This window comes from Ovis canadensis, chromosome 25 (genome assembly GCF_042477335.2).
Source record: "Ovis canadensis isolate MfBH-ARS-UI-01 breed Bighorn chromosome 25, ARS-UI_OviCan_v2, whole genome shotgun sequence".
NCBI classification, from domain to species: domain Eukaryota; kingdom Metazoa; phylum Chordata; class Mammalia; order Artiodactyla; family Bovidae; genus Ovis; species Ovis canadensis.
In genome coordinates this window covers 60856861-60998991 of record NC_091269.1, presented here as the reverse complement: position 1 = coordinate 60998991, position 142131 = coordinate 60856861, and the positions used below count along the sequence as shown (strand labels likewise).

General features: G+C 46.9%; 2 protein-coding genes and 1 non-coding gene across 5 annotated transcripts in view; 2 read left to right on the top strand and 1 right to left on the bottom strand.

The window, feature by feature from the left end:
• Positions 1 to 14367: 14367 nt before the first annotated feature.
• Positions 14368 to 14474, bottom strand: LOC138430630 (U6 spliceosomal RNA). The gene has a single exon (XR_011253314.1). It is a non-coding gene; the product is annotated as a U6 spliceosomal RNA (small nuclear RNA).
• A 14908-nt stretch (positions 14475 to 29382) lies between these two features.
• On the top strand, positions 29383 to 100688 carry ERCC6 (ERCC excision repair 6, chromatin remodeling factor). 3 transcript variants are annotated; one of them, XM_069572564.1, is made up of 22 exons: positions 29383 to 29505; positions 34129 to 34564; positions 36357 to 36477; positions 38322 to 38433; positions 42839 to 43550; positions 60692 to 60820; positions 64938 to 65096; positions 71875 to 72010; positions 81280 to 81450; positions 81953 to 82129; positions 85483 to 85599; positions 86647 to 86742; positions 89859 to 90074; positions 90529 to 90639; positions 91020 to 91139; positions 91671 to 91765; positions 92124 to 92269; positions 92357 to 93055; positions 95572 to 95776; positions 96392 to 96467; positions 97580 to 98039; positions 99596 to 100688. In XM_069572564.1, the coding sequence occupies exons 2-21, from the start codon at positions 34143 to 34145 to the stop codon at positions 98000 to 98002; spliced, it is 4443 nt and encodes a 1480-aa protein (XP_069428665.1). In that variant the 5' UTR covers positions 29383 to 29505; positions 34129 to 34142; the 3' UTR covers positions 98003 to 98039; positions 99596 to 100688. The 3 variants fall into 3 exon arrangements, with proteins under 3 accessions (XP_069428665.1, XP_069428664.1, XP_069428666.1); XM_069572563.1 differs by having other exon boundaries at positions 97580 to 100688; XM_069572565.1 differs by lacking the exons at positions 85483 to 85599; positions 86647 to 86742 and having other exon boundaries at positions 97580 to 100688.
• A 19607-nt stretch (positions 100689 to 120295) lies between these two features.
• Positions 120296 to 142131, top strand: part of DRGX (dorsal root ganglia homeobox) — a 31314-nt gene continuing 9478 nt past the window's right edge. Inside the window, exons 1-5 of the mRNA XM_069572546.1 lie at positions 120296 to 120329; positions 124433 to 124530; positions 125382 to 125483; positions 128592 to 128770; positions 128860 to 128972. Coding sequence (XP_069428647.1) covers positions 120296 to 120329; positions 124433 to 124530; positions 125382 to 125483; positions 128592 to 128770; positions 128860 to 128972 — 526 coding nt within the window. The remainder of the gene's footprint in view (positions 120330 to 124432; positions 124531 to 125381; positions 125484 to 128591; positions 128771 to 128859; positions 128973 to 142131) is intronic.

Genomic DNA, 142131 nt, shown 5'->3' with positions numbered 1-142131 from the left:
TAGAACATCATCATTCAATAGAATAGCCTCATTAAATAATAAATCTTTATTCTGAACAGGTCCATTGTGGCTATAGCTGATACTACTTCTTCACTACTAGAAATTATCAGTTGTAGTTGCTGGGCAGGATAAATCAGAGTGGGCGTGGCAAAGCTGCCTCACCAATTAAAACCCTTCATGGCCACTTCATCTTAATGAGAAAGAGTCCAAATTGTTTAGCTTGACATGAAAGGTCCTCTATAATTCATCTACTTCTGTGGTCTCAATATGATGCCTTGGTTTGATTCCTTATTCCATCACCTATCTAACCTTAAGTGAAGTGAAGTGAAGTCACTCAGTTGTGTCCGACTCTTTGCGACCCCATGGACTTAGCCTACTGGGCTCCATTGTCCATGGGATTTTCCAGGCAAGAATACTGGAGTGGGTTGCCATTTGTTTACTTAAATGCTCTGGATCTAGTTTCCATCATTTAAAAAACTGTACAGAGTTGTCTCTCCTCTGCAAGTTCCTAACTCTCTAACCTTGTGCAAATTGTTTAACCTCGCCAAACCTTACTTACACCATCTGTAAAATGGGTGCATTGACAATGCCTCACAGGGTTTTGTGTTCTTGGAATGAGATTCCTTGTGAATTAAGTTGATGCTGTTGTTATTTATACATCTCCCTAGCTTCCTAGATGACTCCTACTCATCTTTTATGATCAAAATCAAGCCTCTTTGTCCCACCTTCCAAACAAAGCTGATTTCTTCTTCCCTTGGGCCAGTATTAGGTTTCTATCACTGTTTCTGTCATATTGTATCAGGAGGATGTGTTCCCGTGTCTGTTTCCTCTACCAGGGTGTGGGTCCTTGTGGAATGAGTCTGAGGTGGCTGGGTTGTGCTTAGCACCTGTACACAACACCCCCAGGAGATGACTGTGCAGTGGAAGAATAAAACTGTTTATCACTTTTGAAAAATGATAGACTTTCTCATTGTGCCAAAATTCTGTTGAGCCTGGAATGGATAGAGGGACACTTAGAGAAAAGCTTAAGTGTTCCTGAAAAATACTCCAGATATACCCTGGGGAAAGCCAGGAAACGGATTGGCTTTAAGGCATATTGACAATGTAGCCTCACTGAAAATCTCCCCTGATTGAACAGTCAGGTAGGCAAAAGATATTTAAGGGAAACTCTGTATTTTATATTCTGAGTTGGCTCTGTTGAGAAAACCAGAATCAATGAAGGCTGCGAGTCATCTCTCTTGGTTTTGGAGGCTTGTCTTGACCCAAAAAGGGAGCGTTGATTAGTCAGAGTCACTTCCATTGTCAGAGGTGAGACATGTAGGTTTAAGGCAGAGAAATCTTGGCAATCAGCATGGAGGGAAGGTGGAGGATTACCCCGGAAGGATGTTCCTTGCAGGTGTGTGCTGCACAGGGCCGCAGCCTGCTTGAGTGCCCCCAGCACCCAGAACACTCTCTGCACACAGAAAATCTCGGTGAAAACCCAAAGGCGATGCCTGCTGTGGAGCAAGTTGTCCTGAACGGGTATGCAGTGACCATCTTTACAGAGAGCCAGGGAAATCGCCTGTGCTCAGGTAATGTGGCCACACTTGGAAGATCATCTGTCTTAAAGCCTTTGAAAATGGATTCCCCTCTTGGAGACCTCTGGTGTGGATGGTGGGGCCCTCCTCGGGTGAGAGAGCCAGCCACACGAGGCTTGCATACTACAAACCCTGAGGCTCCAAGTCACTGGGGAGGGATGGGCCTGAGTTGTGAACAAGGGGCTGGAGAGGGCAGCAGTATTGTAAAATCAGCCCAGTTTTCCTGACTTGTGAGTGGCGAGAAGTTGGTCCTTTCTCAGGCTGCCTGCCAGCACCTTCTCCGGGCATGTCTGGGATGTAAGAGGTCAGCAAGGAGTCCTAGTGTGATCCCTGGCCCAGTGCCAGACACAGTAGAAGGCTTTTACCGTTATTAACTTTCAATATCATAACACCCTTGTGAGCTAAGTGTTCTTCTAGGCCAGCCCCATTTTATAAATTGGCAATGCAGGGACTTGAGTAATGTGCCAAGGTCACAAGGCCCCGTCTGACTCATGCCCGTGGGTTTATCCATCTGACCATGTGACTTCCATGCTTTTTGGGGGGTGCGGAAATTTTTCTGTGACCTCCAAAGCCCTGCTCGTTCCCCTTGACGTATGTGCAGAGTCGTGGCGACCATCCTCCCCTGGGCGTTGGGGACCAGCCAGCCAGACACAGAGGCTGCACCTGTCTCCTTCTCCAGACATTCTGACCTCTGGCCTTATTATCTCCTGCTAGGACTATTGCAGTAGCCCCACAGCAGATCCCTCTCTCTGCAGTATTGCCAGTAGCTCCCGAGCCCCCAAACTGCTCTCGCAGTCAACTTTTTACAACATGAATCTTCCCTACCGTAGGCACTCAATAGATGTTTGTTAAATGGGTCATCCTGCTTTAAACTCCTATTTCCTAGGGCCAAGTTCAAAAGGTGACCTTGACTTTCAAGGCCCTCAGTATGTGACTTCATTTCCTCTTCTTGCTGTTTCTCTTGGCACTGTCTGCCACACACGCAGAGCTGCCTGTCCAGGACACCAGGGCCCTGACATGCCACAATCCTGCCACCCATGTTTTCTTCCCAACAGCACAGGCTGAGAAATAGGGTGCTCACCACAGGGACTATCTTGGTCCGTGTACTCACACCTTGAACCTAGCACTTGCAAGATGGATTCCAGGCTCGGGTTGCACGTCTTCCCCCCAGCTTGGCCTGTATTTAATCCATCCAACGTCTCCCAAGCCCACAGTGTTGCCTCATAGGCAGGAAAACATCTGGGGATGGTTGGTGCACCTACGCACGCAGATGAGTGCCAATGCCTCCCAAGGCGAGGCATACTCTTGCTTCCACTCTATGTTAAATTCTGGTCATAATCCACTAACCTGGGTTTATAACCAAAAAAATAATGGTTGGTGACTCGCAGCTTGAAACCTTGATGCTGGCTCTCTCGTTCAGGCAGTGTGGCTCATGTGTGGGCGGAGACTCTCTCAGATCCGTCCCCACCACGTCCCCAGCACCCGGCACGGCACCGTGACCGCGGAACCAAGAGTGGCTTTTTGGGGGAGACATTTGTGGGAGGAAAGTGAGAGTGAGTAGTTCAGCCCTTTCTTGTGGAAGCACAAAGGCCTTAAAATACAACTGAAGAGTTGAGGGCGCCTGTACTGCAGACAGGTGATAAGATGGGGCCCTGAAGGGAAGAAAATCTAGGCCACTAAGTGCGGGATTCCAAACCCCAAACTCTAGGTGATGTCTTGGTAGGTTTTCCAGAAAAAGCTTCTATCTTGGTGGAAAGAGCTGCCCCCTCGGGGCACAGACAGGTGGCCCAAAACACCTCTGACTGACAGTGACTCCAGCCACACTGACCACTTGGGTCCAGTCCCACGGCAAGTCCTGACTCAGTGTGGGCGGAGGAGGGGAGGGAAATCCCCTGCATAGCCCTGTAACCAGGGATGGTGACACTGGCAGGGACAAAGAGACTTCATAGCCGAGACACTAATGCGGTTGTGGGGGGCTTCTCCCTATGTGGATGTGGGGACCCCTCCCTATGTGGATGTGGGGACCCAGAGGCTGTGGGGAATATCGTCTGACTCAGTTAAAAGCATGATCAGGTTTGAGCATCAAGAAACTAACCAGAGCGTTGCTTTCCCAGGTAATTAAGATGCTATTAATTAAGCTCCCATTGTAAAGCTAGTTTCAAACTAATTCTTCTCGACACGTGTGCGCACCCCTCATGAGGACTGTCTTTGTCCCCTCCGGGCTGTAATGCCTCAGCTGGGGGCTGAGCCATTGGCTGGCACAGAGTGGACTGTCCGTGGGTTTGTAAATGAGTAAATGACAGGTGGACTGATGCCATTTCCTCACTTGAACATCTCAGATGCCATCTGGTAGCAGACGGTATGACCTGGAACGTTCTTCTTGTCTGATCCCAGAGACTGAGCAAATTCCAGCCTCCCTTGTGGAGGTGTAGTCTGCACAGTTGAAGGGCTCACAAAGCCTCTGTCCTTCTAGTTACTGGAAAAGGGGGTGGGGCAGGCATGCCTTAGCGCATGCAGTGGTGGGAGGAGACCGAGGCCATACTCTAAGGCAGAAGTTCCAGACGGGAGTGCAGGCAAGGGGGCTGGGGGAGGGAGTGGGGTGCTGGAGTGCAGAGGCCTGAGTCTTGGGCAGAGGGCAGTGGGCCAGGGCTCCAGGGAGCCAATTGGCTTTTCATGGCTAATTGAAAGGAGCAATATAAGGATCCCTGTGTTTGGGATTTCTCTCAAGGATACAGTCCCAGATGTGGAATGACTGGTTCAAACGGTAAGATCATTTTTATATGTATAACCAAACAGCTTTCTAAAAGCAAGATGTGGATTCCATCCCCACTGGGAGGGTGCTTCTTTCCACCTGACATCACCCAGGGTTCTTACCTTAAAAAACGAGCAAGCTACCTGAGAACTATGCCATCTTGTTTAATTAATGTCCTTGATGACTAGATGTGAGCATCCTGCCCTCTGGTCTAGACCCCGCCCTCACCAAAGCTGACCTGTCCTCTGAGTGCCTGCTTCCCCTGCCCCAGGCCCTTTGCACCTACTCTCCTCTCTGCCTGGAAAGAAGTTCATCTGCATGCTCATCCCCTCATCTTCCCATCTGCACTTAATGACGAAGCCTTCCCAGGCCACCTTGCTTAAAATCGCCCCCCAGGACTTCCTACCCCTCCCTGGTTACTTTACTTTTTCCAGTGTGCCTGTCACCATAGGCAGTTTATAGATTGTGCTGACTGTCTGTCTCCCTTTCCCAGGATGGATGTTCCAGGAAGACACATGGAAAGGGAAAGGAGAGGGGGCAGAGCTGAATGTAAGCTAGAAAGAGAGAAGTCATGCCCTCCTCCACCAGAACCTACCCCTGGCCCCCTAGACTCCGGGACCCAGCAATGCCTGCTCAGCTGGAGTGGAGGGAGGAGCTGAGGGAATGGGGGTGCCTCTTGGGGCCTGACCTCTCTTCTGCTCTTCGGGGAGGTCTGGGAGCATCTCACTCACCCCTGTCCCCCAGCAGAGTGTTAATGCAAGGGAGACCTCCGGGACATTCTCTGCTTCAGCTGCAGTTTGAGTGACAATGCATGGGGCTGAGTAGCAGTCCTTCTGACAGGGATGTGTCAGAGGTGAAGTGGCCTGGGTGGGGCACTGGAGGTGACAGGCACTGGTACCTTGAGGGGCTGTTGAATTAATCCAAGGGAAGGGTGGGAAGGAGATATTGTCCCAGGAGAAAGCCAGGCTTCAGGAAAGCCCAGAGGTGGAGGGGGCATTTAAAGGAAGCATAATGGAGGATTCATCCACAAAACCAGGTAATGAAGGAAGGGCTCTGCTGAGCCAATGACTTGTGACTTTGAGAAGAGAAGCAGGAGGGGAGAGGGTTGATGGCATCTACCGGCTGCTGGGATTATGGAAGTGCCAAGACGCAGCCCAAGTGTCCTGAGCTGTGACCTTAGCTGACCTCTGCTCCACAGCCGCTGGTGGTCCAGACTGCCCTTCAGCCTATCCAGGGGCAGCCTTCACTGAGATTGTCACCCAGCCCTTCTGCCTGGGGGACATGCCTCCTTCTGTCTCAGAGCCTCTGGCTCTCAGGCCTTGATTCCTGAGTTCCTCCTCCCCTGCTCAAGACCACTGGGCTGGAAGGCTGCATCAGCAGAGAGCTGGCCGCAGCTTCTTAGAAGAGAGCAGGCCAAAACCAGGCCCAAGCAGAAACGGAAGCTGCCAGGGTGAAGCCTGGGTGGGCTCTGTCTTAGTGAAAACCAGAGCTCACGCCTCGTGAGTGGAGACACTCCCTTAGCAGTTGGCCGCAGGCTGGGAGCTGTGCATCCCACTTTCACTCACTGGGGAGGCAAGGCCGTGTCCCCCAGCAGCCAGACCCGAGTGAAGGAGCCCAGAGAGTCTCTGAATGGCTCATTCCAGAGGTCTGGAAACCCCAGGAGACCCGAGGAGCTGCCGAGAAGCCTCTAGCCTCCCAGTGTTCTGAGTAACCCAAGCATCAAGCTCCATGGAACTGGACAAGCGGATTCTGCTCTTGACTGATGGAAAGACAGGAGACACTGTGAATTCTTTGGGAGGTCCCCCCTTTTAATTGGTTCTTCAGCATCAGAGGTGGGGTGTGGCAATCTCTGGGAGGCAGAAGCAGGGAGAAAGCTGCCTAGCAGAGCTGGCTTGGCCTTGCTCTGAATTTGGAAGGCCTGACCGAGGGCTTGAGGTGCATGAAGGATGGGCTCTGGGGGCATATTTATGGACAGGAGGGCCATACCTGATCTATCCTGGGAGGGGGGCTCACCCCGTGAGTAGCTGCAGAACTGGCAAGGCCAGAGGGGACATCGAGGCTGGGGAGAGGACAAAGAGCCAAAGGTGCCCTAAGAAAGTAGGTGAAGCCAGGGGAAGGGGGGTGGGGGGTGGTGCAGGAGGAGGAGGGTGTCACCAACATGCAGCCACACTCCTGATGGCTCCCTCGCCCAGCACTTGCCATATGCTCTACCCAGAGCAACTTTCCATAGCTGCCACGTTTACTCCCCAGCCACTCTGTGACCCACAAATCCTTGTCTGAAACCCTGAGGCCTTGGGTTTTGGAACTGAAAATCTTTCCTATTTTAGCAAAAAAAAGATAATGCATATACTGAATGTTTTCGAAGTTTCCAGCAGGGTCTGGAAGAGCACCCTATAATCTAATGCATCAGTATTTTCTGCAGGGACATGTGTGAATAGCCAACACTTTGCAGCATCAATAGAGACCATAAGAAACAGAAAAAGGCTCATGTCAGTTCAGACAGGTTTTGCCACCCAATGAGTTAGCAGTGGCGCCCACTTCAGTGCTCTCGCCTGGGAAGTCCCATGGATGGAGGAGCTTGGTGGGCTACAGTCCATGGGGCTGCAAAGAGTCAGACATGACTGAGCGACTTCACTTTCACTTTTCACTTTCATGCACTGGAGAAGGAAGTGGCAACCCACTCCAGTGTTCTTGCCTGGAGAATCCCAGGGACGGCAGAGCCTGGTGGGCTGCCGTCTATGGGGTCGCACAGAGTCGGACACGACTGAAGTGACTTAGCAGCAGAGTTAGGTCAAGACAGATTTTGCAGCCACGTGAGTTTCAAGCCGTCTCTTGGCATTTAGTTCTTCTTAGATTTTGAAATGGCAGATTAGAGGCTGTGGGTCTGCTCATCCCCAAACTGAGGTTCTGAGAGGCATAGTGAGGGCAGAACTAGGGAGTGGCAGATCCGGGATTTGGGGGCAGGCTCTCTAATTCCAGTAACAGTCTGTGAACCTGCGCAGCACTTGGTGGGGGGCACCTACTGTTGTTCTTCACAGCATGTCTGCAGGGCCATTGAGGAGGTGATGTGAAGAAACTGACTCCTAGAATCCCAGATGGCCAGATGCTTGGCTGTTTGGAATCCGGAGCAAGAACACAGGAGACACAGGAGGTAGACACAGGAGGTAGACACAGGAGGACCCAGGTCAGAGGGTGGCTATGACTCAGAACTAGTCCCATCTCCAGCCCAAGTTGGAGCCCCAAGAGAGGGATTATCAGACAGAGCATCCCACATGACCTTACCGTTATGGTTTCTAAGCAAATGGGACCCGAGGTCCCACCTCTCAGAGAGGAGCCCGCTACACACAGCCTTTCTGTGACTTGGTTGTGTCAAGCACTGCTTTGTCTAGACGTGTTCCTGTGCGCTTCCTTCCCCCAACCCCCCAGCAGCCCTGCTGGGATGCCCTTGGCTCCCCACCCGTGGCGGGCAGTCTCCTCAGCTGTCCATCCTAATTTTGCTGGGCCATGGTTGTGCATCCCTAGCGGTCTTTATCCCATGGGCTTTGTTATCACTGATTGACAGAAAAGTCTCAGAGCCCTTTCCCACACGTAGTTGTACTCAACCCCCACTATAGACTGGTGAATTCGGGGTTATTGCCCGCCCCCATTTTACAGATGAAGAAGAGGAGGCTTGTATTGGGGTACAAGCTTGTGTTGTACCCCAACACCCCAACCTCTTGTGCACAAAAGGAGGCTTGTGTTGCGTTACACGGTGGGGTACAAGATCTCATGGTCAGAAAGTGCTGGAGCCAAGATGCAGAGTCGTGTCTGCTGACTGGGAACCATGCTCTTCCGTCCTGTGTGTTCCGGGGGAAGGCCTCCGAGGTTGATGGCTTCAGCTTGTCACTCACAGCTGTGTCTCAGCACGTGGAGCCCCTCCTCTGTGACCCTCAGGAGGCAGGTCAAACTGGATTTCACATACACAGCTGTATTTCCAATTTCTCTCAAGAAATAAGAAACTGACCACTCGGGGCCCTGTTTTTCTCCCTGCAGCAGCCCACTTAGCCGAGCAGCAGCATCCCCGTATAGACAGGCCATGCGGTCCCCAGCCTCTCACAGGCCCCATCTGGCTTCTGCACTAACTTCTGTTAGTCCGCTGCACACCATGAGCGTTTGAGCTCGTCATCTCTGCTCCTGACAAATGTCTCTGGCAAAAGGGGCAGCGATCTTTGTTTACACACTTCTTGGGACAGAAAGCTCATTGCTCCCTAAGGGAAGGGAAGACATGCAGAGAGCCATGTAGGTACTAGGCATCGTGCTAGACGTTGCTTGACAGTGTAGTAAGCCTGTGAGAAATGCAGGTTTAGCTCCTCCATTTCACAGATGTAGACACTGAGGCTTGGCAAGACTTGGGGATTTGTGCAGATCCTGCGGAATGTGGGGTCACCAAGACTAGACTGTCCGGCCTGTCTTCTCCTGGAGCCCCTGCTCTTCCAGCTGCTGCACCCAGAGCTTGTTCCAAGGCTCTGTGCACAGTATCATCTCCATCTCATTACCTCCCTCCACTCACTGCTGGTGTGACATCCCCGTGGGGTGTGACTGTGAGTGCCGCCCGGGCTTTCACAAGAGAAACCAGGGCTGACCCCGGGTCAGATCAGGATGTTCCCTCTAATTTACTAACTGGGTGACTATGGAAAGAAAGAGGTGCAGGGTCTGACAGCCAGTACCTGGGTGGGGAGGGGCCAGGACCCAGGAATGCAGATCCTGCTTCCTGGGGTTGATCACAGGGTACTTTTCCATGAGGAGAACCAAGATTCAGGGAAGTTGCTATCTGTGGGTCATCAACGTGAGAAGCATTGAGGTGAGAGAAGGAGGTTAAGCTGGAGACAGGACAGTCACAGTTCCCAGGCTGGGAGGACAGGGGATGAAGGTGTCCAGCCTGGGAGCTGTTGCTATAGACACAGGGCTGTGACCTGCCCATCACTGTGTCAAAGCTGGAGACAAGGTTTAAAGCGGCAGGCTTCCAGGTCTGACATAGAGTCAGTCGCTTTCTATTTCATATAAAAACAAACAGTTTTAAAAGTCTTAACATAAAAAATGTTATATATAGTGGAACTATATGTAAGTTTGTTCTGTATTTTCGAGGTCTCCTGTAAATGTTATCATATCTTTGTAATTTAAAAAAATTTAAAAAGAAGTAAAAAAAAAAAAATCCACTAGGAGGGAAGAACCATGAAGGCAGGTAACGGAAAACGTATGGAATGTTTCTAAATGATTCTATGTAACTGAGTCACTGCTACACAGCTGAAGCTAACACATTGTAAGTCAACTGTGCTTCAATAACAGTTTTTTTAAAGAAAAAAAAGCAGTTTATTGGCTAGGCAGAAGCTGTTTGGTGAAATAAGGAAACATGAAATCAACTCCTTTAGTAGTACCTGCCAATTGCAGAGAAAACTGAGCCGGGCTTGGAGGCAGGGTGTCCTGAGCAGGTACCAGAATCCCCTGGCAATCTTGATAAAGTGCAAAGTCCTGGGCCCTACCACCGGCAGCGTTTGACTCACTCACTGGGTTTGGGATTTGTACTTCTAACAAGGTCTTAGCCGGGCTTTGCTCTGTTCGCTAAACAGGCTTCTGGTCCAGAGACCACAGTGGCCTGGATGATTCCATTCCTGGCCTTTGGTGCCACTGTCTGGCTGCTCTTGAGAATGACATGTTCTCCCTCCTACGGTATCAACATTCTTGGACAACTGTTTCAACAAAAGCTGGGGATGTGCTGACCTCTGTCAGTTTCTCCCGGGCAGCACTGTGTGTGACAGCTATAAAACATTGCCTTAGTCCTCTTTGGGGCACTAAGCACAGCACACACAGCGCACATTTGGGGCAGAAAGAGACTAAAGATTTCCCCCAATTTATCTATTAAGGGATACAGCAAAAGAGTATGCAAGCAGGATTTCGAAACTGACTTATGCATGCTTTACCATATATAATTCATTCAAAGTAGTCCATAAATAAAACAAGCAGAATGTTTAAAGAAAGAGGACTTCATTCTATGTGGAATATAAAAAAAACTGATACAAATGAAACTTATTTATAAAACGGAAATGGACCTACAGACGTAGGAAACAGATTTATGGTGAGCAAAGGAGAAAGCGGAGGATATAATCGAGGGTTAGGGATTAACATATGCACACTACTACATATAAAATAGATGACCAGTAAGGACTTACTGTTCAGTGCAGGGAAAGGGAAAGTGTTAGTCACTCAGTTGTGTCCAACTCTGTGCAACCCTGTGGACTGTAGCCCACCAGGCTCCTCTCTGTCCATGGGATTTTCCAGGCAGGAATACTGGAGTGGGTTGCCATTCCCTTCTCCAGGGGATCTTCCAACCCAGGAATAGAACCCGGGTCGCCTACATTTTAGACAGATTCGTTACTGTCTGAGCCACCAGGGAAGCCCCAAACCAACTATAATTTTTTTAAAAAGTGGCTTTCAAACATCTACTTGAGACAGGAGATAGATGTCCACCTTTCTCAGAGCAGATCCCTAGACCACTTTTCTTTTGGAAGACACATGGAGGGCTGGCATGCATTGCTGAAGAACAAGGGGACAGTCCATCTGTCCCCAGGAGAAGAAAATTAACTTCCCAGCTGTGTTCAGCACTATGAGACACATATAAGGCATTTCCCTGGGATCTCTTACAGCAAGGAGCGTCATTATTTTATTTGCGTCGGGGAAATGCTGACATCCAATGTTGGGCTATTCAGTGATTGAAATTTGACCTTGGTTTGCCTAATTTTTAATCCCTCCAAGCTCTCTGATTTCTGGCAGTGGGCACATCATTTTCTGCAGGTATTTCAGACTGGGGATGAAGGGCAAGGTCCTGAACTACATTAAGCAAAGTAGAACAGGTTTGGTTTGGGGGTTGGTTGTTGTTGTTGTTGGTTGTGTTTTATTGTACTGCAGAACTTTTTGGAAATTTTCATGAGCTTATCCAGTGATTTCCAAACTATATGCTTAAGTGTAAAAGACTTGTTTCATAGCCTGGAGTATCTTGGTGAATGTTCCATGTGTCCTTGAGAAAAATGAGACCTTTCCATGGAGCCTTCTACAGGTGTCAAACAGGTCACGTTGGTTGGGAAGGTTCATATCTGCCATATTGCTATTTTCCGTGTACTTGTTTTATCATCTGTGGAGAGAGGAGTATTGAAATTTCTGAGTATAATGTAGATTTGTCTGTTTTTCATTATAGTTCTATCAGGTTTACTTCATATATTTTTAAGTTCCCTTATTAAGGGTCATAAATGTTTGAGTGTTATGTCCTCCTGAGAGATTGACCCTTTATCTTTATGAAATTATGTTCTTCATCCCTGATAGTACTTTTGGTTCTGAAATCTTCTTTATCTGATGTTGATGTAGACACTGCAGCTTTTTTTTTTTTTGACTAGTGTTAGGATAGCATATGCTTTTTTTTCCACCCTAATGTTTAACCTGTTTCTGTCTTCATATTTAAAGTGCATTTCTTTCAGGCAGCATGTAGGTTTGGTATTGCTTTTTAAATCCAGTCTGACAATCTCTGAGTTTAATTGGGTGTTTAAACCATGTACATTTAATATGATTTTGATATGATTAAAGTTAAAATGTTTCCTCCTATTTGTTTTCTGTGTATCCTGTCTGTTCTTTGTTCCCTTTTAACTCTTTTGATGCTTTCTTTGGATTGAATATTTTCTAATATTCAATCTTATCTTCTGTTGACCTATTAACTCTTGGCTTTGTTATTTTAGCAGTTGCTCTAGGGTTTACAGTATATATGTTTACCTTAGTCTACTTTGAAGTGATATTAAACTTTTTTGTATACAGAGGTGGGTTTCTACTGGGGGCAATATTGTCCTTCAGAAGACAGCATGATCTAGAGACTAGGGCCCTCTAATGGATAGAAGACAGGGATGCTGCTAAAAATCCTACTGTGCATAGAATAGTCCCTCACAATGAAAAACTATGCAGTCCAAAAGATTAACCGTGGTCGAGAAACACTAACATACAGTGTAAGAACCTGATAATAGTATATTTTCTCCCCAATCTGTATTCTACTGTTGCCACTTTTTGCCTTTATATATGTTATAAAATTTATAACATTTTGTCATTTTTGTTTAAACCATTATCTTTTTAAAATTTTATCTCTATTTATTTTTATTGGATGTAGTTGTTTCACAAAGTTGTGTTGTTTCTGCTGTACAACAAGGTGAGTCAGCTCCATGTATCCTCTGTCCCCTCCCTCGCACCCTGCCTCCCGCCCCCAGGGCATCGCAGAGCGCCCAGCGGAGCTCCCTGCGCTTCAGCAGCTTCCCGGGGGCTATCCATTCCACACGCGGTCACGCATGCGTGCCAATGCAGCTCCCACCGTTCGTCTCCGGCGCCTTAACCCCTGTGCCCGCAGGTCCGCTCTCCTAGTCAGCTTAAACACTTAGGAAACCTTACACGCTTCCCCATATAGTGACCACTTCTGCTATTCTTTCATAGACTCGGATTTCTATCTGGTGTTGTCTTACTTCTGCATGAAGGATGCCCTCTAACATTTCTTGTATTGCTGATCTGCTCGTGATAAATTCTCTCAGCTTTCATGTCAGAAAGAGTCTTCATTTCACTTTTAATTTTGAAAGGTGTTTTTCGTGCGGTATAGACACCTGGATAGGTGCTTCCCCGCCTTCACTCTAAGCCTGTGCCTCCACTGTGCTCCTGGGGGCACTGTCTCCAAGGAGAAATCCTCAGGCGTCCTCATCTTTGTTTCTCTGGATGAAACCTGTCCCTTTCCTCTGACTGCTTTTAAGATCTTCCCTTAATCACTGGTTTTGAGCAGTTTAATTATGATATGCTGATTTCTTCATGTTTCTTGTGCTTTGGGTTTGCTAAACTTCATAGACATATGGGTTCATAGTTTTCATCAAGGTTAGAAAATTTTCAGCCTTTATTTCTCAAATATTTCCTGTTCTTCCTTCAGGGACTCCAATTATACATGTATTAGACTGCTTCACATTGTCATATAATTCACTGATGCGCTTTTCATTTTTCTCAGTGTTTCATTTCATATAATTTTATTGCAATGTTTACAAATTCATTAATCTTTTTAAAATTAATTAATTTATTTTTTGGAGGCTAATTACTTTTCAATACTGTATTGGTTTGGCCATACATTGACATGGATCCATGATGGGTGTACACGTGTTCCCCATCCTGAACCCCCTCCCACCTCCCTCTCCACCCCATCCCTCTGGGTCATCCCAGTGCACCAGCCCCGAGCACCCTGTATCCTGCATCGAACCTGGACTGGCCATTCACTTCACATATGATATTATACATGTTTCAATGCCATTATCTCAAACCATCCCACCCTCACCCTCTCCCACAGAGTCCCAAAGACTGTTCTATACATCTGTGTCTCTTTTGCTGTCTCGCATATGGAGTTATCATTACCATCTTTCTTAATTCTCTATATATGCATTAATATACTGTATTGGTGTTTTTCTTTCTGGCTTACTTCACTCTGTATAATAGGGTCCAGTTTCATCCACCTCATTAGAACTGATTCAAATGTATTCAATAGCTGAGTAATATTCCATTGTGTATATGTACCACAGCTTTCTTATCCATTCATCTGCTGATGGACATCTAGGTTGTTTCCATGTCCTGGCTATGATAAACAGTGCTTCGATGAACATTGGGGTACACATGTCTCTTTCAATTCTGGTTTCCTCGGTGTGTATGCCCAGCAGTGGGATTGCTGGGTCATAAGGCAGTTCTATTTCCAGGTTTTTAAGGAATCTCCACACTGTTCTCCATAGTGGCTGTACTAGTTTGCATTCCCACCAACAGTGTAAGAGGGTTCCTTTTTCTCCACACCCTCTCCAGCATTTATTGCTTGCAGACTTTTTGATCGCAGCCATTCTGACTGGCGTGAAATGGTACCTCATTGTGGTCTTGATTTGCATTTCTCTGATAATGAGTGATGTTGAGCATCTTTTCGTGTGTTTGTTAGCCATCCATATGTCTTCTTTGGAGAAATGTAAAAACACGGAGTGCTTCACGAATTTGCGTGTCACCCTTGTGCAGGGGCCATGCTAACCTTCTCTGTATCATTCCGGTTTTAGTATGCGTGCTGCCGAAGCGAGCACAGATTCATTCATCTTTTATACCGTGTCTGCTCCTCCGTTAATCCCATCCAGGGTGTACTTCAATTTACACATTATGGTTTTCCCCTCAGGGATTTAACTTGGGTCTTTTTTTAAATAACTTTCTTATTTTTTAATTAATTAACTTTTGGCTGCACTGGGCCTTTGTTGCTGCACGTGGGCTTTGTCTAGGTGTGGCTGCTCCCTGGTTACTCTGAGCTGGCTTCTCTCTATGGTGGCTTCTCTTGCTGTGAGCCCCAGCTCAAGAGCCTGTGGGCTTCACGAGTTCTGATGCCCGGGCTTAGTTGCTCCATAGCTTGTGGAATCCTCTTCAACCAGGGACTGAACCTGTGTCCCCTGCATGGTGGGCAAATTCTTATCCCCTGGACCACTAGGGCAGTCCTAAAAATACCTTTTTCATCCCCATCAGGGACCGTGTCCTCCTGCCCCTTTGTGTGACGTGTGATCAGTTGCGTCTGACTCTTACAGCTGCATGGACTGCAGCCGGCCAGGCTCCTCTGCCCAGGGAGGTTTCCAGGCGAGAACACTGGAGTGGGATGCCATTTCCTACTGCAGGGCATCTTCTCAACCCAGGGATAGAACCCAAATCTTTTGCGTCTCCTGCATTCATGGGCAGACTCCACACTAGCACCATCTGGGAAGCCCCTGGCTGTTTGCTGCTGCTGCTGCTGCTGAGTCTCTTCAGTCGTGTCCGACTCTGTGCGACCCCATAGACGGCAGCCCACCAGCCTCCCCCATCCCTGGGGCTCCCCACGCAAGAACACTGGAGTGGGGCCTGGCTCTCTGAATGCCTGATACTCTCTGACCAGATGTCACACTTGTTAGGTGCTGAATAATTTTTTAATTATAAATCTTCTTGAGCTTTGTTCTAGGATGAAGTTAATTTACTTGGAGACAGTTTTATCCTTTAAGTTTTGATTTATGATTCGTTTGGTGAGTCTGGAGCAGTGCCCAGTCTTGGGTTAATTATTCTGCTTTATTGAGGCAAGATTTTCCTAAGTATTTCTGTTGTGAATTATGAGGTATTCCAGTCAGTCTGGTGGGAGCAGGCATTATTCCAACCACTGTGTGAGCCCTGGGTATGGTCCCCCTAATAGTCTTGGACAGCTCCTTTCCCAGACTCGGGCCATTTCCTTACATGAAGGTGCTGGGCAATACTCTGCTAAATGCCCAGGAGGGGCGCACTGTAAGTCACCGTTGTTCTCTTTTCTCTGGTACTCTCTTCTTGGAGCTCTGTCTCTGTTGCCCCCAGACTCTCAGCTCCATGTTCTCAGATCAGAAAGGCTTCTGGTTCTGTTTGGGTTCTCTGTGTACTGAGGGCTGAAAAACTCCAGGTGGCAAGCCAAGGCAATAATAGGGCTTATCTCAATTTCTTTCTCTCTCTCAGGAATCCCTGAATTTCCTTGTCTGCTGTCCAATATGTTGAAATCCATTGTTTCATATATTTTAATTGGATTTTTTACTGTTCCATGTGGGAGGGTAAATATGGGTCTTATTATCCCCTCTCAAAATCTTGTTTTGTTTTGTTCTGAGTTTCTCATCATTTCTGACCTCTTAGCATCAAGCGTGGAATCTGGAAAAGAGTGAGTGATCAACAAATGCTTACTGGATGGGCAGGTGGGCGGGGCATTTTACACGGCTTGTGAGTAATTAGATGACCAAAGGTAGAGCAAGGTCCAGCTGAGCTGCCAGGATCAGTTATCATCAAAGAGGATACAAACAACAAATGCTGGCGAGGGCAGGGGGGAACGGAACTCTCGGACCTGGTTAGTGCAGCCGCTGTAGAAAACGGTCTGAAGATTTCTCAGAAAACTGAAGATACAATTACTGTATGACCCCGCAACGCCACGCTTTGGGTATATATATATACATAAATATATATATATGTATATATGTATATATTTTTTTAGGGTATATATTTTTAAAACTTTGAAAGTGCACATGCATCCCAATGTTCAAAGCAGTGTTATTTACAATCACCAAGACATGGAAGCAACCTAAGCGCCTGTCAGCAGGTCAGGAAGCTGTGGCGCATACATGCAGCGGCATACTGCTTAGTCATAAAGAAAAACGAGACTTTCCCATGTGCAGTGACATGGATGGACTTCGAGGACGTTATGCTGAGTGAAATGTCAGACAGAGAAAGACAAAGGCTGTGTGGTATCACTTAAATGCAGAATCTAAAAAAGTAGATCAAAACAGGAACATAACAAAAGAGAAGCAGATTCACAGATAGAGACTACAGATTAGCAGTTACCAGTGGGGACAGGGGTGAGGGGAGGGGCAAGATACGGTAAAGGAGTAAGAGGTACAGACTGTTAGGTAGAACATAAGCTGTAAGTATATATCGAACAAAAGGGAAATACGGCCAATATTTCATAACAACTATAAGTGGTGTATGACCTTTCAAACCTGTGAATCACTGTACTGTACACCTGTAACTTGCACCCATCCCATTTGGGATGGGTGTCTCCTTCACTGGCTTCTTGTGCTTGAGTTCTAAAGATTATAGGGTACAGAGCTTGGTCCATCTTTTCTATTTACATACTGCCTCAAGGTGCTCTCATCTGATCTCATGACTTTAGGTTCCACCCAGGTACTGAAGACTTCCAACCTTACCTTTCCACCTGGACCTCTCTCTTCAACTCTAGGCTCTTATCTCCAACTGCATACTTTGAATTTCCACTCACATAGATAATAGGTCTCTCAAACATAACCTGGCCAAAACATTCTCCCTGCTTCCTCCCCTCACGCAGATACCTGCTGGTCTTCCAGACTTCCACATCTTAGCAAGTGGCACCACCAGCCAACCAGTGGCTGCAGCAAAGGCTCCTAGACTCACCCCAAATTTCCTCAACCCTCATATCAAATCTGCTGGCAAGATATGTTGGGTTTCTCCTGAGGCATATTCCAAATTTGTCCCTGTTATACTCCACTATTTCCATCCCAATCTTTCTTGGGCAATAATAGTCACCCACTTCTGTTCCACCCACTCCCAATCCCCCCCCCACCCCCCCACCCCCACCATCTACTCATCAGACGCAAACAGACAACAGAGTTCTGAAAACTGCAGTCGGTTCTCCTTCTCTTGGGGAAAATCAGCCAGTGGATTTCCGTTACAATAAGAATTAAAGTTAAACAGAGGATCCTGTAGCTCACAGGACCCTGCATGATCCAGCCCCACCCTTGTCTTGGAACTTGTCACCCTCCACTCTTTGTGCTCACTGCCCTTCTGCTCCTTGAGTAAGTGGAACTTGTTCTGACCTCAGCAACCTTTCCTCCACTGGGTCATCAGAGCTCATCTGCTAGAGTGGCCCTCGCTGACCCCACTGTCCAAGTCCCCGCTCCCCTGCCTAGCCACAGCCCCCCTGTCCCGTGGACCTCCTGTGTGGCGGGCACCACCGAGTGATGTCACTGCCTCCTGTGTGGCGGGCACCACCGAGTGATGTCACTGCCTCCTGTGTGGCGGGCACCACCGAGTGATGTCACTGCATCTAGTCATCTGATTACTCATTTATCGTTCTCCTGTCTTTCACTGACGCGGCGGCTCCGGGAGAGTAGAGGTCGGATCTTTGCTGTTTACTGCTGTGTCCTCCGTGCCTAGAGCAGTGCAGGCACACAGCAGGCATTGAATGAGAGGCAGATGAGGAAACGAAGGCTCCAAGATGCTGACTCACTGGCCAGGACGCACATCGGGACTGCCCAGGGCACCAGGGCCGCCATGTTGCCGCGTGGCTCCAAAGCATGTGCCCTTCGGTGCACTCAGTGGACATCATGAGCAAGAGTCCCAGAAACCTCTCCTCCAGTTGCCTGCATAGACAGAAAATGTGCCCATGACTCAGGAGAGAGGGCCAGATCTGATGTCCTTGCTGCAGACTTTTAGAATCAGCCACTTGGGGAAGGTGTGTGGCTGTGTGTCCTGGATGCCAGGCATCAGGCCTGGCGGTGGCTGCCATGGGCTGGGGTGGGCCGGGTGCCAGCACTGGTGTGCCATGCTGGCTGTCTCTACAGGGAGAAAGCTGCTCCCACAGAACCTGGCTGTGGGCAGTGGAGGAGCCTTCCTTTCAGGAAGCTCTAACCGCAGAGAAACTCTCTAGGGCCCTTGGGGCATGCTGTCTACCATCTGAATGAAATCAGTCAACAGAAGGAAGATGGGGTTCAGCTTTTGAGGTGCTAAAGAGACCTCTCAAAGCTAGGGTGCACCTGGGGAGTGTATGGTCAAGAAGTCGTGGTCTGGGTTGCCAGGTGACCATGATTCCATGAGGAAGAGGTCTGGCATTTTGACAGCTAAGTGTATGGGGATATCTGAGACGCCGGATAAAACATGCCGCCTTCTAAAAGGGACTATGACTTGTGAGTACAGCACCATGGTCCTCAGCCTTTCCTTGGATTGAGTCTGGGGATAACTGGGGATGGAGGGAGATGGACAGGAAGAGGCTGTCAGGCTCGAAGCAGGTAAAGGCTGCGTGTGAGCGAGTGCAGATGCACGGCAAAAAGAGGGGCTGGGTCTAGGCGAGGACTGCCTGCCGGAGCTGGTGACAGGTGGGCTGGGACGCTGGCGGCAGAGAGGGGCTCGAGGCCGCTGCAAACACGCCTCTGCAGGCCTGGAAACTTCTGTAGGTCCTGCCCCGGGGGCACCTCGTCCTGCCCATTCTCTGCGTCCCTCTCTTCCCAGTCTCTCAGAAGCGTTTGCTACACTCCCGGAAATCCTGCTGGCTGGTTTGGATGGAAATGCAGCCTCCCTGGGCGCTCCATTTGACCGGAAGGCTGGGGCTTCCTGTGGGGAGAAGGTACGTGCGCCCCCAAACCTTCATTTTCCTTCAGCCCAGCACTCCATCCCTCATCTCCACAGAAGCAGTCCCACGGTAGGTCAGTAACGCTTCCAGGCAGGAGCTGCCCCGGCTGTCCAGAATCTGCCTGCCAGTGCCGGTGACATGGGTTCGATCCCTGGTCTGGGGAGACTCCACGTGCCGCAGAGCAACTAAGCCCATGGGCCACAAATACTGGGCCTTCGAGCCGCAACTGCTGCGCCCTCTTGCTGCAACAGCTGAAGCCTCAAGGCCCCAGAGCCTGCGTTCCGCAGCCAGAGAAGCTACGGCAGTGAGAAGCCCGGGCACTGCAGCTGGAGAGTAGTGCCCCCACCCCCTGCCCCCAGGTTTCCCACTAGAGGAAGCCGTGGGCAGCAGCCAAGACCCGCCGCAGCCGATAAATATGCCCCAATCGTAAGAAAAACGGCCTCAAGGCAGCCAGTTTTCTATCACTTCCTCTCTGCTGGGTCCAACAGGCTGAAGAGCTGCCCGCCCGTGCACCTCACAGCCCTGTTTGGTTTCTTACGAGAATGCACATATCCGACAGGCCACAGCCTTATGTTTTCAAGCTTTATGATGTCAAAGATGACTCATTAGGTCGATGCTAGCTTCACTGATTAATCTTACTTATGCACATGTCTTATTTCTCCCTGAAGGCTTGCGGGCAGAATTTATTTCTGCTACACTAGGAACAAAATAGTAGGCAGGTCTCTTGAGCATTGCATAATGCAGACTCCATCTCTTTGGCCTTCCACATTAATTTCCCTCAAATGACACCAAGGGGCCAATATGTTGAATGCACACATCTTTGCTTTGATGAAATTTTTGCTTTTATTTCTAATTGTCTGTGCAAAAAGCTCTGGTTTGGGTTTGTTTAGGCCTTTTGGGCAGGGAATTGATCTCCAAACCATTTTCAAATTGCTTCCACTTTGGCATCTTGCTGAACCTGACATTTTCCCTCCTAGACCAAAGGCCTCAGTTGTTATCAGTCAGAAAACAATACACACCACGCTGGCTCTGGTACACAGTCCTCATCTCCAGTATGGATTTTTAAAACTTTAGAGCTGTGATCCCGAGCCATTGATTGTTTGAAAGGGTTTTGCATACTTTTCTTGAATATTGTTTTGTTAAATTAGGATTTTTCCTGGGACCTCTGCTAATTTTTCTTTGTTCCTCCATCCCTACCTGTATCAGTTCTGTATTGACTCAAGCTAGGACAGCCAACTACAAATAAAGTACCATAATTCTTTTTCTAAAAAAATTTTATCGGAAGTATAGTTGATTTACAATGTAGTGTTAATTTCTGCTGTACAGACATTTCTGATTCAGTTTACATACATATATATTCTTTTTAATATTCTTTTCCATTACATTTTATCACGGGATATTGAATATAGTTCCCTGTGCTACATGATAGGATCTTGTTGTTTATCCATCCCACACATAATAATTTGCGTCTCTAACTCCAGACTCTCCATCCATGCTTCCCCCACCCAGCCTCCTCTCTGCAGCCACGAGCCTGTTCCGTGTCTGTCTCTGTTTCATAGGTAAGCTCATCTGGGTCATACTTTAGATTCCACACATAAGAGACGTCATGTATTTGTCGTTCTCTCTCTGACTTAGTTTGCTTACGCGATAGTCTCTAGGCCCGTCCACGTAAAAGGCGTGGCTTCATTCTCTCTTACGGCTGAGTGGTATTCCATAGCATGTAGGTCCCATATCTTCTTTATCTATGCACTTGCCAATGGACATGGAGTTTGTTTCCATGTCCTGGCTGTTGTGCATAGGGCTGCTATGAGCAGGGGTGCACGAGATACCACATTTCTTGAGCGGGAAATAGAAATCTGTGTAACTTTACAGACAACATTACCACCAGACTCCACAATAGTTATACTGGTGTGCAAAACAGGCCTAGCTGATAGAGGGAGATGTCAGGAGGTGGAGGTAAATGCAAGGAAAGGAATTGTTGGTTAAATCCCAGGGTGGGGGAGGTGCATGAGGATGAGGACGAAGGAGGAGAAGAGGTTCCCTGAATCCCTGAGGGGAAAGGAGTGAAAAGGGCCTCCCCGGGTCCAAAGTCCCAGGGGCCTCTCCTCACAGTGTATCAGGTCTCATGGAGCTGGGAAGATAGTCCTGTTCCCAGCCCACTCCTGGGAATTCCACCTCTGCGGTCCAGGGGAGGCCTGGGAACCTGCTTTTAATAAGCACGTGATGCTGATGTAGGTATGCATCGGCCCCCACTTGGAAAACATTGTTCCAAGCTTAAGAAGAAGGTGTTAGGACCCAGGAAGGCAGAAGGAACTCTCCAGTAGACCATTCCAGAACCTCACGTGTCAACCTCCCATCCATTTCATAAACACCGAATGGAATCACGTGCGAGGCACCCGTTTCTGTAATACGTATTTCTTGCCACTCCCTGCACATTTGCACAGTTGTTTGAATTCAGCCCCAGCTGCATAAAATAAAAGGGAAGCAATTCATAATAAAGGGAGATTCGTCTGAACACGTAACGCTTGGGCAGGCCTCCACTGAGGGGCAAATGACTCATCAGATGCCTGCGTCTGTGCACAGAATCACCTTCAAGGTGACCAGCTACAGCGCAGGGGGAGGCGGGTCTTTCGCCAGAGAGGTGGATGTTGGGCGGGGGGCTGTTTCCCCTGTCTGCACAGTCATTGCGTCCCTGGAAAATGCCTCGGTGAAACCGCGCAAGATGGACTTTATGGTTAAATGGAGTCCAGGCCTAAGCCCAAACAGTCATGAGCAGGTTTTTACTTACATGAATGGCTGGGAAAGCCTTTGAAAGGCAAGTGGAAAGGACTTCCCCGGTGGTTCAGGGGTTGGGACTTCACCCTCCAAGGCAGGGGGTGCAGGTTCAGCTCTGGTCAGGAAGCTAAGATCCCACATGTCTCTTGGCCAAAAAAACCAAAACGCAAAACAGAAGCAATATTGTAATAAATTCAATAAAGATTAAAAAAAAAAAAGAGAAAAGCAAGCAGGATGTGGGGCACTTCTTGCTTTTATTTCCTCCACATTGAGAAAGTCAGAATTCCAGACCTCTGCCCGCTAACCGCCTACAGTGCGGCCCTATTGTTGTGTCTACTGCTCCCTTTCTGGAGATCAGAACAGTAAAGCATGCCACAGTTACACAAAGGGACATCCTATGTGCTACTGTTTTCTTTCTTTTGGGGGGCGGTGGGGGGTGGGGGAAGAGCCAGAAAACTGGAACAGTTCCTGTGGAATTAGTTAATAAGCCACACCAAAATGGGGATTCCACCTCCTTGCAAATTACACCCCAGTGGAGGAGCTCTCTGTGGCCTCCTTTCTGCTGGCCCTTCACTTCTGCTAAACCATATCACTTGCCGTGTGACACTTTCATTATTTACTGCTCTGAGGCTCAGAGAGCAAAGCGGCCAGGCTGGTCTCCACTCACTCGTTCATTAGTTTTAATTAAACCTTCTAATTTTATTTATGCTGCCACAAACTGATTAACAATTTACCAGCAAAGAACAGGAAGTCTTAAAAAGCATCTTGAGGAATTCGTGGGTCTCTAAGCACAACCTTCGCAGAAATGAGGTGGGTTGTGGGTAGAGGCACATGCCAGGCTGGAGGAGGCAAGTTTTTAAAGCTTCACCGCTTGGTACAACCTTGGTACAATAACTGATGGCTCTGAGATCAGCAGGTCCCCAAGGGCTGATGCATTGAGAAGCAGTGGCTGGATCTCTTTATCTGAAGTGCTTGACAGTCCTTGTAGCTCTGGGAAAGGGGACAGGGCTAGAGAGGCATTTGGTGCCTGTGGAGGGGAAGGGTGAGCTGGTGGGGGCAGCAGAAAGCCCAGTTCTTCATCAGTGGGGGAAATGGACACTGGCCCAGCCAGTTACAGAACAGTCTGCTGAGTGCTGTGCTGGACTCAGAGAGCAAGGAAGTGCGGCCTGAAGGTGATGGGAAAGCTTTACGAAAGGACGGGAATTTGAGGTAAATAATAAGGACTTACAGAATATTACTGTGCCGACAGCACAGAGAGAAGCGCTGGAACAAAGACTCAGACGCTTACTTCCCCGCTTTCCGAGGGTCAGACACATTGCTAGCTCCAAATGTGGGGGAGAGAAAAACGAGCAAGGATATAACAGGCTGGAGTGGGAGTTTAATCTTGCAACGCGCCTATACACCCCATCCCCCTCCAAATCACTACTATTAACATCGCTTTTTTAGATCCTTCTTTCCCGAACGTGGGAGGAAAGAAAACTGGCTTTCTTTCTGGACAATATTAACTCAGACCACATCTGATAAGTTTAGCCAATGTTTTTTCAGAACTGTTTATTCAAGTTCTTTAACTGGTTTTTCTTTCCTTTTTGTTGTTGAGTCAGAAGAGTTCATTATTCTGAAAACTAGACCCTTATCAAATAAAAGACTTGCAAATAAATGTTTCCTCCAGTTCTGTGAGGAGGCAAGTTTTTAAAGCCTCACCGCTTGGTACAACCTTGGTACAATAACTGATGGCTCTGAGATCAGCAGGTCCTTTCTAGAGTGTCCTTTGATGCACAAAACTCTCTGATTTTGGTAAGTGCAATTGACTTATTGTTTTCTTTTATTGCTGTGCTTCTGGTGTCACGGTTAAGAATGCATTCCTAAATCCCAGGTCATGAAGATTTACCTCTTGAGTCTTCATCTAAGAGCTTTAGTTTTAGCACTTAGGTCTATGATCCATTTTGAGTTGATTTTTGTTTGTGGTATGACGTAGATTCCAACTTTATTCTGTTACATGTGAAAATCCAGTTTCCCAGTCCCGTTTGTTGAACAGCTAACCAGTGAATGGTCTTGGCACTAGTGTTGAAAATCAGTTGACCATAGCTATGTGGGTTTATTTCTGGACTCGGAATTTTATTTCATTGACCTATGACTGTGCTGTGTGTTAAGTCACTTCAGTCGTATCCAGCTCTCTGCAACCCTGTGGACTGTAGCCGCCAGGCTCCTCTGTCCCTGGGATTCTCTAGGCAAGAATACTAGAGTGGGTTGCCACGCCCTCCTGCAGGGGATCTTCCCAACCCAGGGATCAAACCTGCACCTCTTGCATCTCCTGCCTTGGCCGGTGGGTTCTTTACCACTAGCCCCTCACCTGTGACTACCCGTATACAAAAATATTTTTAAATAAAATCTTATCATGTAACTTCCTTAAACTTCTAGTGGATTTGATTTGCACTTGGAATAACATCTAAATTCTAGGCCTTGCTGACAGAGCTCTAGGTATCCAGCCTCTGCCTTCCACGGCTTTAGCCTTAGTGGCTCAATTTTCTAGTGTGTAAATTTGCCAAGTTTGTGTTTCCCTGCTGTTGGGCTGCACCCCACAGGCCTACAAGGATTGTGCTTGACCAGCTTTAAGACCAAAGAAAGAGCTGAGTCAGTGACAGGGACATCAGCGGTTTAATGGATGGGGGAGTGTACAGGTCTGAAGTAGCGTCCTGGAATGACATCCCACTGTACGGGTCGTGGCAGCAGCCTCTGCTCTGGCAAGGGGAAATTGCCAGTTTCAGGGGGGACTGACATCTGTGGTTGGCTCATTGGTTACCAGAGAAACTAGCAGGCTCCTCTCTGCCCCTTCGATAAGAACAGTCACTGGCTGGGCTTGGGGCAAGTATGTAGGAAGGTCAGGCATGTGAACAGGGTGTAGGGGAAACAGGCGTTCGCCACGCAGCGGGTGCACAGAGAAGGGCCGCTGCGTGGTCCAGCCGCACACGTGCCCTCTTCTGCTTCTTGTCCAGGACCCTCTTCTGCCTAATGCCACACGGTGACTTTCCTCCTGTCATTCAGATTGCAGCTGCAATGCCTCCTATGGAATACCACTCCACCCTGGCTCGGGGCCTCGCAGTCACTCTCATAAGAGGTCATCCTGTTTCATGTTCTTTAATAGCATTTATTATTTCATCTTTTTGCTTAAAGCATTTGTGGTTTCCTCCCTCTGATTCTATGAAAGTCTCATGAGAGCAGGGACTCTGCCTCTTCACCTGCATCCCCTACACTGCCCTCCCACGCAGCCGCCTATATCCAAAATAAAGCAAACTTTCCTTTCCTCCAACCTTGCGTTTTTATTGGCTTTTGAACAAGGAGCACCCTGACTTCCACTTCCGGTTACAATAGCAGCAACTCAAGCAAATGTATCTGTGGAAATCGCCCAGAGCTGATGCTCTGCTTCCTCTAGCGGCCATCGGCGTAACAGCATGCTCCGAGAGTTGGCTGCTCAGAGGGAGCTATTCTGATAAAGAACAAGCATGTGAAATTGCTCCACGTTGTAGAGCACACAAAGATCTATGTCAGTCTACTCTCCAGGAATTTCAGCTGGAATCTTATATCCTGCGGACACGTCCATGTCCTCAGGTTATTCTTACAGTTGCTTAATTCCTCATGTTCACCCTCAATCAGTAACCAGTTTCCACTGATACGAAGAATACATCAATGATAACTTTTCTTCTCATGTGTTCAGAATCACCACAAGTTCCTTAGACATCTCCTTAATGTACAGCTGCAGAGAACAGTCACAGTGCTGGTTACTGACAATAAAAAATTACACTAAGATTGTGGAACCTGCTAAAATCAGGGCACACTGTTACCTCCTTCTTAAGTTTAGGTAAAAGAGCTGCTTACACATATTGGCTCTCTTCTTTCTATATCAGCTTTGGAGAGCAAGGTGTTTGCTGAAGATTACCAAAATGACCCTAATGTTTAGGTAAAAAGCAAGCAATGCCCAAAAGTAATGGGGGAGGGATTTGTGAAAAATCGGGAAAATAACAAAGTTGGACAGAATATATGAAATGATGAGATTAGGACACATAGAGGCTGTATCAATGAGAGACACAGTGGTGGAGGTGTGACTGAAAGTAAGGAGACCATCCCTTATGCTCCCCCAGCGTGCACACTGCACACAGGCACACACACATACAGATATACATACATTTTCAATGGAAGCATATGGCTTTATATGGCCTTTGTTCGCTCATTTATTCAACATACATTTAACGTTATCTTCCAGTGGCTGCCAAGATAATTCTAAACAATACGCTTTTACCTGTTTTCGGATTTATCAAATTCGCGCAGTATTCAATGCACTTCCAGTACACATTTTTTTCCGCCATGGTTATGGGGAATGAGAACCAAACTGATGCATCGTCACTACCCTGAAATTTTTAACAGAGAGAGTCGACTTAGCTCTCCTGCTTCGTAAGAGCAGGGGGAGAGTTTCTTACACTGATAACTAAATAGAAAGTAAAGGTAGGAGGGGGACTCTTGTCATATCTAAATGAGTTAATATTTGTAAAGCACTCAGGACAAAACCTGGCCCCCAGTCAGGGCTGTACCAGTGTTTGTTAAGTAACATGCATTAAAATCCAAAACAATAATGCCGGACCAATAGGGACTGAGTGAATATGGAGGAAAGAAGAGGTCTCGATTGACATCTAGAGATCTCAGTCTGTAAATGAGTATTACGACTAAGTTACTAAAAATCCGACTATTACATTCTATGTCCATGTAGGCTGCTAACAAAACATCATAGACATCAACAACATACAAACATCAGAAATTTCTCACAGTTTTAGAAGCTGGGAAGTTCAAGATCAAAATGCCAACAGGTTCTGTGTCTGGTGAGAGCCCACTTCTGGGACCACCACCTTTCTCGTGGTGTCCTCACATGGCGGAAGGGCTGAGGGAATATCCCTTTTACAGTGCACCAATTTCACTTTTAAGGGCCTGGACAAAAAAAGGGTCCCGTATGTTCAGGAGGGCACAGGAATCAACAAAATCTGCTGCTAATAGGACTTTATTACTACTCTCTGTCTAGAGAGGTCAGGGGAAGCTTGGCTGAAAGTATAAAATCCATTAGTTAACTAAATACAAATTCATGTAAAAAAGCTTTACTGAATTGACTCAGAGTCATCATGCATTTTCTAAACTAAAGGGCCATTAAAAGGATAATTATAATTGCATGGGATATGTTGTGTATGTTTGATGTTCTCATCTCTCTCTACCCTGCCCTGTGCTCTGAGACTGATCCGTATGGGTGGGCGTCTACAGGCTCCCTCGCCTCTGGCTCTCAGTGTTTTCTGTTTTGCTTGTGGTTGTGCCACTCAGCCCGTGGTATCAGTTCCCCACAAGGATTGAACCTGTGCCCCCAAGAGTAGAAGCGAGGCGTCCTTACCAGTGAACTGCCAGGGAATTACTGCTCAGTGGTTTTGAGAGGGGAGGCTCCAGCAGGTGAAATAATGGAGGAGAGTGGGGCCAGGGTATTTATCTCCCCAGGTCCCCCCTGCTGAGTGAGCACAGGTTGTTGCATTTCTCTGGCCCAGTGGTCTTCTCCACTCAGCTACTGTCTTCTGAACCCATGTCCTCCCATGATCCCTTCAGGACCAGGGATGATGTATCTATTAGTTCATTAGGGCTGCCATACAAAGTGCCACAAAGTAGGTGACTGAAGTCACAGAACTTAACTTCTGTGCAGCTCTGGGGGCCGGAAGCATGAGATCAAGGTGTTGGCAGGGCTGGTTTCTTCGGAGTTCTCTGTCGTTGGCCTGTAGATGGTCATCTTCTCCCCGTGTCTGCACACGGTCTTGGTTCCATCTTTCTGTCCTAACCTCCTCTTCTTATAAGGACACCAGTTACATTAGGGCCCACCCTCATGACCTCAGTTTAACTTAACAGTTTTTAGGGTTTTTAAAGACCCTATCTCCAAATACAGTTCTGTATTTGGATGTCCTGGGGGTTAGAATTTCAAATGAACCGAGGGATGCAATCTAGCCCAAAACAGATGGCAACAGAGGCTCCTGGCCTCTCACTAGCCCCACCGTTACTATCCCATCCTGAGTTGTTTTCCTAAATCCTGCCCACACCTCTGTAAACACTGTTACTAACTCTCCTCAACTACCTAGTCTTGGTGTACCATTTGCTTCCTGTCCAAATTCTGAATGATTTATAGGGGCTCACCCAAAGAGTGCACAGTAAAAAGGGGACCTCATTCTCAAAGTGGTAACCACTATATACCTGGGAAAACTGCTCTCCCATTCAAGCACTCCAACTAATATCTTACTAATGCATTACTATTTTCAATATTTTATTCAAGGCATGACTAGAATTCTTTATTCCTTTTGAGAAAAGAAACAAGTTATTTTGATGCGGGATGGCTCTAGGCATATGCAGATTGGCAACGCCAACAGGACAGATACCGTGCCATTACTGAGTGTTACAAGTACACTTCCTACCCCCTTTTCCTACTCAGACCCAGAAGGTCCTTCCCACAGTCACTAACTCCCAGAAGACTCTCTGGCGCTGACGCCTGGAAAATCCACCCTCTCCCAGAGCAGGAATCTCTGGGCAAAGAAGCTGCTGGTTGATACAGCTGCCACCCAAAGGGGGCTACTCCTTCCTCAGGTGAAGCTCAATTTTCTCCCTTTGTTCTGAACCTGTGTTCAGAACAAAACCTGTGACCGTTTTGTTTCTTCAAACGTTCCCAGCTGAATTGTCACCCGGCTCAAAAATCCTCCTTTTTGATCTGAGGACAAATATTAAGTGACTGACTAACGCAATCAAGACACCGACGTAGGCCCACTATGTACACACACCACTCGGGGTGCGTATGTGTGTGTGTGTAAGAGGGGGAACAAAGATAAATAAGCCCTCTCCCTATTCCTCACGTACTAACAGCCGTGCCAGATGACATTTCAGCCGGCTACTGAAGCGTGCGGAGCTCCAGACGGCTCCTCTCCCCAAGCTTATTTTCTCTTTGGGGTTCATGGTTGTCAGCATAGTCGCTCGGCACACTGCGTATCCCTCTCTGCCTTTTCTGGAAACATTCTTATTATACCTTCTTTCGATTCTGATAATCGCCTTTACTAAAGATGTATTTTTCACCACGCGTGAAGCGCAAGCCACAATGCAGAGATCAGCAGCCAGGACCACTTCCGCACTCGGCTCCCAGGTAGAAAGCAAGGCTGCGTCACGAGCTCAAACCACGTGGCCTCACCCGGCGCAAAGCCACCCCGCAGCCGGCGCATGCGCTCTAGGCCCCGCCCGCGCCCGGCTGTCGGGTCAGTCCTGGGGGCGGCGCTTACGGCGCAGGAGACGTGAGGACGCACGCGCCGCGCCCGGTCCTAGTCCAAGTTCTGCGGCGGCTGACTGCGGCTGCTGCGTGTACGTCTCCGTACGGGTGGCCGCGCGGCCCAGGGGTGAGTGTTCTGGCGGCCTGGTTGAATGTCAGGCGGGACAAGTCCGGGGCCCGCGCCGACTCTCCGGGCGGCCGCAGCCCCGCCTGGACCCCTGGCGGCGGGGCCAGGGGCGGCAGCTTCGGCGCGGGCGGCCGGGAGCGGGCCCTCGTGTGGGCGCGCGGCTGTCGCGCCAGCCCACCTGCGGCCGGAAGTGCCGCTGGGGAGCGCTCACCTGGCAGGACCGGTGGGGCCGGGCGGCCGCGCCTCTGGCTCCGCCGAGGGCAAGGAGGGCCGGCGACTAAGCACCGGCTTTCCGGCTCTGTGTCCTTCCCCGCCCCCCACAATTAGGGTCAGCCCGGCCCTGTTTGATCTCGGTTAAAACTGGAGCTGTTATTTGAACGAGACGGTCGGGGTGAAAACAAGTCAGGCAGTTGATACAGTAAAGTGGGAGTATGTGAAGGAGGACTGAGCAGTCCGCATATAAATGCTGAGGCATAAAGGTTGCCCACGTAGCATCTTATCCTCGCTGCTGTCACCCTCTTCCAAGCTCCTGCCACTTTTCACCCGCACGGGTCCCAGCATGTCCATGGTGCGCTGTCTCCTCCAGTCCATTATCCGTACTGTAGTCCAGCTGGTCTTTTACAAACATAAATTGGGTCATGGCATTGTCACCCTGTTTGAAACTGTTAAGAGTCACTCCGTTACACTTGGAGAAAAATCCAGGCTCACGTTTCCCTAGGCTCCCTGTGATCCGGCCCTTGCCTATGGCTCCATCTCCAAGCACACCCCTTCGGCTTCCCAGTTCTGCACATATACAACTAAACCTCCAAACCAGTATCCAGCGCCTCCCACAGACGCCCCAGCGTTTAAAGGAGGACAATGAAGATACTGTTTTTCCAGATGGTTAAGTCTTGCAGAGTGTTAGAAGACGTTCTGTAAATGAGTGATTATCACTTTCTTTAACTCTGTAATTCATGTACAATAGAGATTTGTCAGAATGCTCCAGCCTTCTTCCAGTTTTTCAATAGCACCAACTCTTACCAGCCTTAGAAATCACACATGCTATTTCTTTGCAAAATATTCACTTTTGGCCTGTTATTTCATCCTTCAGATGGTGGTTCACATATCAGTTTATCAAAGAGGCCTCCCTGACCTCACACCTACTTCTATAATATCAGGCTCCTCTGTTATTTTGTTATAAAGAAGTCTGTACTTTCCTATAACAGTTACCAGTTATATTTCTGTGTGTGTAATTTATGTGTAAATACTTACTAATGTTGGAGAAGGAAATGGCAACCTACTCCAGTATTCTTGCCTGGGAAATTCAGTGGACAGAGGGGGCTGGCGGTCTACAGTCCATGGTGGGGGCAAAGAGTCGGACATGACTGAACCACTAAGTGCGCATATCCCAGGGAAGCCCATGTATGTAAATACATATATATATAATTCTTAAAATACGTGTCATCTGCAAGAGCTTCTAAGTTCTATGCAGACAGAAACTCGTTGGCAGAGTACATTGTCTGGTGTAATTGACTCAGTAAATATCTATTGAATGTCAGCTGATTTATTTCATTTCTGAAATTCCTCCTTCTAACGGAAACTTCCTGGTTTTCATCTCTTATTCCCAGGAGACTTGCCCTTTGGTGTATTCTCCAAGTGGCTTCTTGATCCCTTTCTTCCTTCTTTTCTCCTTTTCAGCTGCCTTTTCCTTCCTCGCTCTTCAGTGCCTCCTGGCTTGTTTTTTTTCCCCTAATCTGCCCAGCTTGGACCCCAAGGTCAGTTACGTGAAATTCTCAGCATCTTTTTGAAAACATGCATTTATTTCTAATTGGAGGGTGATTGTTTTCACCACACTATATTGACTTCCGCCACATCTCCTCAGCATCTTTACCCCAAGCGGCACCTGCCTTTCTACCCTGAAGACGCCCAACATTGGCATTTCCCCTGGGACTGCTAATTACTGAAGAAGGCAGTTGGGCTTGTTGGCAGTTCCTGGTTGGGGAGCTCGCCTCTGGAAGGCCTTCCACCCCCATCACCAGTGTTTGTTCCCCGTCACCTTTTCGCTAATACAGGTTGCTTGGTTCAGACTCTTGCTCTCCCCCACCTCCCATCCCAGCTGTGTCCTTTGACTCAGGTAATGCCCACATTTCCTGCCTTGTAGAGCATTTTCTCTGTGGTCCAGCTGAGCTGCTCTCCTCTGCATCTCTAGTTTAGGTCCGTCAGGGGTCTTCCTCCTGCCAGAGTCGGAGAGAGGTGTGCGGTGCCCTCTTCACTCTGTGCTTGCTGCTGTCTCACGCACCGCTTTCTGTGCAGGTTATCTCCCTAGTCCCCACTCGCTATTCATCCTGTAGTTTTTCTTTTTTTTTTCCCTATAGTTTTTCTTGACCAAATTTTCCTTCCCCGTCCTTTGATTACTTTATTATTCCAGTGATCTCTCTGCCATAGCCTATCCTTAGGCCTCTGTTTCCTTATCCTAAGATAACCACTGCTCAACTTTCCAAATCCACTGGAACCTTTGTAGTTTCCTTAGAACTTGCCCTATTATTTTCCACGTTTGACCATTCCTTCCTAACTCCTTATTAGACGTTTTCTCCAGACATCGTTATTTTAACTTCGTCTTTGCACTACAGAATTATTACTTAATATTTTGATTGATTAGTATATTTTTTAAGAACTGAAAAGGAAATCCTTGTATACATACAAATAAGAACAATTTAAAAATTCCAGCTAGTATGAAGGCTCGGAGCCAGAATCCCGCTCTCTGTTGAAAGTAATAGAGTGCCAATCTGATCCTTTCTCCTGGAAATAATCAGAAGGGCCCCAGACAGAGGAATTTTCTTTCTCTGCTGTTCTCGTTTAACCTTTTCAACCTGTGTCTATTTCTTATCCCCTGAAAGACTCTCTGGTCCCCGTCAAGAGCCCTGGGGTCCCTGGGGCTGTTTACTCTGCTGCTATTTCCACATCTTGTCCAGATTTTCTCTAGAGCCCAGATTCCTATTTCTGCCTGCATTCTGGCTGGACGGCTTTGGCTGCTTCCCATCTGCTTCCTTTCTGATTCAAATTTCGTGACTGAATTCACCAGTGACTCAGTTGTCCAGACCAGACTTGTTAGATTCCTGTCTGAGCCTTCCTTTCCACACGTATGAACACCTTATGTGCGTCAGATCGTGGGCCACATGTGCAAAACTCTGCCTGGGGTTTTTGAACTCCAGATCCAGTGCGCTGTGCCGCCCTCTGTGTCTACCTGGCCTCTGTATCCACCTGGCCTCTCGTCGGTGCCTCTTCTATCGACCTGCCCCACTGGCATGCTTCTGCAGTAGAGAGTGAGCCCCTCGGGGCAGGGGGACACTAAGTTCCTGGCATCTTTGTACCCTAGTGCTTGGCCACTGGCATCACTTTATTTAATGAGGAATGAGTGGAGCTTGTTAGGGAACTTGTGAACATTTCATAGAAATAAAGAGTTTATTCACAGTTAAATAAAAAGATAAGCTGTCACTTAAAAAAAAATCTGTTTAAAAGTATTTATTAGATAGAGTTCCACAGGCAGTATAGCAAACACATTTTCATTCAAGGAGTTCCTGATTTCTTGTAAAATGTGAAAGTTCCCCTTTATTCCTACCTTCTTCTGTTTCCCGCCTTCCAATGCTGCAGGTTTAGTGTGTATCTTCAGATCATTTTGAATGCATTCCATACACACAGATGTGGGTACCCATTTTTTTCCAATATAAATGCCTTCATATGACATGGCTTTTCATTTTATTTGGCTTTTATATTGTTACTGTTGAGAATATTTAATGCCAGTTTAAAACTGTTAACATGCTACAATAAGTAGCCTATGTATATGTGACTATTTCTCTGGAATAAGTGCCTAGTAATGTGCATTTTAAATCTTGGTAGATATTGCTAAACTGCCTTCCAAAAGAATTTTATGAATTTATATTCCCACCAGCATTATGTGAAGGTGGCTCTTTCTTACCTAAGTGGAGATTATCAGTCATCATGTTTTTGCCAGCTTGTTGGTGAGAAATTAAATCATGCATTGAAATGGAGTTATTTTTGAGATTTTTAATTAATCTAACTGAGGTTCTGATTTGAGTGGTATTATTTATTGTCTCTTTTCAGAGGTTTCTACTTATTGGAATAAATAGTCAACCTAAAAGTTTCTAGTGTTAGATTTGTAGAGAATCTCTCTACGAGTCTGTCTTCTTAAGTCACTAGAGCTGTGTCACGGTTGATCATGCAGCTCTAATGTAGGTCGTTTGTGCCATAATGCAGTGAAGAGGCTCACTTGGAAAGCAGCAGGGAAATGACTTCACTTGATTTGGAGAAGTCTCTGTGGGCATCACTTGGGATACTGGTTGCCAGCTTTCTCAGCTGGCTACCCCAGGGTTCTTGTTGATGATACTGCATTTCTTTTTCTGTTGTTGCTGGGAGTTTTTCTTAATTATTATCAGAACTCAAGAATGTCTATAGTTTGTGCTCTTTTAAGAGAAATAATACTTGGAAACTTGATTTTATATAATTGGAGGATTATTGCTTAGTCTTTTGAGAAATCAATCTGCTTTAATTATAAAATATTTACTTAACTTTATAAATACAATTCTATATAACTGATGGGCTTGCTGAAAAAATTTTCCCTTTTAGATAGTCTGAAGAGGATGCCAAATGAAAGAATCCCCCACTCAAGTCAAACTCAGGAGCCAGACTGTTCACAGAGCCAGGATGTCAGTGGCAGTGAAGAGGGGACGGTCAAGCAGGAGAAGGATGGTGACATGGACCTGGGGCAGAGCCTCCCCTCTTGTTCCTCTGCTGATGGACCCTCCACTTCCACCGAAGGGTGTCTCTTGGAACTTCCCAGGAGAGGGCCAGCCCTGCTGCACATCGACAGGCATCAGATCCAGGCGGTGGAGCCCAGTGCGCAGGCCCTGGAGCTGCAGGGCTTGGGTGTAGATGTCTATGACCAGGATGTGCTGGAGCAAGGGGTACTTCAGCAGGTGGACAGCGCCATCCATGAGGCCAGCCGCGTGGCCCAGCTTGCGGAGGCGGAGAAGGAGTATCGGTCAGTCCTGGACGACCTCACGTGAGTATGGACCACGTTCTCTCTCATTTTACGCACGGCTGAAAAATTAGACAGTACCTGTGGTAGTCCAGAAACTGAGGGGGTTTATAGAACCTTTAATCAGAAGATGGAGTCAGTAAGTCCTTGACCAGTGTTAAACCTGAGCATTGTAAGCAGTAGTTACTCAGTTCAGTTCTTGGCTGCTTGTTTACACATGATGTCCTGGTGAGCAGTGCTGTTCTGAGTGGCCCAGGTCTCACAAGCTTGTGTACAGATGATTCCCAGCAGAGGTGTTTCTGAAGATCTGATGTGTCCTACTCCAGATAGCAGGAGCATCCCCCGGCCCTCTCTCCCATCCTATAATTTCTTTCTAGTTTCCTGTTCCTGAAGCGAGGACCAGTCTTTTGGTACCTTTTCAGATTTGCATTTCTGGAGACAGTGAGAAATTCCTCCCTGCTTTTCCTTTCTTCCGTTGTACTTTTGGCTGTCTAAGGAATGGTGAAGTTCCAAGGAGGCTCACTTATGCTTTAGAGGAGAAACAGACCTGGGCTGTGCTGAGCAGAATGCGTTGGTTGTGGAGAGGCCTGGACCTGGGTTGAAAGAAGGGGCAGAGGACTGAGGTGAGCTCATGCTCCATTGCCAGTCTGCCCCCTCATAGCCAGTGTTCTCAGCAGAGTGTGGTGCAGGCAGGGAAGAGAAGGGGAGGCCAGGTGGAGGGGTGGAGCAGTGGGAGGGGGCAGCAGTGGGAGGGGGCAGCAGTGGGAGGGCGGGAGGGGAGAGGATAGAGCTGCTGGCCCCCCGTGGAGGGCACCGTGGCACTCTTGGCACCCAAAGGGCCTGTTTTCTGCCAGCGGTTTTCTGGTGTGTTCTTTGAGCCTCTTGAGCAGCAGGTGTTCTCCAGTAGTTGTAGTCTGACCTTCAGGTGCGAGGGAAATGTGCCCACTGCTTGCTGAGGTGACAGAGCAGGGTGCTGCAGGGTCATGAGACTGCCTGACACTCGACAGAGGGTGGCACGTGGTGCCAAGACCACCAGTAAGTCGCATTGATAACACCTTTCCTGCTGAAATCCACAAAGGACACAGACAGAAAATTACACAAGTGTAAATATTGAATTTGTCTTTTGAAAGTTGGGAGTTGCAATTCTGTGTCTATTTTAGGAGCAGTCTATTATAAATTGGCTTTTTCTGTTTGTACTACAAAGTGTAATAATATAGCAGTAAGTCTTCTAGTCATGCAAAAGAAAAATACTATCACAGATGTCTGATTTATATTAGAAAATGTTTAAATATGTTTAGTACTTTTCCAAACTCTGGGAAACTCCCATCATGGGCTTTAAAAAGCCATATTTGGGTTGCTGCTCATGGGGTAGTCTGTGCATATTAGGGGCAAGGAGTATATGGGAAATCTCTGCCTTCTCCTCAGTTTTTCTGTATACCTAAAACTGCTCTAAAAAAATCATCTTAAAGAAAAGTGTATGCATTTTTTCATATAAAAGGACAACATTGCCCATCGTTTTTTCATAGTCTCTTGAATAGACACTTAAAATGCTTATAGAATGAATGAATCAGTTTGCAAATGGGAATAAGCAGATTAAAATTAGTCAGATTAAAAAGAAAAGCATGAGCAGTCGTCTTAGATTTGTGACAGCTCTTCGAGTTCTGGTAGTGGGCAAAACGTGTTAGTCTGGTTCGGTTTCTTTTGTCTTGTAGTTAATGAGAAGTAAAAGGGACATGTTTTTAGCATTCCTCTTTTCATATTATTCTGTAAAAAATGTTACCAGAGTGGAAAATAGACATTTTCTCTTACTTTTCAGGTCATGTACGACATCCCTAAGGCAGATTGATAGAATTATTGAACAACTTGGCCCTCAAGCTGCCACCAACAAAGATGTCAGCAGGAAGCTAGACTCTGTAAAACGACAGAAGTATAACAAGGTGACTCTAGAAAACACTTAAGGCTTGGATTCTTGAAAAAAGTCATTATCTAAGCTCATGTAATATTTAGGAAATAGGTATTTCTGAAAAGTACTTGAAGATGTGGAGCAGATTTACAGTAGAGAATTAACTTTTATGCATTTAATGTTTTGGCTGTTTCCCGTTAACATCCTCGGCTTCAGGAGTGTTTCTAAGCACACATACACGTGTGCAGGCCCCTTCCCAGCTGGGAGGCAGTGCCCTGTCTTGGCTTTCCGCCTCCGCTCACGCGCTTCCGTGGCCCCCTTGCGTCGCCGCTTTCTCTCCCCCAGCTGAGGCCCCTCCGCGGCGCCAGCCTCTCGCGCCGTCTGGCCTCGCGTGGACTTGCGCTCTTCTGCTGGGCTCCTGCTTGTGCTGACTGTCTCCACCGTCTTTCCCGCCAGCGCGGCCCTGCCCACCCCCGACACTCACGCGCTCTCTTCTAAGAGGCCGGCCTTAGGCGTTCAGCTGCCGCCCAGCCGCACTGACTGGCCTGCACTTAGGGCTGTTGGACTTAAGGCTAGGGAAGTGTCTATTACTTTTGACATTGTTCTTACGAAGTCTGAAACGTTTCTTTAGACCCTGCGTGCACTCCGTAACAACGTGGCAGGAGGCAGAAATGACTGGTTTTAGTCACTCTCTTGCTGCCGTCCAGAGTGACTGACAGATGGCCTTGAGCTGGCGGTCGATTCACTGCAGCGAGTAGGGTCCTCACGACGCCTGCTTGGGCTTTACCTTTGGGGGTCTCGGTAGCCTTGGCTCCTTTTGCTTTCCTCTCACCGGTTCATGGTCTTCGCCACACCGCCTCCTCACTTAACTGCGTAGCAGCAGCTCACTGGTCATTGCTTATAGTGGAGTGAGGCAGCCGGGGTCTCCCCACAGCAGACAGGGGACCATCTGGCCTCTGTGGGAGCGTGTGAACAGTGGGCTTCTGGTGGGTTGAAGTTTCGAAGAGCAGCGAGGACCGCTTAGGTACTAGTCTCACTTGGTTGTCTGCTCCTGTTTTTCTGTAGCTCTTCTCTGACGTTTAGAGAGAGACTGTTCAGAGACAGGCTGTTTTAAATGAGAATTTGCTGAGAAAAAACCTGCAAGGTAAAACAAATTACAAGTCGTTACAACGTGGTGTCCATAATCAGGATGTCCCCTTGCCCCGCGCTCATGTCTGCTGTTTAAACATTCTTGGCCTTGGAAAGAAGGCCTACCACCTACCACAGGCCTCGTTAACTGGGGAGTCCCTAGGAATGCCCACATAGCTGAGCTCTGGTGATATAGGAGGAAGACAAAGGGGGGCCCAGGGAGACAGAGTAAGAGGGTCTGTCAAAATAGGTTTCATTTTCGAATGTTGTGATTGAGTAGTGTGCTGCAAAGGACAGTCACAAACGTGGTACATTATCGAGGGGCTGGCTTGTTCCACCGTTGGAACTTTGATGCGTTTCTTTGCCACGGAGCCTGTTGACCCCGTAGCCCTTTGGCTGCTAAGGTCAGAACCAAATGTAGTGATTTACCCGTGTGTGATGGGGACACCAAGAGCAGCGCCACCTTCCAAGTCAGTGGGGTCAGTGCACATCGGGCTTAGGTGCTGAGCAAGTAGCGGACTGCACCACCCGGTCAGGAGGGTGGGGACGGTGCCGCCTGGGGGAACACGCTACTTCCTGCGAGAAAAGTAGCAGTTACTCAGATAAGTTTCTCTGTAGTAATAGTAACATATGGCCCCTGTGTTTTATTTTTATTTTGCGCTTGATTAAAGTGTTTAAAATTTTTTGGTGCTGCCTTTTGTATTTAATCACTTCACTGCTATTTTTTGTATTCAACATTTACCATTTAAGGAACAACAGCTGAAGAAGATCACAGCAAAGCAGAAACGCCTCCAGGCCGTCCTTGGAGGAGCAGAGGTGAAGGTGGAACTAGGCCCCGGCAGTCTGGAGGAGGAGGATGCAGGTGAGGGTCCTGGGGATGGCATCTCTGTTTGTGAATCACTGCCTGATGCCTCTGCTCAGTGGAGGGTGTCTCTTCAGCCCCAGCCTGGGTGTTTGGACAAATACATTTATTTTCTTAGTGTCAAAACAAACACAGGACATTTTATTCTCGACACCTCTAGAACCTAGTCTAACCCTAATCTTAATAAATTAGAAATCTTAACATTTTGTATAATTAACTTCATAAAGACACCTAACATCTTGATTGAATTATATTTTGTTGACCCAGTATCATCAGTCAGCATTCATAGAATTGCTTTTACAAATCTTTTTGGGACCTATTTGACAGGCTTTCTAACCATCAGTTCTGTTGTTAATTCAGGTTATTTAATTCATGGCCATGATTTTGCTTATATCACTGCCCTGGATGGGTGTCATTTGGAAAACCTTTTGGGAAGATACATGAGCTCTGAAACGAAATGTCTTGAGTGTCAGTGTGTGTGTATGTTTAGAAATTGTTGGTAGCTATTCAGCTATTTACCAGTTGAAATACAGATTTAAGCCCTTCAAGCACATATTTTGTGCTGGCTCCATTCAGTGAGGCAGAGAATTGTGAAGATTTAATGGAGGTGATGGGAAAATGTTAGCCAGCATTGCCTCACGGGACCCACTGGGCCTGTGACCGGTGCTTCCTGCTGCTGAAGTGCTGTCGTTTCTCACTGGTAAAAAATTTTTTCTTGACCTGGCCGCCTAGAACTTGCTGTTATCTTTTGCTTCCTATTATTTGTTTGGTAAAAGTCGACCTGGGGTAATTGTTGCCTCCCCCAATCCACGAGCTCCGCTTGGCCTGTCTGTAGCAGCTGCTACTTCCCTGCCTCTCAGGAGCCATGTCTCTCTGCTGGTTTTCCTTTCAAGCCTTCTGACCATTTCTATTTAGTTGTTTTTGACCAGATTTTCTAGGCTTATCTTAAATAGTAATTACTCTCAGAATTTCTTGCTGAGCCCTCTTTTTATAATACTGCGTCTCCCCAAATAATCTTACCCCTTCCCTACGGCTTCTCTAGCCACCTAGGTTCTAGTGTCTTACAAATCTGTCCACTTACGGCCTCTCCCTTTTTCTGAACGCCTGTTTCTTATTATCTCTTTCCACTGGGGCTCTAGCCAACACTTAAGACTCCTGGTCTCTCTTGCCACCCTTCCTCTTCCATCCTTTCTGGGGTCCCTCCCATCCCCCTGGTGCTCTGCGCCCTGTCTGGAGAGGCAGGAGAGCAGAACGTCTAGGCTTTACGCACCCAGCTCTTTATTGCCCAGGTATAGACCTTGGCTACATTCTTTAACCTTCCAAGTCTGTCTTGAGATGGGCATAAGCATAGTAGACCTTCATTTCTTTGCTCCCGTGCTTTCCTGAGATTTCCTTTCCCCTGCTGTCCACATAATGACCCATCTCTTAATCGTTGTGAAGATTATCTGATTGAAGAATCCTTCCCTGGAATTTGGTGGAATAAACTTCGCAACAGTTGGCTTTGCTCCTCTGATCTGGGATGATACGAGGTGCTTGCTATCACCTTTCCTGTTACATTGCACTGGGTAGGGTAGTAATGTAAGAAAAGAAAGAAAACCATCACTATTTACCGAATGTGTGGTTGGTCATCATATTGAAAGTCCGAAAGAATCAGTGGGTATTCTGTTGGAATTACTATGTGAATTTAGCAGTGTCATTGAACAACAGGTCCGTATAGAAAAATCAGTCATATTTCTGCATATGAGCAAAAGTAAAAAATAAAAATTTATTAAAGATGGCAATTATAATAAAAATCAAAATATCTGGAAATAACTGTTAGTTTAAAAAAGTAGTTTTCTTTGGTGCTCTCTACATTAAAGACAACAAAATGTCATTGAAAAATTGAGAGAAGACAAACGAGGGAGATACGCCATGGTTACAGATGGAAGATACAATGTTGTAATGACGTCAGCTCTATCCTGCTGTAGTTCCATTCCCCCCAGCATAAACCTCAGGGAGTTTTCTGAGGGAGAGGGTGTAGGGCAGGAAGAGTAGGCTGAGGTGAGTGACGCTAGTAAGCTGATTCTGAAATTTGTATAAAAATGCATTGGGTTGGGAGTAGCCACGACAATCTTGGAAGAAGAATGAACTGTCCAGACCCGTTATTAAGCTACAGTAAGGAAGACAGCAGTGCAGCGGTGGCGTAAGGGCAGACCCAGCGCACCAGTGGGCAGAGTGGAGGCCAGCAGGCAGACCCACCCCTGTGTGGGCACTTGCATTCCTGATACATGTCGCGGTGCAGTGCTGTGGAGAAGGGTCGTCTTTCCATGAAGTGTGCTGGGTCAGTCCACATGAAGATGAAGATTGGCCCATTACATGGCATACTAAAGTAAATTCCAGATGGATTCTTCCAATGTGACGGATAAAAAACACTTCTACGTTATAACATAGTAAACACTTTCATGATCTTGGGGCAAAAATTCAACAAGACAACAAAAATACTCACTGTGAAGGAAAAGACTTGATAAATGAGCCATATTACAGCTAAGGCCTTGCGTTTGCTGAAAGACAGCATTTGAGGGAGGGAGAAGGCAAGCTGCTGCAGAATGGGAGAAAATGCTTGCAGTGTCTGTGTTGATCCAGGGACTTGAGTCCAGAAGGTATGAAGAATTCCTAGAGACCTTTCTTTTCTTCCTTTTAAAGACCACCTGTGAGAAAAATTGGCAAAAGATTTGGACATTTTCCTTAGAAGAGGCTACCCAAAAGATAGCAAATCTGTGTAGATGTTCCCTAGTTCATTAGTCATTTAGGAAAATATAAATTACAGCCACTGAGTGGTACTACTAGACACCTACCAGAATAGCTAAAATGGAAGGGCGAGAATATGGATCAGTTGAAACTCTGAAACACTGTTAATAGAACCTAAAATTGACAGAACCACTTTGGAAATGTCTGGTGTTGTCTACCAAAGCTTAATACACCCAAAGAATCATATACGTAGCGCTACTAAAGGGCGCGTCCTGGAGTACTCGCAGCAGCGTTATTCTCTGCAGTCCAAGCCTGGAAACTGCCCACGTGTCCATCAGCAGCAGAATGGAGACGTTGTGGTAGGGTGGCATAGTAGAGTTCTGCGCAGCAGCAGCAGTGCGCACCAGCCGGCCGCAGCCAGATTCAGCAGCAGGCGTGACTCACAGGCACAGTTTCGGACAGAAGCCAGACACAAGCACGGACGTTTCCGAGTTCAGTGCCAGGCCCAGCTTATCTGCAGTGTTACCAGGTCAGGCAGTGTCTTGTGGGCTAGAAGCTGCGAGACACCGTGAAGGGCAGCTCTGGGGGTCCTGGCGATTCGCGCTCCCTGAGCTGGATGCTAGCATCGAGGCGGTTTAGTCGCTCAGTCGGGTCCGACTCTTGCAGCCCTGTAGGCTGTAGCCCGCCAGGCTCTTCTGTCCATGGGATTCTCCAGATAAGAATGCTGCAGTGGGTGCTGTTTCCTTCTTCAGGTATGTATGGGTGTATTCTCTGAAAATTCACTGAGCTGTGCACTTAGGATTTCTGCACTTTCTGATGTACGTTTTTCTTTAGTGTACATTTAATGAAAAACTGCGCTGGTGTTATTGGCCTGTGAGAGAATAGATTTTAGAATATGGTTTCCTTCCCATTAAGCCTTACTTCCTTTGACATTTTGGCTATGGATAAAGTAATTTTGCTAGAGATTGATTTCAGCCGATGAAAGACGAATGATTTCTGGGTGGCTTTCTATTATTATGGCATAACTTCCAATTTTAGTTCGTCCCTCAGTCAGTTTACGCATCTAACGTGGTGCCGTCCAGTAGGCGTAGTTGCAGTAACGGAAATGCTGTCTGTGTTGTCTGGCATGGTAACCTGTAGCCACCTGTGAGCTCTTGAAATGTGGCAAGTACAACTGAAAAATGAATTCTCAGTGTAGCTTAAATGGCCACGTGGTGGCTCTCCTATTGAACGGAGCAGAGCCGCCGTTTATGTCTAACCTGTTTAGGTGCATGCTGATTCTTTAGAGTTCTGTTTTCAGTCCTGCTGTCTCTTGAATTTAAGTCCCTCTCAGTGCTGGTGTTAGCAGTGATGTGCAAACTTGGGAGATTGCTTGTTCAAGGACTACTCTTTACTTGATAAGGAAACATGGCAGAATTTTCCTCTCTGTATGTTACGTATGACTTGGTCTGTCTTTGGATGCCCAGAAAGCATATTTATAATGCAGTATTTTGGGAAAAGGTACTGAGAAGTTACCTTTTTGAATAGGAGTAAATTTAACTCTGTTCTTCATATATAGTATGGTAAGTGCATCAGCGTGTGTGTGGGTTTTTGTGTGTCTATGTGTTGAGCACACACGTCTCTTGTTCTCCTGGAAAGTGTCACGTTAGTACCCAGTGCACTGTCGTCCCTTTTTCAGAAGCAGAGCCGTCCTGCCTTGGCAGCATGCTCATGCCCGCTCAGGAGGCCGCTTGGGAAGAGCTCGTCCGCACGGGTCAGATGACACCTTTTGGCACCAAAATCCCTCAGAAGCAGGAGAAAAAGCCCAGAAAACTAATGCTCAACGAAGCATCAGGCTTTGAAAAGTATTTGGCAGATCAAGCGAAACTGTCCTTTGAAAGAAAGAAGCAAGCTTGTAATAGAAGAGCAGCTAAAAAAGCTTCGGCCTCGGCCACTTCCGAGCTGAGCTCAACACTCAGCGAAAACAAACCAGGTGAGGGAGGCGAAGTCGTATCGAAAACAGATAAACGCCTGAGAAGACACGTCAAGAAGCTCCAGAAGAGGGCTCTTCAGCTCCAGGGGCAGGTCGGATTGCTAAAGGGAAGGAGACCCTGGGATTGTGATGTGAGACCACAGGCACAGGGCGCCTCTGAGGGTGAAGAGTCTGAGTACTTGCCCACGGAGGAGGAGCTGGAGGAGGCGGTGGGCGCCGACCTGCCCGGGGAGGGCGCTGACTGGGAGCAGAGGCTGGTGCTCAGTCGCCGGAAACGGCAGAAGAAAGTCACTGTACAGGAGATGGATGATGACTTTTTTCCAAGTTCTGGGGAAGAAGCTGAAGGCACGGGAGGAGGTCGGAAAGTGGTGAGATGCCGAGACGATGGAGACGAAGATTATTATAAGCAACGATTAAGGTCAGTCCACGGGGCCGTATTTTATTGTAGGTGGCAGGTTTATTAATAAATAAGAGTTCTGGCCTAGCTTAGTGTGTTAGACCCCTATTCATCCCAAGATTGGACTTCCTGCAGCCTTAGCCCGATAGAACATCAGTTCAGTTCAGTCACTTAGTCGTGTCGGACTGTTTGCAACCCCATGGACCGCAGCATGCCAGGCTTCCCTGTCCATCCCCAACTCCTAGAGTTTACCCAAACTTGTGTCCATTGAGTCGGCGATAGAACCATCAGAGCCCCTGAATCCTCAGTGGAGCTGACCCAAGATGTTTCTACTTCTGGGTCATCATTCAGATTTGGGGGCAAGTCTAAGAAGAAAAGCCTAAGGGGAAGGCTGGGTCAAGAGACGTGCAGAGGACTAGAGGAGGAGCTGTGTGCCTTCCTTTGGAGAGTGGGTGCCTTGCCACAAGGCTGGGCGGAGGAGGAGGCTGGCTTATGTGGTGTCTGCTGGGTGGAAGTAATTTCAGGAGGACGTGTGTGCATGCTAAGTCGCTTCAGTTGTGTCCCACTCTGTGTGACCCCGTGGACTGTAGCCCACCAGGCTCCTCTGTGCTCGGGGTTCTCCAGGCAAGAATGCTGGAGTGGGCTGCCACGCCCTCCTCCAGGGGGTCTTCCCAACCCAGGGGTCGAACCTGTGTCTCTTGTCTCCTGCACTGGCAGCTGGGTTCTTTACCACTCGCGCCCCCAGGAAGCCCAGAGAGCTGAAGTTTTAAGTTTTAGTGTATGAAAAAGTAAGATTGCTTTCCTCAGTCCCTCCTTCCTTGTCTTAAAAAAGTAGTTGTTTAAAGAATTTAAACCTTCCAGTGCCAGAAATGGGCTTCGAATGTCCAGGATGCCCTTCCCACTGTCTTCTTTGTGTGTGTGCTAGAGACTAACTGGCTTCTCACTTCCATGATTTTGTCAGTATCTGGCGTAAGAAAGATAAAAGGAGGGTGGACACTTCTGCTTGTGGAGTCAGCACTGCCTGTTGCCACACATTTTCTGTGAACCACGAAAACCAGTCGGCACACTGCAGTGTCCACTGAGTCTCATGGAGCACTGCGCTGTGTGGCTCAAGTCTCAGCACTTAGCTTGCCAGGAGCACTGAGAAACTCAAGGGGATGTGAGAATCTGCTTAACAGGTTACGGGTTTTTTTTTTCAGATTACTTTTTAAATATTTGCTCCCAGGATATTTTTTTCCCAATCCTCAACAGTTTTTTTCTTTTTCCTCAGTGTAGGGAGACCTAGTTTATTGTAATTTTGTAGCTTCCCACTAACTAAAGGAGATCAGTCCTGGGTGTTCATTGGAAGGACTGATGCTGAAGCTGAAACTCCAGTACTTTGGCCACCTCATGCGAAGAGTTGACTCATTGGAAAAGACCCTGATGCTGGGAGGGATTGGGGGCAGGAGGAGAAGGGGACAACAGAGGATGAGATGGCTGGATCGCATCACCGACTTGATGGACAGGAGTTTGAGTAAACTCTGGGAGTTGGTGATGGACAGGGAGGCCTGGAGTGCTAAGATTCATGGGGTCGCATAGAGTCGGACACGACTGAGCGACTGGACTGAACTTTGGAGAATGAAGATTGGCCTGATATTCTTTCCTTCTTGTTTAGAGCTGCTGACGTGCTCCATCCGTATTGCCGCACACGGATATGCGCGTATCCATATTCCCTGCCTAACCTTTTAGAAGGAGAGGAGGCATGGTTCTTTTCACAAGTGATTCGAGCGCCTGCAGCCTAGATCCAGGTCTTTAAGAGAGCCCTTGCACTCAACGCTGCAGTGGTCCCTTACATGGCAAGACAGGGCTGAGGAGTGGCTTCATATTGGTCGTTTCTTATCGCAGCTTTACGGTTGGTTTGCGTGTTCCGTATTTGCAGAGTTGTCTGAGGGGTAGTGCTCAATACTCTTGAACAGTGAGTGGCATGTTTTTTCCTTGACTACTGTAGAGAATTAATAAAAGTGTTAATCTCACCATATTGATTGTAAGTGGAATGAATATTCTTGCCATTAAATTGAGTCAATATTAAATGTATTTTAAGGATATCAGTATTTTGATCAAGAGCGGTTTGTTTTGATTGAATTTTAAATGTGGGTTTAAATTCATGGCAATAAGTTTTTCTTAATAATGTTAAGAATGTAAAACTGTTATATCCAAAGCCATATCAGAAAGTCAGTTTTTGCTCAAGTTACAGTAGAATCTCAGATGAGTTTCAGAAATATCAATAACTCTAATTGCCACCAAAATACTATAGCTCTTAAAATTTTATAGCTACAGTTATTAAGGCAGATAACTGTTGAACTGCAGATATCTGCATTAAATGTTTATATTACATCTCCCTTGGTACTCTTTGGGTTGGGGGATATTAAAAGAAACCAAAATGCTCCTGATTGAGAAGCATATTAAGGGTATTTAAAAACTGCCAGTCACTCTGTATTTTGTTATTTCTTGTTGTTGATCTTTGTAGACAGATTGAAATTGTAATGGTAGCCCCTTGAGTGAAGAAAAAGATTAGAATTTCTTATCTTATTAATAGCCTGGTTTGATGATTGATTGATGATCAGAATAAAGCCCCATGTAGTTTACGGGGGGCTTCCCTGGTGTCTCAGTGGCAAAGGATCTGCAGGAAATGCAGGTTCCATCCCTGAGTTGGGAAGATCCCCTGGAGAGGAAAATGGCAACCCACTCCAGTATTCTTGCCAGGAGAACCCCATGGACGGAGAATTCTACAGTCTGTGGGGACTGCAAAGAGTAGGACATGACTTGGCAACTGAACAGCAGCAACAGCTAGTTTACAACATAGGAAATGAGTTTTTCCTAATGGTTAGAATTTAGAAATTTATGTCCAGGGCAGGTACCTTTTGAACTTAAATATGTGTTGAATTATATATATTTATGTAACAAGGCTTAAATGATAACCATGCTAATTGTTTTGAACTCTTAAAAGTAAAAGTGGATGATTCCTAGACATCTCACCCGCTTAGTTCTCTCAACTGGAGAGTCTTACGTCTTTCATTAGCCCTAGGTTAGTCCTAACTAGGCATCTTTGATTTTAGTTGATGTTCAGCAGGAATACCCTGTCAGACCTTTTCTACAGCTTAACAGTTTCTGGATCTGGGTAATAGCACTTACAACCCTCCTTTCTCTGCCTTGGCCCAAGATTTCAGGTCAGTCTTGGAAGTTTCAGCATCTTCTATACTGTCTGTGAATTTCGCCTTTGCCACATTTTTGTCCCGTTTTCTTCTCTGTCCTGTTGTGCTTGCAGGCTATCCCCCTCAGGGGTGCTCCCTGGTTGTCATAGCTCTGGTTTGTCCCGGGATGAATGGGCCACTTCTTAGAAGCAACTATTTTGCTGGTTCCTGCTCATGTCAGTGCTAACAGATCTTACAAAGCATCCATAATGTTTTATTTTAATTTTGTGGTACTCAAGCTTCCATTAGGGTATGGCTCTCAGTTGTGAAGTCTTCCGTAAAATCCATTGTTTTAGGATCTAGGATCTCCCGGGGCCAAGCACTTAATAGAAATAAGACACGTTCGGTGTGGGGTGATGTGTGTCCCAGGTGGAGTCCAGAGTGGCCTGGAAGACCACACGTTTCGTGCAGGCGCCTTGCCCTGCCAGATGGTCAGTCCCGGTACCCTCAGTGCAGTTGGTTCATCTCCCAGTCGAGATAGGAGGTCGGCTCCATTGCTTCATCTTTATTCTCACTGCATGAATGCCCGACTCCATTCTAAGACGCCATTCCTGCAAGGAATCTTCAGTGTTCTGGGGAACAGGGGCACAGATGGGACCCACCAGGGTGAAGAGTGCAATGAAATAAGCTGGAGGTGCTTTAGGGGAGATTTTGTGGGGGAGGTTGGTCCCAGCACTGGGCCTCGTCTGTGGAACGGTCCAGATATGTTGATGTGGACCTGAGGATGCAGGTTAAAACACTTGCCACATTTACCCTCAAACTTCAGTGCATCATTGAAAAGGAAAGGTTTCCTTTTGGGGGCACGTTATTTCTGCAGGGGAAGTCCCTCGTTCCAGTCTTTGATCCTATGCGTATATATCTGTCACATGTTATAATTATAGCAGGGTGTACACTTTATCTTGGCTTTTTCAAGTTTATCAACTTGCCCATGGTCTCACTGGCTAAATGGGCAATGTCTATATATGGCCACACGGTGGTGCCAAGAATCAGGACATGGCCACCCCTGCCTCCCTGGACTGGAAACCAAACCCCAAACCCAGGTCAGTTGGATGAAGGTTTGGGGAGGTTGCGGGGATGTCTAGAAAGCTGGACAGGTCTGATGTGGGTAGGGATAGAATTTTCCTCATGGTGTGGTGTAACCCGGACCCATAGTCATGGTGCCCGTTGATGAAACTGGTTTCTGACACATTTTTAATCTTAAAGGTTTTTCTTTTATCACATTTTAAACTTTATTTTCGTGTGAATAGCTTGGAGTTAAAAAGTCAGATGACTCCATTCATTGTGTGAATCTTACAGAATATCTGGAGCCTCCACACGGCTGAATTGTCTGGGAAAATGGTGTCCTCATCACCCCTCCCCTGAGCACTGCGGCTTCTGTGGCAGGGCTGAGCTGGACCCTGGTTTGGAGGGTTTGGCTGTATACATGCCTAGTTCTAGACGGGGAGGGCTATTGTTATTCTCAGATGCCAAGAGGAGTCAAGTCCAGGAGGATAAATGCTGAAAAAAGTCTCTTGGATTCGAAATTTGGAGGCCTGAGCAAGGAGGGCATCCAGGAGGAAGGGGAGGAGGTTGTGTGAGAACTAAGGTAACTGACCTTAGTGAATGCTTACCACTTGGCAGTGCTGCCGTCTCTGTGGGCCCAGTGATTTAGTCCTCACGGCCCCCTAGGAGATGGGAAACTGAGCCAAGAAAGCTGAGGTCTTCCGCCCAGGGTAGCAGCAAGTGAGAAGTCTGGGGTTGGGGTGGAGCTGAAGGTGGTTTGGATCAGGAGGGAGTGGTCTGGGGTTGGGCTGGAGCTGAGGGTGGTTTGGGTCAGGAGGGAGTGGTCTGGGATTGGGCTGGAGCTGAGGGTGGTGTGGGTCTGGAGGGAGTCATCTGGGATTGGGCTGGAGCTGAGGGTGGTTTGGGTCTGGAGGGAGTGGTCTGGGGTTGGGCTGGAGCTGAGGGTGGTTTGGGTCTGGAGGGAGTGGCCTGTCAGCCAGGACTGGTGCCATGGACCCAGAAGAGCCTGGCCTTAGCGATCAGTTTCTCCCGTGGCTTGATGAGGACAACCTCACACTTCTGCAGGTTCCAGCCCTGGCTTGAAATGGTGCTGAAGGCTGTGCCTCCCACATTCCCAGCTGTTCTGTCTGCATTTTATTGTCTTCACAGAGCGTCTTCCTCTTGTCTAGAGCCAATCCCTTTGCATCGTGATTGTCCCGTGTTTATCCTTCAATTAGACTTTTGTTTGCACTGCACTTAAATTCAGGCTGAAGTTAGGCAAAGGCCAAATTACATTGTAGAGCCTGATTTGCTCGTGCCTTAAAAACAAAGCAAGCAAACAAACAAACAAAAAAAAACCCAAATCATTTGAGCTCTAAAAATCTGAATTTGGTTAAAATTTAATCTAGATTTGACCCAGAAACTATAATTATTTATTGACAGTTCTTGTCATCAGTTTCTGGGAGTTAATTGTTTTCTTAAGAGATAAACTTACATATTTTTTTCCTTTTTCTTTTCTTGTAGTAATCTATATTGTAAAGAAAAGCGAAAGTTAACTCCCTTAAGGAGGTTTCATAGAGAGCATCTTGGCTTCTTTTAAATGACGACGCTAAGACACAAATGAAGACTAATTCTCCTTCGTGCTCTACACACACCTCTCGTCCTCAGCGCCAGTGCATAATTGTCTGCATCAGTCTTAATTTACTCTGTGAGATCTGGACTCCTAACTGAGGGTATTTCATCTGCTCAGATGTGCCAATTAAGTCCACCCAGATAGACCATAAAAAGGCAGATAAGAAAAGTAAACCACCAAGCATCTCAGTTTAGCAAATTAGACTAATCTGTGCGGGATTCTTAGCTGTCTGCAAGAGAAAACCTATTGCACCGCAGAAATGCAAACTGCATTAAACACCCAGCTTGGGGCCGTGAATATATTTTTAAAAATCAAATTGTCCTCACTGTGCTTCTGTTGTAGAATTTCTTTCATGGATATTGCAGTAAGTGGAGAATGACCCTGATACTGAAATTTCACCCCATATTAGGAATGATTTAACCGTATGATGTGTGACTTTCCCCTCTCAATCACTACAGATCTTATCAGCCCTTGCAACTTAAAACTGAAAACAGCAATAAGGTCAGTTGTAAATTTCAAGCAGCAAAATATGTGACTTGCTTGGAAATTTTGGAGCGGGCATATTCATTTTATTAATTTGTGGTCGCAGCCTCCTCGTATTTGACAGTCCCTGTAAGAGGTATAGTTTGCTTTCTCCGTAGGTTAGTACAGGCTTTCAGTATAGGCAATACAGACTGAAGATAGACTTAAGGCGCCTTAAGTCTGTCATTGCCATTTTTCCAATAGCATCTGCTCACTCATATCTTTGTGTCACACTTATAATTCTCACAGCTTATCAGACTTTGATTATCGTATTTGTTATGATGATCTGTGATCAGTGATCTTTGATGTTACTATTGCAAACAGGTTGGCGCTCTAAAGGCTCAGATGAAGGGTAGCAGTTTCCAACTAACCATTTTTAAATCAGGGACTGTGCGTCGCTTCTTCAGACATAACGCCGTTGCACACTTACTAGACTGCGGTGTAACGTGAACGTGACTTTCGTGTGTGCCGGGAAACCACAGAGCTCACGTGCCTTGCTTTTCTGCAATGTTTGCTTTGCTGTGGCGGTCTGGAACGGAACCTGTGATATCTCCAAGGTGTGCCTGTGTATTGGTGTGTCTGGTATTAAGTGTATTATGTGTTTTTCTTGACGAGATCTCTAGTCTTTCCCATTCTCTTGTTTTCCTCTATTTCTTTGCATTGATCACTGAGGAAGGCTTTCTTATCTCTCCTTGCCATTCTTTGAAACTCTGCATTCAAATATGTATATCTTTCCTTTTCTCCTTTGCCTTTAGCGTCTCTTCTTTTCTCAGCTGTTTGTAAGACCTCCTCAGACAACCATTTTGCCTTTCTTTTTCTTGGGGATAGTCTTGATCACTGCCTCCTGTACAGTGTCACGAATCTCCATCCATAGTTCTTCAGGCATGGACTAGAGATCTATTCAAGAAAATTAGAGATACCAAGGGAACATTTCATGCAAAGATGGGCACAGTGAAGGACAGAAATGGTATGGACATAGCAGAAGCAGAAGATATTAAGAAGAGGTGACAAGAATACACAGAAGAACTATACAAAAAAAGATCTTCATGACCCAGATTACTACGATGGTGTGATCATTCACCTAGAGCCAGACATCCTGGAAGGCGAAGTCAAGTGGGCCTTAGGAAGCATCACTATGAACAAAGCTAGTGGACGTGATGGAATTCCAGTTGAGCTGTTTCAGATCCTGAAAGATGATGCTGTGGAAGTGCTTCATTCAATATGCCAGCAAATTTGGAAAACTCAGCAGTGGCCACAGGACTGGAAAAGGTCAGTTTTCATTCTGATCCCAAAGAAAGGCGATGCCAAAGAATGTTCAAACTGTATGCAGGTCAAAAAGCAACAGTTAGAACTGGACATGGAACAACAGACTGGCTCCAAATTGGGAAAGGAATATGTCAAGGCTGTATATTGTCACCCTGCTTATTTAACTTATATTCAGAGTACATCATGCAAAATGCTGGGCTGGATGAAGCACAAGGTGGAATCAAGATTGCCAGGAGAAACATCACTAACCTCAGATATGCAGATGACACCACCCTTATGGCAGAAAGTGAAGAAGAACTGAAGAGCCTCTTGATAAAAGTGAAAGAGGAGAGTGGAAGACGTTGGCTTAAAACTCAACATTCAGAAAACTAAGGTCATGGCATCCGGTCCCATCACTTCATGGCAAATAGATGGGGAAACAATGGAAACATGGAGAGAGTTTATTTTGGGGGCTCCAAAATCACTGCAAATGGTGACTGCAGCCATGAAATTAAAAGATGCTTGCTCTTTGAAAGAAGAGCTATGACCAACCTAGGCAGTGTATTAGAAAGCAGAGATATTACTTTGCCAACAAAGGTCCGTCTAGTCAAGGCTAGTAGGGAACCCCAGGTGGCTCAGAGGTTAAAGGTATGGATGTGAGAGTTGGATGATAAAGAAAGCTGAGCACCAAGGAATTGATGCTTTTGACCTGTGGTGTTGGAGAAGACTCTTGAGAGCCCCTTGGACTGCAAGGAGATCCAACCAGTCCATTCTAAAGGAGATCAGTCCTGAATATTCATTGGAAGGACTGATGCTAAAGCAGAAACTCCAATACTTTGGCCACCTGATGTGAAGAACTGACTCATTTGAAAAGATCCTGATGCTTTGAAAGATTGAAGGGAAGAGGAGAAGAGGAGGACAGAGGATGAGATGGTTGGATGGCATCACCAATTCGATGGACATGAGTTTGAGTAGGTTCCGGGAGTTGATGATGAACAGGGGATCCTGGTGTGCTGCAGTCCAGGGGGTTGCAAAGAGTTGGACACAACTGAGCGACTTAACTGAACTGATGTGTTTTTTCAGCCCAGGTTATCTGTAATCAGAAGAACTGTTAAATTGGCTTCACTATTACTTGGATAAGTTAGCAGGTGTCCAGTGCAGAGTGAGTTTTGACCCACCCTGCACAGCAGCACGGTGTAGAGGGAATCATGTTATTGTACACAAAAATTGGCCATCTTTCCTCTCCTTAGACTTTCACACTGATACTTCTTGAGACAAATTTGAATTGACGTTTTAGAGTTTAGTTTGCTCTTGTAGAAGTGTTTTCATTGTATAGCATTTAGAGAGGTGATTATTGACCTTTTTGGGTGGTGCTGTGAGAAAAAGGGTGATTTTTTTTTTTGCAAGTTTGAAAATGTTTTTGAAACTCAAGATTATGTAATAGGAGCACAGACTCCAGTTTAGAACCTTCACATTGGTGATCTTGAGCAGGCTGCTTTACCTGTCCCTGCCTACCTTTCTTTAATTAAGAAAAAGAGATTAAGAATAGTATTTGTCTCATAGAGTTGTAAGGATTGAATTGTTTAATACATGTAAACACTTAAAGCAGCACCCCGCACGCTTAATCAGTTACTCTTCAGTTCAGTTCAGTTCAGCCTCTCAGTCGTGTCCGACTCTTTGCAACCCCATAAATCCCAGCTCGCCAGGCCTCCCTGTCCATCACCAACTCCCGGAGTTCACTCAGACTCACGTCCATCGAGTCCGTGATGCCATCCAGCCATCTCATCCTCTGTCGTCCCCTTCTCCTCCTGCCCCCAATCCCTCCCAGCCTCAGAGTCTTTTCCAGTGAGTCAGCTCTTCACGAGGTGGCCAAAGTACTGGAGTTTCAGCTTTAGCATCATTACTTCCAAAGAAATCCCAGGGTTGATCTCCTCCAGAATGGACTGGTTGGATCTCCTTGCAGTCCAAGGGACTCTCAAGAGTCTTCTCCGACACCACAGTTCAAAAGCATCAATTCTTCGGCGCTCAGCCTTCTTCACAGTCCAACTCTCACATCCATATGTGACTACAGGAAAAACCATAGCCTTGACTAGATGGACCTTAGTTGGCAAAGTAATGTCTCTGCTTTTTAATATGCTATCTAGGTTGGTCATAACTTTTCTTCCAAGGAGTAAGCGTCTTTTAATTTCATGAAATATATTCTGTATTAAAACATAATATGTATGTATATATAATTGCAAAACATAGCTTGTCCACAGCCAGGGGGGGCATTTTGGTTGTTGTCCAGTTGCTAAGTTGTGTCCAACTCTTTGCGACCCAGTGGACTGTAGCACACCAGGCTTCCCTGTCCTTCATTATCTCCCAGAGTTTGGTCAAACTCATGTCCTTTGAATTGGTGATGCCATCCATCCATCTCATCCTCTGTCGTCCCCTTCTTCTCATGCCCCCAATCTTTTCCAGCATCGGGGTCTTTTCCAGAGTTATCTCTTCACATCATGTGGCCAGAATATTGGGGCTTCAGCTTCGGCCCTTCCAGTGAATGTTCAAGGTTGGATTTCTTTTAGGCTATATGTCATAGTGGGTGCAAATCACAGGCCATGAGTCAGAATGCCTAAGTCTTGGTGAGTAGCTATGAGGTCTTGTGTATCTCCACATCTGTAAATGACAGTACCTTCTTCAAGGGTGATGTTAGAATTACAAAAGGTAATATATCTGAGACATTTGGCAGATATCAGACACTCAACAAAAATTAGCTAGTCTTGTTATTTGTATGTCCATTAGATAAAACATTTTCTACTAAGATTTCATCAAGCCACTAAGAGGGTCTGGGAGAATCATGAGGAAGAGCTTATATAAATATCCATATGTATGAAAAGATAACGTTTTTCCAGGGTAAAAAGCGCTTTTAACAGTTACATTTAATATGCATTGGAGAAGGCAATGGTACCCCACTCCAGTACTCTTGCCTGGCAAATCCCATGGGCGGAGGAGCCTGGTAGGTTGCAGTCCATGGGGTCGCTAGGAGTCGGACACAACTGAGCGACTTCACTTTCACTTTTCACTCTCACTTTTCACTTTCATGCATTGGAGAGGGAAATGGCAACCCACTCCAGTGTTCTTGCTTGGAGAATCCCAGGGACGGGGTCCTGGTGGGCTGCCGTCTCTGGGGTTGCACAGAGTCGGATACGACTGAAGCGACTTAGCAGCAGCCAGCTCATACTGTATATGCTGTTATAAACTTAGTTTTGTTTAATGTTAGGCTTTTCTTAACTTTCATATATTATTAATATGATTATGTCCACTTAGTGATAAAATTCTATATAAGTACATTATTAGCAGCTGGGGAGAAATAAAAATCATTTCTCCTTTGAACACACTAGGGGGCACTAGACATCTGCCCAGGGTGTGTGCTTCTAACCAACAGCCTACTAGTTGGTTCTGAGTGTGGAGGGGTCAAGATTACACTGGTTCTTTATAGTTTGCTCTGTTCAGAGGTCAGTGTTCCAGATGCTTCTCTTGTGCCTTGTAAGGCTTGGTTTTCTACGTCTTTGCTTCGCTCAGTGAGTAGGACATTGTGCTCAGAGTGACCGTGATAGTATTGATCTTGGCGGATAGTACAGGCACAGTAGCGTGATAGTCTCCTAGACTTGTACACTTAACTCCTGCCCACCCTAGATTGCAGTTCCACAGTGTCCTGACATTTGTTACTATTCACGTTTAACCTACAGTTAATTCAGATTTCTCAGTTTTGCTTTTCTGTGTAATCTGCCAATAATTGTGATATAGTATCTGACATCTATGCAGTATTAAAAATAGCTTCCAAAGCATATAGTAAACCTATCACTTCATTTAGTCCTATAAGAACCTATTATTTGGCTCATTTTGTGGTCGAGGAGACAAATGCAGCGCTGTCAAATGTTATTTCTGAAGTTCAGACCTCCCCTTGCTAATTACAGACCTGCAGTGCAGCTCTCTGCCTGCCTCCGGTTTCCCCTTCTCAGTGGGCAGCTTGCATTTGTGTGTTTCGCTAGTTCTGCTCTGGTAGCTACCGCTGGAGTCTGAGGGACTAGAGGAATTAGAAAACCTCCCAGTGAGTGCCACACCCACCTCATTCTGTTGGGTTGCAGCTGTGACTATTATATGTTGGATTAAAGAAAAGATGAAAGTGGGAACACTAGAAACATTGTTTCCTTTCTGTTAATGTAAATATAGGTTAGGGCTAGTAAACTTTTTTCCTCTGCCAAGAGATGAATCCTTTCATAAAAAGTTGAATCTTTTACCCAGCCTTTCCCACCTGGTCCTTGGGAGCCTTGGACCCAGACTCAGGACTCCTTGTTTATTCCCATCAGCTGGTGTGCAAAAACCAGTCCTGTTGCAAAGTGAACCCCCTGGGAAACCCAGAAACACAGAAACGAGGAATTGAGAACAACTTACAAAATTTTTGTCGTTCAGTGTAATGAGCTTCCTCTCCTCTTTTTTTTTTTCTCCTTGTAAAATTCTAAATTAAACATCTCTGACTTCGCAGTCGCTCTTGGCCAAGCCTCATTCTTTGCAGCGGGCCCAGCCATGTTTATGCAGGGGCTACAGCCCAAAGCAGTATTTCAGAGTCAGGCATATAGAAGGGGCAGGAAGTGCGGCAGGAGGCAGGCCTAAAGGAGCTAGAACAGGACGTTTCTTGAACCATTGCCCATGGTACTCTGCCCCTGGGTCTTCCTCACCCAATTCTGAACCCTGTTGATTCATTCCTTTAGCATTTATCGAGCCTCTGGTGAGGTGGGCACTATGCTAGTCTTTAAAGATATTAAAATGACTGAGACCATCTCTGACCTCAAGTGGCTCCCAGTCTAACAGGGGGGACAGATACAGATATCAAAAGACGCTCACACTCTGGTAGTGGAGACATCAGGTGTGCCCAGGGCGCGTGGTGTTTGGAGGACTGGACACCTCACTGACTGGTTGGGCAAGACTTCTTCCAGAGGTGCTGCTCGGGCCAAGGTGTGACGGGTCCCCAGGCCCCTGAATGAACGTGTGTGTTGCGGGAGGAAGCTTGGGGACAGCACGGGGCATACCGATGCGCAGTGACGCGCGGGCTTTGAGGTTCAGCATGGTGGCAGCTGGCTGTGTTCTGCTCTGGCATCTTGAACGTCCTTGACATGCTGGAAATTCTCCTTTGAAAAGAAGTTAACCTCTCAGGTGTATTCTCAGGGTTCCTTCGACAAGGCATGCCAGTAGGCTACAAGGGAAAGACATGCTGTTCCTGTGCAGGCCAGCTGGCTGTGCAGCGTTGCTCTGCCGGGCCCTGGGTCCGAGCCGCTGCTGACAGATCGCTACCGCAGTATCAGCCCCAGGGCCCACAGCCTGGGCCAGGTTTCTCACTCCCGCCCGAATGTGACGAAGCCAAGGAGCATTTGCCCTGCCTGCATCTGATTGGAATTGCAAGTTTATGTTTATTACTGGGTTCTCTCCTAAATAGCTGCCAGCAGCGTAGGCAGTGGGCTGACTACGGCAGCGTGTGGGGAGTTGGAAGCCCTGCCAGAGAACACCAGGCCCGCTTGGTTTTGTGTGGCTGCAGCTGTGACTCTTACATGTGGGACGCTTTTAAAACGAGGGGGTGGGAAACATGAAAAGTCGTTGCTTTTTCAAAAGTGTAAATATTGGACTATTTACTGCCCTGTTCTACTTTTAAAATCCGTCACCTAGCTTATTTATTGAAATAACTGAATTTAGACATTTCTGAGGCCACTTTTAAGATTTCAGATCTCTGGGTCCAGATCTTAATTTTGACTAACTCCCAACCATTCACAGGTTATTCTGTAGTTATTTTGTTGTTGCTATCATATAAAAAAGTGGCCATGCTTCATGACAGTTCACTGTTGACAGATCTGCTACAGAACTCTTAAGTGGACGTTTTCCTGCCGCTGTCTTCTGATGGCTAAGTGTCTTAAGTGGACGTTTTCCTGCCGCTGTCTTCTGATGGCTAAGTGTCTTCACTCACGGTGACCATGCTCTTCACAGTCACTTACTGAGCATCCGTTTGACAGATTGTCGTGGTCTTTGAGCAGAGGTACCTGTTCAGAGTCCTGTCGCGTGTTCGTACAGATTGGGTTAGCCTGTACGTTGCCTCTGTTTATTCCTCTGTAAGTGAACGCCGTGACAGCTCCCTCAGGGTTGTGTGCAGTTTTAGTAAGTGCATATGATGATATATAGCACAGTAACGCATTGAGCACCTATTATATTCCTGCCTTATGATAAGTGCTTTAAATGTGGCACCTCGTTTAATCCCCCCCAAATCCAGTGGCGCAGGTGCCCCTCTTCCCTCATCTCAGAGACGAGGAAACCTAGGTGCTAAAGAGGTTAAGTTGCTTGCTGAGGGCTGAGGTGGTAATGCATGGCAGTGGGATTGGGTTCTGGACCGTCTGAGCCTGAGGATTTGGGCCTGTGCTCACTGGGCACATGTCAGACCCACTTTATTCACAGCAGGGAAGCCCCTTTTATACCTGCAGACTGGGCAGGCCGCTCAGCCTGCCAGACGGTAGGACCGCGAGTTAAGCACCCTGAAGAGAGCAGTTTTAGACCCTTTTGGCATCTGGGGCGGGAAGACATCAGTTTCTCCCGGAGCTGAGGTGAGTCTGGCTCTCCTCCACCCCACCAGCACGCCACGTGGCGCTTCTTGCTGACCAGCACTCGGTGCTGCCGCACGTTGGTGGCGCTGGTTAGGCGGCCAGGCCTCCTGGTGGTTTGCCGCGTGGGGAGTTACTGCTCTGTGTGCCAGGAGAGCCTCTCAGCTGCAGCCGCACGTGCATGTGGTTTCATAACGCTGGTATTTTCTGCCTTTAATATGTGCACGTGATTCTACTGGGGCAGTTTGTCTTCACAATGATGCAAATACTTGTAGGCAATAATGATTTTTTTCTTCACCGCCTTTAGTCATCTGTCAGCCGAACTGGATGAATGTTTGTCTCTTTCCATCTCTCTCTATGAAGCGGAAGGCACTGGGATGCTGTCATTCTGCAGTGGCTTGTGTGGTTTCCTAGGTGCTGCGTGTTCGGTGGCAACATGCTGCCTGCATATTTCAGAGAAGAGAGAGTGAGAGCGAGGAAGCTGGAACTCTGTTGAAGCAGCGTGATGTGGTGGGAAATTTAACAGCCACAAAGATTGACTGGCTAAGTCTAAGGAAATAGCTATCATTGTCAGTGAAGTTTAAGGTGTGAAACTCCTGTGTGCAGAATATTCAGTGACCTTGCTGTGCCAAACTTGTAAAGCCAGCATCTTCTAGTGCTGTTTTCTCCCTGTAAAATTATTTTTGAGTAGATGCAAAGTGAAGTATTTTTAAGTGGCTGTGATTTATTTTTAAGTTTTTGTGATTTTTTTCTCAAAATTTATATTATCCACAAATTTGCTAAAAAGAAATATCTTTTATTATGCAGATGTTTGGTTCTGAGCTCTGATAGTAAGAATTTGGGTACTGAGGGCTATCTCATTATCTGAAATTGCCTGCTTGCTAAATTTCAGATAATGAGAATCAGATATGTATATATCGGCTAAATTTCAGATAATGAGAATCAGATATGTATAGATCTGATATATGTATATATCAGGAAAATGGATGTACATCATTTTAGTTTCTAAGTTCTAATTGTAAGGGATACTTTCATATCAGACTTTCTCAGCCTGGCATGGTTGACGTTTCAGACTGGATAATATTTTGTTGTAGAGGACTGTCTTGGACATTGTAGGATGTTTAGCAGCGTCCTGGCCTCTACCTGCTAAATACCAATAGTATGTCTCCCTTCCCCCCCAGCACTTGTAACAACCAGATTGTCTCCAGACATTGTCAAGTTACCCTGGGGGGGTTCACCTTCAGAGGACGCCCAGGTTGCCCCCGCTGTTGCCACTGCTGTATACCGTTGCACACCTCGATCTGTAGGTAGTGTGCAACTCAGAAGAGGAGCTAAGACTGTTAGAGCCACTCAGAGGTACTTCCTGAATTGGATGGTGATGACTTTTAAGAAAGAAAAATACTAGTTGAAGAGAGGAAGAGATTGCCTTTAGAAGTTAAGCACAAAAGGCCATTAGCATTTCCCATAAAAACACTGTCACGTATGAAACCTCATGGTTAAGTGGTGGCTGTTTCCTTAGGCGGCCATGTACTGCCTCTCCCGTTGTCTGTTCTCTGAAAATCAGCAGCAGTGCTTATTTATGGGCACTGAAGTAGTTTCAGATCACCAACTAGTTCTTCCTTGCTGATCACAGGGAAGCCTCAGCCAGCCCTTCTTCTCCTTACTCTGAAGCGCTGACGTTGTCACCAGGCTGGAGTTAATCAGAGGACGTGCTCCTGAGGTCTTCCAGCATCTACGCACAGGGCTGCCTGTTGCCCCTGCGTTTGGCCTTTGTGCTGGTTTGGTGGCTGGTTTGGAGAACACGCTCTCCCCCTGGGCGGCGTGTGCAGCAGCACCCTCTCGTGTTTCCCTCTACCTTCCCTCCCACTTTCTCTGCTAGTCCCGCAGAGTCGGGGCGGATTAATGACTCCTTAAACGCGTAGCTGTTCTCATCCCCGTCCTGAGAGCGTTCTGCTTGGAAGGCGTTTATCTGTGTTAACTGCTCTGTTTCATTTCCACCATTTTGTGAGATTCAAAGTGTCAGTTGCATGCATACTAAAGAAGCTATCCTGTTATTTTGGGAGCAACTAGAACGTGAGGCTGTTGACTTTTTTTTCCCCTCCCTTATGACACCAGTGTCCATTTAGTTATATGGGTGCAAAATTAGTCTGACTAAATGGCTGCACCTCCCCAGTAGCCTTGCCGTGCCACTAATACGCTCAGATCTTTAGACGTTTCTTTTGTTACACATACATGGAGTCACTCTACTGAAATATAAATGTTCATCCTATTTCGTATCTGAAAGCATCACATAACTAAATTTATAACTTAGATTTTATTTAGCGAAGACTTTTTTCCTCAGTTGTACCATTATCCTTACTTTTATATGGGTGATGCCTCTCCCTAATTAAGCAATCAACATGTGAATCTGATGCACAGTAATTTTGACCAAAAACTTGCTTTGTGTTCCAAGATGTTGTGCTGTCTTATGGTCTGACCATCATATCTTTAGCACAGAAATAGTGATTATAAACAAAATTTATTTTTTCTTACATTGTCATTTTGGAGCTATGACATTTAGTATCTATAAATTTAGTTATATTGAAATTTCCACTGAATCTTTTCTAGAATTAAGTTCATATATCTTAGGAACTAGCAGAGAAATTTTCCCTTAGGGTATGCCGGGAGAGGAGCAAGTAGTTTTGGTAATGAAATGAGACCTTACAGGAATATTTCTAGAGCAGCTGTAATAATTCAAATGAGAATTGAACTGAAGAGGGGAAAGATGATCTTCTTTTTTCTCTTGCACATCAGTGTTTCGGGCAATGGGGGCAGCAGAAAACTAAGGGGCTTCTATTTGTCGTTTTTTTTTCTTTGTATTACTTTGAACTATCTATTTTAATCTGATTCGGAACCGAAGTAATGGAAATACGACTTTTGTTTTCATGGCAGGAGATGGAATAAGCTGAGGCTGAAGGACAAAGAGGAGCGTTCGAGGCGTGAAGATGGTTCTGAGGAGAGCGATGCTGAACTTGACGAAGGCTTTAAAATGCCGGGTTTTCTGTTCAGAAAGCTTTTTAAGTATGTGCCACGAGCCCCTGTCTTTGCATCTGTCGTCAAGCCATTGTGTTCAAATTAATATTTCAGGAACTACAGAGTGGTTACCTGCGGGCCCTGAAGGTGCTTGCCGCAGTTCACTGTGAATTCGGTTACTGTCAAGTGAAGTTTTAGCCACATGCTGTTCGTTAAAATTAGATGAGAATAAGTTGCCTAGCCTGTGCATTCAGTGTGCCTATAAACTTATGAGTCTATGTGGACCTGTATCAGCAGGCTAAAAACAACACTTTAAAAGCTATTTATATCGAGTTATTTTGTTGTTTTTAAGGGACCAAATCTCTAATTTCTTAAATCAGATTAATTAAGAAGAATTCCTTATTAAGATCAATATTGCAGAGGTCTTATACTTCTGTGTTGAAATAAAAAACTTTGTAGAGGTTATTTTTTTGAGTGTCTTGTATTGTACCTAAGGGTATAATACTTTTGAGCTGACCAGATGTGTATCTAAGTATTTCCTGTAGATGCTATTCTTACATCAGCAGGGAACATGTAGGCAAACACCTTCAGGACTGAGTTTCTGCTTGAAACTGCGTTTCATATGTGAACTGGCCCAGGGTTGCAGATAAACGGATGCCCTGTGGTGGATGCGTGTCCATAGCCTGCAAGGTCCGGCACAGTCTCCGTGATGAGTGTAAATACTGAGCCAGGTTTGCAGTCTCATCCCTCCTGGGATTTACTTAACAAGGAACTTTAGGAAAGCGTCCTTGATGCATCTAGGAAGTTAAAGCGTTAAGTAGCTTCTTTCTGTCTCTTAGATCATCACTTGGTGGTTGGGTGCAGGATGTAAACGTCCTTCTTTGAGACACTCAGGTTTAATCTCCTTTATAGAGTCAGCTGATAGCCGTGCCTGAAACTTGTGCAAGATGGCTACTTAAAAAGAACCTGCTTCTTATGTTTCCTCTCAAAGAGCTTTCATCATAACTTTAACTTTTCTCTAGAGGGTGGAGGGGACAGAGGCAGCGGTTACTTCATCCCGATAAACATATAAGGAGCTGAATCCCAGAGATGTGAGGTGTCTTGGTGGGGTCGCTACACTGGACAGGACTATAAAGAAGAACTGCAGGGAATCTCCGGTAGTTTTTGGAGGTGTTTTATAGCCCGTAGAAGTGGCTGCTTTGGCCGTTGCTTTTCCCAAATGAAAATTACCTATGGAAAGATGAATAGAGATAATATTGATTGGCAGCTCTTTTCATCTTCTCTAAAGTGATTCCTTACTAAGAAACAGGCCAAATAGTATCTGTGTTGTACTAGCGGAAGGAATACCCAGGTTACAGATTAATTTAATGAAGACAGGATGATTCTACATGAGTATTAAGTGATTTGGCAAATACCCTCAAGAATGAAATTGAATGTGCATTTTTGTCTAAATGTGGGACTTTCTAGCAAAGAAATTTCAATTAATAGAACTAAACTTTACTTACTATTAAGAGTATATCAGTGTATCAAACAGTGTATTGACTCTTAACCTTATTTAGTTAATGTAAATACATGTTTAAAAAAATTTTGTCTCAATTGCACATTCCTTGAAAGTATTTTGTTTTCATTTTTCATTTCTCAAAAGCAGAATTTTAAATATTTCATAAATGTTACAGAACTTCTGTTTCTTTTATTCTGGTATATGAAAAAAAATGTAATATCATTGGCAGAGTATCCATTTTTCTTTCATGATTGAGTTTTAGCCAGGCCAATTTAATTTTAAGCTGTAGATACATTTGTACCATATTTACCACACTCTGTGGAATGAAATTAATAGGATATATTTGTACACAAAGGAGTCAGCAGATACTGTTATCTATTTAAGTGCTATTTTCTGTACCATCCTGGTTAACTTTTAAAATTCTGTTTTGAAAAGTGGCCCAGTGAATATATTTGACTCTGATTTAACAATCAAGTGACAAAATCCAGTCTTTTGACCTTACTTTTAGCCGCACTAGTAAGTGCAGTCCCGGGTGAACATGACGGTGCCAAGATACACCGGTTATCTGTGGTTCTTTCGTGGTGCTTCAGGCTCGTGGGGGAAGCAGAGTATAGCAATTCTGTTCCTCTTTTACAGCAGTTTGTAAAAATCTTGAACTTTTCCTGAAGAATAATTTTTTATGTTTTCAAAGCAGTTCTGAAAACAGAATTCCATAGCCTGCTTTCATTTAAAGTATGTAATTGTTTTACAGTGTTTTATTATTAAGGAGATTAAAGCAATAAGACCTGAGTCAGTTGGTGCCACTGCTGGAATCTGAACCCAGGTCCCGGGAGTGCTCAGCCAGCGATCCGTGCCTTCCATCCAGGGTGCTGGTGCAGCCCGAGGGCCTTCGTAGAGAGAGGGGTCTGTTCTTGGCCATCTTTGCGCAATGTCCCCAGGTGTGGTTGGCGATTTCCATGTAGTGATGTGACTTACAAGGCTGCCTAGCGGCTGTTTTCCCTTAAGTCATTTCTTTAGTGTCAATCAGCTTCTCATACGCACAGCCGTATGCTGTTTTGAGCGTCGATGAGGAGACGCTGAGCACACCGCGGCTGCCTCTCGTGGGTCACCTGGAGTCCGGGCGACCTGGCTCCCTCTGGACACCACACTGGTCACCCTTCTGTACTCCTTTCATTGTTTCTCGACTGTCCCTCTCCAGGTTCTTTCCGTTGATCGGCCCCAAACCGAGAGGGACTGGAGCCACGTTGGGTGGAGACGGTTTCATGTAGTGGGAAGGCACTGGAATGCCCACCGGGACGTTTTGGCCCCTGTTCTTCCCAGAGGACTTGGCCCCCTAGTTTTGTGCCTCAGTAAGAGGAGGCTGGTTGACTGGAATTTAGGGGATTGTGAATGTCCGTCAGTTTTTTGGGGAACTTTTTGGACTAGGTTTTTTTCCACAGCTGATTTTCAGAATACTGGGGGAAAGTTAATGATGACAAGCTTACTGAGAGAAGAGTGAATAAAACTAGTTTCCCAGAGACTGAAATCCGTGAGGTTTTAGGTAGAGATGCCGTGTACCAAAGGGTAAACGTGTGGGGAGTGAAACAGCAAAGCCGCCTTCTTCTAGGGCAGCCGCCTCACGAGCCTTGGCATTTTCTTTACGGGGCGGGGGCAGAATCTTTAGCTTTCACTGTCTTTTAAATGCTTTTCCCTTTAGATTCTTAAACTTGGCATGTAATCTTCATGCCATTCCATAGTGTTAAATCTTTCTTTCATTCTCAGAAATGCGTTTTGCTTTGTTTCTTTTTAAACTTCACATGTAGATTGTTGAATTAAACATACCATCGATGGGAAAGGGCAAATACCAACTCTCTTCTTTTTAGAAGGGAATGTATTATTTCTATTTGACCTGTACTTATTTAAAATTTTATTGAAAATCAAGCTTTAAATTTATTTATTCAAAATTTTAATAGCTCTGGCCTTTGTATCTATGATAAAGTCACTGAGTCAAGTTCTACTTTAAAATATTAAAAGACCTTTTGTGTTTTTGAGCCTTTAAACCCCCCTTTTTTTCTTGCCTCTGCTAGTAATATGACAGACTCATATGTTATGCACTCATTTTGTGACTAGCCCTCTTCTCTAGGCTTGTTTATGGCCTTAAATTTTAATTTTTCCTCTGAAAAGACAATATGATTACCAAGTGACTTTTCAACAGTATATACTGTGAATTGTAGTCTTCTCTGTCCTGCTTTTTTATGCTGTTCAGATTGGAAAAGTAAATGTTGATGCATCTTTTCATAGAAAAATTTTTACAACTTTATGTAACTAAAGACATTTGAGTTTTTTTTCAGGAAGATATTGAATAAAAGATAATAAGTTTATGCTTGTTTACCAGGCTATTTCTAATGTTGAAAAAGAAATGAAATAGTCCCTAATTACCCTATCTATCAGTTTAATTAGAAATGTGTTAATGTTCTGTAAAGAAAAATGTGTGATTTTATGCTTTAGGTAATCAAAAATGTATGACCTTATGAATATAATACTCATGTAAAACACACATCCGGCATGTTTCTCTGACTGGTGCTAGAACCTCGCTAAATGATTAATTCATGAGTACTTTCTGTTGCGATCTGTGTCACCCACCATTTGCCATTCTCCTTTTCTTGCTGGTGCTTGCTGTTGTAGGTACCAGCAGACAGGTGTTCGGTGGCTGTGGGAATTACATTGCCAGCAGGCAGGAGGCATTCTGGGAGACGAGATGGGATTGGGCAAGACCATCCAGATAATTGCCTTCTTGGCAGGCCTGAGCTACAGCAAGATCAGGACTCGCGGTTCAAATTACAGGCAAGTGCTTCTCTGCAGACTGTCAGTCTGTGGAGCTCAATTAATATTTCATCAGATGTATTGCTGTGGAGGAGGGTCTTGTGAATTATTGATGACATTTCAATTACAATATTCCTTTAATTCTTTTAGTGGGGGACATCAAAGGAAAATTTTTACGAGACAATGGAGCTGTAGGGCAGGAGAAATTAAACATGTAACACTTTTAATGAATTCCAGGCATTGATGCTTCATTTTGCAGATGAGCCCCACTAGATATTTTGGGTCAATACAGTGTCTAAGGTTAGCTTCTACAAATGGATTGTTTACAAACTCAATTATGTTAATATCAATAGTTTACACAATATGGAATTTTAAATTAGACATAATACCTTTAGTTCCATTTATTAAGTTTTACATTAAAATATTTGTTCTGGCAGGAGACCAGGTGAGCATTACAGTTAGTACAAAGTCTATTCATGGGGAAAGTCGGATCTTTGGAGGATTTCTTTTATAACCATTATGTGTGATAGCATTCATAGATGGTACTTTTTTTTTTTTCAAATGACATTACATACTTGTGTGCTCACTATGCTTTCTCCCTACTCTCCCAGTCTTTAAGAATTTTATATAAATTTGGAAGTCAAAGTCTAAATAATAGAAATAGAAAATGATAGAAAACTAGTTTTTGGTTGTAATCTTTATTTTCTTTAGGATTCAAATAAACTATTAAAACTTTAATCTTCTGAAAGAATAAACATTTAAACTATGCTTGTTCTTTGTGGTGGGACTGAAATAGTTTATCTTGAAATCCAGTGAACATTTCCATATTTAAGCTGTAAGTTGACTTCTTCTGTAAATCAGTAATGGTAGATGAATTATGTAAATCAATTAATGCTAGATGAATTATGTGGAATATTTAATTTTAAACCCAGATAATCCAACAGCTCCTTGGATTCTAATAGGCTTTACCTAATGAGTAACAGCAAGATATTTACCAGACATTTATGTCTTAGAAACCCCAGGCAGTCACAGGATGTGATTTGACGACCCCTTTAAAAGAATGTTAGCGTGCCTGAAGGCGGCCACAGCAGAAAATGACTGTCTACACTCTGGTTCATCAGCAGAGAAACGTTTACTGGAATGTTGTGTGTGTTGTGGATTAAGCTGCTTCAGTCATGTCCGATTCTTTGCGATCTTGTGGACTGTAGCCCGCCGGCTCCTCTGTCCATGGGATTCTCCACGCAAGAATATTGGAGTGGGTCAAATACAAACTGTAAAGTGTTACGTAGAGAACTTTTTATTTTAATCTTCAGAGTTTTTTGCTTTGTTTTTATTCCTTACTCTTCTCATTAATTTAGCAGATCAACACATCCCATGAGCAGTACTTAAAGTTTTAGGATATTTTAGAAATACTTACACAGTTGTAGGAAGGGGAACATATATTGGGAGATTTTTAAATATTAAATGTTCTGTTGTTACTACAATAAAGTGTTGAAGCAGATTTTTTTCTTCCGATATTGAAATTCTGTTACATTTCATGTGAAAACATTCCATCCCAATGGAAAAGTCAAAGTTGAAAATGGGCATTTAGTGTTTTCTTATCTAGGTATATCATTAATTTACCATTTATAAAATGCTTTCTCTGTTCTAAACAAGCTGTTTGGTTGGCTTGCCTCTGCATTTCTCGTTTGCCCTGGTTGGGTTTTGATAACTAGAATGCCCCAACCTGCCCCAGATAGTTTCTAAGACTATCTTTCTTTCCTTAAATGATTTCTGGGATTTTCTTATTTCCCATCTCTTTTCTTCCCTTCCTTTCCTGTTACTGTGAAACTTGTGTGGGGTCTCGTACGCCAGGCCTGGGAAACCTAAGATCATCCCTGCCGTGTAGTTTTGATTGAAAACTTAAAACATGTTCTCTTGAGTGGTGACAGTCCAACTAGGCGTGAACTGTGGGCTGATAATGAGCAGCAGCTGTGATCAATTGACTGTCAATGTGCATCTCCTTTTTTCCATAATGAAATAGTGTGGCATGTGGGATTGTAGCCCGGATCATCTTTATTAAGGTAGTGTTGGTAGAAGTGGCTTCCCAGAATGCAGTTACACATCAGCCAAACAGCAGGTCTCTGTGAACAGAGGTGTTCAGAGGGCTTGTCCCCTCTCTGTGCAGGGGCCAGGGCAAATTGTACAACATATTTTCTCACAATTTTACAGAATGTCCTCCTTTGAAATTAGATGAACCTGGAGTCTGCCTTTAGGTTTATGTCCTAAAGAGAAATAGCTGGATGCATAGTGAAACCAAGCTCTGCGTGAGCCTGCATTGCTTCACGGGCTGTGTAAATTCCCTCTGAACTCTTGCAAGCTGTAGATTTTGGGGCTTTTATTTGAATGGTTTTAGTATTGTAATTTTAAGGTCAGTGATCCTGAAACCATGGATGTCCCTGGGATACCAAGAAGGAACTTAATGGTAAAAAGAAGGTTTTGATTTTTGTTTCTTTAATGTGTTTCATATGTAATGTCTTTTAAAAAGAGGGAAAAGCATGCTTACTGTGGTTAATAAAAGTCTACACTGGTTGCTTTCCCAGTTCATAGTGTATACACGATATACTTTCTCTTTGCCATTCATATTATAATGATAGGCCCCTGCACTTTATGATGGAGAAGAAATAAATGGTTAACCTTGCAAACTTCAGTTAATACCCTGAAGTCTTGGATATCATTTAGGAAATTCCTCATTACAAATAAATGGCCTGAAACAGTTAATAAACTTTTAAAGGTAAATATTTTTGCTTTGTAATTCCTGATAAGTTCAAGGCTATGAGGGGCAGATTTCTATCCTGCAGGTTGAAATATTTGACCACGGAGGTATTGACTTGTAAACTTACTAGGTAATCAATGATAATCAAAGATGAAAGAAACTGTAGCCAGTTCAGTAATTGGTACTAATTGCTCGAGTACATTGAGCCCTTTCTTAAGATCATCTCTCTGGTATTGAGGACTGGAGAAGGGTCATCTCACTGGCATTGAGGACTGGAGAGGGTGGGGCAGTTGATGTGACTGCTGATGGATGTGATTGCCCCTCTGAGGTTCCGGAGCTGTCTAGGTCTGCTCCTGGATTCCCACTCTGTGTGAAAACCTCCATAGCTTCCTAGGAGAATGGCAGAAATTGAAGGGCATGATAATGCCAGATAGATGTTGAGCCAGAATAAACTGTTGGCCTTACATAATATTGTAGCAGCTGACAGCGGCCAGGTCATAAAAGGCGTGTAAATGCCGTGTGACCTGCAAAAGCATGTGTACGTGTTCATGTTTACTTGAAAGTGAGTTTGTTTTTAAATATTTTAGACAGTAAGTGTATATTGATAGCTCTCTAATTGCTCTTGGAGGATATAAGAAATTCCTGCGTTTAATCCTTTTAGGGAGTATTGTCACAGAAGGGGCCAGGGCAGAGCTGTACTCTCCCCAAGGAGTTTGAGGGGACCTGCCCTTGCTGGGAGGCTGAGACACTGCTGGAAATTCTTTAGGAGCTGTCAGCTCCTGGCTTCTTGTGATCTGAGCCCATTCTCTGGAGCAGAGGGGCAGGGGCAGTAACTAGCTGAAGGTTGGGAGGATTTAGAAATGGGTGGAGGAATTTTGTTACATTGGAGTAAACAGGTCAGCCTTATTCAGGTTATGGCTTGTTTTTCTACAGAGTTGCAAAGTGTTTCCAGTTGTGCAGATTATTTTCAATATTTCCAGCACTGTGTGGTTTAGTTTACAAAAAAATTTTAAGTTTGAGAATAATTTATTGAACTGTAGCCAAAGGAAAAAAAAAAAGTCAACCATGATCTCCAACTCAAAAATAATCTCTTTTAATGTTTCAATATAATTGCGCACACACACACACACGCGCGGTGATATATATTATGACGGGGTTAATGTGGGGTCCTAACTAGTGTGGATGCACCAAGGAAGGGTCCTTAACCTACTTGGAGAGAAAGGGACAGGAAGGGAGGAAGTTGAGGGCTGAAGGACAGGTTGAGGGTGGTTGGAATAAGAGGGAAAGAAGGGACAAGGTGAAGGCCGAGAGGTCAGAGGGGTGTGCACTTTGTAAGAACTGAAAGAGTGCTGCCAGGGGGAGTGCTGAACTGCGAGGGGCCGGTCAGGATGAGGGCTCTGTGGAGGGGTGATGCTGAAGAGGTGGCCCGAGGTCCAATCCTTGTGGTCTCATACAGCGGGGTGAGGTGTTTGGACTGTCTCAAGAGTAAGGGACAAACATGAAAAGGCTCTTAGGCAAAGGGATGAGGCGTTCTGATTGTGCTTTCTTGAAAAGATGGTGCTAGAAAGTGCAATATCCTGGGGAAGAGGCGGTAGTGGCCAGAAGGGGAGTGTTAGCAGTGGAGAGAGAGGGACTCAGAGAGGACGTGTGTGTGGCATGAGCTCTGTGTCGGTTGGATGTGGCGAAGAACAGGGGTGGGCCGAGGTCTGGATTTCCACTGAGGGTGCCTGGAGCATGGGCGCCAGTCCTTTCCGTTGGACTAGGAAACCTGGGGGGAGGGGCAGTTCGGGGGAGGACGACGTGTGGTACTGTGGGGACATCCGAGTGCAGAGCCCTGCCGGCAGCTGGACGTCTAGGCAGATGGTACTTCGGAGCTCAGAAAAGAGGCTGGGGCTGGAGACCTAGGTGCCCGTTACCCGTGTAAAGAGAGTGAGTGAAACTGTGAGGGTTAGTGAGATAGTAGCTTGGGGAAAGTGTGTGGAGTGGATAGCTTCAGATACTCAGCATCCTTGTGGGCAGAAACAGGCAGGGGACGGAGAATGACAGTTTAGAAGTCGCCGGTGACTCTGCTGCAGACTGAGAGGTAGGCGACGAAGGCTCCAGTGTCCTCCGTCAGCCTCAGCTGCTGGTTGCCTCTGGCGGCTGAGCGTGAGTCTCACATTGAAGAGATTCGCATCGCTCGTTTGGCTTAGGTTTCATGTTCTGCACCGGCTGACACCCGTCTCGCGGCAGGACTGAAGGCGGAGTAGCAGAAGCACTGATGTGGTGGGGGTCTGGGCTCAGACAAGGAAAGGGGCCCTGGTTCCATGTTGACAGGTAGGAAGCAGCGGGCGGGGGGGGCACTGATTCAGTCAGGTGCCTGTGGTGTGCTATGGATCGGGATATTCTGACTGCCAGTAAAAGAATCCTGGTTTCAGTTTGGGTTAAATGTTCACATAACGTGCGCTGCATCTAGGAACCTGCCAGGGAGGCAGGTCGTAGGCACAGCGTGATCAGAAGCAGCCCGGGTCCTCCTGAGGCCAGTTCTTCTTGCGGTCATAAGGTCTCTTTGCACAGTAACTCAACTGCCAGTGGCTGCTGGCTCTTGTTCCCATGCTCGCGTGCAGCAGGGGAGACCGAGAGATGACGCTGTCCTGACCTGGAGCAGAAGTGCTTCCTCACCATCAGCCAGCCAGCCCTCCCAGGCCCCTCGGAACTGGCGAGCCTCTCTAGGGGAATGCTGTGTGCTAACAGGCCGCAGATGAACTGTGTGTCCGGCTTCTTCCCTCTCCTCCATAACGAGACAGTGGTCAGAGTCCCGCCAAGTACGTGTCTGGGAAGGAAGAGGGGACGCCTGCACAAAGCTGTTCTGTTGGAAAGGAGGAGGGGAGAGGTGACTGCTGGCCCAGCGGCCGTGACCAGCCTTCTGGCTCCCTGTGTGTGAATGAATTGGGATGATTCCGTAAATTATGTGGTTTTTAGAAAGACCTCGAAACATTTTCCAGGTTTTAAATATTCTTTAAAGATGATTTTAATGGTTATACAGTATATTCTATCTTAACAAATCCTAATAGTATTTAGTATATACTATTCTAAGCACTTCATAGTTATTGATTTAAACTTCATATAACTGGCTGCTGTTCCCATTTTAAGATGAGAAACTGAAGTTGAAGAGCTGTGCAGAGCTGGGGTTCAGACCTAGGCAGTGCTCCTAGCTACTTGCCTGTGCAGTAGTAAAGAAACAGGATGGTTTATTTAGCCTGTCTCTTACTTACAGATGCTCAGGTAGCGCCCACTTTTTCTGCAGGCAAAGAATGCTGCCGTGTGAGTCTTGGTACACAGATGTTTGTCTTGGGATTGTTTGGTCAACACGTGCCTCTTGTTAAGGCTCTTGCTCTGTAGCGCTCAGCTGCTTTCCACAAAAACTATGACACTTGAACTCTGCTGACTGGGGCTTTCTGGGAGCAGTGGTCGCTGGTGCTCACCCACTGGTTTTGTATCACATGGAGAAGCGAACAGCGCGGTGCAGTGCAGAAGCAGGCTGCAGCCATCAGAAGGCGGACTTGAGGCGCTGCTCCATCTCCTGGTGGCTGTGGCACCTTGGGCACACCAGTCTTCAGCGGCCTGAACACTGCAGGATTCTTATCCTGCTGGCTTCCCGGGGCTGTGAGACTGAGTGAAGTCCTGTGGATGAAAACTCTTGATGAACTATAAAGCTTCAAACTGATGGAATATATTCTTATGTTCACTTAGGTTGATATACCGTTCATGCCTTTGCTAATCTGGAATAGAAGAAGAGAGAAAAGTTTCCTTGTTAGGTAGTTTTTGCTTGATTTGCTTTACTGTGGATGACATTTTCAACAGATTAGTTGGTTCCTCTTAATGCATGCGTCCACTCATTGATGAATGGGGTTGTAGGGATTTCACTAGGTGGGTTTATCCTCAGTAGGATTTTCTTTTTCGAGCTGTAAGGTTTTGTCTCTGTGTGTGTGTGTGTTTTGGCAGTGAATCGTCCGTGTACCGTCATTCATGGTTGTCTTTTCCTCTTGGACGTTTTGGGTGCAGGTTCGAGGGCTTGGGCCCGACCATAATTGTCTGTCCAACAACGGTGATGCATCAGTGGGTGAAGGAATTTCACACGTGGTGGCCTCCATTCAGAGTGGCGGTTCTGCACGAAACCGGGTCCTTTACCCACAAAAAGGTAACATCATAATACTTCAATACCTTTTTCCCTGTTTCTGTTTTAAAACCTTCCGTTTTACCTGATTGTTTTTGCTTTGATCTGTTTATTTCTCAGATGTATGTTCTGATGTTTCTTCCATGCACTTGTTGTTCTTGATTCATTTTAGGACTCTTTATTTTCAGAACAGTTGTGAATGTAGGCTTTATCATTCTAACAGCCCATGGTGATGACAAGACATGTTCTTGTCCAGTGAAACACAAGCCTGATACCCTGAGTGGGACCAGAATCAAGGGCCTCATGCAGTAGTTAACTGGCTGGATTTGAGGCATTACTGGCTTTAAACAGTTTTAGGAAAGTAGGTGCAAAGTGTAATTAGTATTTTAATCAGTAAAGGCATTTGTTAACATGCTTTTAAAATGTGTTTTTAATGAGCAAAAGAACAGCCTGCCATTTTGACATTTTCGTTATTTGTATTATTGCCTTTTAGTTAATTAAGTTGCTTTTTGTTCTCTGAATCCTTGATTGCCATTTAAGTATAATCACTGTTCTTTGAAGGTGGCATTTCTTCACTTACTTGTTTTAGCCGCATCATCAAAAAGGAACATTATCGTCTGTTCTTCTGTGGGTAGCATAGATAGCTTGTATTATGCTTTTTAAATTCTCATTTCTGTCTATCATCTAGACTGCAAACTCTGCAGAGTGGAGACTATGTCTTCATCATTGTTGTATCCCAAGTGCCCCTATAGCTGAATAGATGATAATTACACATTTCCACTGGGGTTTGCAGGTTACTCTGTAGATGAGCAGTGGCAGTTTGTTATGAGTTCTTTGCTGATTTTCATAGCTCTTGAGTGAGGTCTTCGTGCCCCCATGAAGGCAGTGCCAGCTGAGAGGGCTGGTGAATGTTTGCCTTGCTGAGTTAAGTGCATGTGAGCCACTCAGCTCCAATGTCTTTGTAATTCTGCCAAGACCCCCTTTCCTCCAAATTCCTGTTTGTTCATGATCATGAGTAAGCAGAGCTTTTGATAGAAGTGAAACAGGAGTATCTATAATTTGGTAGCTCAAGTTTGGTGAGGTGGAATCTTGCTTTTACTACCTGTTGTTGAAACCAGCTGACTTTGCCCTGAATTTTAAATGATAAATGGAAAACAAGTGAGTTGAAATAATTAATGAAGTGAGGTAAACGCTGCAGTTTTTAAAAAGTGGTTTTTTTAGCAGCATGATAATAAGTTTCAATCATTTTTCTAGTCAAGCTAAATTGTTGTAACTATCTTGTTATCACCCTTGTAAAATATTTTTGATTCCTTCTTTCGCTTCTTTGTCTTTCGACATTTCTTAGTGTTCTGTGCTGCAGAATCCTGTACCGGAATTCTGTAGTTGATGGCGTATCTTTAAAAAGCACATTCTCCACATATTCCTCTCTATCCTTTTATTTTCTTCTGCGTTTTTTCTGTTACACCTTTGCCATATCATGGCCCGCTTGTATTTCCTCTGTTAGCCTGAAAAGCAGCCTTTGTACAAGCGAAACGCACTGACTGATGAATGGAAATGGGATTGACATTGATTGGTCAGTGCCTCTGTTGAGGAGGCTTGCTTCCTTCACTTGCTTGGAGGGCAAACAGAACCTTAAAGAACAGATTATTCACCTTTTTACAGTGATCTGCACCTTCTGAGGTGTCTGGTTATGCACAGATATGTGCATACATATAGTTGTTTATAGTTTTTCCAGTACTTAATGCTTTACCAAGGACTTTAATTTGAAAGTTTCTTACTTAAGTTTTGAGGAAAAGTAAGGAGGCTTGTGTTTTTACTCTGACCCTTAACTCTTTGTATAGTTCCTTTTCCGTTATAAAGTGTCTCATATCCCTAAAGATGTAAGCTGTTACGCAAAAGATTGCAAAGGTGTTCTTCTGTATCTTTCAAACCGTACTATCCACTTAGAAACATAGTCTGTTACTAATATTAGTATCAGTTTATTGTTTGTGATGATAGCATCTTGAATATGCGTTACTTCCTCCACACAGGCCTTGTTTCCAATCCTGGAAACAAAAGTCCTTGTGTCTGAACATCTTGTGTCTGAACATCTCCGAGATCAGAGCTGTGGCTTCTGGATTGAAGCCCTGAGCAGCATCTGACCCCTCTGCTTCTTCCTTTCGTATTTGTTTCGTTGTGTACAGACCGTCGTTACCACCGCGCACGCTTGCTGGCTCACAGGTGAATGCTAAATTGCAACGGAGTCTACATCGCTCAGTCACACCTGAGACCTCCTGCTAGTGCTGTTCGTCCTCTGAGCCTGAGTTTGATGTCTAACTTCCTCTCCATTGTAGGCTGAAATTTCTCTCTTCCACGGGGAGACATTCTGTGCCCCCCGGCTGTCCTGTCTAAATAAAACAGTAGCACTCTGGTATAGGGACATTCAGTGCTGGGGAAATAGGAAAGGGAAGAGAATTTCTCTTTGGGAAGCTTAACAATGTAATAACGCCAGAATTATTATTCTTATTCAGTAGATTGTTCTTATTTTTCTAAAGATTTGTTGTAACTGGCAGATGTTAAACTTTGAAAAATTTTAAAGTTTTTCATTTAGAGAATAAATATCAAATGATCAAACAATTTCTAATGGAGCTTATCTGTCATTTTTCTTCCCTCAATTGCCTTTTAGCTTCCCACCTCTCTCACCATGTGATCCGGTATTATCTTTGTTAATATTCTCTTTGGTTGACAGCATAATTTTGAATTATCAAATGAATACTCAGCAACCATGCAAAAAAAATATGTGGCCAATATTTTCAGTCAAATGATCAAATCAGATAAGAAAATTTTCAGGCTCTGAATCTCCTTTAATGGTCAGTTGAAATCTCATTTACTAGGAACCTAGGGTTTTCCTTTTCTCATTATGTCTTATGATCCTTTTTCTAATGGAGAGAAACTTGATACATAAGTTGATTAACCTTTATTTGTTGAATAACTGTAAATACAATATTGTAGGTGTGTGATGTTACTTGGGTTGCAAAAAATGGATATGATGTTGCTAATTGGCATTGGAAAACTAACCATTTTCTTGGGGAAAGAAAATACATGAAAAGATAATAAAAGGAGACAGTTTTATAATACTTATACCTCACAGCAGATGGTGGCATCTTTAGCACTGTGTTGTATAGTTTATTTAATTATTAAGTACCCTTTTTTCAATTTGTTGGAAGATGTTTAGTGAGAAATGTCTTGGTTATATTCTGAAACAGTTGTCACTTTAAAGCTCTCACCTTTCCCTGCTTTGTAAGACATGGTAATACTGTGAAATAGTTTTGATATTAATAGTTCAAAGAGATTTATCGTTTTGATCCATTTATGATATTTATGATATTTAGAGCTATAGGATTAGGAAATGCAGCAGTGGCATAAAGATTTAAAGGCATAGATTATATAATTACCAGGCCAGGGCTTGAATCTTGGATCTGCCATTTTATAGCTTTGTGACCTGGGGCAAGTTGCTCAGCTTTGCTGAGCCTTGTTTGAACTCCTGAAAATGGGTATTTTTTTTTAGTAATTTTTTGAGAATTTGTTGGGTTCATATAGGTGAACAATAAACTTAGTGTGCTCCCCAGCATATAATGTTTACTCAGGTAATTCCTACTGTTGAAAACAAAGAATATGGTAGGCCTCTTCATCCCAATACTTGAGAAAAGACATTCTGGTGTTTCTGATTGATTCAGCGTAATTATACTTGAGATAGAAAGTTCACACTCGCTTTATCAAAAATATTCACAGTCCTTCACATGCAGACCCTTCTCGCCCTGTGTCTAGGTACGTTGGCTCCAAAAGGACGCGGTGAAACAGTGCCGAAACTCTTCTGTGGGAAAGGCAGGGTGTGAGCAGAGAGCGGGCCCCCCGGGGATGGCCGCCTGGCGCCGCTGCCGCCACGTGTTCTTTCCAAGGCCCGTCTTCCGAAACGCTCGCACGGGAAGTCTCGGCTGTTCAAAAAACGGGGAGTCAGGAGAAAGCATAACTAAAGCGGGAAAGGACCGCGCGGCCCCTCAGGCGCCCTGAATGTTTCAGGCCCGCTGCGAGTGGACACAGAGCGCTGCGAGTCCCTGTTAGCGTTGGAGACGCGTGCACGCCTGGTGCGAGACGCTCGCTCGTTCCGTAAGGGACGGTGTAAGATTAGGTTGCCGGGGCCCTTTGTTTCTTCATTGTCTGCACAAACCCTTGTTTATTAGGGATTTGGCTTGAAGGAAACTTTAATTAATCGCAGGTGCGGTCGCCTCTGCCTGGGCAGCGCCGGGCTGTTTGCGGAGAGTGGCCTTCGCGTGCCTTGCTCCTCCCCGCTCCCCCTGCTGCCTGACAGTGTGATTTATGTCTGCTGGTTTCCACCAGCCCACTGTTTGCCCTCTAGGAGGGATTGGCCTCCTGAGCCTCCATAATGACAGCAGCACTTTCACAGACATCTTCTAATGGCAACAGCGCTGCATTCAGTAAGTCAGGCTAATTGCAGATGTACCCTATTAATTGCAAAAACTAGGAGAGGTTACATATTTTACAAGCTTTTAATTTGGAAACCGCCCGAGATGATTTGTCTTAAGTGTTTGGATAGAGACCTCCATAATATTCAACAATTCACCATTATTGAAACTCCGGTCTAGGCAGTTACAGAATTCTGAGATTGAATCAGGTGAAAACAAATAGTCTTAGATGTGTTTTTACCCAGTGGCTGTTAAGTGGAGGTTATATTTTCAATGCAGACGTTCAGCAAATTTCTTACTCTTTTTACAAAAGCATCTTTGATTCTTACTCATCATCACACATCTTTCTGAATATGGTAGAAAATTTGTATTTCTCTTAACTATAGCTTAAATCACAGAATTTTCCAAATAAATTTCAATTCTCGGACATGCCCATGAAGCTAAGCATCACCCTGGTGGCGTGTAACTGGGAGGCTTGGCGTCCCAGTTTAACTGTGGTACAGGGATGTCCAATTCAGGGTGGTGTTCCTTGGAGTGTAGTGGAATGACGGTGGTGAGTTGGTGAATTCAGCAGCTAGGAGTTCCAAGGTTGTGAACAAGTGGACCCACGTGGGCAGGGTTTGGCTGCGATGCAGTGGACATTTTATAAACGTGAGTGGTAATTTCACTTCGTCTGTATTTCAGGCCCCAAACGGTTGTTGTTCTGCTTTCCCGTTTCTCTCTGTGTGCACAGCTCCATGCCTGGAACTCACGGCACAGGACGCAGCTGTGTGTCCATCTGCTGCTGCCCCTCACCGCCTGTGTCTTGGTTCCTAGCAGCCACTGCTCTCCCAGGAGGAGGGAGATGGGGATAGAGTTGCGATGGCTGCCTGCTCAGAGTTCCAGTGGAAAATTAAGATGCAGAGGAGCTGTTGCAGTCACCTCTGGCTTCTGACTCAGCCAGAGGTGGGATCTCAGCGCTGGTGGGATGAGCGCAAGGTGGAGCAGTGTATCTCTGGACAGCTTGCCTGTCTTCCCTGGACACTCACTGCCATGGTGGGGCCCGAGGCCATGGATAGCATTGTGGTCAGGGAGAGCTGGGTGGAGGCGAGGCAGTGTATTCATCATAAGGTACCCCCAAAAAAGTCAGGAAATCGTTAAGTCGGTGTGGCCTCTGTGCAGTTCCGTGCAGGGACTGAAGCTCATAAACATGGAGAAGGCACAGCGGTGTCATATTGGTGACCCAGCTCTCACTCGCAGAGCCTTTACTAGCACCAGGTGCTATAGCTCTGACCGCTGAAGTTCCGGGTGAGCCCTGAGGTGGGTCTGGTATAAGACAGTTTCTCTCTCTTCTCCTCTTTCAAAATTTTCTTGGTCAGTGTTACACCCTTTATATTCTATTGAATTAAAAAATATTCTAATTCTTGTTTATTAAGATGATAATTTTGGAGATGTTGAGTTTATAAAATTTATATGATTATGATCATATGAATAACTGTATTGGTTTTCCTAATGTTTAGCGATTCTACTCCCGTGATGCCTTATTCGCTTAATATAGGGCTGAATTCTTATTAAAGGAATGACTCTCTAGTGAGGGGTGCCTGTGAGTATGTTGCTTCTGTCAGTCTTGAAAATAGCGTTTTGCCAGTCTTCTTGTTCTGTGTTTGGAGCCATTTAAATCACAGAGTTGACACCAACTTCGCTGATAAAACCCTTGGGTCTAGTAGACGTCTGCTGGGAACAGTTTAACGTTGTTTTCAGGTCTTCAGGTATGGGTCTCATCGGTGTGTCTCGCTTTTCTCGGGTCCGTTTGGTGGCTTGTTCGTGTTTAGTGGGCGTCCTCTGTCAGGCTTCAGATGGCATTGAATTCTGCACTGCGTGGCTGCTGTTTTCATGCCCATCGCCTCTGTGTGACTGACGTGTCTCACGCTGCCATGTTAGTCTGTTCTTCAGGCTGACTTTACAGAGGTCTCTCTCTTTTGGGGTCTTTTCAAAGAGCTGTTTACATTTTTTCTTTTTCAGTTCTGCGAAGTTTTGTCCTTAAGCGTCACTGATTTTTGTTTTTATCTTGCTGTCTCACTGTCCCTTTTTCACCTCTTGCTGTGGCTGCTTGGTTTGATTTCAGCCTCAGGGGGGTGTGAGGAATGAGGACCTTGGTGTGGGCTGAGGCTCTGCTAAGAGTTGGCAGGAGGAGCTCACTGATGGTGAGCCTCGGGCCCTTTGTCCCTGACTGTAAACTTCAAGTTGCCTGTGGTCTTCCCCTCTCTCCTGATGTGGATTCTGAGGAGCAGGGGCCACGCCGCCCAGGTTCTGTTTGCATTTCCTTGGCATCTCTTTAACAGTTCCCCGTGTGCTTGGTTCTCAGTGCCAGTCTGGGGTGGGCCAGACTCTCCTAGTGGAAAATGTCACTGCCCCAAAATAAATGTTAGGTCTGAAGTTTAGTTTTTTAAGTTTAGTCGCTCAGTCGTGTCTGACTCTTTGCAGCCCCATGGACTGTAGCCCAGCAGGCTCCTCTGGCCACGGGATTTCTCCGGGCAGGAGCACTGGAGTGGGGTGCCATCGCCTTCTCCAGTTAGGTCTGAAACCACCTGTCTGCTGCCTGTTCCTGTCTTTGCCTGACAGTGGTTTGATAGTCCTGCAGTCTGCTGCTTTTCTGATATTTGTGCCGAAGACACACGATGAAACCACCATTATCAGGGCTCCCCAGTGTTAAAGAATCTGCGTGCCAAGTAGGAGACCCGAGTTCTGTCCCTGGGTTGGGAAGATTTCCTGGAAAAGGAAACGGCAAGCCACTCCAATACTCTTGCTTGGGGAATCCCATGGACAGAGGAGCCCGATGGGCTGCGGTCCATGGGACCAGGAAGAGTTGGACACGACTTAGTGACTGAACGGTGGCAGCAGCTGTCAATCAGAAAATGGGCTTAGATTTTGGCAAGTGTACGTTAGCCTGTTCTCTGTCATGGTAAAGAACTGAACAGTATCACCTACGTACAGCCCTCCCTACCCTTGGATAAGGATTTTTTTTTTATATGATCTGTATTTTAGATCCTTTTAGCAGTTTCATTAGTATTTAAAACAATATTTTAATGTTTAATAATTTTACTATTTTAATGTTTAATTATTGTTGTAATAATTTAAGATTGGTAAGTATATTACATGTAATTTTCCCTTAAAAATATTTTCTTTCACAGTTAAGTAAGAGGCAGTGTTGCCTAAAGCTTAGTTAATACTAGCTCTGGAGTCGGCTTCTTTGTTACACTCAAATCCCGCTCCGCCACTTACCAGCTCTGTGACCTGATAATGTTATTTATTCTCTCTAAGCCACAGTTCTATCTTCTGTAAGTTGGGGTCAGTAAGGACCTCCGTCCTTTCACAGAGGTGCTGTGAGCTCCCCGTCTGTGCTGAGCCTTGGGTGGGGAGCTCTGCTCTCCACTCCAGTGCAGAGTGTGGCGTCCTCAGCCCCCTTCTCCCACCAGGCAAAGGGGCCGCACTCTTATAGTGGCAGCGCCCCTGCGCCAGCTGGATGTAGCCTGCCATTGCTAGGCCGTCTCCTGCTAGTTTATTTTTTGTCCTTGACTGTCTAAAGTTGGAATTTACGTTTTTCTGGCAAGCATGGCTGCTAATTTGGGACCATGCAGAATTCCAGAGTCTCTGCTTCCTCCTTAGAATTCCGGGAAGGTTTCCCCTTTGCTCTGTGGCATTTCCAGTGTTGCAGAAAAGGCATCCGGCACAGGCGGAGCCCTTTTCTTCTGAAGGGGCCTTTTTAGCCGTTCGTCTTGTTCTGATTAGAAGCTGCAGCATCTCTCTTGCTTGTTTTGTTCTTGGAATTCAGACATCTAGCCGGTATGTGTCTAGGTGTGTGGCTTTTCCAGCGTGTCTGCCTGGCACTCAGGAGTGTTTCGCGCCATGGGCTCGAGTCTCTGCTCAGAATCCTTTGGCATCGTTTTAAACAGTCGCTTCTCTTAGCCCCTTGTCCTCTGTCCTCCTGGAATCCACGTTACGCATCATCAGAACTGCTGGGCTTGTTCTTCTTGTTGCCTTGACTTCTCCTTCATTTTCTTGCTTTCATTTTAAAATCACAAATCATTTTTTATCTACCTTGTTGTTTTAAGTTTAATATGAAAGTGAAAAGTGAAAATGAGGTTGCTCAGTCGTGTCCGACTCTTTGTGACCCCATGGATTGTAGCCTACCAGGCTTCTCCATCCATGGGATTTTCCAGGCAAGAATACTGGAGTGGTTTGCCATTTCCTTTTCCAGGGAATCTTCCCAACCCAGGGATCCTACCCAGGTCTCCCATACTGTGGGCAGACTCTTTACTGTCTGAGACACCAGGGCAGCCCAGTTTAATATGGAAGGAGGTTTAATATGGATTAACACAAAGGATGTTTTAGAAAAACAAAATTTGGGCAAGTGTTTACATGTTACATCTTTTTCTGGTTTTCTTTGACTCTCTTCCCCCATAATAGGGAACATATTATCAGCGTTTACAACTTACAGATTAATGAAACATAAAGTAGATTTCCAGTCTGATTCTACAGAACTGGGTTGTATGTATGATGGTTATGTACATGTTTACAGAGTGCCTTAGACTGTATCATGGTTGAAAGGTTGATTTTAAGAGTCATGCTTGGGATAGGAAGGGGAGGGAGGCTTAAGAAGGAGGGGGGGTGTGTGTGTGTGTATACACATATATGTCTATATGTAAAATAATGGCTGGTTCACATTGTATGGCAGAAACCAACACAACACATAAAGCAATTATCCTCCAATTGAAAAAAAAAGAATTGAAAAAACAGTCATGTTCATTTAACTTATTTAAAAGTGGCTTTGCCGTTTTGTCATCGTTTTAGGAGAGACTAGTTCGAGACATTGCTCATTGTCATGGGATTTTGATCACTTCGTACTCCTACATTCGACTGATGCAGGATGATATTAGCCGGCATGACTGGCACTATGTGATCCTGGACGAGGGACACAAAATTCGGAATCCAAATGCTGCCATCACCCTCGCTTGCAAACAGGTGTGACCTCTTATAACAAGGGGGTGTCCAGGTGGATAATATTTCATTGAGAATAAACTCTCTGCTTTTAATAACACACTTAGGGAATCTTTCCTTATGCTTTTGCATAAGGAGTCTGAAATACATGTTTTGCCTTAATGCTGAACACTTTTTGTTCTTACCCTTAGTCATGTTTTCTCAGATTCTAATTGTTGATATTACTGAATGTCTCTTGTACAGATCAGTTGTTAGAGTGTAACTACATCCAACTCTAGTCCATAGTCTTCAACTTGAACAATAAGAAAAATTCTTCCATATACATACACATTATCTATGTATGTATATTTTTATCCATGTGTAATTGAAGAATTGAAGTTACATAAAATGTCTGCGTTCAGAGGAGACCACGACGACACGTAGTTGTGCTAAATGACAGGGTCGTATGGGAGTGTTTCGGGGTGGGGCTGGTGATCATGTGTTAGAAGGTGGATTTAATAGGAAAGTGCTTTCTTTCCTGTAATAGTTCCGCACGCCTCATCGCATCATCCTGTCTGGCTCACCGATGCAGAATAACCTGCGAGAGCTGTGGTCTCTCTTTGACTTCATCTTCCCGGGAAAGCTGGGTACATTGCCTGTGTTTATGGAGCAGTTCTCAGTCCCCATCACCATGGGGGGGTATTCAAACGCCTCCCCAGTACAGGTAACGTATTGGGCAGGTAACACTTCTGGCATTTTAATACTTAAAACAGTCTTACTAAATACTATACTTTGTAGCCAGGTCTTTCAGAATGTAAGGGGAATGGCCCAGCTTATAAAAATCACAGTTATTTTTGCTCAAAAGCACATAATTTTCCAAATAAGCTTTTAAAAAATCATATAAAATATTCAAGAGGAGTCAGGTTTATGAGACAAGAGTGAATTCGTTCTGGACAGCATATAATGGTGCAAATTGGGGAAGTGCATCTTATAAACTAGTGTAAAAGCTTAGAAAAGGGGAAACCAGGAAAGATTTAAGAAGGCATATATCCTTTAATCTGATTCTGGGAAAACAGGCTGGAAAGAGTGGAGTGTTCCAGGTTAGAGCAGCTATTTGCATGCAGCTACTCTGTATGGCCACGGGCAATGAAGAGACATGCTCAACTGGAGATGCTCGTGGGGGAGTTCCAGGAAAGCTGTGGATGCTGGCAGTGGGGTCCTGAGGGGAGGCAGAAATGCTTAGGCAGGGAAAAGCCACTGAAGGTGTCTGAGCAAGAGGCTGGGAACAGCTGTGCTCGGAGGGTCACTCAGGCTGCAGGAAGTGGTGGGAGAGAGGCTGGCTTTGAGGGACCTGCTCAGTTGTTGGGAGTGAGGGTGAGGAGAGCCTGGACCTGGTTGTGGGTGGTAGTCCTGAGAAAAGAAGGTGGAGAGCAAGAGTCCCAGGTGGCATTTTCTAGACAGAACAAACAAGATGTGGAGGTGGATAAGGAAACTGATAAAGGAAATTGGGTGGGGGAGACCGGGCGAGCTCTGCTGCAGCTGACCCCTGCGGTTTCAGGCCTGGGTGACTGACAGTGGGATTGTCACACACAGAAACATCGGGCCAACTGGAGGGCAGTTTGTGGCATTTGGGGGCAGACTCTCTGCACAGCCCTCAGGTGGGGCCTGTACCTGCCAGGTTATAACAGAAATAAAGCCTGCCACCAAAAGAGGTGGTCACATATTTTGAAATATTAAAACTAGAAAAAGGATATTAGATCTTTAAAACTGGAGGACTATCGAAAACCATTTTAATACCTTGAAAATTTTGAGATTAAATGAGTTTTGATCTTCAGTTAACTTTTATAAGCGTTCTCTTCCTCCATTGAGCCCCCATTATCCTTTAGGTATTTTGTTTTTTTTTTTCCCTAACTTTTTATTTTGGGATAATTTCAAACTTAAGAGAAAGTTGCAAGAATTGTAAAAAGAACCCCCGTACCCTCTTCACCCAGATCCCCTGGGCTTCAGCATTTCGCTGACAGTTTGCCATGTTTGCTCTGTTTCTCCTCCCACCCTCTCCCCTACCTCTCTCACACACACGGAGTTTATCTTTTTTTTTCTGAATCTTGTAAGTTGAAGACACTATACCCCTTTCCTCTACATCCTTCAGCTGTATTTACTAAGAACAGAGATGTCTTACATAACCACAGTGTAAACAGGAGCGCAAGTCGGGAGACAGCTGGCAGCAGTGATGTAATTCTGTTATCTAATCTGTGTGTCGTTCACGTTGTGTCGGTTGTCCCAGTAATTCCCATGTCTCCGGTTTCCTTTCATCTGACATAGTTCCTCTAGTCTTTCTTTTGCCTGCATGACTTGACATCTTTGAAGACGACAGGCTTATTATTTTGTGGAATGTTCTTTACCTTGGGTTTGTCTTTCCTTTCTTCATGATTGGAATCAGGTTACACATTATTGGCAAGAATATCCCAGAAATGACGTTTCTTAGTGTTCTGTTCCTGTCTGGAGGCACATGCTGTGGGCTTATCCCTTCGCTGGTGGTGGTCTGATGACTTGGGTAGGGTGATGAGTGTGCCAGATTTCTAAACTCTTTGAAGTTGCCTCTTCTTCTCTATAGTTGATAGGTCAGGGGGGATACTTTGAGATGATGTAAATACAGTCTTGTTTCTTCCTTGAAGTCTTTGTTTCAGAAGTTTGTGCACTTGTCTTTTTTTTTCCTTTTTTAGATTGTAAAGTCCTTGGGAGCAAGGGTGTTGCTATTATTTGCTGCTCCTTTTTGTTTAAGATCATCAGTTCAGTTCAGTCACTCAGTCGTGTCGGACTCTTTGTGACCCCATGGACTGCAACACGCCAGGCTTCCCTGTCCATCACCAACTCCTGGAGCTTGCTCAAACTCAATGTCCATCGAGTTGGTGATGCCATAGTTGCCATTCTTGGGTAGCTCAGACGGTAGACAACTCACCTGCCAATGCAGGAGACATAAGAGAAACGGGCTTGATCCCTGGGTCGGGAAGATCCTCTGGAGGAGGGTATGGTAACCCACTCCAGTATTCTTGCCTGGAGAATCCCATGGACAGAGGAGCCTTGGCTACAATCCATAGCGTTTCTAAGAGTTGGACGTGACTGAATCAGTTTAGCACGCATACAGACTTGAGTGAGGTGTTCTTAGGATGTTTTGAAGTGTTTTCTTTTCTACCATGTTAATTTTTTAACATGAATTTTTCTGTATCAATATATTACGGTCAAGCTCTTTTTATTGTTCATTTTGCCGATAACTTGTTTAAGCTTTGGTTGGAGGTTTTCTTGTTCCATTACCTGGTATACAGTAGGTTGTTAAGCCTATGTAGATTTTTTTAAGTATCAATAATTTATTGAAGTCTTTGTTTGCCTTTAAGTAAATGGTAGGGGGTGTGGTTTCCTGTGCTGTGGGTCTTTGTTTTTCTCTGGACTGTTAATGCCCATCTCCTGTGGCCAGGCTCCATTACAGAGCCATATGCTGCATTTTAGGCTGCAGTGACCTTTCATTTCTGGGATCATAGGGCTTTCCTTGAATTTACGCTCCGAATCTCCTGTGGGCAGTAATCTCTGCTTATTATCTGCTGTTTCCCTTGCTGCGGCATTTCCCTAGAGTTAGTGTTTGATCTTCAGTTTTGTGAAGTAGCAGCCCCTTTGTGGTCATTGGAGAATATAAGATTATAAACTGAGATTTGTTTGAAAGCATTTTTTTCCCTGCGCTGGGGTGGGGTCAAGCACTGAATAAATCTCTACTTTAGGGTTTAAGTATATAATAGTAATTAAATAGAGGTGGAAGAGGGCACAAAATTTCCTGGTTGCTCTTTTGTACATTTTTGGTTAATGAGAAGTTTTTTTTGTTTATTTGTTTTTACTGATCATCTTATGAAAGCTATTGCATCCTGGAGTGTACGGAACTTAAATTTTTCCAAACCATTTTCCAGTAGTTTTGTACAACCATTGATCATTCTTTTTTTAAAAGGAATTTAAACTTTGGAATCAGTTGTGAGGTAAGAGCAAATGCATTCCTTAGGCAGAGTAATTATTTCTCCTTCTCTCTTTCTAAAGGTTAAAACTGCTTATAAATGCGCGTGTGTCTTACGAGATACCATAAATCCATACCTGCTGCGGAGAATGAAGTCGGATGTCAAAATGAGCCTTTCTTTGCCAGATAAAAACGAACAGGTCTGTAAAACCAGGCGTTATCAAAACCTTGCCAAAGCACGACGCGCCTGCCATCCCTTCTGCTTTCCCCATGCAGAACTGGTGAGGCGAACGGGGGTGGCTGCTGTGCTGCGGGGCGGGTGGGCCTGCTGTATGCACCTGCCCGTGACAGGGGAACCTTCTGGGCTCAGGAGTGACTGGAAGGCGAGAAGAGGTGGCCACTGAGCACGCTCTTTCAGGGAGTTTTTCCCCTTGGATTTTGGAGCATCTAAGGCATGGAGCACTGAGCTGATGAGGATGAGTAGGTTTTTGGACCTAGTACAAAGATGGAAGGGTTGTCCTGGAGCTCACGTAAGGACCTGTTGGATACAGAAAAATAACCACAGGTGGCAGATGGAGTACTGATAGATTATTTTTGAGACTGATGATTAGGAAATCAGGCCTGATAGCTTCAGTTTCTGTTTTTATTGTTTTTGTTGGATTAAAAAAATTTTATTTATTTTAATTGGAGGATGATTACTTTACAATATTGTGATGGTTTTTGCCATACATCAACATGAATCAGAGGTTGAGACCGAGGCAGTGGCATGGAGTGCTGGGTGCAGTTGGCCAGAAGGGTCAAGAAACCAGTCTGGTAATCCTGTGTGTGGCTTAGAACTCAGGAAAGGGGGCGCCAAGCAATGTTTTGGAGCCTGGTCGGGCTTGCTGAAGTGAGGGTCTTGCGAGCTGAGAGGGTCTGAGCTCTTGGAAGCTGGCATGGAGGAAGGGCTGTGGACCTGGTCCTGAGCTTCCTTGGGAGCAGGAAGCCAGGCTTCAGAGACTCAGAGACAGTGGGGTGGGGACCACGGGGCATGGGGATCACAAGGTGGGCAGATGATGGAAATGGAGGGGCTCTGAAGGAGGGACCATTGTTCAGCTCTAAGATGTATTTTTGTTTTGTTTTGTTTTTAATAAGAGGCACATTGAAAAATTGTGTACATCATGCTTGTTTTGATTAGTTGACTTTGTTATTTTAGTTATATTGTACTGTTAAATTTTTTCAAGTCTTTTTTAAAATTCTCCCCTTAGGTCTTATTTTGCCGTCTTACAGATGAACAACATAAAGTCTACCAAAATTTCATAGATTCCAAAGAAGTTTACAGGATTCTCAATGGAGAGATGCAGGTCAGCCAAATGATACTAACAGAAGCTAGAGAGAAAGAACTGTGGACCAAGGGGCATGGCGGGGTGGGGAGGGAGCCTGGTACCAGTCAGAGAGTCACAGTTGTTGCAGTCTTGAAGACGCCCGGTTGTGAGCCTTTGCCTCCTTCAAAGCCCTTCCGGAAGCCAGCTACACGCAGTCTGAGAATGCTGCCTTTTTATCTGTCCTGCAGCACTGTTCCATCTGAACCCAGAGCCACGTGGTCTAGTGGGAAGACACACTAGACCACAGGGTCTGAAAGGCGCTGTCCTGCAGGGACTACCAGTCCTATGGAGAACGTCGGGAGCAGCCCGGGGCTGCTGGGCGCACGGAAGAAGAATTGCTATTATGCATTTTTGTATAAGTAATAGTGTTTTAGTTATTGGCCGTACTCAGCAATATCTGTGGGTAAATGTCTCTTTATTAAGCCTACGTAGTAATTTTATCATCAGCTTTAGTCAGAAGCTCCATGTAAACTCTTCAGCTTCTTTGTGCTTCAGTCTCTTAAAGTGTGAACTGTAATTTTATTTATTTAACACGTAAAATTCCTTAGTCTTTGGTTTGTCCTCGTTGGAGGTGCAGCTGAGGAGCAGGGGACGCTCTGAAATTCACTGTCCTGCCCCTACACGGAGGCAGATGGGGATGAATACGGGTGACAAGGCTGCTTGAGTCCCATGATATCTACATGTTTTTTCTTCCAGATCGTCATTTTTGTTCTTTTGACCATCTCTTAACAGTTTATTCCGTCTGTCATTGGCATCTGTAGGGGTCTTTAAGCCATTCACGTTTATTCCTCTCCTGTATCTCCCCTGACTTACCTTCATGTGCCTCCAAGTTTTGAAGCCTTAGGTGGGTAGGATCAGCACTGTCCAGGGGAGAGAGAATACAAGCCATGTGTGTGATTTCAAATTTTCTAATGGTCACATTAAAAAAGGTGAAAAGCGTAACAGGTGCAGTCAGCTTTAATAGTATATTTTATTTAACTTGGCATATCTAAAATGTCATTTTAGTATGTAATCAAGAATTTTAAATTACTGGATATTTGATTCTTCTTTTTTTGTGCTGAGTCTTCAGAATCGGGTATTTCACGTTGCAGCGCATCTTTGTTTGGACGTGCCACGCTGCATGTGCTCAGTGGCCACGTGTGGCTCGTGACTGCTGTGTTGGGCAGCAGAGATCTCAAGGAAGAAAGATCAGTTACAGATGACTCTGGGGAGTGCTGACGGTGCTTCTGCTTTGTTCAGCTCGTGTGTTATTTATTTAACTGTTTACTAATTAGAATAACCATACTCTTTGATTATTGCTCAATTTATGGTCTATCTTTTCCATTTGAACCTTTGTACTGGTGAGTGTGACTTGAGTCGCGGACTGAAAGCTGTAGAAGGTGCCTGCTTGCTTGCAGGTGGCCGAGTGGGCGCTCGCTCTGGGCCTCCCCAGCCCTCTAGTGAGCCATCGCACACATTGTTGCCATCTGTGTTTTTTCCATGTGGCATGTTTTGTGATATACTTCAATCTCTGACTCACATAGTAAACTATAGAACTTCTAATGAGGTTCTTAGGAGTGTAATACTTAAATGCCTTTGCTAAATTACATGGCAGATTTCCCTAAATTTTAGTCACTCAGTTCAGTCGCTCAGTCATGTCCGACTCTTTGTGACCCCATGAACTGCAGCACGCCAGACCTCCCTGTCCATCACCAACTTCTGGAGTCCACCCAAACTCACGTCCATTGAGTCGGTGTTGCCATCCAACCATCTCATCCTCTGTCGTCCTCTTCTCCTGCCCTCAATCTTTGCCAGCATCGGGGTCTTTTCAAATGAGTCAGCTCTTTGCATCAGGTGGCCAAAGTATTGGAGTTTCAGCTTCAACATCAGTCCTTCCAATGAACACCCAGGACTGATCTCCTTTAGGATGGACTGGTTGGATCTCCTTGCAGTCCAAGGGACTCTCAAGAGTCTTTTCCAACACCACAGTTCAAAAGTGTTAGTTCTTCAATGCTCAGCTTTCTTTATAGTCCAACTCTCACATCCATACATGACTACTGGAAAAACCATAGCCTTGACTAGATGGACCTTTGTTGACAAAGTAATGTCTCTGCTTTTTAATATGCTGTCTAGGTTGGTCATAACTTTCCTTCCAAGGAGTAGGCATCTTTTAACTTCATGGCTGCAGTCACCATCTGCAGTGATTTTGGAGCCTCAAAAAATAGAGTTTGACACTATTTCCACTGTTTCCCCATCTATTTCCCATGAAGTGATGGGACCAGATGCAATGGTCTTAGTTTTCTGAATGTTGAGCTTTAAGCCAACTTTTTCACTCTCCTCTTTCACTTTCATCGAGAGGCTCTTTAGTTCTTCACTTTTTGCCATGAGGGTGGTGTCATCTGCATATCTGAGGTGATTGATATTTCTCCCAGCAGTCTTGATTCCAGCTTGTGCTTCATCCAGCCCAGCGTTTCTCATGATGGACTCTGCATATAAGTTAAATAAGCAGGGTGACAATATACAGCCTTGTACTCCTTTTCCTGTTTGGAACCTCTCAATCTTATACAGCTCCTTGAGACCCCATGGACTGTAATCTGCCAGGCTCCTCTGTCCATGAAATTCTCCAGGCAAGAATACTGGAGTGAGTTACTATTCCGTTCTCCAGGGGATCTTGCTATAACCCAGGGACTGAACCCAGATCTCCTGCATCACAAGCAGATTCTTTACTATCTGAGCCACCAGGGAAGCCCAGATTTCTGTTGAGAATGGGCATGATATTTCTTATTTATGTTTAAAATATGAACCAATTTTTTATGTACTGTGAACTGCATACCTGTTTTTTTAGAGGGAGAATCATCAGCAATTGAATGTGACCCCATTAGATATGTTTGTTCCAACAGGACTTTCTGTTTTTAGAGAACTTGCCCTGTCAGGAAAAGACGAGTAAAGGTTCTTCCCATTCCTAATATGCAGTGATTGGGGAGAAAACTGAAAAGCTGATGAAGGGTTACTTCTTAATCTGTGTTAAGTATTGAACAGCCTGCTTCCTTTTCTTCTTGAGTGAATATTATTTTCCATGGGGTGATCTGAGTGGACATAATTCTTTTGTACCATAGATTTTCTCTGGACTCGTAGCCCTAAGAAAAATCTGCAACCACCCTGATCTCTTTTCTGGAGGCCCCAAGAGTCTTAAAGGCGCCCCAGACGAGGAGCTAGGGGAAGATGAGTTTGGATACTGGAAACGTTCTGGGAAAATGATAGTTGTCGAGTCCTTGCTGAAAATATGGCACAAGCAGGGCCAACGAGTGCTGCTGTTTTCTCAGTCCAGACAGGTGCGTATGCAAGCCTCATACAAGAAGCAAGTGGTTCTTTGTGACTTATAACCAATAAAAAAAAAAGGGAAAAAGAGGGCTATGGTTTAAAATGATCCACCCACTGATACTGAAGTGGCAGGCTGCAGAGCTCCTCTGGAGGTGGATCTTTCTCTAGAGTTGGTGCCCAGAAGTTGCCTTTTTCAAAAAGAGACCGTATTACCATGTGATTTTGGGGTGCAGGTGAGTTTTGTCTGAACTCAGATGTCCTGCTTTTTACAAAATTTGTAAGAACAGTATGGAAATACCAAAAATACTCTTGTAGTAGTTTTCTTTATCCACCTCGAACCAAGAAACCCCTTTTAATTTAAGCCAGTTGGGGAAGGTGTGATCCTGTTTACAAGTGTTGCATGCTCACTGGAGGCGCACCTTTGGTTTTTAAACTCTTACGTCCTCCACCACTTCTCCCTAACAGATGTTGGACATCCTTGAAGTGTTCCTCAGAGCCCAAAAGTATTCTTATCTCAAGATGGATGGCACCACGGCGATAGCTTCCAGACAACCACTGATCGCAAGATACAATGAGGTAACAGTGGACAGAGCCGTGAAGTCGCCTGGTGCCGCTGTGCGGAGGGGACGGTGGGGAGAGGTCTGCACCCACAGTGCCTGCGTCTGGGATTGGGCAGCTGTTAACTCGATGCATTTCTGGGTTAATGGGATGTGTATGTGTGTTTAAACAAAGAATGTGTATTCCTTCTTAAAAATCCAGTTTTCAAACATTGATAATGTAAATGCTATGAAAAGCAGAAGCTGTGAGTTGGCATCTTGACTGACCAGAGGTCTCTGCGGCGTAACCCATTGCTTGCACTGCAGCCAGGCTTCCATGCGTGGAGCGTGTGAGGGCTGCGGTGGCAGCGGTGACTGACCTTGCGTGTGCGCACTGACTGTCGTGTGTCTCACCCCCAGGACACGTCCGTGTTTGTGTTTCTTCTGACCACTCGTGTGGGTGGCCTAGGAGTCAACCTGACGGGTGCGAACCGCGTCATCATCTATGACCCCGACTGGAACCCAAGCACAGACACGCAGGTCTGTCTATTTTCTCAAAGCAGTGTGTTGATGACATGCTGTCTGATGGCTCACCCGCAGGAGCAGCCCTCCATGCCATGTTCGCCTCCGCTTAGAGCTCACATCCTGGCTGTGTCTCATCTTCCGCTTGGAGGGAGGGTCTTCTCAGCGTATCCGCAGCATCCGCACTAGACCCGTGTGCAGAGAGGACGTGGGAGGAAACTGGCAGAGCTGGCTTGGTCTGTTTTGTCGCCTGCCTGTTTGTGTTCCTTAACAGGTGGAGGATGTAAATGAGGTATTTAGCCTCATTAGCCAAAGCTCTAATTTGGGGAGTGGAAGGAAGTGACTGGCTGTTAGTCAGCGCTTGTTGCTGAGAAGGGCCCTTGTTGAGCTGCACTTCTCTGCTGTGTCCTGGAGAAGGAGATGACAGCCCCCTCCAGTGCGCTTGCCTGGAAAATCCCATGGGCAGAGGAGCCTGCGACCATGGGGTCGCAAAGCGTGGGACGCAACTGAGCAACTTCCCTCTCTGTTTGGTGGTCTTCTCTGCTGCAGGCCCGGGAGCGCGCGTGGAGGATCGGCCAGAAAAAGCAAGTGACAGTGTACAGGCTCCTCACCGCAGGCACCATTGAGGAAAAGATTTACCACCGGTCAGTGCACACAGCCGTGCCCCTGGGCCAGAGCTGCTTCCAGGCCGTGGGTGTGAGCGGGGAGACCTGCTGCCAGGGTTTGGAGCAGGGGATTTTTAAGAAGTGTTAATTCAAGAAATCTTGCCATCTCAGAGAAATAGTTGCTGTAACTTGAGAGATGTATGTGTTTTTTTTTTATAATTTCTTATATTTTTTTCTTTCTCATTAAAATAAGCTTGGCTTATTGTGTGTGTGTGTGTTTTAATGTTTTTGAGTCTGGTTGTTTTTAACCTTATTAATAAACAGTTGCTGTAACAGTTTAGAATCCTGAGGTGCAGCCGAGCATTGTTTCATACCAGCTTAATTTTTATCTTTTTAGACAAATCTTCAAGCAGTTTTTGACAAACAGAGTGCTAAAAGATCCGAAGCAGAGACGATTTTTCAAGTCCAATGACCTTTATGAGCTGTTTACTCTGAGCAGCCCTGACACATCCCAGAGCACGGAAACGAGCGCTATCTTTGCAGGTATTTTATCCCATGAGATAATCCAACCTGAAGTCATGAGATGGTAGGACTTCCGCAGTGTGGCATTAGCGTGCTTTCTCTTTATAGGAACTGGTTCAGATGTTCAGACACCCAGACGCCATTTAAAAAGAAGGCTTCAGCAGGCCTGTGGAACAGACCCGAATGTCCCAGTGGGCAGACAGTTCCCTGATGGTAAGACATCTGCAAATGCCGCCGTCTCATCTGAAGAGAGACCTGCAGCCCCAGGCAGCGAAGTGCGTGCAGGAACTTCTGACCAAGGCATTCCTTTGAAAGACGCCGTTCAGACACCTCATAGTCTGACCAGCAGTGAGAGGCTTGGAGAAGAGGCAGATGCAGTCTCCAGACCACGGGAGTCCTTAGTGATTCATGAAAACGGGGACAGTTCAGGTTCTCCAAGAATCGTCAGAACGTGCGGGACGTCTGGTGAGGAAAGCATCAATGAAAAGGAGAGTCTTTCTGATAAAAGAGAAAGCTGCCAGGTTCAGAGAGAACCTCTTTGGGAGAATGAGCAAACGGAAAATAATTGTTATAAGCACAAGTCGAAAATGAAACATCACGTGGCAGAAGAGGCCAGGGAGAAACACCTGAGGTCGAATCAAAAGCCGGAGAGCTCTAAGCACCGCAGAGACGCCAAGTTTGAGGGAACTCGAATTCCACACCTGGTGAAGAAGAGGCAGTACCGGAGGCAAGCCAGTGAAAACGAGAGCGAGGCCAAGGAGCGCAGCCACGACGACTACGTCCTGGAGAAGCTTTTCAGAAAGTCAGGTACTCCTTTTGCTGAACTTGCCACGGGTATGCTAGGAATAGAACCGAGGGGCTGCTTCTGTGGGAGCAGGCATCCCTGACAGGGCGGAGTGCGCACTCAACGGGAAGTATTTTTCCTTCTAGAAGTCAGATTGGAAGTGTTCCAACACTTTGAAAAATAATCTTACTTGTTCGTTTGCGTTTGGCTGTGCTGGGTCTCCTTGCTGTGCAGGCTGCTCTCTGGCTGTGGTGAGCGGGGCCTTCTCTCTGGCTGTGGTGAGCGGGGGCTGCTCTCTCTGGCTGTGGTGAGCAGGGCCTTCTCTCTGGCTGTGGTGAGCGGGGCCTTCTCTCTGGCTGTGGTGATCAGGGCCTTCTCTCTGGCTGTGGTGAGCGGGGGCTGCTCTCTCTGGCTGTGGTGAGCAGGGCCTTCTCTCTCGCTGTGGTGAGTGGGGGCTGCCCTCTCTGGCTGTGGTGAGCAGGGGCTGCTCTCTCTGGCTGTGGTGAGTGGGGGCTGCCCTCTCTGGCTGTGGTGAGTGGGGGCTGCCCTCTCTGGCTGTGGTGAGCAGGGGCTGCTCTCTCTGGCTGTGGTGAGTGGGGGCTGCCCTCTCTCGCTGTGGTGAGCGGGGGCTGCTCTCTTCTCTCTGGCTGTGGTAAGCAGGGGCTGCTCTCTCGCTGTGGTGAGCAGGGCCTTCTCTCTGGCTGTGGTGAGCGGGGGCTGCTCTCTTCTCTCTCTGGCTGTGGTGAGCGGGGGCTGCTCTCTCTGGCTGTGCATGCAGGCTGCTCACTGCGGTGGCGTCTCTTGTGGGGGAGCCCAGCCTCTCGGGCACACGGGCTTCCGTGATGGGGGCGCGTGGCCTCAGCAGCTGCTGCTCGCGGGCTGCAGAGAGCAGGATCAGTAGTCACGGCGTTTGGGCTTCGCTGCTCCAGGGCATGTGGGATATTCCCGGATTAGGGATCGAACCTGTGTCTCTTGCATTAGCAGGCAGACTCGCTGCCACTGAGCCACCGGGGGGCCCTGTACTGACATTTAAAAAAATCACTCTCACCTCTCTCTCCCAGGAGAGTTTGAACCTTGGGTGAGCAGTGGGACCTGACTTGTAACCACACACAGGAGGGGCGCATGCTCAAGATAGCTTTGCACCACCTGAACATTCATGGAATATCTCTCTGCATGCTCTGTGTGTCTGGCTTTCCAGCCACAGAAGAGTCAGGTGACAGATGATGGGGAGAGGAAGGGGCATGGCCAGAGGCAGGCACTCTGGAAGGAGGAAAGCTGGTAGCTGATATCAAGGGAGAAAAGTTAGGAAAGCAGGTCTGGCAGTTGCCCAGGACCCTGTGGGACAGGCCAGCCTGCACAGCTGAATCGCCCCTGGGACTGTCCTGCCCAGATCTCACAGGTCACTGTGTTCCCAAGGTGACGGTCTTGTGTTACCAAAGGTCTCCGAATGGGTCTCTTCAGGAAGGCAGGCTTCCGTACAGTGTCTCAGGAGGACAGCCTCTGGGCTTGGTGCTTTCTTGTAAGGTAGTTCACTGGTGACTTTCTCTGTTTTTTCCTACAGTTCCGGATCTGCTTTCTTAAGAAATTGTCTATGTTATTTAATTTTCAAGTTTGTTTGCATGGAGTTGTTAGAAAATACTCCTGTAATAATTTTTTTAAATTGACTATTTCAAGATAATTTCCCCCTTGTCATTTCCAGTTTTTGTCTGTTTCCCTCCTTGTTCCTTGATCAGGTGAAACCAGTAGATTGTTTCGTGATTTTTTTTCAATAAACCAGGAGTTTGATTAATTAATTAGATCCGTGGTTCTTCTCTGCCTCCGTAATTTTTGCTTCTATCTTCAATACTTTCTTCCTTTTTGTTTTTGTTGTTGTTTAAATGTTTTTGGTCCTGATTTTTATAAAACTGGCTTGGAATTCAGTTCACTTATTTTTGTTCTTTCGTTTTTATTAATATAAATATTTAGGTCTATGAATTTTTCACCTATGACTGTACTGAATTCTTCTGGAGTGCAGTGTTTCTATGATGATTACTTTTTAGAAATTGTGTGATTTTTGTTTATATTTTCCCCCTTCAATAGAGGATACCCTGGGTTGGGAAGATCCCCTGGAGAAGGAAATGGCAGTCCACCCCAGGACTGTTGCCTGGAAAATCCCATGGACAGAGGAGCCTGGTAGGCTACAGCCCATGGGGTCGCAAAGAGTCAGACACTACTGAGCGACTTCACTTCTTCACATTAGTAGAAGGTTTTAAAATTTCCCAGATAGCCGGGAAGAGCCTGTGGAAGTGTGGTAATTAAAGCGTTGTGCTTTGATGATACAGTGCAGTGATAGTTGACAGTCCAGCCCTCATTGGGTAGAGATGCAGGTGAAGATCCGCAACGTTTGTAGAAGTTTGTGGGTCCTGGTGGTCACGGGTGAGTAGCAGCCAAAAACGTTCATGGCTTTTCCTCCACCCGCCACACACTAGCCGGGACAGAGGAAAGTGCGTGGTCGCGCCTGAGCTGAAGTGGCGCTCACTGTGTGCTTTGCTGTTGCCAGTGGGCGTGCACAGCGTCATGAAGCACGACGCCATCATGGATGGAGCCAGCCCAGACTGTGTCCTGGTGGAGGCGGAGGCCAACCGCGTGGCTCAGGACGCCCTCAGAGCGCTGAGGCTCTCTCGGCAGCGGTGTCTGGGCGCAGCGAGTGGTGTGCCCACTTGGACTGGCCACAGAGGGCTTGCTGGTGCACCAGCAGGAAAAAAGTAAGAGGTCGCCACCCTGACATGCTTGTGAGGAGGCCAAACTGGCCGGGCTGGGAGTGAAATCAGGACAGGTAGAGACACTCCTGCCGTTTATCTGAAGGAGGAGAAAATCCCTCAGGGAGGGATTGGCCCAGCCAGATGTTCATAACTGAAGAGGGATACACCTGCCACCTTACCTTCTTGGCTTTCATTCCTTCCTTCCAGAGCTAATTTTCTGGGGCAAGGAGAAACCTCTTTTGAGGTGATTTAAGAGGTGATGTCATAAAATAGTAAGAGTTATAGGAAAACAATTAAATTTTAATAAGTTGATTAGGTGTGTTTCAGCAATCAGTAATTACTCTGCTCTTTTAGAGTAGTTTTCCTACCTAGAATTCGAGGGTGGTTTCCACTGTGACTTGAGCCAAGGGTATTAAGTGGTTCTTGCCTTGGGATGCCTTAGTAATTTCCCAGAAGAGTAAAGTATAGGAATCTAAGGGTAGAGCAGACGCATCACAGCTATGAGAGAATAACCATGCAAGAAAATTTCTCCAAGAAAAGTTTAGGTGTCGGAGAGGCATTCTCATCTCTAACTCACAAAGTAACATTTTATCAACTATGACTCTCTTTGTTACTTAGGAGCAGATTCGGTCAGAAAAGGAACTCCAGTTTCTCCGTGCGTCCCTCTTCAACATCTCCAAAGGAAAAATGCCAGGTAATCTGATAGCCTTTCTGCTTTCATTCACAAGATTTACTTGATTGAACTGCCATGGAAATCTCACTCAATTCCACATTGGAGGGTGCATGGTGACATCTGCTATTTGCATTTCATGAACTTTCATGCATTTATGAAGCACTTTTGTGTGAATTTAGAGGGGCCAGCTAACTTCCTAGAAAAGGCAAAGCCTTTAACCCGAGATCCGTAGTAGAGTCTGTTTTGTCCTCCAGAAGTTCACATTGGGTAGGTGATATGTGTTGCTGCCCATACTGCCCGCCCCACTCGGAGGTGAAGTGCTAGCTCGAGGGACCACTGCTGTCTAGAATAAAGATCTAGAAAATCGCCCGAGTGGTGTTTGTGATTTACAAGCTACGAGAGCGTCGCGTCCGTCTCTCGATGCCCTACAACCCCCTAAACGCCTTGAGTGCCTCTCTGAGAGTAAATAACAGGCCATATTCTTATCGTTTAATACTTCCTTTTTTTTTCCTTTTGCTTAAGGTTTGTGTTATTTATGAAGTTTGAAAACTCCGAGGTTCAGATTCCTACTTTTAGATTAATTTGAACACATCTAGAAGTAGAGAAACTTTTTTCCACTTCCCGTGTTACGTTCTTTTAGCAGTAGGAATACGAAGAAAAGCTAGATTTCTGTTGCTGTTCTGAGGAAACTCACATGAGGTGTACAGGAGCAAAAGATTTAAAAGTGAAAGAAAAGAAGTACAGCTCTGATACTGTTCCTTATCCCATGGTGCCCAGATCAGGGAAATTTTGGGAGGAAGAACAGGAAAAGCCTGCAGAGCCTGTACCTCCTGGAGACGGTTTTCCTAGATGTCTTCTCTGGAATCCTGGCCCTCCCTCCATGCTCACCACTCAAGATAGTGACGAAGTAAATAGTGTAGTTTGGGGGTTTTTTAGGAAATGTTCTCTAAGAGCAGGTGGATTTAGACACTTAATCCTCCCCTCCCTTTACGTCAGACGGTGTCTCGTTATTCCCCCGTCAGCCTCAGCGCCCTGGGCACAGGTGTTGTCTTATGGCCCCTCGGAGCCTTTGGAGAAATAAGTGGGAGCATAAACAGATTAAATATACCCACGCACTGGTCTTCTTTCTCCAGGACAGCACTGTGAAGAAGGATGGAAAAGATCATGTTTTGGAGCATTTTAGTGGAAAAGCTGAAGATGCAGAGTCTTCATCTGGGGCTCTCACTTCGTCCTCACTGTTGGCGAAAATGAGAGCTAGGAACCACCTCATTTTGCCAGAGCGCTTAGAAAGTGAAATTGGGCGCCTCCCAGAAGCCGCCGCTCCACTGCCCTGCAGCACAGAGCATGATGAGCTGCTGGTGGAAATGAGAAACTTCATTGCCTTTCAGGCCCAAGTTGATGGCCAGGCCAGCACCCAGGAGATACTGCAGGAGTTCGAGTCCAAGTTATCAGCATCACAGTCTTGTGTCTTTAGAGAACTCTTGAGAAATCTGTGCACTTTTCATAGAACTTCTGCTGGTGAAGGCATTTGGAAACTCAAGCCAGAATACTGCTGAGCAACATTACTCTCTGGACTTCTAATTGACTTTTCTGGTGAAAAGATTAATTATTTAATTATCATGTTTGTCAGTGGAAGTTGGCTGTATTTGATGTTTACTTTGAATGATAGCTACCTCATAAACAAAACTTTGGGGAAGAAGAAATTCTTCTCCAAAACTTAAGTTTTAAAAATACCTGGGTTGACTTTTTTTTTCCAAAATGAATTATGTTATAAATTCAGGGACCTAACCGTTAATCCTTGGAACATACTTGTTCTTTTACCCAGGAGATGCTATCAGGGAACACATTACTTACTACTCATTGGAAGTTTATAGACCAGAACTTGCAAGAATTCTTGTTATTGGTGCTAAAAACATGTCTTACATTCAGTTAGACCTGTTCAGATAATCAGTTCATCAGTAGCTATTAACAGTATCTTTTGGGTACCTCGTGTTTAAATGCTTAAACCGATCATTTGCCACTCAAAAAAGAGATCAAATTTGTTACCTTTTGAATCCTATTGATTGCCTTTAAGCAATCTTCCATTAAGGTACTGTTAAATTGGCAAGTTTTTTATTTGCAAAACATAGAATAGTTTGGTAATAAATGATGAGATGTGTATTTGCAGAAGGTTAGAGTTTTCTCAGTTTAAAGTTGCTTTATTTTAAGCAAAGGGCACCTTTTTCCTCCTACACTGACTCTTGGTTTTAGGAAAATGGAATGTGTTATCTTTTAAAAAAACAAACAAAGCCCAAGGTTAACCAAAAGTAAGTACAGATAAAACCGCCAGCACGTGCCCATGCGTAGGAACGCCACTCCGACCACACTCAGGTGGACCACCATCACCGCATGGTGCTGCCGTTCCAGCCCTCTCTCCGCTGGCTGCCTGGAGGGAGCCTGGAGCGCTGTTTCCTCAGCTCGCTGTCCTCCTCTCTGAGGACGCCAGTAGCCTCGGCCAGGCTCCGCTGTTCTCTGCCTTCTGTCGCGGCATTGCCATCCCTTCTGTCCCGTTGCGTTCCCCATGACTCTCCTGTTGTGGGTATCTGCTTTCCGTCTGCGGCTGCTTATGGCTGTTTACATGTTTAGAGTTCTGTTACGGTGTCCTTTCGGTCCTTAGTTTGTTTTCTTACCCTGTTTCTCTTTCCTTCTCACTGTTAGGCTTATCGTCTCAGCTCTGCAGTCTTGTTTTCTTAAACTGGCCAGACTTCCTAAGTGTCTCCTAGAGCTGCCGTGGTCCAGTGCTTTTGTTCTTAGAGTTGTTTTCTCCGGCTTGCTGTTTGCCTGCTTTCTGATTTTTCTGTATTGCCTTTGTCTTCCTCCCATCTAGCTCATACTGAAGTGAGCCGCAGGGCCCAGATCTCTTTTGTGCTCTTCTCCGCCACTCAAGAGAGGAGGGCTGTGGGTTTCAGAGTCAAGGAGAGGCTCTGCTGGGCAACGTGAAGCTTTTGACTGAAGACTTGGGTTTTAGTTATGTTTTCTGAGATTTTGTTAAATAACTTGGTCTGTGATTCCCTCCCTTTAGACAGGAGATGTCATAGAGTTGTAATTCCCAGCAGGATTTTGTGCTGCTTTTTCTGGATTCTGACTTGTTCATTTCATTCAATTTTTAGCGTGTTTTATTATTAGAGGAAGAGGATCCTACCATCTTCATTCTGCCATCATTGTCTGGAAATAATAGACTTTTAAACGGGTCAGTGCATCCTAAACTTGACTACTTGGCTCAGAAGGGAGTCAAAACTCATGAATTTTGTTTCTGCGAAGTTCTTTTTTTGTTGTTGTTGTCTTTAACCTATAAAAAAATTGCATCCCTCTTGTTCTCGTATTAAAGTCCTAATGCTGTTCACGAATATGAAGTGCTTGGCAACATACCTCTGTTGTCTGAAATCTAAAGTCTACTGAGCGAGGGAAGTTGTAGCCTTCTCTTCAAGTAGAAAATGCGGGCAAAAGTTATGATGCAGTCGCAGGGCGATGGTCTTCACTCCCAGCCTGCCTCAGCCCTACCAGCAGCTGAGACCCTGGGCAGTCACTGCCATGCCTGTGTCTCAGTGTGGACATTGGTAAGCTTTGTCATCATGCCCCTGGGTGGAGATACGTAGAGGAAAATGCTCCAAGTATCATAATTTTAGCAACTATGGTTATACTGGTATTAAGCTACAATGAAGGATTGTAAAATCTTTGTGAAATGTGGAAAATTCCTTAGTTAAAACATGACCACTGTTTAAAACATTTCAGGCAATGCGATACTCTGCCTCCCACTCCTCTTGCTCCTGTTCCAGAGATGAGGACTGTATTTGGTGTGTTCTTGCAGGCTGTTTTCCATGCCTTTGCAGATACATGTGGCAGCTGCTGCTGCTGCTATAATGTCCGTTTTCCCCTTCTCCTTTCCTGCTAAGACTCCTGCTTTGTACCTGGACACCAAGGCTGCTCACTTAACACTCTGCTAAATGGTTAAATGTGGCCACATGACAGGCAGTGGGATGTGAAGAGAACGTCCAGACTGCACCCTGAAATGAGGAACTGGGTATCTACTTTTCTCCACATTCCCCGCTCGTGCTGGCCAACATGCCTATGGGAGCTTAAGCAGGGACACAAGAGCGTCAGAGTTGTGTGCTGAGGATGGAGAGTCTGGCCTGCCAGTCTCAAACTGCTTCCTTTTCACCTGTTACTTAAGAGCAAAATAAATTCCTGACTTGTTTAAATCACTGTCTTTTGTTGGAGTCTCTTTGTTACAGCAGCTCGTTTTATTTTACATGTGATTTACAAAAATGCAATTATTATCATCCTTGTTATTTAACAACTAACTTCTCATTTAACATATGCTAGATACCTTTTCATTTCTCTAAGTGTAACTACCTTCATGGAATTGCTGGACTTAAAATTAGGTAGATTTTTAAATGTAATGGATGTTGTGGAACTACCTCCTTCAATTCACACCCCATAAAAGGACTGTTTCTCCACACTCTCAGCAAGCAGTGGCCCATGTCAGTCTCGGGAGTTTGTTTTCCTAGCCAGTGTTGTGTGGTTGAGAATACCTTGTTTTAACTTGAGTTTCTCTGATTGCTTATAAAACAGACATTTCCATTTGTAGATCCTCCTTTACAAGTTACCCGTTCATGTTATGTTTCCCTAGTTTTACTATAGGTTCCCTTCTGTCTTAGACATCCTCTGAGACAGAAAGGCCGTTGTTCCTACTATTATTGAACAGTCCAATCTTTTCTCCGAGCATTTGAAAGATGCCAGGTTTATCACGCTCCCACCTGTCTGTTTCTGGACAGTGGATCTAGACTCTGCTCGCCAGCCCACGCTTCACTGTCTGACTCGGCACAGTGCTGCCTGCCTGCAGGCCGGCTTCCTTTCCTTCCCCTCAACGCCCTTGTCTTATTCTTGCGCATTTTCTGTTTCAGGTGAAACTTAGAATCAGTTTGTTAAGTTCCACTAAAATTGTGTTGCTCTTTTGATTGAGATTGTATTAGTTTATACATTAATTTGAGGATAATGGACAATATAGTTTTTGCCGTTAGTATCATGATAGGCTGTTTTTAGAGTAATTTTAATAACTTTCTTCACGAAGGTCTTGCACAGTTCATATTAGGTTGATTCCTATTCCTATTCCTAAAATAGCTATTTTATAGATGTTCCTAGAAGGAAATGGCAACCCACTCCAGTGTTCTTGCCTGGAGAATCCCAGGGCGGGGGAGCCTGGTGGGCTGCCGTCTATGAGGTCGCACAGAGTCGGACTCGACTGAAGTGACTTAGCAACTTAGCAGCTATTTTATAGATGTTTTGTTAGGGATTTTTTTACTTCTGCATAAAGATATGGAGAATTAGAACAGAGAACTTTATGATATACAGGTTTTTAAATATAGCCAAATTCAGTTTCATTTTGTTTCCTTGAGAACCCTTTTCCTAACTAAAGCCATGATTACACTCTCATAAATTCTCTTGTAAACTCCATGTGGATAGTTAAACTTTTTCTAGCACCTTTAAAAACATGTTTCATCCTTTCCCTCCTAATTTATAAGGCTTCATCTATCATTATATCTGATTTCTATAATTATGGAAATATTTCTGGTCTCTGTACTCATGTTAAATTGGTCTACTTACTTAATTTTGCCAATAACCCACTGTTTTAATCATTGTACTTTATAATTGGCAATCATAATAGAATAGAATGATTCCCTTCATCTTCTAAGAAATTTCTTATTTCTTGGACCTTTGTTCCTAAGTCTTGGAATCAGCTTGTTACATTTGGATCTTGTTTTTGAAATTGTAATGACTGTACAGGGTGCTTGTGGAGGATTGTTTATGATACTGAGTTTCTCAACTATGAATAGAACACATCACTCTATTTATGATACATATTATAAAGACATACTTCCATTGTGTCTTTCACTTACATCTTATAAGGTCATGTACATCTTACATGTATTCCTAATTCTACAGTTTTGGTTGCTATGCTGACATTTTAAATATCCCATTTTTTAGTTTATAAACTGGAGTATTGTTGGATTTTACATATTGGTCTTGTATTTAGCAACCTTGCTGAACTCTTTTATTAAATCCAGTAAGTCTGTAAATTGTCCTGTACGTAACAATCTTGTCAGCTACAAGTAATGACAATTGTATTTCTTTGATTTCAATACTTACACTACATATTTCCAATATGATAATATATTTGACAATGATTGGCATCCTTGCCTTATTACTGACACTGAAGATTAAATTTCCGAAGTTTCACCATTAAACATGTGGTTGCTTTTATTTCCTGGCAAATGATTTTTATCAGTTAAAGAAATGCTCTTTCCAGTTCTGAGTCCAGGGCTGAATTTTATTAAATGCTTTTTCTGCGTCTATTGATTTAATTGTGTTATTTTCCCCTTTAAATCTCTCAGTGTTGTAAAGTTCACAGTAATTTTCCCACATGAAAACATCTTTTAGACTCCTAGAATGGCAGTGTGAAGGGCTGTGCAGAAGTGCAATCCAGAAAAGGACTGTAACTGGATGAAATTCCAGAAGACAAACACCCCTCCCCTCCCTGGAAAATTGAATGTTTCTGGAAACAATCCTAAGGGTATACTGTAAATAAGAGACAGTCAGGAAATCTGCTAAATATTGGTAAGAACAGCCAGAGTCTGTGACTCCTGACACACTGTTCCTTCCCTGCTTCCTCCCCGTCTCAGTGTGATGACAGATTCCATAATCCAGGTAACCTGTAATCCTAGAAAAGGGGGTTCCCTCTTTCAGGTTCCAGTCAAGGAATATAGCATCTCATGGGAGAGGGACGTGCGTTAAAGACACCCACTGGCTTGGGTCTGCTTAGGCGGAAAGCCATGACTTGCTCATTTGGTTTGTCTTACGGGGAACTGGTCCATATTAAATGTACTTATCTCAACACAGCTTACTCCTAAGTCTCAGATTCTTTATATGTAGGATAGGAATAAATACAGCACCTACTTTATGGGGTTACCGTGAAGACTGGTTTCAGATAATGCAAAATATCAAGTGTCTGGCATGTAGAATGTTCCCAATAAATGCTAACCACTGGGGGGGAAAGCACTCAGCTAATAAGACCCAGAGTTGCACCCAGGTTGTATGGCTGCAGGGCCATCCTGTTTGATCCCTGTTTGGACCCTGGCATCTCCAGGTGTCTGTCTGGATCCAGATGAAGGCCTCGGCCAGCAGCTTTCTGTGTTTTGCCATCCTGACTGCAAACAAAATGGGCATGTTGCAGGACAGCTACGGCAAGACCAACGGGAAGTGGACAGGAGAGAGGACAGCAACCCCTTGCCGGTCATCCACACCAACAACAGGGGCAAGGAGCCCCCTGCGGGACTCCCCAGCCCTGCCCGATGGCGAGGATGGCTTCACACTCAGCCTGGGAGAGCGAGCGCTCTGTTGACAGTGCCCTGAGTGTCATGGCCCCTCTGACAGGCAGGGGGGACATTAGAGATGAAAGCTTTCTGGAACTAGCCCTTTGTACACAGAATTCAGTCAAAACCCTGAATGAGCAGGACCAAAGCATGGGTATGCTGGCCACTGGCCCAGATGGAGTAGAAGCTCCATTCAGAGTCCTTCCCCAGCTCTCGCTGGCCTCTGACCCTCCCCTCTCTCTGATCACTTTGCCTGCAGGGTCCTGCCTGCCTGGCCAGCATGAAGCTGCTCAGGCTCCCCTCCTGCCACAACGACCTGAGCCCAGTGACCCAGGTTCCAGTCCTGGCTGTTTTTCCATCAGTCCATCGTGATGGAGTTGAGGTTGTGGGCGGGGGGTGGGTGGGCGGGGGGTACTAGCAAGGCCTCGTTCTGCCCCAACTCAGTCCCTCCATGGCTCTGAGGTTTTATCCCCCTCTCACCTTTTGTGGGGCTGGAACCTGCAGAGCCACTTGGCAGTCAGAGACCCTGGCTCATGAGTCCCCCGGCTCCCAAACATCCATATCCCCATCACAGACAGAAGCTTATCATTGTGCAGTAAAACCCAACTGCATAGGCCCATGTCTTTGGGAACACTGGCTGTCTGGAGATCCAAATGGGAACGGATTCTTAAGCCTGCAGAGCCTTCTGCTGTTCTGCTGTGGGCGTGCCCTGACGCCTCTGGGTGTGCAGGACGCCTCTGGGTATGTCTGGGCCCTTCTAGCCTGGCAACAGTCTGTTGACTGAATGGATGGAAGCACGCCCATGCCCACTTTCTTCACATAATCCCGTCTGTGGTTTGTGGCGGGCAGACAAGCCTCCCTCCTGCCTCTCTTCCCTCCATGTTTTTGTGTGACCAGGACCAGGGTCAGGCTGAGCCAGGAAATCCCATGCAATGGAGCCGGGCGGGGCGAGGGGGTTACCTGTGCCTTCCTCCCAGGGCTTCAGCTCTTGCAACGTCCAGGGGCAGTTTGTGAGTGGCCAGTTGTAGCTCTGCAGAGCAGAGTGTCACCTGAGGGAGGCCTCAGCTGTTTCCAAGGTCCATCTGCCTTCTCTGCAGCTGACAATGCCTCCCCCAATTCCTCCATCAGATGCTCCTTTAAGGGGGCGGCGGATGCTGAAAGCAGTCCCCACTCATCCTGCTCCTAGATTGACCCTGACTTTAGAAGGTGAACACGACAAGTAAGGCAAGCTGCCACGCAGGGAGCCTCAGGCTCCTCTGTGTGTGGTTTTTCTGGATAGTTCCCCTGAATTCTCAGTGGTGCTCCAGGGCTGCCTTCTCCTGCTCCTGCCCCCTCCTAAGCAGAAACAAACATTTGACGGAACACTAGAGGGAGTGTCTGGGAAAGCAGGGAAGTGGCTGCAGGGAAAGTGATGTAGGTGGTGTGAGAATGGGGTCCTCCTGGGGCCGGGGAGGAGGTGTGTCCCTTCCTGGGTAGCCGGAGAACCAATGCCTTAAGGAGGAACAAGGGCTCTGCCTCCTCCGACTCATGGCAAGGGCAGTGAGGGGACAGCCTTGCTTCACTGAGGTGAAAGCCCAGAGCAGGTGGGATTGTCCTGGGTAGACACACAGCCACTTCCGCACAATAAGTGAAGAATATACACAGCACAGATGACAGGCAGAAGGGGAAAATCTTACTGCGTTTAGAGCTCTTACAAATCATCAGTCCTCCAGTAGGACTCGTGAACCTTCCAATAGGAAAGTAAGCATGGACTACTCAGGCCCTCCTTAAAAAAACCAAAGAAATACATCACAGCAGAAGCTATAGGCTTTCCTGGAGGCTCAGCAGTAAGGACTAAGCTTGCAGTGCAGGAGATGCTGGTTCAGTCCCTGGAGAGGGAAATACAACCCACTCCAGGATTCTTGCCTGGAGAATCCCAGGGACAGCAGAGCCCTGAGGACTACAGTCCACAGGAGCGCGAAAAGCGAGGCATGACCTAGCCACCAAGCAACAAACAGAACATATGTACGATAAACTGTTTAACCACCTAAAAATGAAAGAAAAAGAGAAAACAAGATGCCATTTTTGTTTGAGGCGTATCTGAGAATATCTGAGACTGTCAGAAACTATTTAAACAGTTGTCTGCTGCCTCCATGAGTATGGGGAGCAAGCCGGGCACCCGGCCTGTGGGAGCTTCCATTGTCCCCGTGGTCCCTGGGTTGCGACTGCTCTCCATCAGGCAGAGAGGCAGCCGTGCGACAGCAAATGAAACTTCAGGTAAGGCTCTCGCTCACCAACACCTCTGCACTGTCTCCCCTAAATGATCTCCTTCCGTGCACCCTCACCATCGTCTCACTATGGCTCATTAAACAGCGACAATTAAAACAAAATATATTAGATTTGCGTACCCTGGACTTTGTAAGGGGATGAAGTTTACAACGGTACTGGTGCAGAGCTGGGGCTGCAGGGCCTCAGATCAGCAGAGTAGTTAAGGGGACGTTGCCTATTGTGCAGAGTCTCACTTCTTAGGGGCAGTGAGCTCTCCCTGGGGGTGGGAGTCCTGGCTGGGGTGGGGGAGGGGGCCAGGGGCTGCTGGCGGCTGGTTGGTCCAGCCAGGGGAAGAGCTGGCGTTTGCTCGGTTAGCAGAATGCTGTCTGCCACGTGCAGGTCCAGACACCGAGTTGCTCCACTGAGCTTGCATGCTAGCAGGGAGGTGGGCCAGTAAAACATGGGACAGTGTTGATGGCGAAGAAGGCAATTAAAGCGGGAGAAGAGCTGAGAGCTGGGGATGTGGGGAGAGCTCCGTGGTGGCCCTGGGAGTCTTCTCTCGAAGAGATGACTTTGAGCTGGGAATGAATAATGGGAAGGCCGGAGCTTTGAAGGTGGGAAGACGCTGGCCAGGCTGGGGTGGGGATGGGGTACAGGAGGGGTTTCTCTGATCGCCCTGGGTGAGATCATTAGGACACTCCCAGTGATCTCTTGCTCTTCAACCTCCCACCCTCTTCACCCCCTCCTCATAGGCAGGTAAACCACCAATCTGTATAATAAACACACTGCCCAGTCTGTGGGCCCAGAAGGAGCCAGAGGCAGAAGCTTCAGGAAAGGCCCGTTCTTGAGCTAGAGCTACGTGTGAGGCCCAGGGTGGACCCCAGCTTCATCTGTAGTGCTCACCTGGAGAAGAAGACATGCCCAGCTCTTGCAGGGGTATCAGCTCTATCCACGCATCCATCCGTCCATCTGTCCGTCTGTCCTGCAACCAGAAGACATGCACACATTCTGAGCCCCCACTCTGTGCCAGGGCTTTGATGGGAGCAGGCAACACTCGGATAAATCAGCGGGGGCTCCAGTCTTCCTTGGAAAGCTGTCTGTACAGGACTTCCTTCTGAAGAGGAAGGGGCGAGTGTCTTTGCAGTTTGGTGCCACCTAGTGGCAAGTTGTTGGCTCTGGCTTAATAGGGGCGACTCTGGGTTGGGGCAGCGCCATGGGATGTCAGGATAACAGCAGCACTCTCAGAAGCTCAGCCAGTGGGTAACAGACCTTCGCCAGCCCAGTCTGAGGAAACTGGGCTGAGCCACCTGAGGACAGAGAGAGCCCTCCTCCTTCCCCTTTTCTGGTCCCCAAGACGGGGTTGCTCAAGGTTTGACTTCCTGCCTTCCTCCCACTTCCCCTCTTCTCCTTTTAACCTGAGCTCATATTTTCATCAAATCACTAGTGCTGACCTGTGACCCAGGATGTACGGCCATTCTGTCGGGGTGTGAACAGAGGCCCCATCTGCTGGTGGCAGGCCTGGTGGTGGAGGAGCCGAGAAGATTTGGGGAGCCCTGAGGACCACTGCTTATGCCCCTGCTCTAGGGAGAAATTAGCTAGCAGGCTGGAGAGCTAGAGTCCTGACTCCTCTGGTATTTGACCTGTGACTGTCTTCCTCCTTAGCCTGGGAGAAAAAGCCCTGACCTCATGCCTCTCCCAGAACCTGCCTACACCACCTTCCAGCTCCCACCCCAGTGGCCCCTGGCTTTGGGTTCCCTGATTGTGTCCGCAACCAGCCTCCCAAGGGTCTGTTTAGGGGATCAGGGTCTTCCATCCAGATTGTCCCCTGGCCTGTGAGTCTTTACATCTGACTCTCTGGGCTGTCCCTGAGACCCTCTCTTGTTTCCGTGTTGCCACCCAAGACTAGAGAGGGCTGCTGCAGGCTTGTGGGATTTGTGTTACAGTTTTCAGTTTGGGGTGGTGGTCACTCATGTCTACCATTCATGCAGGCTGGTCTCCTTGGTAAAGGATGGAGAGTTGAAGGGTGCTCGAGGTAGTAAAAGTGAAAGGTGCTCAGTTCAGTTCAGTTCAGTCGCTCAGCCGTGTCCGACTCTTTGCGACCCCATGAATCGCAGCACGCCAGGCCTCCCTGTCCATCACCAACTCCCGGAATTCACTCAGGCTCACGTCCATCGAGTCTGTGATGCCATCCAGCCATCTCATCCTCGGTCGTCCCCTTCTCCTCCTGCCCCCAATCCCTCCCAGCATCAGAGTCTTTTCCAATGAGTCAACTCTTCGCATGAGGTGGCCAAAGTACTGGAGCTTCAGCTTTAGCATCATTCCCTCCAAAGAAATCCCAGGGCTGATCTCCTTCAGAATGGACTGGTTGGATCTCCTTGCAGTCCAAGGGACTCTCAAGAGTCTTCTCCAACACCACAGTTCAAACGCATCAATTCTTCAGCGCTCAGCCTTCTTCACAGTCCAACTCTCACATCCATATATGACCACTGGAAAAACCAGAGCCTTGACTAGACGGACCTTAGTTGGCAAAGTACTGTCTCTGCTTTTTAATATGCCATCTAGGTTGGTCGTAACTTTTCTTCCAAGGAGTAAGCATCTTTTAATTTCATGGCTGCAGTCACCATCTACGGTGATTTTGGAGCCCCCCAAAATAAAGTCTGACACTGTTTCCACTGTTTCCCCATCTATTTGCCATGAAGTGATGGGACCAGATGCCATGATCTTCGTTTTCTGAATGTTGAGCTTTAAGCCAACTTTTTCACTCTCCTCTTTCACTTTCATCAAGAGGCTTTTTAGTTCCTCTTCACTTTCTGCCATAAGGGTTAGTCATGTCCAACTCTTTGAGATCCCATGGACTATATAGTCCACGGGATTCTCCAGGGCAGAATACTGGAGTGGGTAGCCTTTCCTTTCCCCAGGGGATCTTCCCAACCCAGGGATCAAACCCAGGTTTCCTGCATTGCAGGTGGGTTCTTTACCAGCTGAGCCACAAGGGAAGCCCACTCAAGGTAGAGGGGAGCCAAAAAGAAAAGCATTTAAGCGGGCATAGGCTTTCACGGAGTTGGGAGCAAGCGCAAAAGACTCGGGCTTTCCAGGTGGCTCAGTGGTAGAAGAATCCTCCTGCCACTGCAGGGGATGCGGGTTTGATCCCTGAGTCAGGGAGGCCGCTCCAGTATCCTTGCCTGGGAAATCCTATGGGCAGAGGGATCTGGTGGCTACAGACCATGGGGTCACAAAGAGCTGGACAGAGCTTAGTGACTGAATACGCACGAATCACTCTCAGGAATCTTCACATGTTTATTGCCTGTTCAAGCAGTCTGTCTACTGGAGGATTTATCTTAGGAGACAAACAATGGCTGTACGAATGTTCCACAACAGCTCCTTGATGGAGCAGCGCTGCGGCGGACAGTGACTGTTGCCCCCAGCGTTCACTCTCCTTTCTCCCAGGATAACAGAGCCTGTGGTACTCATCTGGGTACACGTCTCCAGCTGGGTGGAGACGTGCTCCTGGCCACGGGGATGCAGGCAGAGGCAGCGTGTGTACCTTCCAGATGCTGGAAGGGCTGTGCCCTCCAATGAAGGGTGCTCCACCAACCCTCCTTCTCTACCCTCCCTGCTGGCTGTGAGGCAGATGTGGAGAGGGTCACACCCGAGGGATGGTGGAGAAAGCAGATTAAAGGGAGCCCTGCCGCTTCAGAGAGGAGAGCCAGCAAAGCAGAGCGGCCATCCACACAAGAGGGAAATGCGCTGTCTTGTTCAAGCCACAGTTAAAGGTCTCTGTCCCAACAACTGAACATATACCCCAACTGTGTGTAGAACCACTAAGAATATTGTGGAAGAACATTTAACGACGCAGAAAGACATTCACAATATATTGCGAAGTGAGTAAGAACCAGGTAATGTTATGGTCCCACTTTTGTTCTTTAAAAAATATACATAAAACAAATTCATATAAAACATCTGTAAGCTTGACTATAAAATGTTAATAATGGTTCCCTTAGGTTGTAAGATTGTGGATGTTTTAAATTTTATTGTCTTATGTGCTTTTTAAAAATTATCTTCACATTCAATTCATTGATTTTTCCTTTAAACACTTTTTCTGAGGAGCAGAATAAAAGGGACCTACCACTTCAAAAAAATCTATTCACTTAAACAAATCTTATAATCTCTTGTAAGTCCAGATGTCAGGTAGAAATGGTCTTTGTGTAAACGGACCGGCGTTACAAAGAGGCAGGTGTGGAGCTTGGCCAGTGGCGTTCCTACAATCGTTTTCACGTTTCAAACGTAATAAAGCCAGTATCGATTCTGGTTGAACAACAACAACAACACTTTCACCACAGTAGCCAGGTGGACGCCCCTTCAGAAATTAAAAATTGAGGATCCTCTCCCCCTCCCCCATTTCTTCACTGGTACCTCCCCCCATCCGAACTCTCTTTCTTGGTTAAAGGGGCAAAGGTGGTGAGAGGTCAGAGCCCAAAGACAATCTTGGAAGAGCTAAGGCAGACAGGGCATCCCTTAGATAGGACAGAATTTAGCACAGGCTTTGCCAGTGAGGGGCTGGACCGGACAGAAGGCACTGAGGGGGAGGGAGGGAGGGGACAGGGAGAGAGTCGGAGGGGATCCCGCCCCTCTTCAGGGCCGGGCCTCATGCGTGCTAACCTCCACCGCCACATCTGTGGAGCCTGTTAGGATATCACGAGGCACTGTCCTGAGACGGGAATCATGTGTCTGTTGCAGAGGAGGAGATGATGCTCAGGAGCTGGAAAACAGCACCGGGGATTTCAGGCACGGAGCACCATGTGTATTCTAGCACTGCAGGTTAAGTGGGGAGAGCGAAAGCCCTCAAATGGTTTGTGAGTCAAGTTGGGCAAAACAGGAGAAGAGCTTTCCTCCTGTAAGACTGCACAGTGTGTCCATTTTGCTCTGTGACTATTCAAAAGCCCTCTGCACTAGGAGAGAGGAGACGGTTGGCCCTTGATTCAGGTGCTTATTTGTGCCCTGGCTTACCCTAGGGAACACTGAAGGACGCAGGCCAGCACGGGAGGGAGAGGCGCTGGTCGCCAAGTGCTCTGCCGACGTCCGCGTCCTCCTGAGCTTGAGCCCGTAGACCTGGCCTCATTCTGATGTGTTCTGTATCGCATGTCTAGTAGTAGGTGCTAGGCACTGGGCTAAGGGCAGAGAGCGTCATGATGAACCCACGCTGGCCTGTTCTCTACCTTCAAGGCTTTTAGTCTACTTTGGGAGATAATATTAGAAAAAAATCACACAAATAAAATTTAAAGATTTAAGCATAGTGAAGGAAAAGCCATCTCTTGCACAACATGGCTCTCAGTGAGCAACTGTTGGAGTGAGAGGTGAAGAAGAGGGAAACTGGAGCTTCAGCATGGCAGGGAAGCTTTGTGGGAGCCCCCACTTCCCTGGCAAAGCTGAGCCTTGTCCATCACTGCTTCAGCTGCCCTCCTGCAGCAGCTGGGCTCAGCCTCTCTGGCCGGGACTCTGGACCATGCTTCTGGGGCTCTGGGAGGGGGCAGACTTGGGGAGCAGGGGTCCATCCTTCCAGGGTACAGCCTGTCATTGGAACCTGGACTTTGGTGAGCTCTGCTACAGTGGTTATGAGAGGCTTTCCTGACACACCAGCCTCCTCAGTCCCCGGGGGTTTGTGTACAAATGCATCCGCTGAAGGCACCTGGCACAGAGCTGGGACTCCACAGCTGTTTTGTGGAATGAATGAAAAAACGGATGGATGGACAGGTACATGGAGGATGTCCCAGCATCAGTATGTCAAGCTGAGCCTTGCCACTCTCCAGGCTGGCCTGTGGGGCGCTGTGGGCTGATTGGTGATGGGGCAGAGTGGTGGGAACTGCCTGCACCAGGCTTGCTCAGACATCAGCCAGTTTTATTCAATAAATATTTATGCTGAGATTTAAATGGGCTCTGAGAGGCTCCCACTGAGTGAGGCCGGCAGGAAGGAAGAAAGGCAAAGTGGATCCTACTCTTGGAGTGTGCTGAGAAGCTCTGCTCCATACACCCAGGGTGTGTCCATGCTGGGCAGGATCCTGGTGAGCTGAGTCACAAAGGCAGAGCCAGAGAGTGTGAGCAGAGCTGTGAGCTGGGTGTGGGGCAGGGCCAGTAGGTTGGGAGAGGCGGTCTAACCACAGCCGGGAGTGGGCTGGTCAGAAGAGAAGGGGGTGTTCCTCTAAATCCAGGTTTGCAAGGATGTCACAGAGAAGTCACAGTTCTGAAGCACCTACTGGGTGTGTGTGTGTGTGAGTGTGTGTGTGTATGTATGTGTGAGTGTGTGAGAGAGTGTATGTGTGAGTGTGTGTGTGAGTGTGTGTGAGTGTGTGTATGTGTGTGAGTGTGTGTGTGAGTGTGTGAGTCTGTGAGTGTGAGTGTGTGTATATGTGTGTGAGTGTGTATGTGTGAGTGTGTGTGTGAGTGTGTGAGTGTGTATATGTGTGTGTGTGTGAGTGTGAGTGTGTGTATATGGGTGTGTGAGTGTGTGTATGTGTGAGTGTGTGTATGCGTGTGTGTGTATGTGTGTGAGTGTGTGTGAGTGTGTGTGTGTGAGTGTGAGTGTGTGTGTGTGTATGAGAGACAGACAGAAACAGAGAGAGAGAATAAGGTATTGATGTTCTGATGCACTGATGGCCAGCCAGATACTGAAAGGCAGGCATTGTCAGTCCTGCTTTGTAGATAAAGGGGTTTAAGAAGCCAAAGTTAACCCCAAGTCTGTGTGATTACAAACCTACTCCCTTTGCACCGTAGATGTTTACATAATTCGAGTCTATTAGAAATTAGAAAGCTTTTATTGTGCTTACTAATATTCATGTTGCAAACATTTCATTTCTTTCATAGTCATTTCAATTAAACTCTACACATTTACTGAACACTTAGCATGGACAATTGACTGTATTTTGTTTCAGGAAAAACATGCCTTATCAAAGAGGGCCAGTCAAGAGCACAGGGCTTGTGGCTGGGAGGTGGGCTCCAGCCCTGCTTCTGTCGCCAGCCAGCCCCTCCCGGTGCCATCTCCCCACTCCCCCTTAACATTCAAGCAGCTTTGTTATTTTATTCTTGTGGGGAGAACAGTTTTACACTGAAGGGTTGACCTTGAAAGCTATTTGTCCTAGAGGTTTATTGGTGAGATCATTTAGATTTGGAGACAGATCTTTCTTCTATTTTAGGCTGGATCCTATTTGAGATTTCCTTGGATTGATTTCATTTTCTTTCCAGCAACTTATTATGATGTTAATAGTAGCCAGCTACTATTAACAACTAAATGTTGCTAAAATGATTTTGCTCCAAGTCAGTGACTCCAGTAGATCCAGCAGCGTAGTCCTGGATGTCGGGGTCTTAGGAACGGATTCCTGTAGGCTCAGCTTTAGGACATATCCCAGACTATGGTCCAGCTCCCTGAGACTTTCCCTGCAGCAGGAATTGGGAAGCAAGAGGCTGAGGGCTGATACCGAGCTTTGTCAAGACCCTTGGGCTCTGGTGTGATGGCCAGGATGCTGAGGACCAAGGGGAGACTCGGTTGTGCGCTCTGGGCAGAGAGGGTGCTTCTTCACCTGAAGCTGCAAAAGGGTGCGGGAGCATCCTGGGAGCCCCTCCCCCAGCAGGAGGTGGGCTGCATTATGAAATCTGCCCTTCTAGAGAGCTCTCTAGGGCAGAGGAGAGAAGACCAGCGAATCCAGGTGGTGCCAGTTTCCCTTCTCCCTGCTCCCTCCCATTTCCTTTCCTATCCAAAATCTCTAGAGATTGGCTCCTGCGGCCAGAGATCAGCTCTGTGTCTCCTGCGCCTAGCACAGAGGGGTTGCTAGATAAATGTTTACAGAAGTGGACCGAACTAGACTCTGAAACTCCAGGGATTGTGGACTCTGTCTTCCTCAATATAGCCCTTTCCCATCCTAATATTTGATAAGAATGCCTTAACAGTCTGGAAATTAGGCTAGACGCACACAGAATTTATGTCAGAGGTAGGAAAGCCAAATGTCTGCAGGAACCTGGTGGGTCACACAAGTATGAGAGGCGACCTGGAGGAAAGTAGTGTGGAACAGTGGGGGCTGTAGGCAAGTAGAGTTGACATGCCCAGGCTAAAGGCACTCAATTTGAACTTCTAACAGATTTCTGATGGCCAGGTAAAACACCTCAGATATAGCTTAAAGGGCCTTGGTTTAGGTTTCTAGCCAAATAGGCGTGTGCTCAACAAACCAAGCAAAGAAGCATGAAGGGGAAAATGTAAGGAAACAAGCTTGGTTGACTGGCAGATGGGGCAGAAGAAGGTGCCGAAGAAGGACTCTCCCCACGGTGCTGCATCCTGGAGACAGCCAGGAGAGGCACGTGCCATCTCTAAGTATCCAGAGCAGCTCAGAGCAGCATCTCTCCAAGAATGTGGCCCCCTAGTGGATCATGGTAGTGGCAAGACAACAGTAACAATAATGATATTGTAACAGTTGTAGCAAATGAGTGGTTGTTACCTGCTGGGCATTGTTTTCAGTATTTCTCCCCTCCCCTTAACTGAAAAAGATGGCCTTTATTTTTTAAGAGCAATTTTCTGTGCATAGCCTCCCCATTATCAGCACCCCCATCGGATGGTACAGTCAGTGATTCTGCGCTGACGCATCATAATCACCAGAGCTCGGAGTGTATGTCAGGGCTCACCCTGGGTGCTGCACAGTCTTCGGGTTGTAACAAAAGCATAGTGACATGTATCCGTCACTGTAATATACAGAATGTTTTCACTGCCCTAAGCCCTTTAGCACTGTTTTTAATCTTCCCACCAGAACTTGATGTAGGCGTTTTTATCCCCTCTTCCTGTAGAAAGTCGTGGGGGTCTGGAAAGGGCACGTGACCTGCTCAAGCTCACCTTGCTCATGAGGACTGGAGCCTGCTTAAATGGCAACAAGTACACACAGACTCTTCAGGCAGTGGGCCTGCCTCGGGCACAATGCTTTCTCACCTTGTGAGGATTAGGCAGACTAGAGCCAGCTATGAGAGCCCCCAAGAACCATATGGGGATATGCTTTGTCCTGCAGTCATCACAGGTGAAGCTATTGGAAGCTGGCTTGTATTTAAGTAGCTGCTCCTCCTTTTACATGACAGTAAAACTAATGAATGATGGGAAATTTCCAAGATAACCAAATGCTTATCTTTTCCTTGTTGTGTGTGTGTGTGTGTGTGTGTACGGGTGTGTGTGTGTGTGTGTGTATCCTATTCATAGTACCCTGTTCATCTGGAATTTCAATTAGCTGCTATTTCCCCGACATATTCCATCATGTTTGGCAAACCAGACTTTCTTGGCTGGCCATTTCCAAAACTACAAATGACAACAGATTTGCAGAGGATGTATGGGGTCCCTGCTGAGCATGCATGTGCTGTACTTTCTGTCTTGGGAAAGCTGTGTGGCCACAGGGAGCTATACCTGAGAGGCTTTAAGAAATTTAAACAGTGAAACAATATTACAGATCATCCGGGCACTTTGAAAACTCATAAACAGGAATTCAGGGTGTTCTTTTTTCCTCCTTGAAAATGGAAATATTTTTATCTGCTTGACCCCATTGTTATGCTTTTAAACTGTGTTTACTGAAATTTTTTCTGCTAAAGAAAGTTTTGAAACGGAAGTTGGAAAAATCTCTTCTGAATACAGCTGAAACATCAAATCCAACACAATGCATTCGGACTCAAAAGATGTTGACAGTGGTGTCTCCAAATGTTTTTCCATTTTCCTAAAACAGAGCAAATGGTAAGAAATAAATACCATGTGTGATGTTGGAGACACTGACTTGGAGTTTCAACCCCTTACATTTTTTAAGGATTTGAAATTCTTTTCAGGAATCAATTAAAAATAACTCATAATTCAACAGAAGGACAATTTAGGGCTTCCAGGTATAGATGTTCCAATTTCCAGCATTTTATTGCTGCTCTCAGTATTTTTGTGATGACAGTTCTCTCTTCATAGAGAACAAGCTTAAAGTTAGAAAAATCAAACACCCATTAGGAAAGCAGATTTACTCTCCTATTAATTGATACGGAGATGGAAAGCTACCATCACCCAGACAGGAGCCCCGCGCATCCCCTGCAGACATTCTCAGGGGCCAGAGCCTGGGTCAGCAACTGCCCACTCGGCCCAAGCCGAAGTTGTCTGTCTTTTAAGAGCGGAGGCTTGAATTTTCAGTGGGAGGGATGCGCTGCTCTAGGGACACCGCTCGGTAACAGCTGCACACAAATCTTAGGATGTGCGGTACTGTCTTCCCACTTGATTTTATTTTTTTTTAAGTGAGCAACCTTGAAAGTTGAACTCACTACTCTGTTCCAGCTTCTCTTTGCTCTGCTGGACAGGAGGTAAGGTAGCATGCCAGTTTAGTAACTAGAAAATGATTCTTAGAGAGAATGGAGACTGCAGCTGCTGTGTGTTAAATACAGAGAAGGAGCCTTTGAGGACCAACTGCACAATTGCATCCTTCTAGAGACTGGAAGCAACCCAGGTGGGAGTGGGGAAGGCCCGCGCTGATAGAATCTGTTGAAATATGACCCGTGGTTTTAACTTTAAATAAGCATTCCCGTCCTAAGAGAAGCCCCCTCTAATATCTCCTGCAGCTTTGATTTTGGAACACGTCACATTCCTCATTAAAGCAATCACTGTTAAAACATAAAGCAACACAGGATTTATTTCTTCATTAAACTGATGATCCGTATATGAAGCCAATTAACATTATGAGTCTGGTGAACATCAAGTGTAAAGAGGTTAGAGAAAATTAAAAGCAGTCACCTTGGTCTTTAGATAAAGAAAGTACACTTTTAGGTTGTAAATTATCAGAGTGTCCAAGCGGGACAGATCGGTGAATTTGGTTAATTGGAAAATACATTTTACCGCACAGGAATTAAGAAAAAATAACCTTTTCGTTACCGAAGCTCTTTTTTAGAGGGGAAGGAAATGGTAGCAATATGTGTTAGTCACCTCTTGCCGGTCCCGGCCCGGAGGGTCGGAGACAATCCGAGGGAAAAAAGAGCCGTCACCAAAGTTTGCTGTAGCCTTTCCTTTCCGTGATTGCTTGGTTGGCTATTCGCTGTTTTGCCAAGAGGAACGAGCCGGGCCTCGAGGCTGGGGGAGAGGAACTTCGGGGAAACGAGGCCGAGGGTCCCGCTGGCTCTGAGCCCCGCTCTGGGTGAGTGTTTTGCAGGAGCCCGGCCAAGTGTCCCAGCGGGGAGACAGCCAGGCTCGGGTGCGGGACGCTGGGAAGGCCGGGACTAGACGGAGAGCGGCAGTGGGACGCTTCCCGGCTGGCGCCGCGGGCCAGAAGCTGGGCGTTGGGCTGAGGAACGGAGAGTTCGGCCCCTGCTGCGAGCACTGAGCGAGCGTCCCAAGTAACTTTCTCGTTTGGGACAAGAAGAGGATTGGGATCGGCTCCCAACACCCAGAATCTGGCGGGTGCATCCCGCCGCCGCGGAGCACAGGGCCGCAGAGGGGACCTTGTGACTGGTCGCTTCCCTTAGCATCCCGGTAGAAACAGGTGCCGCTGTCCAGGGTTCTGACCACAGGAGGCTCGGGGAGCGCCCTGCCTGCAGACCCAGGACAAGCCCGTCCAGTGCCCAGGACATCTCTGGGCCTTGACAGGAAACTGCTTCGGCCGATGTCAGGAATGGGGACCTGAGACGGGCTTGGACTTCGTTGGTTTTGGGGGCCAACGCGGCGCTGGGCACCTAGTTCCTACGGTTCCTACACAGATACTCAGGTGCTCCTTGGAGCATCTTGTGGAGCCAGCCCAGATGTTTTCCTCACCTCGTTTCTCAGGCACTCAGCTCCGAAACGCGCAGGGTGCTTGCAGGAGGCCGCCTAGGGTAAGTAGGAGTTTGAGGGGGCTTTTGGAAGACCCAGGCACCCAAGGGGGAGACTCCGACTCTCGAAAAGAACTCCAGAGAGCGCGGGTGCTCTGAGGTGTACAGAGAGAGAGCGCGCTGAGCTTCCTGGCCTGGGCTGAAACAGGGTCGGTTCTCAGGGCTCTAGCCCTTTCCGGATGGAGTGGAAATGGCTCCCTCACTACCCCGCCAGCCCAGCTTGCTATTGCGCCCGCCGCCCAGACCTGCAGGCATGCTCCCTGCTGGCGGGTCGCCTGGACTCCTGGAGTCGGTGGCCCTGGCGAAGCTGGCGCCTCGGGCTCTCTCCGCTCAGAATCCAGCCAGCGTTTCCAGTGGTTTCTTCCTTGAGATGAGGTCGGCTTTCTGCGCCTGGGTGGGCTGAGCCCAGGAGGGGCCGCTGAAGTGTAGCGGCCCCGATTTGTCTCTGCGGAAGCGGTCCTGCCTCTTCCTCCGGGCGGTTTTCAGAGGGCCATCCACGGGTGGTCCAGGGCCCTCAATATGCCCTCCAGCTCGATGCGCCTTCCTTGGGGGTGGGTGTCCACGCGTGGGCCCCCAGGCCTTTTGTTTCCCACTCACTGTGTCTTTAAGATCAAGGCTGGATCCCAGGCGATGCAGGGACCCGACCTACTGCCTCGCCAGGGATCCTGAACGCAGCATTAGAATGTTTATAAAATATTCAATTTATGCAGTCTGTCCAAGAAGCCATCGTCCCAAAATAAAATCAGCAGTCTAGACGGAACACAGACACCAGAACTTATCAACAGTTGTCTGACTAGCATCTTCTGATGCATCTTGAGTGGGTCATAATACCAACTTTATTTTCAGTGGTGCATAAATTAATTACACGCATTTAATAACCAAAATATCATTATATTCCCCCTTTAATATCATAAAGGCTTTCCGCCAGGGAAGCACTTAATAGTGCAGGGGGCCGTAACGGGCTATTATCCTAGCGTAATGCTATTACAGAACCAATTATGCGCCATTAGACTTGCTTTTTTTGCAGTTTATGTGATTTGATCCAATCCTGCGCCCCTGACTTGAAAATTTCAGCCCGGTACTTTAGAGTTTAATTTTCACCCAGGCAGAGGGAAGGGCGGTCTCTCTCCGCTGAGTGTCTGCCTCGGATGCATTTTAAAAGTAATTGCGAAGGGTCCCAGCGCATATCATTTGCATGGAGAAGCGAACATAAATTCAGGGACCCCTTGCTGAGAACAAAATCAAACTTTCCTTTTGTACGGTCGCTTGGAAAGGGAAGCCGTGTGCAAAGAGTCCCCCCAAAACCCATCCGGTGGCGACAATTAGCAGCTCTTTGTCAATTCGCAGCCCGGGAGTCACCAGGCCTCTGACAAGGGGAGCCTAAAGTCAAGCTCCTGCGGAGAAAAAAGGTTTGAGGCAGAGGGAAGTCGGGGTGGGGGTGGGGTGGAGTGGTCAGAGAATAATGCCTTTTGGGGGCGGTGGTAGTGGTGATTGTTTCAACCTTCTAAAAGAAAAGAGGAAAGGCATTCCTGATGTTTGCTAAGAAATGACGGATTTTTTTTTTTTTTTTTTTTTTTACACCACGTGGGCCATTTGTAAGGCCCAGTAGACCTATCCAAGTTACTCGCTGTAGACAGCGCTGGAAATAATCAGATTAAGGCCAATTATGCGTGAGATTATAAAGGCGAGTGCTGAGCGGCGGCGCGCGCTGTAGACAGACAGCAAGACATCTGGCCACTTCCCGAGTCACTTTTGTGGTCCTGCGGGCGCCAGCCGCGCGGAGCCCCGCCCGCTGCCAGTCGAGCCCGGCGAACGGACCAGAGGCGGTCGCGCTCCGGCCTTCCTCTCCCGCCGCCCGCCGAGGTACGCGCGGCTCCCCACCCACACACCGAGCCCGCTGCGGCCGGCCTTGGGGCTGCCTTCCCGGCGGGGGCTGCCTTTGGCGCCGATGCCCTGGCGCGCTCGCCGACTCGGCTGAGGTGGCTTGGGAGCAGGGATTGCGGTGGGGACCCCTGAGAGCCGGGAACCAGACTGCGTAGGCTCGGTGTTGGGGCCGAGGCTGGGGGACGTCTGTCCGGGTGGCGGACCCGAACGGAAGGGCTGTCCACTGGGTCCCCGGCTTGCGACGGCACTCCACCTCCCCTCCCGTCCCCATAGTGGGCTGAAGGCGTTGGGAGGGGTTTCCAGGAAGGGGGCGCCCAGTGCGCTCCCGGGCCGGTGGGGGCTAAGGCAGAGGAGACTTAGACTCATCGCTGTTTGCTCTGCAGCCGGGCCAGATCGCCGCGTACGCGTGCCTCGGCGGTCCTGCGGTCACCCTCCCGAGTCCTGGCCGTGCAGTCGATCGGGCCGTCGGCAATGTTTTATTTCCATTGTCCACCACAGCTAGAGGGTGAGTAAGCGCCGAGCCGAAGCTGCTCCAAAAGGCCGGTGCCCGCCAGAAAGGGCCCAAGCGGCAGCTGGGGCTGGTTAGGTTAGGTCCCGGCTCGGAGAGGGGCGCGGCCACCGGCAGTTGGGTAGAGGCCCCCTAGACCCCTCCCCACATCCCGCTCCAGCCTTCCGCCCCCGTGGCCACCTGCCTCCTACCTCCCCCATCCCTGCCTGGGCTGGTCGGCCCCAGGCAATGTGCCCTGCCAGGACAGGATCCTCCTAGCACAGATGTTGGTGTCACGCCTCTAATCGAGACTCCCCTGCCCAGGGGGCTGCATCAATCTTTCATGGTGGACTAGGTGGCCTGCATGGCCCTGGGCCGGAAAGGAGCAGGAACCACCCTCTGCCAGGCTGCTCTCATTCCCTGCCCAAGGCAGTCTTGCTCAGGGTCCTCACAGTCTGCTCCAGGACAATGTGGCCCTCAGGAGTCCGGTGGCCTTGCCCACCAAGTGCCCTGGTATGGCTCCTCCTCTGTGACTCACTGATTTTCTGACCCCCAATGCTAACCACTTCCCACTCCCACGGGCATCCCATGGCCAGGGTTTGGGTCTTTGAGGGTCTCCAGTTCTTAGAATCAATTTCCCTTCAGGATCCTTGACATGGTCCCTGCAGTAGGTTGTTAGGTGGGGATAAGTTGGTGAGAAGGGGAGAGCTTGGATCGCTGGTCTTGAGGACTCCTCAGGGGTGGGCCCTCCACAAACAGATTACTAATGCCTCAGGCAAATGCAAAGCCACATACTCTGGCCCTTTAACAACGCCTTCCTCAGACCAGTGGTCTCAGCCTTGGACGTATATAACTGGGAGCAATACCAAGACTTGTTTTTGGCAACCTACTCCTCTGATTTATTTGGGGGTGGGGGAAGTGAGTGAATTTTGGAGGTAAAGAAATCAAAGGCATGGGGCAGGGCAAAAGGTAGTGAGACAGTGGAGAACCTGAAATATCAGAGCATGCTCCTTCACCTTGCCTTGGTTACCTAGAGCAGTAGCTGGCTTCAGCTGGGCCATACACAAGGGATTTCAGAAAGTTTGCTTTGTTTTTTCCATAGAAGCTGTTAAGAGTTCACTAAGATTTTCTAAAGCAGGCTAAGGAAGACCAGTGTTCAAGCCCTGCCAGCTTGATCAGCATTCCTAAGAAGGGAAGGACAGACACGTGACTGCATTTTACCTTTTACTCCCAAAGACCCAAGCTGATGGGCTTTATAAAGGTCTGAGCGGTTCATACCCTGACCTAGGACTGCAGGGAGAGCCTCTGCTTTTGCAGCAGACACACTGTTTCTGCATATCTCGGGTTTGGACTGATCGGCATTTGGCAGCTCACCTCTCCAGCTGACGTGGGATGGTTGAGGTCTGGGCATTTAGCGCACGGTGGGCGCCAGGGTGGCTGAAGGCGAAAATCAGCCTGCAGAGTGGGTTGCAGAAGTCACTTGGGGAGAGCCTGGGCCAGCCTGTCGTGGCCCCAGAGCACTGAGCTTCTGCTACCCTCAGCTCAGCTCACCTTTCTTTCCTGCATCTGGGCACATCACACCTCGACGGTGATTCTGATTTCTGTGACCAGAAGGAAAGGAGATGGGATTTTAAGAACTTTTTTATTCCTTTGCAGATGTGTTTCAAAGCCAGCCTTACAGAACGGGGCGTTTTATTTTAGTTCAGTCTTGCTGGGGAGGAGGTGACTGCTGCAGATGGAAAGGCTGAGGACAACTCTTGGGAATCGGACATCTGGTTACTGCCTACCGGCGTTTTAACTTTATTAATCCAGAAAGTCATACAGGAGAAAGCCAGCATGGCTCACAATCTCACTTCTCAGCTAACTTTGCTGAAATTAAATTAAAAAGTACCACATCTCCCTGCTCAGAAAATTCCAATAGAACAGAAACTTGTGCACTGAAAAGTGAGATCCTCCTTCTCTTTCTCTTTTTCTAAAGATACTCCCAATTGTTGATTTCTTGGGATTCATTCAAGAAAAATATGTTTTTACCTGCATTTACCCTCATTTATGTATTTTTTCCTGTATACGTTATGCCTTCTTTGTGCTGAGATCATACTGCCACATCATTCAGTGTTTGGTTTTTCCTCTTCATAATACAGATTTTGGTGATTTTCCTGTGTTAATGTATGCAGATCTACCGGCTTATTTTAAACAGCTGTGTAGTATTCCGTTTTATGTCGCACAGAAAATGTCTACAGTTGGGCACTTTGGTTGTTTCCATTTTTTCCTGTTATCATGTTACCAGGAACAATATTCTCTCTCTATTTTGGCACACTTTTAAAGTATATTTATAGACTAAATACCTGCATATACATTTAAAATTTTGGGCAGATATTGTCAAATTATCCTCTAATAAGTCTTCACCTATTCGTGCTCCTACAAATGGTGAAGAGTGTGTAAAATGCATTATGCTTTTATCTACACTGGTTATAATTGTGCATCTTATTTTTTTTTTTGCAAAAATGTTTTGTTTAATTATTTAAAGTTTTAAATTTTCATAATATTGTCAACCATTCTATTTATTTTTAAGTAAAAAACATGTTCTCATATTTTCTTCTTTTCTATTAGGTTGTCAATCTTTGTTCTTATTAATTTGATCAACTGTCAGCCTTTTTTAGGATCCAGTATGACATAAAGGGTTTCATTTAAAGATAGTATATGTATACTTTGTGATACAACTTGGGACACGCAAGCAGAAATTTGTGAGGCTGATTGTGATTGGAGAGTCTTAGAGGTTACACTTCATCCTCACCAGTCAGGTGCTTTATTTTAAAAGGAGACAATTTGGTTTCTCACAAAATAATGGGAATAAGACTGTTTAAAGTCTGTCTCTGAAGTTTCCAATGAGCTAGAGAAAAATATTTTGAGAATTTCAAGGAAGAAAGCAATTTGGATGAGACAATGGAGGGAGAAGTCTTCACCAGAGAGTGGAGGTCTTGTGGCATAGGATGAGGGGAGTAGCGTAATGAGTAGGAGGGACTTCTTTTAATACATAGAATTTTAAAGAGCCCAAAGGACCTTGCTACTTTGGCCTGAGGTCCTTCAGAGGGATAATGCCTGGGCAGTGTGACTTGTCAGCTCCTAATGCCGAGCATGCAGTGATTCTGAGACCGGAGCCCGTGGCAGGTACAGCATTCATTGGCTAATGGAAACTTGCTCATTTGTTTTGTTAAGAAGTCTTTGTGGACGTCAAGTAAATGACGCACATTTGGAAAATGATCTGAATGCACGTTTGGGGCCAAACTCTATTCCGGCTTAATACGAGCTTTGGAGGCTGCCAGGGAGGACTGTGGAAAGAGTGCCTTTCTTTTCAGAGAGTCAGGAGCGGTGGGTCTTTTATGAGCCTGGCCAGAGGCTGGGGTGCCCTTTGAGAATGGTTCTGTCGAAGTCTGCTTGGAATTCAGGACAGTCACTATTAGCGCAGATTTCTTGTTAATTGACATCTATGTAACAGATCCACTGTGGCGCCGATGAGCTGTGACCAACGGTATTAATATTCATTTATAAACTTCTTACTTGCTCATGCCTTGAAGTTCTAGGAGAGGAGTGCTGGGGAAATCTCTTGGAAATTTCTTTCTTCTCCCTTTCCCAGCGTTTAATCCTTATTGTTTATAGAAACAAGGAAAAGTAAAGTAACAGGTGAGCAAAAGGGAAACTTTGAGGCTTCTATTAAAGGATCAGAAGTAGAAGGGCTGAGCTGAAGGTGCAGAGGTGCAGCTGGAGCCAGAAGGCTGGTGAAGGCTCCATCTCAAGTCAGTGGCCCTTCCTGACTCAGAGGGCCCAGAATTTCTCGAGAGGACTTGGCTGTCTGGGGGAGTAAGGTTGCCATCACACTATGAAACAGGCATAGTTGAGCTTAAAGTCAGAAATTACTGGGACAGAAGGAGAGAGAGCGCGCACGAGAGAGTGGAAAAGAGGGAACCTTAACAACAGGAGCAGAGAAAAACACTTTTAGCCAGACGAGGTTCTGTCTGGAGGGGACGGGCCACGGTCTCCCAGTGAGGGTGCCTAGCAGGGGCTCTGCGTGAGGACTGTGGGGGTGGGGCTGTGTTCAGACTGACTCAGTTTGCTCACCGCAGGCACCGCACCCTTTGGGAACCACTCTACCGGAGATTTCGACGATGGATTTCTGCGGAGAAAACAGCGCCGTAACCGGACCACGTTCACTCTTCAGCAGGTGATGACGTTCCCCTTCCGAGAGCCAGCCACTTCCTGCCTCCAAAAAACTCAGAATTTGAGCAGCTCTTTGTCTTTTAAAATAAGGCTGCCGACTAATTATGTTAAACCGGATCTTTCTGCTTTCTTGAACAATCTGTGTGCCGAGGAATCTGTTTGGAGAGAGGGCAGAGGACAGTGACCTTGTTGTGATCCCAGGTAGTAAACGAAGAGACAGTGATGCTGGTGCCCATTTGGGTCAGGCTGATAATCTTGGGGACGTGTTCACATCAGCGATGTAGCAATATCATTTTAACCTCAAAATAACCTTCTGAGGAAGGCAGGTCAGGTATTCTCACCCCTAGCAGATAGATGAGAAAGCCCAAGAGGTTGAGGGAATTATAGACAGTATTGTTGTCTATCGGTGGGAGGACTACAGCTGAAGCTTTGACATTGTGTTTCCAGGGCCCTTAAACCTGTCATTCCCCCAGAGCATCCTGGAGCAGAAAGCTTGGGCGGCTTCCGTGGAACTGACGCAGCGAGGGCTTGTGCAAGTTGCCTCTATTCTTCCAAGCCCTATGGTGAAAGCCACGTGGGCTGCACTTTAAATGTAAAGGCACATACATTTTAGCGCCTCTCTGCTTCTACCTCTTGGCATAGCCCTGAGGTTGTTAGTGAGTCTTCGCTCATAAGTCATCGTGGTTGAAATTTTAATTCTGTGGGATCTTTTCAAAGAGCTCTTTTCTTCCTCTTCCTCCCCTATTTGATCTGTGGAATGACTTCCTCACCACTCACAGAAAATCTGAAATAAGCATCTGTTTCCTCTCACCTAGCCACAACCTCTCACCAGTAAATATTTTTTCCTTTTACCAGCTAGAAGCTCTGGAGGCAGTCTTTGCCCAAACACACTATCCCGATGTCTTTACCAGAGAAGAGCTAGCAATGAAAATCAACCTCACAGAAGCCAGAGTGCAGGTAAACCTTCTTTTTAATTATTTAACTCTCTAATATTAAAACTGGCAAACTTTTTTTTTTTGACATCATGACTGCAGAGTGCACATTTGGCCAAAGAAAGCAAATGAAGACTATCTGTCATTTTCATGATGCACTTTAATAACATCAACATAATGTGGAATATTAGATTAGGTTGATTAATCGGTCATTCATAATTAACTAGTGATAATGTTCTACACTAATTTGTCCGCGTCTCTAAGGTACTAAATTACATCAATGCACATCCATTTCCTTGCTTTGGAAAAAAAAAAAAAAGAGCTGAGATGCTATTCTCAAAGCAGTTCTGACTGCTCTGGGGTAAGGCCGGTCAATTGCAGAGAACTATGTTTTCATATGGGAACAGGGTAGGATCTGCTTTCCAGAAATTGCATCATGTCCAACTTTTCTCCAGTGTGTGGACTGTTTCAGAGAAGTGGATGTGAAGAACATGGGCAATTTAAAAATCTTTAAATGGCAGCATCGAAGGGCTGCCTCTGAGCCTGGTGCGGCCCGCGGTGACCGCCTCTAAGCAGGATTTCTTTTTAGAAGCTCCATGGTGATTACATTGGAGTGTACAAGCCCGTCGAGCCCAGCAGACGTGCCCGAATGCACGAGGAAGAGATTCGCAGCGCCGCCTCTCCAGGAGAGCTATTCTTTGAGCACAATTATATATTCATTTTATTTATGGGATTTCCTCCATGCTGTTTCTGTTCTTCTTTATGTAGGGGCTTGGGGTTAAGACTATGCAAAGATCTAATTGTAAGAAATATAATAGTTTGCTTTCGGTTCCCCTGGGTCACGTTAGCATCTCTTAAAAACCAATGGCTGAAGAGAGATAATGGAATTCTGAGCAGTAAATTGGGGGTTGTAAACAAATTATTTCCCCTATAATCAGATTATGTGATCCTGATTATTAAATCTGAACATGAATCATTGGTCATATGCGGGCAAATTAAACTGATTATTATTTGGAAATGAAAATCTCCTTTGGCCAGGATGCTGTTTATCCTTTCTCTTTTTAATGCCAGCTTGCCAATAGCTGCCTAAAGACTGAACTGCAAATTGAGATAAATGACACAATTATTGAGCATTCAGAAGTGGAAGATCATAAGTTCTCCCTGAAAGGTGCAAGGGTGAGATAGGGGTGGTGACAATTAAAGCCGGGGATTGTTGTTCGGGCTATTGTTGGCTGTTATGCAAACAGACAATGGTTGTGAAGCATTTGTTTAGTGAGCCCCGTGTGGGGACATGGCTTTGCTGGCGGGAAGGGAGATGTGTTTACATTTATACCCCTTGCTCATTCAAATATGATTAATGTTCTATAAAGCAGGGTCTTAATCGAAGCTGATGTTGTCAAACAATAACTAAATAGGGAAATAAACGACTCCATCATGCTCTTTCCTCAGAAGCAGGCGAACTGTCAGTGCAAAGTCATTAAAATATGATAATGAAAAATAGCTCAATTAAATGTTGTTATAGCTGTGACCTTCATTCAATTAAGACGCCAGAAAGTGTCTGCATTTTGCTTTGCATTTAACTGCCCTAAATTTAGAATATAGATAAAATCATTATTCAATGGTTGCTGATATGTGCAATTAAAAACCAACTAGATTAAAAAGAAAGAAACCCAGTTAAGGAGAATGAAAATTTGGAGGTGCGGTGAGCCTCAACTCCCAGGCTCTCTCCTGGGCCAGTCTGTCCACAGGAGGAGGAGAGGATGCCCAGGGGAACAGGAGGTCTAGCCAAGGCTTTTTTTTTTTTTTTTTTAAACCAGGACTAATCTACCAGGAAAGATGGGAAAGAGGTTTAGCTGCATAGAGTTAAGAACAGCAGGATTTCCCTGACCTCTGGGGACACCTTGGGCCCTGGTCTGCCTGGCTGCCCTGAGGCTGTCCTACAAAGTCTTAGTTCCCAGGGCTTAAAGAACTTCATACCCGCCTCTAAGAAGGCGCTCAGAGGAGGAGAATCATAAGCTGCCTCCTAACCTCAAGATGGTGCAGATAATAACACCAGCCCATGTTCACTGCGTGATTAATTGCTCCGTGAAGGCACTGCGCTTCGTATTCCATGCGTCTCTGTTCATTTTCCTAACAATGCTTATGTGGCGGGGGGGGGGGGGGGGGGGGCGCTATGGGACACTATTATTACGCCCAAACAATTTGGATCATGGTCCCCAGCTAAGCCACTGGGCTTTAAATTGTGGGTTCGCCACATAACACTCGAATCATCTTGGACAAGTTAGACACTTTGTGTTTAGTTTTCTTATCTGTAGAATGGGGCTGGAAGAGCTGCCTGCCTGAAAAGATTGCAGTGGCTTCTGAACCAGATTCACTGGGCTCCAGGATTCTAAGCTGGAGCCGACTCGAGTCAGGGTTCCTACTGGGTGCACTTGTCATGATGTGATGGTGTGTCAGGGTTAAATCACATGCGTGAGTCCAGACACACTCAGGCCACACCTGCTGGGAGAGAGAATGAGTATTTTGCATGAAGAAACCACAGGGCAGTGTTTTACGAACTGCTTTGATGATGAACCCCCCCTACTCCCCATAGGAAACACATTTCCCATCAGATAAATGGACTTGCATACACTGAGAATTTCCACAAGAGGGTACATTCCCCCTTCCTCTGGGCAGTGCATTGGGATGTGATACTCATTTAAAAATGCCTTCCCTGGTGGTCTAGTGGTTAACACTTTGCCTTCCAATGCAAGGGAATGTGAATTTGATCCCTGGTCAGGAAGCTAAGATCCCAGATGCCTCATGGCCAAAAAACCAAAAGATAAACAGAAGCAATATTATGACAAATCAATAGAGACTTTAAAAATGGTCCACATTAAACATAAAATCTTAACAAGGCCTGTCCCATTTCCTACACTGACTTTCTGGCCCACCTGTGGGTCTGAAGCTGCAATTCAGGGAGCCTCGCTTTGCTAGGTCTCTGGAGAGGGGAGGCTGTGCTCCCACACGCCTGCTGTTAGGCGCCTATGGGCCCAGGCATGGGGACCAGGCATTTGGGTTTAGGTTCTGGCTGCTCCCTTCTGTCTGATTTTTCTGCCTTCTCCGGGTGTGTGTGTTTCCTTCATGGACTCAGGTTTGGTTCCAGAACCGAAGGGCCAAATGGAGGAAAACGGAGAGAGGGGCCTCTGACCAGGAGCCGGGAGCCAAAGAGCCCATGGCAGAGGTGACGCCCCCGCCCGTGAGAAACCTCAACTCCCCGCCCCCGGGGGACCAGGCCCGGAGCAAGAAGGAGGCCCTGGAGGCCCAGCAGAGGTGAGGCCGGCTGGACCCGGGCCTGGGGGGCGGGGGCCAGGGGGAACGCCGGGTTGAGAACTCACCCTGTGATTTTCTTTCCCTGCCAGCCTGGGGCGCACTGTGGGTCCCACAGGGCCGTTCTTCCCCTCGTGCTTGCCGGGGACCCTCCTGAATACAGCCACCTACGCCCAGGCCCTGTCACATGTCGCCTCCCTGAAAGGTGAGCCTGGGCTCCGCTGGCCTGCACCCCCTCCCCGGGGATCGCGGAGCTTGTTCTTGGTCTGGCCCATCCTTGCACCTGGGGCAGGCACAGCTCCGTTTCTCCTCTCAGGCTTTTGCCAGGGCTGCAAACAGCATCCGCTTGCACGCGTGCTGTCTTGCTTTCTAGATGTCTTGAGGATACAGGTGGATGTCACTAAGTTTCAGTGCACTGGCCAAAGGACTGGCCGAGATGCGGCTGTTTCAGAAGGGGCGGCTGCATTGGTACTGATTTTATTTTTTGTTAATTGAAAAAAACTTTTTTTTAATTGGAGGAAAATTGCTTTACACCGTTGAGTTGGGTTTTGCCATACAGCAACGCAAATCAGTCATGATTGTGTATATCCATATTTCCCCTCCCTCTTGAGCCTCGTGCCCTCCTCACACGCCCCCCCTCCAGGCCATCACCGAGCTCCAGGCTGGGCTGCCCGTGTTGCACAGCAGCTTCCCGCCATGTGTCTGTTTTACACGTGGCAGTGTGTTTATGCCAATGCTACCGTCTCAATTCATCCCACCCTCTCCTTTACCCGCTTCAAGCTGATCAGTGTTAGGTGCTAGCCTGCAGCTCATGGGTGAGGCCTGCGATGGACAATTGTCCCACCTTGTGAGGACCCTCCCCATGCGCGCAGCTCGCCCACCAGCCTTCCCCGGGGCCTCCTGATGTCATCGGCATGCTTGCTCAGTCGTATCTGATTCCTCGCGACCCCATGGACTGTAAGCCCGCCAGACTCCTCTGTCCTTGGGATTTTCCAGGCAAGAATACTGGAGTGGATTGCTATTTCCTACTCCAGGTCAGAGGTCTGAACTGTCAGAGCTTGTGGTTTTCTTAGATTTGCTCTCTTTTCAAAAGCTGCTATGGTTTGCAGGGTGGAAACCGTCGGGGGCATTTTTGTCAGGCCGACAGAGAGGGCCTCTGATGGGACTGTCCGTTGGGGGTTTCTCGGGCAACCCACTGGATGAATGGGTCCATCCAGTGTCTTTTAGTTCTTGGCCCCAGAGCCCCTCTGTGAGGAAGCCAGGCAGCTGTACTGGTGGGCGCAGGGCTGGGCCCCAGACTGGGTGAGGGGCAGCAAGTGTTAGTGCCAGGGTCTGCCTGCCACAGTGGGTCTGGGAGGTGGAGGTGCAGGTGTGGGCTGTAGCCTTTTAGTGGTGGGAGAGGCCCCCTGTGGTGTCTCCTGTGTGCTCTCTTTTAGGGTCTGGGGTCTCCTGGCCTCAAGGGGATCTCCCTCCAGCAGGCTCTTCACACACACACACACACACACACACACACACACACACACACACATCGTGGCAATCTGCATTGCAAATGTAGTTTCTGGAGTCTGAAGGCGGCATGATGGAGCCTCCCTGGGGAATCTCCTAAAGGGTGAGAGGGGGAGAAGGGTGCTCTAGGCACAGGGAACAGGCATGCAGAGCAGCACGGAGGAGACCCAGGCTTGTCTGGAGAATGGCCCGTATGGTGGGTGCTCATGGGACGGTGCCAGGAGACAAGGTGTAGGGCCAGAGCTGGCAGGCCCTGGACACCGCGCTCTCACAGTGGGGTTTGCACTGTAGGAGGTGGGGGCCTGAGGCCTGGAGCCACTTCTCAGTGGTCCAGGCAGCTGGGCAAATCCTGCTGCAGGAGGATGAGGCTCAGCTCCATCCATCTCTGGACTCCGTGGCCTCCTCGTGCTTCCTCAGCTCCAGGGGCCATGTAGAGGCCCTCTACAGAGTGGCCTTGGGACAGCGTCACAGACTAATAGACTGACGGGGCTTTGAGAATGAAGGTGGGGGTCTCACTTACAAGGAGGTTCCGGAAAGAGATTACCAGTGGGATATAGGTATCCTGCAGGGAGCTTGTCCAGACAGAGGAGCAATCGTGTGTCTGTCGAATCATCTCTGCTTCGGTGAGGGCCAGCTCAGCTCCTGGGAGTGACTGTCTATTTTATAAACATTCTCTGCCTGCCCCACTCCAGCCTCATGGGTTGAAGGTGAATCCCACATTTCGTTGCTGGGACAGCCTCTGGGGGATCTGTGGCAAGCTGAGGCCCTGGTGGAGGCCTGTGGTGGCTGAAGGAGGGGAGAGAGGCCCGGGTTGCTGGCAGGGAGCAGGAGAGAGTGCCTGCCTGTCCCTGAGAGGCCGAAGGCAGTGGCGAGAGGGGGACACAGGACAGGTCAGGAGGAGGCAGGGCTGGGGGGAGGGGCAGGTGGATCTGTCATCCTCCTCTTCTTCCTCTACCTGTGGGTACCCCCCCCCAAAACCCCAGTACACCCTTGGGGCCTGCCCTGAACTTGCCTTGCTGGAAACAGACTCTCCTCTGATGGAGGGGAATGCTCGGGGTGTGCAGGACTCTGCCGAGGTGATGGGAATCACAGTGAGCACACAAAGCCAGGGCGCATCCTTGTGCTTCGTGGTGACACTTGCCTGGGGAACCTGGACATCCTCACTGGAAGGCCTTCCTGGCTGCAGTCAGGGACATGAGGTGTGCTGGGGCCGGCGGCACACTCCATGCTTCCAGAGCGAGGCAGGCAGTGAGCGAAGTGAGCATGTGACCCTTTGCCTTCGCTCCCCCAGATGCAAATGAGCTCTTGATCATTTGAAACACGCAGCTGTCTGTCTGTGTGTCTTTCTCCCACTTTTGAGCAAGGGGTGGGGAAAAGGCACGCTTCGCTAGCGTCAGCAGTTATGCAAGGATCATGCTAAGGGGCGCCTTGAGATTCAGCAGAACTGGGTGGGGCTGGGGGGTGGGCTGGGGAGCATTTGCCCACTCAAGTGTCAACTGCCATTCAAGACAGCCCCTGGTAGGCAAAGGGATATATGGAACCAACGTTGCCAGAACTACTGCAATTTCAGGAGAAGCTGGAAATCCAGACTTTTGTTTAGAATAGTCGCATATTTAAATGTGCTTCCAATCCTTTGGGCCAAACGGACACATCCCTGGCCAGACCAGCCTGTGGCCTGCCTTCCTGTGGGGGCACTTTTACTCCATGCCTCCCATCTCTGCCTTCTGTGCTCTTCTCCCTGTAGTCAGAGCTCCTCCTCAGTTCTGCCCTTCCCGGCAAAGCTCCCCTCTTGCTGCTCATCCTTGCCCCTTACCCACCATGGCCCTTACTATCCGGTCTCTCTGAGCGGCTGGCTTGTTTATCTCTGCAAGCTACATTGTGTTGGAAAGGCAGGGACGTGAGTGATTACTGGGAACCTTTTCTGTGCTCTGCCTGGTGGTGGCTGTTGTTGTTAAGCTGCCGAGCCATGTTCAGCTCTTTGCAACCCCGTGGGCTGCAGCATGCCGGGCTTCTCCGTCTCTCACTGCCTCCCAGAGTTTGCCCAAGTTCATATCAAATGAATCGGTGATGCCGTCCAACCACCTCATTCTCTGTCGCCCTCTCCTCCTGCTCTCCGTCTTTCCCACCATCAGGGTCTTTCCAATCAGTCAGCTCTTCGCATCACGTGGCCAGAGTACTGGAGCGTCAGCTTCAGCATCAGTCCTTCCAAACAGCATTCAGGATTGATCTCCTTTAGGATTGACTGGTTTGATCTTGCTGTCCAAGGGACTCGCAAGAGTCTTCTCCAGCACCACGGTTTGAAAGCATCGATTCTGCTGCACTCTGCCTCTTTTTTTCTTTCTTCTTCCTGGAGGAGGGAATAGCAAACCACGCCAGTATTCTAGCTGTGAGAACCCCATGAACTGTTTAAAACCATCTCCCGTTTGGTCCCATTTAATTCTCACATAGGGTAGTGGAGTCAGTGATGTATCAGGGAGGCCCTAGAGCTGCACAGAGGTCAGTGGGGCTGGGATGGCTCTGAGGTAACAGCTGGCGTTAGCTGGGGCACTTCTGCATTCTAACAGTGCCTGACCCTGCGAGGTGGCACTGCCGGCACTGGGGTGTTTTGAGCTAGAAGTCTCCACCCAGTCAGCTGATCAATACAGCTGTGCTCCAGTCCAGGTGGGCCTGGCCGCCCCTGGAGATATGCTTGGTAGACTCACTTCTGCCTCAGGACCTGGGGTAACAAGTGTGTACCTGAAAGTCAGGTTCTGGATGCCCTGGGCTTCAACCCTTGGTTGTTTTGTGGAACGTTTGTTCAGTGGTTTGAGGCTGTAGACTCTTACAGCCAAGGTCTCCTTCTATCAGGATTCCTCGAGCTACAGAAGTTAAGTGCATGGCCCAGTCTGGACCCAGGAGAGAAGCAATCCAAATTTTCTAGGCCTGGCTCAGTGCCAGGACCTCTGGGCTGTCGCCCAGCCTCCCTCTCCTGAGTTCACCCACACAGGTGGCTGGTCAGCCTGGTGCTGGCGAAGCTGGCGCCCTGAACTCTGCTTCTCAGGGGCTCCTGGCCAGCGTGGCAGCGCCCTCATGTTGGGAACTTGATGCATGTGGGTGCTAGAAGGTGCATATCTGGGCTCCCATGCCCGGCCCTCTTTTCATAAGCAAGAAATTGAGGTTCCAGGAAGGAAAACCGCTTGCTCACATGTCATTTATATGAGCACGGCCTCCCCTTTCAGATCAGGGCTGATCTCCACGGGTCCTGATGTGCTCTCTCCTCCAGACACGATGCATTCATTCATCCCTTTGGGTGAGCACCTGCTTGGACCCCCCACCCCCACCCCACCTACCTCTTCTCCCTGGCAAGTGAGAGCAGCTAGGACTCAGCTGGGCCTGAGCCCTGGTGGGGGAGTCTGGACTCACCCAGAGAACAGGACCACTGCCAGCTGAGCACCACAGCCCTTCCAGCCCAGAGATCCTAACCCACTCCTCCAGGCCTGAGGCAACTTGCAAATGACCCACAGGAAAGGAATCAAAGGGAATTTCAGCTTCCGGACTCAGACCAGTGCTCGTGTCTCCTTCCCCAGACTTTGTGGTCCTGGTAGGGTCATATAGCCCTGGACTAAAGACAGCACTGTGCTGACCCTGCTCTGGATGGCACTCATGGTGTCACTCCCAAGACTCCAGACCAGGGCCTGAGGATCCAAGCCCAGGAGGCACCAATGCCTGGCCTAAGTGTGAGGGGGATGCGGGCTCCCGGTGCCTGGGCAGGATCAGTTCCCTGGAGGCACATGGAGCTCCACACGCCCCCTCTCTGCCCAGGCCAGTGGTTCTAGGGCTGACTGCCTGCAGAGCATTCTCTGTAAAGTTGACAGACTCTGAGTAAGGAGTCTTGGTCCTCTGGTTCTAGGTGCTGTTGTGACAGATGTGAAGTCTTTGCCTGGGGAACATGGAGAGAGCCTCCAGGAGTGTTTGTGGGGGAGCTTGGAGGTTGGCAAGGTACAGGGTGCTGAGTTGCTTTAGGTGTTGGTCCTTCAAGTCCTTAGGTCCTTTAAGTAATGAACTCACTTTCCTGGAAACACTGGCTTTGAATGTGCTCTGAGAACAAGAGCATTCTTGGAGTATTGACTGTCTCCTCCTGGAGCGGGTGGCACTGGAGGAGAAAGAGGCAAGCAAGAGCGGATGCAGAGAGCTAGTCTCAGAGGGCCTGTGCTAGGTGGGGTTGCCAGAGCACAGAGCTGTGGGGTGTCGCCGAGCCCTGCCTCCAGCATGAATGGGCGGACTGGCTGAGTGCTGGCAGCTCTTCCACTGTGGCTTAGCACCTGCCGGTGTATCTAGATTCTGCTTTTAATTGTTTTATTAAGGGGGAATGTGGTCCAGAAAAGATGAAGGGGAACAGGTCTCCCAGCTGCTTTGCAGAGCTTTAGTACCCAGACTGAGAAGCCAGTAGCAGAAAACTCTGGATTATAGTTTTCTTAGGAAATTAGAGGCCCTCATTTTCATTGCATGGAGAGAGATGTTGAGGGTAGGGTCCTGGGGTTCAGAAACAGTTGGAGAGCTGGGAAAACCAAGATGAAGCTGGAAAGGACCCCTGGCTTTGGAAAATAAGCACAGCTCAGAACTGGCAGAGCACACCCTGGGCTGGCTTGGTGGACCTGCCTCGGGCCAGGGGCTGAGGGCAGAGGCCGCCTGGAGTCCTGCCCCTGCCACATCCTGGGCTGGGTGGCTCTGCTCTGCTGCCAGGCCCCAGGAGGCTGGGGGGACGCTCTGGGGCTGGAGCACTGGGGACACCCATTCAGCAGGTTCAGCGCTGGGATGTGTGGAGGGATTTTCACGGGGAGATGTATCTAGATGGTCAGCAAGGCTGCTCAAGGAATCAGAAGCCCAGGAAGCATGAGAGGTGGGGTTGGCTCCCTTGAAGGACAGGAGATTATGAACCTTCTGGGTGGGCCGGTTAAACAGACAGCCTACATGTGTAGGTGCGGCAGGCTAGCCTGCAGTCTCTGCTGGGCAGGCCCCTGGATGGGCACTGGGCTGAGTCCAGCAGAGGGGCCAGGAGACTGTCCAGTGGTGAGAGCCAGGTGGTTGAAAACCACACACTTGTGAGTTTCCTCCTTTAATTACCAAGCAGCCGTCGAGCCCAGCAGCTTTAAGCAAGGGCTCTGGGTGGCTGCCTGGTGAGAATCCTCATGCTTCCATTCTTTAGCCATGCTAACCTTTTAATTTTTATTGAAGTTATTTATTTATTTTAATTAATCGATTTATTTGTCTGGGTTGGCCCTTAGTTTTGACATGCAGGCTCTCTAGTTGTGGCCTGTGGGGTTCATCGTCCTGTGACATCGGAGATCTTAAGTTTCCCAACCAGGGATCGAACATGTTTCCCCTGCATTGGAAGGCAGACTCTGAACTACTGGCCCACCAAGGAAGCCCCTAGCCATGTACACCTTGAGTAAAGTACTGGGAATCTCTCTCTCTGCTTCCTCATCTGTAAATTTGGGGATCTTGACATTATAGGACTGAATTTATAAGAATAAAAGGGGGGAGCGTGAGTTGGAACATCTGAGGCTTCTAGACCAGTGGGAGGCGTGAGTTAACACTATCATTATAACTAGATTCCTCCATTCTCATTTCCAAGCCGCTGGGTCCCACTCATATTTCTAAGACCCAATAAGACGTCTTTTCTTCCAAGCTTCTCCTATTTCTGTGAACTTTATCACTTTCATGCAGACGTGCTAAGTCGCTTCAGTCTTGTCCGACTCTTTGCGACCCTGTGGACTGTAGCCTGCCAGGCTCCTCTGTCCATGGGACTCTCCAGGCAAGAATACTGGAGTGGGTTGTCATGCCCTCCTCCAGGGGATCTTCTTGACCCAGGGTTCAAACCTGCTTATCTCTCATGTCTCCTGCATTGGCAGGCAGGTTCTTTACCACTAGCACCACCTGGGAAGTCCTTGTCACTGCTGATAGTCACCTATGTCCTGTAACCCCCAGTGTTCTGACTTTTGGCAGTGATGGTGGCTCCTTCCCATCCCTGGTAAGATCTGCTGGTCAGGGCACTCATTCCCTCCCTGCAGTTTCACGCAGCCAGTGATGTGCTTTGTACTCTGGGGTGGTCAGAGAGGGCCCATCCTGGCCAGGCAGGCAGTCAGGGTATTTCTGTATTGGATGTCCCATGGAAACCAGAATAGAAAAAGGCAGCAGGGCCCTACCCCATGAAGCCAGGGTTTGCATAACAATCATGAGTGTCCAGAGGAAAAGCCTTCGCAACACAAAGAGTTTTCCTGCACTGTCTTAATGGCCAGCCTCGTGTTCACGATTCATTAATGCAGAGGAGGTTATTAATGGCCGAGGGAAGTGCTTGGGTTTGTTCCGGGGAAGTGCTGGCCGCAGGATGGGCCACAGTCAGCGGAGGCCCTCTCCCTGGTGTACTTAGCCTGGCTGTATCTAACCTGTGATCCGGAGATCTGGGTGTGAGGTGGAAACTCCTTATGGCGGCCAGGGGAGAGCTTTCATAACTTAGCCGTGGAGCCGCTCTCCCCGGCTAGGCGGGGCATCACAGCTGACCGTCCTCAACAAGATGGGGACCGGAGGGAAGATGGGCCACCTGCGAGGCAAGGCAGGCCTGTGGGGACGCTCCGTGTCTTCTGTGGACCCCTGGAGTCAGGCCTAAGCTGAGAGAAGCGCAGCAGAGCCGAGGAAGGAGGTCTGACCTCCTCTTATGCTCCCCTCTCCACCCGTCCAGGCGAAGCCTTGGTCCCACGGGCGGCCCAGGTTGGGAGGAGCCCAGGGGCAGCCAGACCTGGTCCCAGCTCTGTAGCCTGGCTCCATCCCTCCAGGTCCCTCCAGATGAGGGTGTTCTGACATGCAGTGGGGGCTCGGTCCATGCTGCAGAGTAGCCATCCTGAGCCTGCATCACACGTGTGAGGATGAGGCGAGAGGCGAGAGGCGAGGGGCAGGGCACGCAGTGCTGGGAAAGGGTCAGGCCGTGTCCCTCCTGGGAACAAAGCCCCATAGTCACCCCAGAATGTGCCCTCCCAACTTGGCCCTCGGGCTTTCGAGCCAAGGCGAAGCGTCCAGAGTCTGAGAGTGGGAGGGCTTTACCGGCCAATAAGCGTTTCCCCATCAGGGTTAGACTCAGAGCTGGAGGCAGCCTCTTCCTCTTTCAAGCCCCTGGAAACATTTTCCTCCTAATTCTTTTAATCACTTTTTCCTCTGTGTTGTGATTTTTAAAGAAAAATCGCAATCTTAGTAAGCAATTAAAATTATTTTGTTATGAACTATGATAAGCAGGAAAATTCAGAAAGTATGCATTTAGAACGCCCTGAGTAATTTTGAGCACTCGTGTGCCACCCTTCTTCTGAAACTCTGCTTGTGCCTGAGAAGCCCCCGAGTCCCCACGCCCCGTGCTTCTCACGTCACTTTTCTTCCCCCTAAAAGAACCATCATGCTGACTGCGATGGTCATGCGGTTTTGCCAGCCACCTCAGTAGGCATTCTGAAACGCTACTGTCTAGTCTGAACTTTTTTGAACGGTTCATGTGTATACATGTACACAGAATCACGTGGGATGCGTTTTTCCTGCCTGGTTCCTTTGACTCGGCATATGTGGGAGATTTATCTGTGTAATTAGGTTTAGTTGTCAATTTTTTATGGTATCCTCTGTTCATGATCAGATCATCTGTAGATAACAATGATAATATGTCTCTCCCTTTCTAATCCTTATATTGTTATTCCTGGGTATCCACGGGGATGGGTTCCAGGGTGACCTTCCCCACCCGCCATACCCAAACCTGCCCATCCTCAAGTCCCTAATGGAAAATGTTGTAATGTAATGAATATAGTTGGTCCTTTCTATATGAGGGTTTCGCATCTCTGTATTCAACCAATTGGTGGATTGATTTCCATTGGTTGCTTGAATCTGAGGATGTAAAACCTGGGGACCCAAAAGGGCAGACTGCACTTATTTCCCTTTCTCTTGTCTGGCTGTGCTGGCCAGAACCTCCAGCACAGTATGGGATAGAAGTGGTGAGCATAGGCATCCTTGTCTTGTTATTTTTTTCAGTAACAGCTTTATCTAAATACAACTCACATACCATGGAATGCATCCATTGAAATGAACAACTCAGTGATTTTTTTGTATAGACAAGAGTTGTGAAACCATCACACAATCGACTTTAGAAAATTTTCATCATCCCAGACCTATTAGCAGCCAGTCACCATTTCCCCAACCCTCCATGCCCCATGTTACCACCAATATTTCTGCCTCTACAGATTGTGGGCATTCTGTTATTGCCACTGCGGGTAGTTCACTGAGTGGAATCATATCATACATTAGCTGGTCTTTGGGACTGATCCTGGCTTTATGCCCTTATTCTTGATCTCAGGGGAATGCTCTCACAACCTCACGAAGGTTTCTCCATGTTTGCTGTCTGCCTGTTTATTTTAAACATACTCTTTATCAAGTTAAGGTGTTTTTCTCTTGCCCTAGTTTTCTAAGAGTTTTATTTTAATTATTATTTTCAAAAAGCATGAATATGAAGGGATGTTGAATTTCGTGGAATACTTTTTCCTGCTGCTGTTGAGACAACCGCAGGATTTTTCTTTCTCAAATGTTAATACAGTGAATTGCATTGGTTGATTGTTTAATGTTAAACCAATTGTACTTTCCTGGAATTAACCCACATTAGAGATGACATATTATTCTTTTTGTATATAGATAGACTGGCTGATATTCTGTCTAGGGCTTTTTTGACTATGATCCTGAAGAAATTGGCTTGTAAATTCTTTTTCCTGATAATCTCTATTCCGAGTTTCAGCGCTATTTTACTTTACCCCCCAACTGAGTATAATAAAAGCGGCAGCAGGGCTGCCCAGCTGCTTTATTGTCTCTCCCAGTTCCAAGCGTGGGCTGGGCTCAGCCGGATGGTTCTGTTGCTCCTTTTGCCCAGAGTGTCTCGTGAGGTTGCATCGAATGGTGGCTGGGGCTGATACATACAGGATGGCAAGGCCTCTGTGCCTGGTGCCCTGGCAGGGATGCTGAGAGTGCCCTGTTGCTCTCTCTTTGCCTGGAGTTGGATGGGGATTGGATCCTGAGATTATAAAAGCAGAAGATGCCAGGTCTTATTAAGACTTACATTCAGAACAGGCGCAGTGTTACTTCTGCTGAATTCTATTGATGGAAGCTGCTCACAGAGCCAGCTCAGATGCACGTGGAGGGAACTGCACGCAGGTGTGAACACTGGGAGCGTGGCTCACTGAAGGCCCTCTGTGGAGACTGACTGCACAGAATTGAGGATACTCTGGCCTGTGACGTGAGCTGGGGTTTAAACAGATACTTATGTATTTATTTGGCCTCACCAGGTTTTAGTTGCAGCAAGTGGGAATTTATCTGAGGCATGTGGGATCTAGTTCTCTGACCAGGGATCAAACCTGGGCCCCCTCACTGGGAATGCGAAGCCTCAGCCAATGGGCCACCAGGGAAGTCCTGAGAGGTTTGTTTTTGAATTCACCTAACTTCGCAATCCTGACTATAGGTGCTTTAAGGGCCCTGTCCTTATCTGACTCACCTCTAGATCCTTCCAAGGCATTCACCTCTGCCCTTAACACAGAGGCTGGTGCAGAGTAGAAGGTAGTGAAGTCTGACTAGGGCAGAGGATCCCACTTCCTGCAGAATTGACTTTGCAATGGGAGAGGCTCCCGACCTAACGTCCGCAGTGTGCGCAGCTTCAGGAAAGCAGCACAGCCTTGCAGGACCCCTGGCTTATTTCCGAAGGTGCAGGTGTTGGGGACACCGGGCACCCGAGGGCTAGAACATGATCTGTCCTCATGGGGGATGTGGTTGGGTCAGCCCTAGCTCCTCTGTGCCTAGCTGATGTCAGGAAGACAAGGGTGGAGAACGCCAACACTTAACATTTGGAAGGAATCTCCTTGATGAGTATGTTACCCCCACTTCTCCAGGATACAGTGGGGGAAACTGAGGCTCAGAGGTGGATAGGACTGCCCAAGGTCACATAGTGTGTCTGCCAGAGGTGAGACAAGCCAGGGACCCAAGTGCCCATTGTCCAGTTCCCCACACCCCATATTGATTCTGTTCCTTTTACAGGCCCCTGCTGTCACTCTCTGGCTTTAAAAACTACAACTCACTTTCCAGAAGCCATTTCCTATGGGTGCTGATGGGTTTGCCCTTCCTGCTAATCAATGGGGCCCTGGAGTGCAGAGCTGAGCAGAGGTTCTGGCTTATGCCCAGAGGCAGTAGGGGTGCAGGCTGCCCACTCTGGGGGCTGCTGGAAGGAGGGAGGTGGCGCTCACTGGCATCAGGTCACGTAGAATGTTTCTCCCTGTCCCCTGCTGAGCAGGATTCTCAGCTCCGGGTGCTGTCGGCATTTGCTTGCCCCCTCAAAGGCATCCAAGCAGAAACGGGGCATCGGTCCTGGCCCCAGACTGGGTCCCAGTGCAAGGAATGGTTGGCTGAGCTGACTCCCATCAGGGAGCATTTGCTGAGTGAATAAACAGATGTCGGGACAGTGCACGCACACGTGGGGTTGACGGGGAGGGATTTAGCGTCTACTCCCCCAGGGTCAGGGCTTCCCTTGTAGCTCAGTCAGTAAAGCGTCTGCCTGCAGTGCAGGAGACCTGGGTTCGATTCCTGGGTCAGGAAGATCCCCTGGTAGAAGAAAATGGTTACCCACTCCAGTATTCTTACCTGGAGAACCCCATGGACAGAGGAGCCTGGCAGGCTATAGGCCATGGGGTCGCAAGACTCAGACACGACTTAGCAACTAAACCACCCCAGGGTAACCTGCCAAATGAACCCGGGGATTTTGGCATTAATCAGGTTGGGTAGCTTTGCGGTGACCATGGTTTTTCTTTTCATGGGATATTGAGGCAGATTAGGACCTGGGAGATGGCAACTTTGAGGAATCAAAATATGCTTCCTAGATCAGGAAAGACCAACTTCCCCTTCCTTCCTCCCTCCCCCAAATATAATCGAGTGTTTGCTTTGTATCCAGAATGGACATTTCAGCTCTAGAATCAGGGCCGTGGGGTGAGGATAGGTGAAGGCTCTTACCCTGCAAGCTTGGGAGGTGAAATAAACACAACTCCTGTTAAGGAGGCAATAAGAGCCGTAACACAGAGATGGGAGAAAGCGCTTTGGCAGTTCTGTGATAGACGTCACGTGGGAGTGAACTGGACCCTATCGTGTATGTGATCATCGGTGAGCGCACTTAGCCACGGCATTGAAAAATCTCTGCTTAAATAATATAGGTGTCTGCCAACACTGTTACCCCGACACTCCTTACAAACTGTAAGGAGCTGGTATTAGGAATCACAGAACATGTTTATTCTACTTTGCTATGAAGCAAAAAAGAAATGAACTATATGTATATGAAAAGTTTCATAAATCCACTTACGCACTTACTTGCTCAATATTCTTACCCTTAACGTGAACATTTAGCAAAAAATCGGTGTGCAACAGCTCTACTTGTAACCGAAATTGTGATGAGAGTGTGCTATTGGCAGAGACGAGACAGAGCTAGCTTAATCTTTCCTGTCAGCCTCTGTAGTAGATCAATTGAACTGCCGAGGAGATCAAATACTTCAGACTGTATTTATTACATTAAGTATTTATGTTCAGGCCAAGCCTTTAAAGCATGATGTCATATAGGAATGTAGGCCGATTAAATCAATTCAGCAGAATTTGCTGTAACTTAATGGAAATCTAATTGTGCGTTTTAATTTAGTGTCCAGGAGGTAGTAAGTTCCCCAAACAAAATAATTTTCAGTTTGCATTTGGGGAGCAGGAGGCTCTTGCCCAGGCCTGGGTGATGGCACCTGTGGTAGGTGAGGGGGAGGAAGTTCAGGCCTTGGAGGGGCTTTGCTGGC

Coding starts and splice junctions, on each gene's coding strand:
- ERCC6 (XM_069572564.1), top strand. CDS start 34,143: ATGCCAAATGAAAGAATCCCCCACTCAAGTCAAACTCAGGAGCCAGAC. Junction 36,478..38,321: donor AACGACAGAAGTATAACAAG/GTGACTCTAGAA, acceptor TTACCATTTAAG/GAACAACAGCTGAAGAAGAT. Junction 86,743..89,858: donor TTCTCAATGGAGAGATGCAG/GTCAGCCAAATG, acceptor TTTGTACCATAG/ATTTTCTCTGGACTCGTAGC.